The following is a 140929-nucleotide window of genomic DNA, read 5'->3' as shown; positions in this document are numbered from 1 at the left end:
TCCATCTCCTGCCTCCACCCTCCCTCCCTCTTATGGTTCCTCTTCCCCTCATCTCATTTCCCCTGCTTGTGATTAGTTGACCCTTTTGACCGTTTCACTCCCCAATATCCCCCCCATCTCTTCCTCCTTCTTCTTCCCTTCTGCTTGTCCTCCCGCCTCTGCTTTGTGTGTGATGGGTTTATTGCAGACCTGTCATCAGCCTGCAGTTCAGGGGGTTTTCACTGTAGTCTTGGTGAAGCATGAATCTTGGGAGAACTGTAAACAATTGATGCAATTATTGTAAAAAATAATTTCATCAAACTAATCTAGTCATATTGCCAAGCAATCAGTCGATAAACTTAGATAAAAGTATTTGATAAAACTATACTTTAAACTTCTTGCCTTGTTTAGCAGAGGCAAGAGTAACACAATTAAGAAATGAGGAAAAAACATGGAGGGATTGAGAGGGAGATGACCAGATGGCCCATCAGGGTTTGGAATTCATTTGGACTCAGAAGGAGAAGCTGAAATACAGCACGAGAGTTGCATGAAATCAGTCAGAGAAAAAAAAATCACATACTTATTACATTGAAAAATTTGGAGTAAAAAAAAAACTTCTTTCATTCTTTTATGAGTAAAAACACGACAAAGTATCTCGTTTGGTCAGGTGATACACAACTGGAATGAAAATTTCACTTCAATGTTTTTCCTAGAGTAAATGAAAACACAGCCGCTTTCTGAGTATTGTTTCTTTATAGAGAAAGTGGCAGTTGGACGACAGCACGAGTGAGAGGCCAGAGGTCAGGGCTCAATCTTGAGCGGAAAAATTACTTTGGGTGGGGCAGAGGCTGCTGTCAAAGCCATAAAACCTTCCTTTCAGGAGATCACAGGCTCCGTTCTCCACAGTTAGGATCAACCATATTGCTGTACAGTGCATTAAACCCAATTGCAATATTTCACTTTGACGTTTCCTCTCCTAATTTTATTTTCCTCTAAATGTTTTGAAAACACTGTCAATAAATAAGATTATTTAAACCAGACTTAAAAAATGTAGATTTGTATAACTTGGATTTCTTCTTCCTCATTCATTTAAGTATTGCGAAAATGTCCTGTTTCCTCTAGTAATCTATCCATCCCGCCTCAATCTTTTCATCAAACCACACTTACCTCCCATCCTGGTTACATTTTAAATCTCCATCATCTCGCTGTCTTTGCTCCGCCCCCCCCTGAGCTTACAGCTGTCATACATCCATCGCCTCTTTCCCTTTATCTGTTCTTTTGTTCTCAGCTGTTGATATCTTTCTTTTCATTTAATCTGCACCCTCTTTTCTTTGTATTTATCGCTCCCTTTATCTTTGTGCTACTTCCAACACTGCTGTTTGTGCACGCACGTGCACTCGTGTTAACAGAAGCACGCACACACACATCTGTTTGGTCACGCCGGCTTCTGTAGATGTCAGTGTAGGTGAAATTAAAGTGTGATAAGCAGCTTACCAGGTGTGTGTGTTGTCATGCTTCACTGCTCTCCAGGCAGCACTACACTCCTAGTTTTTTAATCAGACACAAAAACAAAGGAACCCTCAAACACAGGCATGCACTACACATACTTCCCAGTGAAACACTGTGAACGGCCATGAAATATTTAAAAGGCAGAAGAGGAGCCAGAGGACAAGTCGTTAGCAGAAAAAAAAACCTATACAGTTGAGGGTTGAATAGCTTATAAAAAAATAAAAGTTTAGTTGCTATATTGAGCCAATGCATATGCCCTGACAATGTCATGTGCGATGAATTGAAATGCAAGTGCCAGGGTTACAGCTCTGAACACAACGTGAGCTGTTCCACATTTCATTGAGCCTGTTACCAAGGGAGGACGCGTGCATTTATTTATGACTCAAGCTGGAAAGGCTGTGCTTTATATGCATGCCGTACGGACTGCATGGACGCAGCTGGAAGGCAAAAAAAAAAACCAACACACACTGTTGCTACATCTATATTACTGTTGCATCACTGTCTGCAGGGTTGCCAGAGAAATATGAACACTAAGCATCACATCAGCGTAACTGCGGTTCATTAAATTGCTTAACCTCTTAGCATGTCAGTGCTGTTATGGGACTGTAAAGATAGGCACTATCTTTGCATGTGTCCATCATTCAGGACGTGCAGCTGATGGTTATCAGATACACTCGGGCTGTGTATTTTTTGTGTGTGTTTTCACGTAGAATCTACCCCTGGCAGACAGCCTCCCCCATGGGAGACACCATGATGAGCAATTTATCCACAAGGGCAACTTTGTAGGCTAATTTCCCATATTTATATGGTCAGCAGCACTGTTTACTATTTCCCTTCACTGCTTACTGCTGCATTTTCAATTTAGAACAGATCCCAGCTCCCTCTATGCCCATCTTTATATTCTCTCTGTCTCTGCATGCTCTGCCTCTTTCTCTCCCCTCCTGATGGGGTTTGTGATTTGTATCGCACCCCCCCCCCCTCCACCATGCTGTTCCTCTATTTTTATCCTCTCTGTGTGTGGGACGGGAAGGGAAAAGAGGGACAGGTGTACATCTGACTTTGTGTGTGCACGAAGACGGAGAGTTAAACAGAAGGGAAACGCAAAGAATAGGGGGGTGTTTGGATAGGTTGACAAACAGCTGATGCTAGGGGGGGTTTACGCTATACATGGTGCACGTGCAGCAGGTACAATTATTAACACACTGTTAAAGAAAAAATGCAATTTCATTTCTAAATTTAAACAGAATGTAATAACACCATTCTACACACACAGAGAAGTACACATTGGAATATAAACAATACTGACATTCCTGCCACTTTGGCAATTGCCTGTGGGTGGACACAGGATTTCCAGGGTGTCTTTAGTATTTGCTGTTCTGTCTCTCAGTGATAGACTATATCTACAGATCTAAAGTGGTTAAAGACTAAGCTCAGTCCATGTAATGGTTCTACTCTTTCACAACAAATTTTCTGCCTTGATGCATTTACAGGCTTATTTTTTTCTCTTTCTTTACATCTGGTATCTGTTGTATTGTAAAATGACTACATATTGCTCTGATGTTATCCTGCCTTAAGTCTTTGTTTAAACTCTTGAGAAGTTTAGCTATCAAAGCTTGTCCTTTAAAAACCACATGCTTAAAAGATTTAAGAGATAAAATCATGAGATTCTGTAAGAGGAGTCTACCGGTGGTGTCCTCCACTTCTCCTTAAAGTCCCCCTCTGATGAAAATCCTGTTTTTTGAGCTTTTAAAATGTGTGTGTGGCAATTTTCGTATGAAAGAGAACAAATGTATTAAGAAATAATTTCGTTTTTGCATTTTTGAGTATTTCTCCTTTTAAATTGCTGTTAAACTGTCGCAGACAGGCTCTGTTTGAATTAATGAGTCTTCTTTACGTCACAACAGCTCTGCTGCACATGCACTAAACCCCTCATGTGGCCCGGCTGGCGTGCCTATTTCAGGTTCTGGAGAAGAGAAGTTGGTATCTTCCCATTGACTGCAGTCAAATAAGCCGCCGTTCGCATTTCCTTGGTCAAATCAGCCGTCACTGGAATTTTTGTTTAAGTTTCATAAAATACTTACGGTAGCAGGACTGAGAACGCTGGAAAATCTCCACCAGACTCCACGGAGCTTCTTGATGTGACCACGGAAATGTGAACGGCGGCTCATTTGACTGCAGTGTAAAGGATTGTAAATCAAAGAAAGATCATTTTGATGTTAGCTTTCATTATTTTCCCAAGAACTCTGCTCTGAGAAAGTAATGGATTGAATGTATTGATCACAGCAACATTAATACACATTGGAGAATTAGCTAAAAGAGTCTTTGGTGAACTGGGAGGAGAAAGAATCAGGATTTTGGAGGAAGTTCTGTCCATGATGCTCTTCACTTCCTCGTCCGAGCTGACATCCAGTTCAAAACAATACGGCTGGACATTACCCATATTGTTTGACATTTTTATGTAACATAAAATTAATGCTAGCAAGACACAGAGCTATCATAATCAGACAGGGGGGGTCAGGGGCGGGGCTACTTAGCTCAGCACCAAAAGCCACGCCCGCTCAGAGGAGGTTTTGGAAACAGAGGCTTCAGATCAACATGAAAAATAGCTTTTTAAGACATTTAGGTTGTGAAAAAAATTGATTTAAAGCTTCATAATCATAATTAAAACACTACTGGGAACGTTTTTTTACTTTAAAAAAATGTCATATAGGGGCTTTAAGGAAATTTCAGTCAAGAATGTTTGTGCCAGAGATTAATTTGTCAAAAAATACAAATATGGCCTCTTGTTATACAATTTGATGGGGTCTGAGCAGTGTCCTCAATGACTACAGCCAGATAAACTCATCCACTATTATCTCCTTTTGGTTAATCTACTGTAACTGTCATGTGTTAGGTAGAGTCGGCAGATTTTTATCTTTTCCCTCAAATTAAATTTAAATGCTGGAATAAGGAAAATAAAGCATCTCAGTGTAATAGGACTTTGCGAACACTGCAAATACAAAATCTTAAGACAGTGAAAACACCCCTGTTTTAAGAAAAACTCTTATTTCAATTTTATTACAAGAAAAATAATCCTTGAAGGAAGTTTCTCAAAAGATTTTTTTTAATAATTCTTGTGAAGACAATTTTCATACCCCATCAACAGATTTTTTTGCTTATTTAAAGAACATTGTTCACATTATTTCTAGTGGGCCTGTTTTTTTTTTGCAGTGAAAGGTTCTTATTAAAAGAACTAAATGAGCCACTGATTACCCTCACAGAAAAGAAACTTTTAAAAGAGCTAAAGCAGGAAAACAGTCCTCTGTAATGAACAATTATGAAATCATTTTTTACATTTTATGCTGCAACATTCATTTTGGCCTGAGTTGAAGGCTTTTCATCTTTCTACATGTAATTACCACTCTACCAGCTACAGCCTGCAATCCAGATGCCCTCCCAATGTAATATTTATGTGTCTGCCCAGAGATGCACATATAGAAGAAGCCTATGCGCGGGGGGCTGAATGAATGTGTGAATTTGTCTGAATGAAAAGACGGCTTTAGTAAACGTAGAGGAGGGCCCTCAAGAGCTTTGGCTTGAATAGGGGTGCACAGACAGGCAGGGGGGTGGGGTGAGACATGGGAGGAGTTGAGGAGGTCGTGTTGGAGAAGGAGGAAACGGGACAAAAGTTTCCCATAATGAGCATGGAGGAAGGGACAGGCGGGTGGTGTGTAGAAGAAAGGCTTTTCTCTGGGTGGTGGAGGAGTAGGAGGGAGCCAGGGCATACTTATGTCAATTTAAACAGAGACATCTGTCAGAGGCAACCATTCGTTTGTCTCTGCATATTTGTGTGATTAGACGGCCAAAGGGATGACAGGACTTTTGCTGCACCTGGGGTGTGATCTCAATACAGAGGGCCCTGTCTAACCATAGGTTAACCCTCTGTCTTAATGATGGTCTTTTCTCCCCTGACCACAGTGCAGAGCTGCTGCTCTATAAACTAGAATTACACTGAAATGCAAGAGCACAAAGCATTATGATAAATGCACTGATTTGTGAAAGTTAATGCTTTTTTTCTTTAGTTTTTTTGCTTCTAACATCAAGATTTACAACAATATGCTTTACATTTTTATGCTTTTAGGCTTATCACATTGAAATCAGATTCAGGTAGTATGTGTAAATCTTTATGGCCATATGCTTCACATATAGATAATTTTAATCTGTCTTTTAAGCATCCCAAATTTATCTTATAGCCATCCGATTTTCTTTCTAAATGTTCAATTTTGACGAGCAGAGTGATGTCACAAAAATATGTCATTTTAAAGAAATTAGGTCTTTCTATGAATATTTATTAAGGGGTAAGACAAAAACCTTCCCTTTTTAGTAAGATCTTGTTTATCACCGTAAATATCAGAACATTCATAAAATGTGTCATTGGTTATGGATTAAATGGAGATTTCTGCAATCATGAATGCGTATCGCTCAGAGCATCTTTTTTAATTCACCAGCTCGTTTCCCCAAAGACTTACACTCCCTAAAATAGAAATATTTTTCCAAGTCCAACAGTTATCCACTATAGTGCTTTTGGATTATGCGAGACTAAACCCAACGGATCAAATTTCAGTGAGTGCTCCACGGCAGCGGCAGAATGTTCTCAGTGGGGTTTGACTAAAGCACCATAAAATACTAGAAATCAACAGAACGATTATTTCTGCTATATGCATGGCTTGATATCGTCATTACAGACAATGAAAAAGAATAAAGGGAACAGGGAAAGTGATTCTAATCGGTGCTCCGACAGGGAGGCTGTGGAAGAGTTAACGGCTACACGACGAACAGAGTGAAGGAGATGGAGGGCAGGCTTCTCAGGTGTGAAGAATGGAGAGAGGCAGTAAAAAGAGTGATGAGAGCAAGGGGGATGGGCCACCCAGGAGCTTATATTATGGTTGCAGGCCCCCGTTCCTAGGCAACGAAGCTGAGCGAGATGCCAGGTTGCCTGGCAACCTCAGGGATGCAAAGCCTGATGTGGTTTCATAAAGAGCGACGATTGCATAGAGAGGTAGAATTGCTCCATCGTACCTTTCTGTGTACAAATTTCATTCTAAATATTCAATTTAACAGAAAAATTCAAGCGTTTGACGACCTAAATGCAAATATTTTGTGGATCTTTTCACGCAGCACAATTGCGTCATAAAATAACATGGCTTGGGGGAAAATATTCACAATATTATTTTAATTATTATTTTACAAGGATTTTATTGCAAAATCTATTTTCATTGTAACAATATTAAAACCCCCTATAAATCAAAGGCTTTTTCTACATGAATAAGTAATATAACGCAGGCTTATGTGTTGGTCGGTCTGACGTGAGCGTTATCGTTTATCATTGCCTCTCACATTTGTTTCCTGTTCTGTGAAATATTTCATCCAAACAGTATCGCACTTTAAATGAATCGTGTTTTTCCCAGATAAAGTACGTGTTTGTCACAGGGGTGAGGATGATTAGGATACACACATGTAAGACAGGAAAATGGGACATTTGCCAAAGAAGATTGAAATGGCAGCGCAATAAAAAAAAAAAAAAAAAGTATGAAGCCCCCCCCCATCATTATGCAAATATGGATGGATTATGGAAGTCAGGGAGAAAATAGGGGAATGCCAGATAAAGAGAGGAGGCAGCCACGATCTTTGATAACGCGGGAACAAAAATACTTTTTCTGAACAGTAGAAATGGGCATCTGAGGATGGAGTGAGCTGGAAAACGAAGAGAATGTGTGAGCGCATGTGTTTTAGCAATGGAGTATTTTGGGACTCCACATGCATCCTCATACAATTCTTTGTTGTTATCCGCTGCACTTAAATCCCATTTTCATGTGCTTGCATGAGCATTTTATTCTTGCTGTGGAAAATTGCTACGCAGTGCTTTAAAAAAAAAAAAAGAAGAAAAGAAAAACTGAGTGGCATCTCTTCATCACTATATTACTCCATGTTCTACACACATTTTCACAAGCTCACAACCCCATCCCTCACACCGCGGTGTAATGGTCTGTTCCACTGATTTTGCGTGGGTGGGGGAAGGGGTAAAATACGATTTGATTGGATAATCCAAGGATTTAATATCCTCTAATCCTGGTACAATCCTCTCTGCATTACTGGGGGGGGAGTAAGATTAACTGTATGTGTGTTGTATGCGTTTGTTTCTGCATGACCAAGGGGCAGATGCTGTGGGAAAAGTGCAGTGTTGAACTGTTAATGTGTGTGCTCGCAGATGAGCGGCATGTCGTCCGTGTGTGTGTGTGTGGCTTTGTGTTGTCATCGTAGCATGTAAATGAGCCCGTGTTTGCATGCAGGATTTGGTCCGGCGTGTGGATGGACCTTTTCCTATCACATGTGACACGTACGTCCACATGTTTTGGCTAACATGGGAAGTCGCTCCTCTCTGGCACACAGAGGATTCTTAATAAGGAGTGGGATGGCTGAAGTCACACTTCAGTGTGGAGCCAGAGCCCAGTGCTTGCTCATTTTTGCAGATGGCTGCTGTTAATTAGGCTTTAATTGGAACGTAAGTAATAAGAGAATAATTTGGCTTGAAAAGAGCATGTGCATTTTTATTTTTCATTGGAGTAAAGGAAATAAACAGATATATCCTCGTGGGGATTATTTTGTGCTTTTTTTTAATTTTGATCGCTGAAATGGAGAAATAAACTAGATTGTTTTCTATCTTTCTCTCTCACATTTCATCATCTTATAATAAAATCACCATAAATACCCTTCCCAGTTTTTTCTTTTTACTTGTGTTTATTTTTCCATCATTACTTTTCACTGCGTTGATGGAAAATATTTCATAGCAGTTGCACCTCAATGATAGTACAAACCCAGTGAATCAATTCTTCTTCACTAATTCTTTGTTTACACAAAGAGCAAAGCAGTTGCCCTTGGCAACAACCATCCTTGTTTACCCACCCAAAGTGCCGTCATTTGATTGCCATGACAACAAGCTGGTCGTCATGCCAAATTTCCAGTTGCAATGTGTTGTCTCTGTGGCAGCCGTGTGCACTCCTCACCTGCTGCTTTCCTCTCTTCTGTCTCAAGCATGAAATTCACAAAAAGATGGGGGCTTTGATCAGAATGTCACAAAGCATGCGCGCCCCGACAGGAAAACAGGGGGTCTTGAGGCTAGAGTTCCTGTCGTGTTGAAGGGTCTCGCGTGACAAGGATGAGCTTGAACAGGCCTAATAAAGGGATATAAATGAAAGAGATGATTGATGCACGGATGGGTAAGAGGTTAGTCGACACAAATCTTGCTACAGTCAACCTGCTGTACAACACAATCCAAAATCAATGTACAAGACAGGACTGATCGATGAGCCTTTTGCTCAAGACAGTAACAACTGAGAAACCATGGACGCTGGGATGGATGGATGTTTACGCTAACAGCTGATGCCTCTGTGAATGTGGATCTTAGACATTATATTTCCCCTCATGTGCTACCTGTGGGTGTTATGTGTGCAGCTTTGAAACTATACGAGTTGATGTCTCAGCATGTGCCGTGGCCTTGCCTTAGATCAATAGCTTTGTGGTGACAGCTAAGAGCTGATTAATCAAATGTATGGATCAGTCTGCCCCTACCTCAATTACCAGCTTCGTTACATTGCCTTAACACCCCACTGGAACCTCCATTTCTCTTCCTCATGCACTCCATTTCCTCCTCTTTTTGTCTTCTGTCTTTTAAAATTTAATTTTTATACAATTAAATATGTTTTTTGCAAATCAGAGCATCCTATTTGACCATTTTTCTTTGCTCGTAGCAAAGATGTGACATTCCTGCCCCACCTGTCCTCTTTCCATCCCATCACTGAATCTTCACTGCACCTCCTTCTCCTCCCCCACCCGTTACCCTGGTAACCACACAATGGCTTTTTTAGTCTCAGTGGTATGACTAAGCACTGTGCGTAGTATATTTTCATAGCTGCAAAAAAACTGCAGGAGAAACAATATACAGCTTTTCTCATCCTTGAATATTCTGCATGAATGGAGTAAGCATGGAGATTATGGTGGTTGCGATGATGCAGCACTCTTTGCAGCTAGTCTTTATGATAGATAGAGCAAGTCACGACTGAATCCCATCCTCCTCCTCTCTCTATGCATTTTGAATCATTTTTCAGGGGAGGGTTTTTGTCCATCACTCCTTTCTGCTTCCCCTATACATTTAACACTTCCCGTTACTGTCTAAGATCCTTTTGGCCTCCCCACTGCCCCTTCAGCAGGGGTCCTTCATGCCTCTCTGGAAAACTCTGTTTCTTTATCCTTTTACTTTAAGATGACTGCCTCTGCATCCTTCAGGCTCTTGTCATTTTCACCCCACAACATTATATCCCTTCTCTACCCTCCACCCCCCTTTCTGTATCTCAGCCTACTCTTTTCTCTCATTTAATCCACAGTTCCTCTGTAATCCAGATCAGCTGGCCCTCATCCTTAATCTCATCACTTCTCAATCCCTCTGTACAGCCTTGTGTATGTGTGTGTGTATGTGTGAGAGGGAGAAATCAAAAGGTGCTAAAGCTGTCAGTGTTTGACAAGTAAAGACTACTGTCTGAGACAAACTTCATACGCTAAGCCCAGCTTCTAACTTCGATTTATCAGTAACAGAAGCAAACATAGAAAACACTTATCGCTGACGGAAACTTTTGACTACAAAATACCTCATCTAAACTTTAAAAGCTAAATGTTTTAAAGGGTTCTAGTTGTGATATATGTCATAATTATGCCTCATTTTAGTAGAAGAAAATAAACACATGGATGAAGACTATTTTTCCAGTTATGTTCTGATACCAGGACAGGCTTAAGAGTTTTGATTATGTTTGCTATTTTGGTTTATACTCTTGTTTGTTTGTCCCCTCAGATGAATCGGCCAATCCAAGTTAAGCCAGCTGACAGCGAGGGTCGAGGGGGTGAGTTCCATCTTTTTCCAAGAGGATACATTCACAACAGACACACACATTTGCACTGTAGTGGATGCACAAACACAATAAATTATTCTCTCAGTTTATCGTTTAACTGGGATGACTCTCAACAAGTGAAAGGTGTTCATTTGTATCAGACAGAGGTAGAAAGTAGTCATTGGGGTGCTGAACTAGTTGTTGCATTTGGTTTTATTTGTCAAAAAGTCCTCCTCACTCCCTCTCATAATACCAGTTATTTTAGTCAATACTGCCCTCTGGTGACGGAAAAATGGTAGTGCTTTATAGATTTACATTTCAAAAATCTACTTCTTGATTTTTGAGAACAGAAATTGTAACAGTTAAAGCAAAACGAATCTGATCTCAACTTTCTCTTAATTTCCTTCTTCTGCACGTATTTGGTCTGTTAGAAGACAGGAAATTGTTTGTAGGCATGCTGGGAAAGCAACAGACCGATGAGGATGTCAGAAGGCTGTTTGAGCCCTTTGGCACCATAGATGAGTGTACTGTTTTGAGAGGACCAGATGGCACAAGCAAAGGTAAATTGTATAAAGACAATATGATTTAGCATTTAAAAAACATTTGATTTTAGCTTCACTTTCTGACTGAATGACCTCATTTCCCTATAGGGTGTGCTTTTGTGAAGTTCCAAGGACACGCGGAAGCTCAGGCTGCCATCAACAGCTTGCATGGGAGTCGCACGATGCCTGTGAGTTTCATATGCATGATGGACGGTGGTAAAAGCTGGAAATTTAACACATAAAAAGGAAAACTGGGATAAATTATTCATGTCAAATCAACTAACTTATAGCGACACTTGCAGCTGATATCTATATGTGTCCTCCTGCTCACAGGGAGCCTCATCCAGTCTGGTGGTGAAGTTTGCTGACACGGAAAAGGAGCGAGGGCTGAGGAGGATGCAGCAGGTGGCCTCCCAACTGGGCATCTTCAGCCCCATGACCCTCAACTTCCCTGCCTACAACGCATACACACAGGCCGTCAATGCACAGGCAAGCACAACTCCGGCTACACTCACTGTACTACACTTGCATGTACACACCAATTTTGTAAGGCGAGTGCTGTGCTTATGAAAGGATGTAATAAGTTTGAAGAGGCTATCAGTGGTCTAATTGGGGCTAATGTTATTACCCAGACAACAGAACATACGTCATCTGGCATTAGCTTTCCCGCAACACACAACCATTAACCCACTGACTCAGGACATAATGGCCTTGTAATTAGATCTCTATTCATCTGTTACTCCATCACTCCCTCTCTCTGGCCCGTCTTCTCCTTCTACTTCCTTTATATTCGTTTCCCTTTTTCCCATATCAATTTAAATCCCCTTCCCCTTTCTGCGTCCCCTACTTCCTTCTTCCTCTACAGCTCGTTCAACATCAGGCCTTGGTTGCGCAGTCAGCGTACTTGTCTCCTGTGGCAACAGTGGCTGCGGTACAGATGCAGCAGATGGCCGCGCTCAACGCCAACGGAATCATCGCCACACCCATTACACCCATAACACCATCCTCGGGTAAGTTCACACACATCAAAGGCTTTGTGCACCAAAAACAGAACTGAACTTTCAGCATGTGGTTATGACCTTGTTAACTGTCATCTGAGTGTACCCACTTCAGATTATTTTATTTAATGTTTTATGTTTGTCTTTAGGTACAAACACCCCACCAGCTATTGCTGCAACCCCTGTGCCCGCTCTCCCACCACCAATTGGAATGAATGGCTACAGCAGCGTGCCAGCTCCCACCAATGGACAACAAACAGAAACTTTATACACCAATGGTGTTCCCCAATATCAAGGTCTTTTTAATGATTGATCCTTTAACAGTTTTAGCTCAAATGAAAAAAAAATTGCAAACATTTTCCTTTTTTTTATATAGGTTTAATATATATATATACTAATGCTGGTTCTGTTTAACTTGCACAGCTCAAAGTCCAGCAGCCTTGGATCCATTACAGCAAGCCTATGCAGGCATGCAGCACTACACAGGTTAGTCTTTGTGGACTTATTTATTCACTGTAGACTTTGCTTGACTTCTCTTTGTTTCAAAATATCTGTTTTTACTAGTAATTTGTGTTCAGTACTTAGATGTAACACACATTTGAAAACGAAATAAAATGTTGAATAAAAAAATAGTATGTGCCCTCCTTTAAACATCTGGGGTCAAAATTGTGCCTGTGTCAGATTATTCTTTCCTCACATCACACACCTCAGACTTAAGTGAAAATGTAGACTAGAGAAGTAAACAAAGAATCTGATGCGTTTCCTCTCTGGCTTTCAAGGACAAAAGGTTTTTCCAAGCAATTAGTTTAATGGTTTATGTGTTTTTCCAAGGCACCATTTGTATACAGTGCACATTTCAAGATCGTAGACTTAAGAGTGATGCAATCTGTTCACATCAGACCGAGATCCTCTGTGTCTTTGTTTAGCGGCCTCTGTCAGTTTTTACAGTTAATGGCTTTCACCTTCAGCAGGAGACGTTTCATTTAAAAGGAAATTAAATGATTGGGTTTTCTAATGTTGCCACCTGTTGGGCTGATCCAATCGAGTGTTGTTACTCTCCCTCTCCTCCAATAGCGGCGTATCCTGCTGCCTACGGATTGGTTGGCCAGCCGTTTCCTCAACAGCAAACACTAGTTGCCCAGCAACACCAGCAGCCTCAGCAACAGCAGCAACGAGAAGGTAAAGTGACTTCCTTTCTGACCGGAGCCGCGCTCCTCTCTCCAGTGATCTTATTTAAAAGTTATTTGTCACCAGGATGTCACTGCTCCAGATCATTTATCAGCCTTTGCCTAATGTGTGCGTCTGCGTGTGTGTCCGTATGTGTGCCAGGTCCAGAGGGATGTAACATCTTCATCTACCACCTGCCTCAGGAGTTTAGTGACTCTGAGATGCTGCAGATGTTCCTGCCCTTTGGCAATGTCATATCGGCCAAGGTGTTTGTGGACCGTGCCACCAACCAGAGCAAATGCTTTGGTGAGATTCGTGAAATGGGGAATATGCTTTATAGAGCAACAAAAGGGCAAATGAAAAATGCAGAAATGTAGCCTGTGAAGGCAGAATATCACCTGAATATAAATGAAAAGTGACCTGAACAACTCTTTTGTCTCTATTTCAGGATTTGTGAGTTTTGACAACCCAGCCAGCGCCCAGGCAGCTATCCAGGCTATGAATGGCTTCCAGATTGGCATGAAGAGACTCAAAGTGCAGCTCAAGAGGCCAAAAGATGCCAATCGTCCATACTGAGTGAAGACTGACTAAAGGAAGAACAAATCTAGAGGTGAGGTGGTGGTGAGAAGGTTTTGAGTCTCATGGCATCACAAGCAGTGAGGTATAGTATTTTGGGGAGCAGGTAGATTCAATTGACTAAATAAGGGAACAAGAGATACAAATATCTAGAATAGCTTAACAATGTAGTTAAAATTCATTGGGTTGCTGAGTAAGTAAAATAACAGAAATATTGTTTTCCTTTTTTATTTTCTTTCACAATCTTATTTATTTTCTTTCCTGCTGTTTTGATTTTTTTTTCCTGGCAACTTACTTCACCCAAGAATCTTCCGTCCAATCATAATTCAGAGGACCCCATCGCTATGGCAATGGTTGCCTAGTGACCGATAAAGCCCTGACCCCCCCCTTCCTCTCGCATTGTTGTAAGTTGATTGGTTGGCCTGTGTTTGGGTTGCTGTGGCGATTGATTGCCTGTGTTGGTTGCCCTTGGCAATTTTTTTTGTTCTGTCACCTCAAGCAACCAGCCATGCGTTGACCTGCATGTCCTGTTGCTGTAGTGATCACAGACTGTGTTTGGTGCATTGTGACTTTATTTTGTATTGACCTGTGCACATACTGATCAATAACTATCCATAGCCAGGACTGCTCTTTGAATCAACTGATCTGATTGGATATCTGATCTACCTCTCACTTCCCAGTAATTTGATAAATCCTGTAGCAACAACACTGTTGATTTTTTTTTTGCAGCTTTGTTTTTGATCAGTCTCTGAAGTGTTCTGTTTGGTGTGATTATATTTTGAACAAATGGTTTGGGTTTAAAGGTAAGCGTGCATATGTGTCTGTGTTGCACTGTTCATGTGTGACGCAGAACAGAGTAGGAAGGTTTCAATAGGGTTTCCATTGCGTAGCGTTGGAGAAACGTGGAGTTTTAATAGAAAAAGTAAGCTACAACACACAGCCAAAGGCAATGGTGGATGAGGTATGGTAATAAGGTATGCAGACGTCAAACTATCCATGGGTTGAAACAAGTATAGGATCCACCTTTAAAGTGTCAGTCAAAAAAGTACTTTGTATTTCTGGGCGAGCATGCATTTTGTTGAGCTGTACTCTGATAGGCTCAGTCCTTAATACTGGATTATGTTTTGTTTTTTACTTTGTGATGTGACACTATTTTCTGCATCTTCTCTGTCTTTTGTTTACACTCTATTACTGCTTTACGTGCTGTCTCTCTGTCCAGCCCTTCATCATCTCTTTCCTGTCTTTCACCTGCTGTCTCTGTTTCAAACATTCATCCACTTCTCTCATTCCAACCCTCCTTTTTCCTGTCTCTCTAGCTCGTGTTTTAAGGTAAAGGGTATGTGGTTGTTATGGTGGAGAAACAAGTGCCTCTTGCTTACTGGAGGCCCAGCCTTCAACTATAGGAATTCTGGGAGAGAAGTTACCAAGACATCTTGAGTGGGGTTAGCTCTGCAGAGCTCCACTGCTGGTGGAAACATCGTCGTTTGACTCCAGACTTAAGTAAAAAGTCCTGCTTCTATTTTTGGATAAACCGTGCAGGACTCAACAATATTTTGCTTCTATCACCCAGAATTTCTATACTGCAAATGCCAGAGAGTGATGCATGTCGTTGGTAGTGCTTGCTTGCCATGGTCTGAGGCGCAGGAGTGCAGCACATGCTAGCAAGGACACAAATGAGACCAAAGCTTTACAGAAACACCAACACGACCACGTTCAGCCACAGGAACACGAGTATTGAACTGCATGATCCAGACACAGTGTATGTGTCAAAGCACCATGATTTGCTGCTGTCGGACGATCTTCACAGGGAACTGTCCTCAAATTAAAACAAAGAGAGTTCAGGAGTGTCAGAAGATTTAGTGGAACGATGGGAGTGTGACTGGAGCTTCAGAGTTGTGAACCTTCAGAGTCTCGTTTGACGGGAGGGGCATGTTTGACAGAATGTGAAGATCAACCACTGAGCCTCAGTGTTTTGTAAATTCTAATAGGCTGCGCTTTCTTCTGTCTCCCTCTGTCCTGTTCACATGCCACCCCCCCTCTGCCCTCCACCTCTCCCTGCTCTCACAGGTGACTTCTCAGAGTCCAGCAGGGGGGAGGAATCCAAGGGTTCATGGCGCTTTCAGACCGTCTGCCACCTGTGAGCGCCTGCGGAGTGCTGCTGCGCACACACTCACGCCGAAACAATTGCACTCTCAATCCTGAACCTCAAATGATTTACATGTACATAATGTGCACAAACAAAAAACAACAAAATAACAACCATGTGTTTCCTGAAGCTCACATACATAGAGTTCACACATATACTTTACCCATAGAGCTATTAGCTTGGTTTGACCATAGTCTGTGTGGAGCAAAGGGTTTTCCACAACCAGGACAAGGGAGAGTATTGAGAAAAAAACGCTGATATTTTATTTCAATAGACTTTAACATTTCTATATCCTGTCAATTACATGGCAAATATAGACAAATGTTTCACAAAAATATGGAAAATACAAAAAAGACAATAAGTGAGTAGGTTAGAAAGACTGAAGATCCTAATGACCTGTAAATAGTTTAGTTTACAAATATCTGCATAAAAAAATGAAAAAAAAAGGAAAAAGAATATTACTTTAGATAAAACCCTTAACAGGACACAGCAACATAACGATAATGATTATTATCATTATTGCTATTATTATTATTATTATTATTATTGTTATTACATCTAGTGTCATCCTCATTTTCATGAGGATATTACATTCCAAACTGTAAAATGGGAAATCATAAACCTATTTTAAATTTCTACTTAGAGTTTAGCTGGGACAGGGGATAGGGGGTGGGTGGGGGGGTTGCACTTTTATTCAGGAGGTTTTAATATTTGAGCTATTTTTTATTTATTTAATAATTTAATGATTATTTTGTTTATTGGGGGAAAAAAAGGTTGGGATGCAATATTTTGATTTTAGAATTTTCTAGAGAAAAAAAAAACTTTTGAGGGCCTGTTTCTGTCAGACTCTTGCAATCAACTAATTATTATGTATCTATTAATTATTACAACTATATTTATTTTTAATTTATGAAATCCTGTTTTTGATCCACTCTCTTTTTAAGTTTAAATAAAAAGTATCATACTGAATGTGTCGATGTGGTTCATTGTGAGTGTTTTAGCTTGTGTGTGTGGCAAAGGCAGGAGCTTGTGTTCATTTAGTTTGCAACAAGAACTGAAACCTTTGATTAAAAATTACTCATCGGCCAAGCCTTTCTTTTTTTTAAAGAACCTTGTGGACGGAGAGCAATTGTTTAACAAGAAAATCCATTTCTAAGAATCCATTTCCTGTATTCTCTTCTTGTTTGAGTTGATCTAACTTTAATTCATTAATAGAAAAGTTTTTTATTCACTGGTTCTTTGGATATATATTCATAATTGTGTAGAAAACTACCCATTGCCACTCAAACAGAGCAGTCACCATGACCTCGTCCTGCCAAACCTTCTTCTCATGTGCAAACTATTACTATCTATGACATGCTTTTTTACAAACCTGAGGTTGCACAGACCTGAAGTCAGTTATTCCCCTTTGCCCCAGTAACTTCTGTAACCCTTCTGCTCTCCTTAGCTTGTTTACATTAAAAGTGGGGTCATCTGGACCCCATAAAACCTTTTTTTATCATTGATTTTTGAGTTTCACTAATGTCCATGGCAGACATAAAATTCTGTCCACCTTTGTCCACATTTGTCATAGAAGGAATCACACATCAATATATGGCTGGGGTCATCTGGACCCCAAAGATAGCGGAAGGGTTAGACGATTCATATTTAAAAGACGGTCTGTTTTAAGGTCATTTAAACACTTGCAATTCAAAACCTTAGCTCTAGGGGTACAACGATTCATTTCAATGATTCGTGTCATAATTTGTGATTACAGATATGATTCATAGTCGGTATTTTCTAAAATCTATATATTCAATTTATTTCATTTTGAGACGATGTCATAATGGTATCTGTATCAAAGTCAAGACCCGGGGGCCGGATCCGGCCCTACAGATAATTTTATTTTATTGTTATTAATGTACCGATGTAATCTTGCGCTTATTTCTAACTTGCATAATTTTGATAAAATATATTTTTACAGAGAGTAAAATATTGAAAGTTATTTAACATGTAAGTTGATTTATTCTGGAATAACATTCCTGGCTGTTTTGTTCATAGTAATGTTAAAACGTTAAGTTTTTAAAGTTTTAAAATTTTACTTTTAGTGTTTATCCTAAGGTGCGTTTGGGATTTTGGGCACCTGTGCGATTGAGTTTGACACTTATGGTATAGGTTGATTTGATTAACAATTTGCCTCTGACACATTTATCTTTGGGTCATGGGATTATAAATTAATTTATTGATCACATCAATGAATTGTTACACCCAAACAACCCACAATACTTAAGCATAGTATTATTAATATTGTACTTTTAAATACAGTTTCAATTTTTAAAAGTTCATGTTTGAGAAGTAAAGCAGGACATGCTGCAAAAGGTCAAAGGTTACGTGTTATGTTGATCGCGATTTTAAAAATCAAGGAAATAAAACAAACTAATCTCAAAGCCAATCAATCTTTTTTTATTTACTGATTAATATGTTAAATATTCAAAAAAGTAACACAAATTTAAAAAATGAATATTTTTATGACTTCAACTGTTATTTTTAAGCATCTATTCTACTTTTCTCGGATCTAAGCGACATTAAAATGTAACTGCGTGTTTTTTTATGGTAGTTACTCGTGATGGTAACACGTAAACCCCGAGAGGCCGGAGGGTCGCTTCTTTGAGCCGGAATGGCCACCGCTAGAAGGGACAAAGTGTAAAACTTGAGCGGAAACAAAATGCGGATATGTGTGTCAGCCAAATTCCCTCTCACGAGCCGGGACGTCATCTGCGTCCCTCCCTCTCCGTTATCCCCTCACTCCTCCCTCTGTCTGTCCCTCCATTCTCTCGGCCCGCTCCCCAGACGGCCCGACCTGCACCTCCGCGCCGCACGCCCTCACAGACCCCGCCGACTCCGCACACAGCAGGGGGAGCGAGTTAGCGGAGACACCACCGCGAAAGACGGAAAAGCCTGAACGGCCGATGGGAGAAAAAGCACGGCAGCATCTCACTAACCTTTAAACCCGCTTTCTGGCTTCCATACATCCACCTTCCCCCAAAAGGAAAACTCCCTTAGTAGCTATGGGAAGATGCGAGAATTAGCATCTGGACTAGCGGCGCTTTTCTGACTACAAGCAGCGGCTGGAACGCTAAAGGGGACCGTTACATTATAGCTGCCAACCAGGGACCCGGACGACGCTGTGGAAGTACCCGTAACCCGGACTTTTAGACCGAAAAGCAACATTTAAGGTGTCCCGACAGGAGAAAGTGCTAAAGTAAGTGCTCTTTCGCTTTCATGACGGCTAGTAAATGATCATTTATGTGCGCTGGAGTACTTGCGGTGGACGCACGCATCGCCTGGCTGTGGCGCTTACGTCATGACGTATTCATGGAGGAATTGGTTACTTTTCAAAACAGGCCGCTCTTGTATTTTTGGAGGAAATCTTCTCCTTTTTCCATGGAAAACCACTTTAAAAAATCATTGACACGTTGAAGCAATCATTGATCACTCTGTTTGGGTGTTTGAGTGCTTGCTAAAACAAAATTAAATAAATGTTTTAACCAAAACGAAGGGATCTCAACATCTTTTAAGCTAACGGTCAAACTTAAACCCCTAAAACATTAAAGGATTTTCCTTGTTTCAAATCCTTATAACATATTAATGCTATTTTTTTCTTTACAATACAATAGCTTAAACAAATTTGAGTTCCTGTTTTGGCTCTATTGTTGTTTTTAGATACGTTTACTGTTTTTTTCTCTGCATCCTGGGGTAGCAACATTTAAGCTAATCTGAAGGCAGTGACTTAAAAAAAATGAAAACAAAACTTCCAAAATCTAAAAAAAATTGTAGGGCAAATTTACAAGTCTGTATATATATACATACAGATTAGTATATTTTTTTGTTATTCATTGCTACTGTTCAATTTCAATTAAATATTGCATGATTATTCATGTTGAACTTTACAAAATTAAATGTAACACTCGATCAACAAATTATATTTAATATAATCATTTAGCAGACACACTTATGTGAATAAATATGCCATGAATAAAATGATCAACCAATAGATATAAGTAGCTTTATGGCAGATAGAAGAAATAATTCACATTTTATAATCAAATGAAAAGTACTTAGTCAATTGTCAATTTCTAAGAAATGTGTGGCCAAAGTTCAACATTCACTGGTAACACACTGATTGTCTAAAGGAGATGTGATTACATCTAGTTTCTTTTTACCTTCTTTCTTTGGGTAATCAGTATTGCGCTGAACCTACCTATTATGCAATTTGCATGACAATTGCTAAAGCCACACCCTGTGATGTATTCACTCAGTACTTTGGTTGATTTGCATCAACAATTCATCAGTTCATTGCCAAACAAAGTCACTTTCTTTTGACGATTTTCTATTGAAAATCATGTTTTTGTTGTTTATAAGATGTTATTTTTAAGGGGAGTACATATATAAAGGAAATCAAGACCTGCATTTCTGGATATTTTTTAACTTGGGAGTAAATTAAATTAAAAAAAAAAGCTTGTAGATGTGAAATAGCTTCCTGCTCTGCTCCATTCTGATACATTCACTTGCAGACAAATAGATCCGTGTACGTCTTAATTTTCCTCGTCCTGCTCAAAACGGTACAGCTCCAATATTAATTCTTATTGCACTGCTTTTGATAGGTTGGGGTTATGAGGGGCTGCAAGCTAGCAGGAGAGTGTGTAATCAAAGGGATGATGGTAAATTAAGGGAGGTTTACTCTACACTAACAACTCAGAAGTGAATTTCTAAAGAACTACTGCTGCTCTGCAGACACTAATACCTATAAATTGTTTTTGGCTAAAAACTGCTTAATCATAATTAAAAAACCTAGAGGAACTTTAACATGGCAGATTGGAGACAAGTGACAAATTGACCGACTATAAAGTTTTTGGAATGCTTTTACAAAAATGTGCTAAAACACCTAATTTTTGTTTATTTAGTTTGATTTTAATAATCTGATTTAGTAGATTTTTTTCTTTGTAATTCTCTACCAAACAACTCTCTCTAAAATGTAAAGGATGCCTGTCTCATGATTAAAACCCTCTAGCTCCAAATGCCCAAGGCATGACCTGAGTTACAACTAATGGACCGTGTGCAAAAAGTGTTACAGCCTCTCCAGCTGCCACTCGAGCATATGCAGTCGGGAGAGACTCTATGACTTTTGCTGTGATCGACCTACGTGGCTAAATGAGTTGGATTACAAGAAGTAAGCAGAGTTAGAATTCAGAAGCATAAGCAAATGAATGACACATCATTTATCCCTTGTGCTATCTTATGGGGTCCAGATGACAAAACTTTACATTGACGTGTTAAAATGTAGGCTTTATTTTGGATCATTTGTTCCAGAAACAGATGAAAAAAGATACATTTTCAGCTTCAATCCATCATGATGACTAAATCCATGTACGTCTTCGTTTTTCTCATCTAGCTCAAAACTGTACGGCTGGATAGCTCCAATATTGCTCACCATTTTTGTTACACCGATAATGTTAGGTTGGGGTTGTGAGTGGCTGTAAGCTAGCAGAAGAGTGTAAACAGAGAGCTCTCAGTTTGGAAACGAGACAGCGTTTGGTGGGATTACTCCATGTAAACACAATTCCGAGGCAAATTCCTAATGAACTCCTACTGGAAAATGACGATTTTTGGGTAAAAACAGCATAATTGTAATTAAAAGACCACTAGGAACGCTTTTAAAATAGATCAAAAGATAATTGGAGTGGGACTTAAATCAAAGCTTTAAAAATGTAGGACATTCACAGTTTATACAATTGTCTTCATTGCAGTGACACAATCTCCTTTAAAGTCTGCCCATCGGTTGGTTGGGGGTTCCCCTCCCAGATTAGACCTCCTTGGGGGAAAGCTGCCCTTTAATTCTGAAGCCTTTTGCTCACTTTAGATTTAAAAAAAGCGTCATGACCAACAAACTCAAACATTGCATTTCTCTAGCTTAAGATTTGGATACGTTTGCCTCAGAGTTTCTCGGCTTTAATACATTTGAACCCACGTCGGTCTGATTTTTACAGCGTGTGCCTCTTAAGCTGCGGTGGGAGTAAATACGTGGTTGTACAAACACAGATGGGATGTTAAAAGTGACTCACTCTCCTATGACTTTGTGTTCCCCTGTCTGGTTCCGTCTCTTGTGATCTCAGATAAATAAACCACTATAAAATTGTGGAGAAATAAACTTTATTATGTTCTTTGGGAAAGCCAAAGCTGTCATTTTCTCATGTTTTTTACATTCTCCAGGCCGAGTTGTGTCAGTCTTTCCTGGTAGCTTACTCACCCCGTTTCAAGTGTTTCTCTCCAAATGATTCAGAAATATGTAACATGTAAAGCATGACTCTGCATGTTTAGGTTTATGGTTTACAATCCTCTGGTTGGGATGTGCTTTAGAAGCAAAAAAGAAGCTAAATGTGAGTCAAGCGGATCCCACTTCCCTTCTCCCTCTCCTGGTGGAGGCGTCCCGTTCTTTCATTGGGCCTTTTTAAATGGTCAGAGTGTGGTCATATGATCCGACAGACCAATAGGGCGTAGTGCAGTGAAAACCAGGGGGGAGGCAGTGGGTTTTAACCATGCTGCATTCACTGGGTGACCTCAACTTGAAGCCCTAAAAATAACCTCTTGGAGTTCAAAAGCTGAACCCACACAGCACAGAACAGCACAGCGCTGCAGCGGCGATCCACACCTTTTCAAGCCTTTTGTCCCGCGTTTCCACTATCAGCTATTTGCTTTGGTGTATGTTTGTCAGTTATAGCTGATACGTTTGTGGAGGGTTTTATAATCAGTCATTATGGAAAATAATTTTTACAAAGCAAACACGGTTCCCTTCGCACTTTGAACCACATGTGCTGTTACTCAAGAGCCGATTTACATGTCTGTTTTTGTGACATGATGTATTCACTAGCATAGCGACCAGAAAAACCCTGTCATCCTTCACATTTACTAATGCGTTTGTAAAGGGAGGAAATAAAAAAAAAAGTTGCCAGTGTGCTTCAGTTTAGGTGTTGCAACAGGAAATAGGGCCCACGGTGACGAATGTGACTTGATGTGGAAAGCAACCAATTCAAGTAGCATGAGACCTTCTCGTGAAGTTCTTACATCACCCAACTTATAGAGGATGAAAATAAGTAGATATGTTTACTAATAATAATACTTTTTTGTTGAAGATTGAATCAGAAAAAAAGAGTAAAATCCAAATTTTGAAACGTTTCCATCTTTAGTTGCTAAAAATACCTGAAAATATTTCAATAAAAAATAAACAATCAGCGTTTGGGTGTCAAGAAATATAAGAAACTGACTGATGCCTTTAACCCTTCAACACCTGAGGCGTCTTAAACACAAAATCTTTGACTCGTCGAGCCGCTTTTCTCCTTCAAAATCCAATAGAATCACATTGATCGTGTTAACGGTTGAAAAGTTACAGTAAATAAAGAACATAAACACTGGAGGTCCGGTGTTAAAGGGTTAAAATCAAGCAATGGGTGGAAGCTACATTAATATCAAAACTGCTTTTTTGATAAATCTAAAAAAATATATATATTTTGCACTAAATCTCTCTATAAAACTAAGAAAAAAAATAATCCTAAAATTATTTTTCTTTCATATAAAACCCATAAAAAACATTTTTTTGTTGGCATTTCCTTCTTTAATACAGTTCTAAATATCAGAACTGGGAAAAAAACCCCTAAATTTCCATAAAAATGAATTCAATTTAAATGGCTTTTTTTTTCAACAATACGGATGCCGCCATGTTGGAGCCACTCGACAGTGATTGGTCCGAGTCGGTTGAGTCATTGACAGTTTATATGAACTGGATGAGACAAGGTGTTGACGTCACCCGTAGGAAATGCCATATTTCCAGCTCTCGCAAAATCAGCCCTCTCCGTCACTTCCTGATTCGTCTACCGCCATATTGTAACCCGTTGTCAGTGATTGGTCCGAATCGGTCTGAGTCACGTTTTTAGAGGAACTACAGTCGCCAATCATGAGTGAGCTTGTTCCGGCTTGTTCCAAATCCACACTGAAAGCGAGCTCGGGAGAATCACAAACGTTGGAGGAAGGGCGAGCGGGCACCACATGCTTTTACCGAGGCATCTGATTGGTCAGTTAATATCTTGAAATACTTGTGATAAAGAAAAAATATCTTTAAAAATAGGATTAGAAAAAAGTGCTAAGAAGAATGCATCATAGAAAAATGGTTATGCTGACAAATAAAATGATAGACTAATAACTGTCTATTTCTCAATCGAAGTCAATGGGATTTTGGCTTTCTGGGAACAGCAGCTACTTCCTATTTGGAATGGGAGGGGTCACTCAGTCGAGTTCTCTATATACAATCAATGATACTTGCCCTTCATTGTTATTGTTATACCTAATTACTGCATGGAAACTGGACTGCTGACAGTTGTTGACCACTCAAAGAACTGCTACAATGGAAGAAACATTCACCTATTTATAATTACAATCATATTACTCAGTGTTTCCTAGTCCTAAATTTCACTGAGGAAGGAGGTAAGAATGTTGAATTGTGACCAGGAAGCTGTTGGTTCCTAAAAGTTTGGAGGTCTGGGAGAAGAGGGGTGGGACACTGAGCTTCCTCTGAGTTCAGGTGTATTGTTGATGAAGAATCAGATTCATCCCTAATATCCATGATGCTGCTGATGTGGAGAAAAAAATCATTTTGGAAAGGTAGCAGATCCTTTTCCAGTTAAGAAAGGCTTTTCCGCATTCAGAATGCTGAAAAAATGGCTGCTGTTGGAAATTGTTGTTCACCTTTGAGCATAGGGTCTCGGGGTCGCCACAGCGAATCAGCTGTCACCGACTTACACAGGTGGTTAGGCCGAGTTTTACGCTTGATGCTCTTCCCGACACAACCTTGTATTTTATCTGGGCTGGGGACCGGAACAGGGAGACGGTAGACTTGGGCCCTCCGCTGGCTAAATCGTAGTCAGGCAGTAACGTTAAGGGTCTTCCTTAAGGACTCACACTTATAGCGTCCCCCTGGAATACTTTTGAAACATTATGAAAACATAATTTTATCTATACTTCTCCTGAATCTCAATAGTCTTACCCTGATTGGTGAACTGATTGTCAAGTCATCATTACCAGAAGACAAGTAGCATTAGTGGGCTGCATGGTGGTGTAGCGATTAGCAGCACTCTCACCTCATAGCAAGGAGGCTCTGGATCAAGGGGGGATACAGAACTCTAAGTCCCTTTGCTATACCCTTAAAATATTTCTTTTTACACCCCTTTCAATTCAAATTCCCCTTCTGTTGGAAGGGTTGGGAAATAAATTGGCTTCTGGCTTTGCCCAACAGTATCTGAGATAGGCTCTAGCAACTCCATGCCCCCAAAAAGGGATAAAGTAGGTTTGGAGAGCAGATGGATGGACGGATGGATGGAACTAGGGTTACTTTGCAACAATGGAAAAAACGTTATTTTCCGTCAATGTGGATGAAAGAAATTCCTTTCTTGGTCTAAATCTCACCAGGAGTTTAAATTATGCTCTAATATTCATTTCATAGGATGTGAATATGAGTGAAGGTCCTGAGCTCCAGTCTAGATAAACAGCCAAACTGCCGTTTGCTTGATCGCAGACGGCAGTGGAGCTTTACTGAGTGGAAACGCTCGTCAGAATCTTGGTTTGCTTTCAAGTTGACCCAGGTGTGGTTAAGCAAAGAGGTCAACTAGTGGGAGTTCAGGTGCATTTACGTTGGGAGGTTTAATTTGCATTAGAGTTTGTTTGGTTTAGATAGCCTACTTTGTTTGGCCAGTGTGAAACCTCATCTGAACTATGGTGCGGACCAAACAAACCCTCGTCCATTTGAAGGTTTCAGTTCTCTTGAGGCTAAACCAAAGTGTGGAAGTGAAGTAAAATGAGTAAATGACATAAGTGATAAAAAAAAAAAACATTAATGAGCGCAAAACCAAAGAAGCAAGACTCACAAAACATTTGGAAAACATGTAAGGAGGTAAATGCTGTGCAGTGAGGAGGTGGTAGCACTTGTTACTGTGACTTTAGGAGAATCAACAGGACTTGCAAGTTCAGTTTTCTTCTTTTTCCTGGTTTTGATTGGCCGTCATTGCCCCCAAATTAGTGTTTTTTTTTCTGATAATTTGATCCAGTTCATTTTTTTGATGAAGATTGGAAAATCACTTGTATTCTCTGGCCATTTAAGCAGAGCTTGTAAGACTATGTTGATAAAAGTTTATAATTTTGCAAAGACTCACAAGAAGGTTGTGTGGTCTGTAAATGTGGTGCAGTTAGGTCTCAAAACCCTCATCAGTCTATAGCCTTGTTTCCACTGAGTGGTCCAGTCCGGTACGGTCTGGTATTTTAAGCGTTTCCATTGTATAATGGACCTATTGAACAGTTCTGACCCGTACTTCTTGAGGGCTCCCATCCACTGTAGGTCCATAGAAAAATAGTTGGGGCGGAGCCTCTGTTTCCACCCGCTGATTGGTAGAAAATGATGACATTAGGAAGCACCAATATAGTGCTACGCTAGCGATTCCATTTTCCTCTTTATGGAAGTATTCTTCTTAGCCGTCCGCAATCTACTTTCAAATGTTAAACTCCTGTTATACATGATGAACAAAAAGTAAAGCAAGAAAAAGACGAGCTGCTAGATGACCTCCAATGTTGGTATTTTTCTAGTTGTCGCACTACAATGACGCAATGACACGCTAGAGGTCTACACCACGCATGTACCACGAAAACAAACCGCTCAGTGGAAGTGAGGCTTAACTGAGTGGAACCGCTCGCCAGAATTAACTGGACCGTACCAATACTTACCAGACTGCTCAGTGGAAACGAGGCTTTATGACAGTCAGCTGCTTTTCTGCTTCATCTTTTATTTCTTCGTTTCCGTTGCTCATTTCTGACTTTACTGCCCACCCTAACAAGCAGCAGCACTCTTCAAAGCCGTACAATTTTTTTTTTTTTTTTTTGCCTCAAACTTGAGAGCTGAGCGTAATGGCGGTACCCAAAAGGTGGGCATGTTTTTGCCATTTCCCTATGATACTGAGTCAATACTGTGAAAAATCCGGTTGTTACTAAAAGTTCAACATTTTTTGATTATCAAAAGGCCTTCACAATACATCACAAGTTTATCGTCATTTCAATATCGGCGATACATGTACCGAAAAGATGTCTTAAATTGCAACAAATGGCTACCTTAAAAGTTTACACGTGCAAAAACAATCTTGACGTATTAAAGAAATTAGATAGAATCATTTTCCACATATGACCAATCGATGGATCTCTTTTATGTTAGATACTCACCTCCTTTGTAGGCATGGAGTAAATGTATTTAAATAAAACTGATTCAGTGAAATAGAAATGATCTATTAGTTATTTTGCTACATGATTATGTATCACAAGTCATATCGTCATTACAATATTGATCACTATTATCGCAGTTTTTCTAATACCCTACAACCCTAGTTACCAACTATAGGGTTGCCAGTATAAGTCGACTAATCGATGACTAATCGACTATTAAAGTAGTCGACGAATAATTTAATTGTCAATTAGTTGTTATTTCATATTATATGGAATTGCAGTGTAGTAAAGTTGAAAGTTATGATGATATTCTGCTAGCTATTTTGGCTAATTTAGATTTTTTTCAGTTTTTTAGGCTATTTTGGAGTTTAGCTAATATTTTAGCTGCATGCTAGCTGTTTGGGCTAACTTAGGCTTTTTTCAGTTATTTAGGCTAATTAATAAGTTTAAGTAATATTTTAGCTGGCTATCAATTTCAGCATTTTCAGCTATTACTGTACTTTCAGTGATTTCAGCTATCAATTTCAACATTTTTAGCTATTAGCTTCAGTGATTTCAACTATCAATTTCAGCATTTTCAGCTATTATCACTAGCATCTTTAGCGGCAAAATTCAGCTTACAGCATTCATAAAATAATTGATGATAGTCGACTATTAAAATAGTCGTTTGTGGCCGCACTATTATCAACAAGAAATGAAAATAAAAATATAAAACCCCTTGACGCTGATGAAATATTTTTGGACGGCAATTTAAAATATTTCTGAGATTAACTGAGTGGAAATTCCCCCCAAAATGTAAATATCCTCACAACAAGACACGTTTCTATAAATGTACTTTTAAAGGAAGTACTCCTCATTGAGTCGGTGACGGTTTTCTTCTGTTGAATGTGAACCATAAGAATAGAGACAGAACCAGCCCTGCATTAAAATCATCGCTCCGTTCCTGGCATTCCTCTGAGGACGCTCATGAAGGGGAGAGCTGTACAAATGTTTCTTGGTCAGTGAATTTTTCATGATAACTGTTGGGGAGGGAGCAGCAGGGTGGAGACGGGAGTGGAAGCAAAGCGCTCGCATGCCTTTGGCCTTTGCAGCTGCGTGGATGGGGCGGCGGCGGGGAGGGGGAACAGTGCATATGGAGACGCTCCTGCTGCCCCGCGCTTGCAGATGAATTATGACTCACATCCCTCCGATGATCTCCCTCCCTCACCACTGACTTTTTCGCTCTCTTTCCACTCCCTGAACTGAACGTCGGAAATATTTACCTCTGTGCCCTTCGGCTAAAAAGAAGCACATGGATCTGCTGCTGAAAGTCTGAAGGGGAAAGATTTGCTCACACAAGTTTTTTTTTAATAGCTTTCTGCCAACAATCTATGCTGTTATATGTAGAATGTAAAATCTTCTCGTTTTCTTCAAATCACCTCCTTAATGAACCCCACTCTGCATGACAAACTTGTGCAGACTTCACAGCAGGTTTGTTTACACATTTTTCAGACCTTATCTCTCCAGGCTTATAAAGCCATAAAGGTGGCGCTTACCCCTGCTGTGTTTTGCATTTCAGGATGCTGTCAGAGCTGAGCGAGTGGTTCTGGCAGGAGCGGCTGTGGTTTCCAGAGGGTCTGGGCTGGGCGGACCTGGAGGACCGGGATGGACGGGTTTACGCGAAACCCAGCGATTTATGGGTGGCACTTCCCATCACCCTGGTATTCCTTATTGTCCGTCAGATCTTTGAAAGGTGATTCCACTTTTGATTCTACCATGAGGAAAGCTCATCATGTGGGTCTGTCCTCTTTGTCTTAAGTTAGAGTCTAGATCACTTGTTTCCTCTTCTAGACACAAACTTTTCACACTATTTCCCTCAAAGATTCTATTAAATCTTCTGCTTCATTTGCGTCTAGAAGCCTGTGCATGACTTTGATGTCATAACAGTGCATGTTTCCACTTTTACTCCTTGTAAATCTCTTTTTATTTGCAACTTCAGCAACAGGAAAGCGGAGAATCAGTGCAGACAAAAGGAGTTATTGCTTTATGAATCTACCTGACAGTTGCTTGAGCTTGCCTGTTGCTTAATAAAACTCCAATAGGGGAAGCAAGAAGCAGTATAAACTGTATATCCTTTCATTTCAGCCTCATGTCCATGGTTTTATTTAAATAGTTAATAGACGAGAAAGCAAAGCAATGATTCACCCTGCACTGCAATTATGAGAAACTGCATTTACAAAAATAAAAGATGTTTAGGTGTGTTATAAGCTTTATAATTATGGCTGGGTTGATTAAAAAAATCAATTAGTCAATCTGAATCGATCTAAGTTTAATAGATTAATAATTCATAAAAGTAGAGATTGATCTAACACATAATGCTAAAGTCCTCTAGCTTGATGCTAACGTTTAATGGGATTTCCCATAGGACGGCTAATGCTAACATTCGGTTGACCTAAACAAACATTGCTGAATAAATGAACGTCTTTATTTACTCACGTGCATGAATTTTCCAAACTATTTTAAGGAAATATTTTTTAAAGTAACTATTTATGGTCTAAAGTACCGTTTTTTGCTCATACTTTTTCTTCATCTGGAATAAAGTGTAATGCTGTAGCGCAGTCGCCACCTAGTGGAGAGGCAGAACAATAGTTGGAATCTAACACTGTATGATATTAACAATCTCATTATAATTTCACTAATACATTTTGCAGTATATGAACTGTATCAGATCAATATGAATATATTCAAAAAATATTTAGATTGTTAACGTATTTCTAAGCAAATTTGTCTAAATGTGTTAATCATATAAACTCAAAATTGAATTCAATCAAATTGAATTGAAAGGATCAAAGAATAATAATAATAAAAAATAAAATCGAATCGATTCAGGCTCTGGTGAATTGAATCGAGTAGATTCTGGAATTTATTGGTGATACCAAGTCCTAATTTTAATAATTAGCTAGGAAAATGATGTTAGATGAGCTTTCAGCAGGGGAATGAAACATCAGTCGAATCGTACCCTCTGTGCACTTTTAAATTAAACATACATCCATTTTTACATGTAATTTAAATTTTTTTACCTCTCGTTCTTAATGCTTTCTACACAGGGAGAGGTAAATCTCCAGATTTTTTTCTTTGGATTTATTCAAAAGGATCCATTACAGTAGGGGGAGGCTGTTGTGGAGCCAAAGTGTGCAATCATCGTTAGAGCTATTTTAAAACATCTTTTAATTATGATTATACTGTTTTTAGGTAAAATAACAAAAACATGTGGTGTTTTCTATGACATATTTGAGTCCCCTTCCATCACCCATAACCGAGTTTCCACTAGCTTACAGCCCCTCATACTCCCAACTCAACATCACAGATTCAACAAAAATGGCGAGCAGTATTTGAGCTTTCCAGCTCAGAAGACGTACGTGGATCTAGTCATCATAACGGATTGGAAGGGTGCTTGTGGCCCATCTTTTTTATTTTCTACATCAAAAATACACTATTTTTATCTGCTCCTGATTCATAATAATTTGAATAAAGAAAAACTCTGAAATGTAATTTTAAGCTTTATTTGGTTCATATATGCTCTCCCTTGTCAAAAAAATGCCAAGATCATGTTAAAATCATTGTAGTGAGTGTTTAAGGAGCCACCTGGTATCTGTCTACATATTTCAGTGGAATTCAAACATCTTCTGTACTGTAAAGTTCTGGTTTACCCCACAAGCAGCTTTTCGTGCATCAGCATTTTGTCATCCGTCTTGCACAACACACTTCCTGCCTTTTACTTCTTGCTTTCCCACTGCAGGCACATCCAATCAAATGAGCACAAAGATTATTTTTTTTGATAGTTTCCTTTGTAAAACATCTTAAATAGTTGTGAAAGAAGACGTTTTTGCACCACATACTTAAACACCAGTACCAGAAAGAACCACTATTTCAGCTTTTTTGGGATGCTGAGACACAAAGTAAAAAATGACTTGTAGATTTTACAAAAAATAAAAAATAAAAATACAATAAGTTATCTACTTAAGAGTCTAAAATGAGACAAATATATTTTTTTGAATTCTGAATGATTCTTCGATTCTTGCAGAGGAACACAGATGTGCAGACTGTTTGTTGACTTTTTTGTTCCTAAGCAAACTCCGGAGCTTTGCATGATCCAGATGTCATATTGTTTTGGCAAAGCTGCAGTTTTGAAACTCTTGTGGTCTCTTGAAGACCTCACAAAAACCTTTTGGCTACAGTAATCTTATGTGAATTTTTTAAAACATATATTTAAATAGACATATAGAGCATAATCCTAAAAAAATGAGTCAGTATTTGCATTAATTTCATACATTTCATCTGATCTGTTGTTTTGGTTATCTGGACGATTTCTATCATATGATCGAAAAAAAAAAAACATTTAAGCAAGTTTGAATTTTCTGTGATATTATTTTTGTATTCTGGTTTTAGGACGGTGGCGACCCCTTTAGCGTTTCTTCTCGGGGTGAAAGAGACGGTGCGGCTCAAAGCTCCACACAACCCCACACTGGAGTGCTACTACTGTAACGTCAGCAAAACCCCAAGTCAGGTAACGTTGTTCTCCCTCCAGAGGAGCATTGATACACTCGCTTTTACCAGCTTAAAGCCTGACCCCCCCTTGTGATCACTTCAGTCTTCTATAGGGAGCCTGTGCAAGCAGACCGGCTCCTCGGAGCGGCAGATCCAGCGATGGTTCAGGCGACGGAGGAACCAGGACCGGCCGAGCTTATTGAAAAAGTTTCGAGAGGCCAGGTAAACTCGAAAGACAATGTTTTTCTTAAATAGAAACAAAGATGCACTACACTTTGTGTGAAAAGCATGATCACTCCAGGAAGTGTCGATTCTGAAAGGCCTGAGGTGAAGAAAGCAGCATCAGCAGAGCATCATAGAATGACGATCACATGTATTTGGACTTTGAAATGCATCCTCCTGTGTATTTGTTTTTCCATCGCCTGTTTATTGCAACATTGTCATTGCCGTGAGTTTTTATCATCGTGGACATTTATTTTGTTTGAGGACAAATCAATCAAAGCTGTTCTCAAAAATAGATTCAAACTGTTTTGATAGAAGGGACACTTTTAGCTTTAAAAACACTTTTAAAGTTTTTTTTGGCCAAATCTTGATCATTAGAAACACACTCCAATTTAAAAAAAAGTATTTTTAGTGTTCTTTTGGCACTTTTCTGATAATGGATAAAGAAAATTAAAGTCACTTTATTCAGATTGCAGTGGGCAGACGAAAAATGGCGTTGGAAAACAATTGAGTAGAAAATATGCTCCCTACTCGTAGCTCCTTGTTTGAATGAGGGGAAGGGGGGGTGGGGTTGCTCCACACCAACCGTCCCGCCCACAACTCAATTTCTAATGAACTGGAGCTACTCTGCAGGCACAATGTGTTAGAAAATGACAGTTTTTAAAAAAAAAAATGTGGCTAAAAATAGCATAATTATAATTAAAAGACCACTGAAAATGCTAAAAAATAAATGATTGGAGTGAGTCTTTAACACTTTGAGGACAGCGACATTCAGAAATAGCTTAACTCCTGCATGCAAGCTGCATGCATATGTAAAAAACGTCCTTTTTCTTTACCATTTCTTTACCCTAAGTGTGTCATTTTAGATCCAGTCCTTTGCACGGTTGTCGCTGCATTCGTGGGTGTGTGCAGGCGCGCTTGTGACTGCATGTTTGTCGCTCCCCCGGTTATGGTGTGCCTTTCACTGTTCTGGTTGCAACATAATGACTTTTTTTTCTCAATCAGTCCATTGTGGTTGTGCAGACAACAGGCCTTTTGTCTCTCTGTCTCTTTCCCCCATCGTGGTATCTGTCACACTCTTCCTCTGTTTCTACTATCCTATGGTGCTGCTGCGTTTTCAGCCCGTCTTTGTAATGGACATGAAATGAGCAGTGGCATACCTGTTATTGTGTCTGAAACAGGATATTAACCGGGAAGCCGCTGTCTGGTGTAGTTTTGTGTTTGTTTGTGCTGCCTGATCTGACATCCGCAGTGCATTTCTCTAGATCCAAACCCTAGATTTGTTAGTGAGTGAGAGTTTGGATGGATGTAGACTTTTACCCATCTGTTGTGGACGACATGTCTATCTTTCTTTCCCATTGACTGAGGAGAAAGTGTGTGTTTGTATCTGTGTGTGTTCTCTTGCAGTTGGAGATTTACCTTTTACCTTCTTGCTTTCATTGCTGGCCTGGCAGCTCTTATTGATGTGAGTACCTTAGCCACTCCCCTCTTTTTTTGTATCATTTTTGCTAAATTATTTTCGTTTATTTTCTCTTTCTGTGGCATAGGGGAAGCTTATTTTAGTGCGGTGGATGTCAATATACCTGTGAAGTTCTGCTGTCTCATTTCCATCCTGTGTCCCTCTCCAGAAACCATGGCTGTATGATGTGAAGGAGATGTGGGAAGGCTTTCCGGTGCTGGTATGTGTCTCTACAAGATATCTGGAAGACAGTTGGTTGATGCTGCTGCAGCTTCAACTCACTATTCACAGATTAATTATTAAAAATTTAGTTATAAATTACTTATTAGTTACAAATTAGTAAATGAGGCCTCTGTGTTTGAGTTTTCCAATTAAATATGTATTCAGGTTAAACATAATATATCCACTTTTGGACAATCAGAAAGGTTGAATCTCATTAGGAAACTCCAGGCCTCCGAGAGCCGTATTCCTGCATGTTTTCCAACATCCCCTGTTCTGGTATGTTCTGATTGGCTGGACACACCTGAACCAGGTAATCAGTCAGGAGTCTGGCTTTGATATCTTGAAATTGTGCAGACACAGCAGCCCAAAATTGCCTATCTCTGATCTAATTACAAAAAAAACAGTTTAAATCGAAATGCAGTTCAACAAATAACCACTAGGGGGTCGATGCCTCAGTCCAGGGGTCTGCAACCTTCAACATTTAAAGAGCCAATCGGGTTGATTTCTCACCAACGACCTCTCAGCAGGAGCCACAAAGTCTTACAAAAATAAGACGCTCCTTTGTATTTATGTTACTTTTACTATTATGGTAAATATCAATAAATTATTTTTTTTACATAAATAAAACGTAAACATTATGAGAAAAATATCCATTCTTTCCTCAATATAAAATAGGTTACAACTTTTGACATAACTTCTTTTCAAAATAAAAGACAGGATCATCTCAATGTATGGTAATAGGTAGTTCAATGTCAGTAGTTAAAAAAACCTTATGTGTAGCTTATTTAATGTTTTTTTGTTGAATTTCATAAACTTCATAAGCTTATTAGTGACCCTTACGGTGTTTTTTGGACCACATGGCACAATTAAAACCCTTGAAACAGTCTACTTCACTATACTCCGGCGTGTGTGAATTCTAGTTTTGTGCTTACTGACCTCGAGTTCGGAGGTACCCGGCGTTCTGTTGAAATGTCTTAGCACAACTATGAAGCTGTAACGCTTGATGGATTGTTGGAGGATTGTGGGTACTGTAGTCAGGAGCCTGGTGGAGGGATGTGTACTATTCTTTAAATGTTTGTGAATGAGTTTAATAAAGTTTAACTGTTTTGTTTTGACTGATGTGCTTTCATTTATGTAGGCTATTATATGTTATATTAGTTTTTGGTTTTAAGCTAAAATAATTACTAAAGTACTTTTTTTTAAATTATAAATTTCCTTTATATTTGATCTCAAATTTATGGACTAACGGTAATATGTTAGAGGTTTAATGGCGGCGAATGTATCACTCAAACGGTCAGCGGTCCTCTCTGTCTTCCCTTTATGTTTTACAGTCAATTCATATTTCTAATGCATAAAATGCAAAAGAGCAAAATAAGAAAAAAAATCTAAATTAACTAAAAAAAAAGCATATTTGACCTTTTTTAAACACCAACAATGCAGGAAAAAAGGTGTCACTGACAACCACATTTATTTCTACTTTTTTTTTTTTTTTTTACAATGTTAAGATGTTTGATCCAGTATTTCTTTTCTGGTTATTAATAGTTTTAATTATTTGTACATAAACTTGCAGTTTTTTAAGAAAATAATAAAAAAATATTTAAAAAAAAAATCCAAAATAATTTCATTGAAATCTTGACAGTTTGAACAAACAGTTAAATAGTGTATCAATGGTAAATAATATAGTGTATTAACAGCAATAGTGGCTCGGCTGTGTCAGCCTTCTATTATAATGTCCTATTTGTGGCTTAAGCTGCTTTAGACAAACAAAACAATTATTTGACTTAGAATTTCTTATCAATAAATCACATCTGTGAACTAAAAATGCTTTTTTAAGGTGCAGAATTGAATCAAAACTGTTGGCTGAATTTTCACAGTAAGTTTGTGTTTCTTCTTCTTCGTAGACTCTCCTCCCATCCCAGTACTGGTACTACATGATAGAGCTGGGGTTCTACGGTTCTTTACTCGTCAGTGTGGCCTCGGACGTAAAGCGTAAAGTAAGTTCACCCTGTGGTCTGTTCTCTATCGGACAAAAACAAACTTCAATAGATGATCCGCCCTGTAGTTGTGGATGGACGTTAGACTGTATTTACGCACGTATATGAGTGTGTGCGTTTCTTACACTTTGCTCAGCCCGGTCAGCTGAGCACAGCGGGAAAGAATCTTGCAAAACAGGCACAGTGTGTTCCTTCATCTGAAAAGTCCAGCTTAGATACTGCTTTATGAGGATTTAGCCTGCATGCGAATGTTTTTTTTGTTTCTTTCAAAGGTTAAGCGCTCCCCCCCCTTACATTTTTTCAGGACTTTAAGGAGCAGATTGTTCATCATGTAGCCACCATCCTCCTCATCAGTTTCTCCTGGTGTGTGAACTACATCCGTGCTGGGACTCTCATCATGCTGGTGCACGACTCCTCCGATTATTTCCTCGAGGTAGATGCAGTAACAAAAGACATATAATCTCGTGTTCCTTCTACGCTATTACATTTCAATTAACACAAAGGGATATTTTTATGGCTTTTAGCTTCTACCTGTGCTGTGCTACTGTCTCTGCTGTAAGTGTATTAGTTAGGGGTTAAATAAAGTTTTATCTTATCTTCCTCCTGTAAATGAATTAGTCTTTTATGAGCCTTCCCTTGTCTTGTTTATAACTCAAAAGTGCCTTTGCACTGTAAGCCGTATGACACAGCACTTAGACTAGTTGTAACATTTAAATATAGATTCTTACATCATCATCATCATCATCATAAGAGGCAGTTTGGTGTCCTACCTGCTGGGTCTACCCCTTTTTTTTGCTGATGTAATTTATCCTGACAACTCCCAACAAATCCCAACCCTCTAAACACCACACTGCCACCTTGTGGACCGCAACAGAACTAATATCTTGTGGTGGTTTGCATTGTTGACGCTGGAGTGAATGCTTCTCTCTTCTTCTGACAGTCTGCAAAGATGTTCAACTATGCTGGATGGAGAAATGCCTGCAACTACATCTTCATCATGTTTGCTGCAGCCTTCATCATCACTCGCCTCATTATCTTTCCATTCTGGTACCGTAAAGTAATAAAACACAGTTGCTGTGTGTTTGTTTGATGCCACTCCTCATCCCTGGTAAATGTTGCTGTTTTTCAGGATTATTTACTGTACGTGGGTGTACCCGGTGACCATCTACAAACCCTTCTTCGGTTACTACTTCTTCAACGGACTGCTGATGACTCTGCAGTGCCTCCATATCTTCTGGGCCATCCTCATCATTCGCATAGCGATCCGCTTCCTCACTAACAATGTAAGCAGCTGGATTAGAAACTTTGAATGACTTCTAATGGGAGTAATTGGAACTAAACAAGCAAAAGCTGTTACTAAAATTAAGAAGAATGATCTATTTACTTGGAAACTCTTCGTCACAGATGAAAACTTTGAGCCTAATTTACTAAGATTACGTTCTTACCTAAATAGATTACAGGCTCTCCTTAATAAGGATTTGCAATTTTAACATAATTTGATTAAGATTTTAGACTGTGCTACACTTTGTGCTCATCAACTTTTAGCTGAGTTCTGCCATTAAATATTATTAATAATAATAATGATAATTAGTGCTGACATGCAGTTATTTTTGTGCGATTAATTAATCGTGACCTGTAATTAATTAATCAAATTAATTTGTTTTAATCCCAATTTTTTTACATAGTAATTTCTGTTAAACGCCTCATGTTAAAGTATTTTATTTAAGTTTTAAGACTTTGAGGTGCAGTAAAAGATCAAAATAAAACTAAAAAAGGTGGCTTTATTACATTTTTTGTTATTTTTTTTCAATCTTGAACAAATAAAAAACACAACAAAACAGCCTTAGGTCCTGAGTGCTCTAATTTAGTGCCTCCAAAAAGAGTAGGAACACTTTTCTGAGCAATCCTAAAAATACTGAACACGATCTTCTTATTAATGTCATAATTCAAATGTTTATGTGCCTTGTTACACCGAGTGGCTGAAAAATCCTGTGGTGATGAGCCGGGCAGGAGGTTCAACCAGAAGAAGAAGGTCTAAGGGAGCATTAAATGACCTTTCATGATGGTCTGACGTTAGTACGCACAAGGTGTTTGCTGTGTTTTCGGACATGAGCATTAAGGTGGTAGACTCGGGTCATTGCTGTAGCAAACTGGTCAAGATGGATTTGCTGGTAAAAAAGAGACACTGGCAACAGGGGGAAATATAAAAAAATATTTAATGTCAGATTTAATGACCATGACCGCTTCCATATCAGGCCATAACTTATTTGGGTTTTTAATATGCGATATTCGTAAAAATTTGCATCTTTGCATTCAAAAGTGGGAACGTGAGCAGAAAAAAAAACATGCTTTCCTTGTCATGTTTTATTGCATTAATTTAGCTTTTTTAAATAATGATATTGGCTATTTTAGTTTAAAGTTGTGTCAGTTTGAGCCTTCTTTTTCAATGTACAAATTCAACTTACCGATATATGCATCCATTCCTCTCGTTTTTATTGCATGTTTTGCCAGAAACTCCTGATACACATTGTTTGTTTATGGATTTTGTGTTCTATTTTGCGCGTTTAATTCACATAATCTAGTCAAATAGGTACCACTTGTTACAATTTTGCACATTTTTACAATTCAGAACGTCAGTAAAAAAACAAACTTCACAATTTATGCTGCTTTTTTCATTTTATTTTGATTTTTCAAGAGTACACATAATATTGTGCACAATTCACATGCTAAAACAACATTTTAGTTAGCATATGTTAACAACTTTATCAACGTTTAGAATAAAAAAGGAAGAAAGTGCAAACAAAAGAGAGAAAATAAGAAAAAAAGGGCATGCAAATAAATAAAGGTATCATTTATCTTGCAAACATTTTAATAATAGTTGCCAAATCCTATTTAACAGTGTTGGATAATTTTTCCTATTTTAGCCACAAACACTGTTTCATCCAACCCCCTCCCAAATAATACAAAAAAATCTTATACAGGGAAAATGAAAGAGAGCAGACTGAAGAAAAGTCATTTTTCTGCCCCTGTTACATGCATACATCCAACAAAAAGCAAAAGGTACATCTACAACTATGTACATATTGTTACTCAAAACAACTTCCAGTACATAAACATCAAAATCAGTTGAGAATAACATTAAAAATTAAATAATTTATGAGTATCGCTTTTTTTACACATGTTAAATAATGAAATAACAAAGTAATTAGTTGTATTTATTGTCTTCACATTCCAATTGTTGAAAATCAGGTCTTAACCTCGTAAGCTCATTTTTGAGCTAACCCTCTAAACATGTAGTCACAGAGCTCCAGTTCAGTAGAATTAACTACTTTGGTATAACCCAAAATGTGACGTCCTCACGTGTCCTAGAGAGGTTACATGTTATGCAAGTTTTATTTCATAAAAAATGAGTAAAAAGCAGCAAAATTGGTAAATAAATCAAACAGGCAACAACTACGTGTTCTTGTAATTTCAGGGTGTAAGGGAGCAGAATGCTGCAATTCGTACGTGTTCAAACAGGTCTGGCATTTTAGAAATGTCATCAATATTTCAAAGCTATGTCTAGTTCAAGACAATGAGGTCAGAATTCATTGTTTCTGTTTTTGCTTTAAATACTAAAGCTAAGAGGTATAAAACAAAGTCATAATTTAATAGAAAGATAATGTTTTGATTTGTTTTTATGGTTTATTTGCTGGTCTCAGACCTTTAAAAGCAGCAAATGTAACTCAAGTAGAGCCAAAACCCAAAAGAAAGTATTTCAATTCATATTTTAAAGACCCACTGATGAAAATTAAGTTTTTAATGTTTTTTTAAATGTTCTTGTGGCATTTGTATGAAGAAAATTAGGCTAGCTATTTTGGCTAATTTGGGCTTTTTCAGTTTTTTAGGCTATTTTGGAGTTTAGCTATTATTTTACCTGCTATTTTAGGTAACTTAGGCTTCTTTTCTTAGGTTAATTGCGCATTTAACTAATATTTTAATTAGCTATTAGCTGCAGTGATTTCAGCTATCAATTTTAGCATCTTCAGCGGCCAAATCCAGCTTACAACATTACCACAAGTATTATCGCAGGTAACACTGTATATCTCATTTATAGTTAGTTTAAAGCTAATGATAATAAGATGCGTTCTTTGCATCCAGTTTTCTGATTAGTCGACTAATTGGAAAAATAATCGGTGATTAGTTGACTATTAAAATAATCGTTTGTGGCAGCAGTAATTTTGATATTCCTGCATTCATTACAATGTATTTTTTAATAATAAATATGAATTATGCTTCTTTTGTAGCATGAGGAAAAACAGAAATATAAAAAGAAACTATCGTTTTCTTAACATTTGAAATTATTTTTTACGTTTGACCATGTGTTTTCCTTTCAAAATAAAAGACTGCTTGAGCCCGACCGGATCATCCCAGTGCAGCTCTGGACAGCATAAGATAATATGTGCTTCAAACTAATAAAAGATCAAACTTTTTATCAAATTTTTGCTTAGTATTTGAAATCTGTGCATTCTAGGGGAACCATAGAGCAAACAAGACCTCTTCAAGTCAGCAGGGATGTATCTTTGAGGTGCACCTTACCCATACATTTATAAACTTAATCTAAATTAATTAAATCTGATTGGAGTGGATCATCCTTGACAAATTATTGCAAAGACATATTCAGAAATTAGAGCTTCATTCTTTTTATGTTTGTGTGTTTTATTTCCAGGAAAAAGTGGACGATGAAAGAAGTGACAAAGACGAAACCGACGAATCGGAAGAGGAGGAAGAGGAGGTGAAGGATAAAAACCACTCTAGGAAAAATGGACCCATGCAGAACGGTCACACAATTCACAACAACAACCACCGCAAGACGGAGTGAGGCGCAAACAGGAAGGAAGGAAGGAAGGAAGAATGGACTCATATCCCTCAACGAGAGCTCTGCAAGAGAGGAATGGGAAATGAAGAAGGGATGTAGGTGGAGTGAGGGGGCGAGTATTCCCTAAAAATTAAAAGCAGCAGCAGGTATTTTAGGAAAAATTGACACTGTTACTTGTTCACACATATGTATAAATACTCAGTAGTTCTTTAGAGGGCACAGAGATCCAGCAGATGACACTACACTAACAAGCATGACTTGATGGGTCATTGCTGTTGTCTTAACTTAAACCCCCCAAAATTTCACTGCTGAGAAAATGGAAAGGAGGAAATAGGAAAAGGAGTGATGCTGCTTCCACTTCAGCTTCCCCGTTTTAGCTGTGTGCCTTAGAGAGCCGGCTGATGGCTGCTACGAAATCATTTAAGAAAAAAAAAAGCGCCTCGCTTTAAAACTCTAATGCTTTATTCTTTTTAATGTCTGTTTGTTTGTACAGAGAGAACAAAAACGCATTTTTGTGAAAGTAAGTGACACCGCAGGGCATTTCCTTTCTAATTTGTTTTATTTTTTTGCCGTCTATGCAACCATGTAACCCGTTGGCCGTTGAAACATTTTTGCACAACACATGAAGTTGCAGCACGACTGAGTGACTCCGCTCTCTCATGTGAAGCCATTTAGGAAAATTTAGTTTAGTCAAATTCCTTCTGTTGGGTTTAATGGAAAGCTAATTTTTAGCATTGTTTAGCCATCGTGCTTCAGACTCACCTGAAAAGTGATGACTCGGCTTGATTTAAGTAGGATTTTCTGTTGGAGTTTAGCCAATAAAATGGGCCAAACCTTCTGGAGTTCACTGCCAAATATCTGAAAATGAAAGAGTGATTTTATGGATGAGTGAGTTTACAGGAAGAATCCTAAATGATGTTGTGAGATTTTTTATTTTTTTTATGTAAAAACTCCTGAACTGATGAATGCTCCAGGGTTGTTCTCATGCTTTTATGTAATTGTATGTTAAGTGCCTTATCTGTGATGAGTCCAGAGCGCTCCTGTCATTCTCTCCTTTCCTTTTCTCCCCGCACACCTTAGAGCTTTAACTTCAGGAGCGTCATCCCTCCCCACTCGTCCCGACTGAAGAACGGCCATGTTTTTCTAGCTCACTTTCATTCCACTACGACATTCTGTGTTATTAACTCTGACCAACAGCAGCCTTCCCATCCCCACTGATAAACAAAACAGCTCTGTCCTAATGACAGTGTTAAATTTTTATATTATTGTTATTATTTTTTTTTGGTTTGTTTCTTAAATGATGCCTAAGTATTGTTATTAATGATAAAGGCTCATGAATCACCAGGAAAATACTTGTCGTTATTTGTGGAGATGGAAATCAATTCACTTTTGTGATTTTACTGAACTATCAAATGTGTTTCCAAAGTTTTATTTGAAAGATACCTTCATTGAAAACAATATTCTTGGTTTTTTACAGTGAAACAAAGCAGGTCAAAGCTTTACTAAGAGCGAGTACATAATCAGGATTGTAACTGCACTTAAATCTGTTGGTTAGTTGCTCCTAAAATGGCTAAAATATTCAGATCATCATTTAAATAATGTTGAGAGTTTGACTTGGAAACAAATCTTCAAACATTTGCAGGTATATTAAATATTGTGGTATTTCTACTTTATGAAGCCACACACTTTTATTTTTTGAAGTAGATTTTCAAATCAGAATTTTGGAAATTACCAAATAAATAACTAACATTTTTTTTTTTGCACATGTAAAAAACAAGGGATATTAAAATGTGGGAGATAAGTTATCATCTGTGATCACCAACGTCCACGTGCATGTTTTCTTTTTTTCCCCTTTTTTATGAGTTATCCCATTAAATATGGACACTAAATTCCTAATAACCTAAACTTTAAAAAGTAGAATCTGATGCCTTTTAGTTTTCCAGCCAAGGATTTTGTCACTTTCCACTATGACACTTGCATCAAAACTTAAACTTGTTTTTTTTTCAATTTTCAGTAGTTTCTGATTGATTTTTTTAAACTTTTACAAAACTTTATTTAAAAAAAGGTCTAAACATTCTTCTAAATTCAGTGTGTTTGTGATCATTTTGCCTAAAGACTAATGATATCTTGTGATGTTGCATTTAGTGATAATTGTATCAATTTAAAATGCTGAAAAGACGATATTTAATGAATTAATATGTGTCCTTCAGCATCTTACTTTTGTATTTCACCTAAATCCCGACCTCTAGTTGGCAGCATACTTTGAGCAGCTCTGCACCGCATCAGAACCTCAAGATCTCACCAGAACCGGCTTGTTTTAAATGTTCAGTCTCATTGGTTCTGTAAGGCTCGTGGTTTTTGTTGTTATTAGACATGTACGACTTAGTATGACTTAGTTTTTTTGTCATACTCATTTAAATTGTTCTGGTACAGTCATGGAATATACAATGATACATATTGTATCGTGATACACAATTTTATTGCCAGACTTGCAATACACGCCCCTACTAAAAACCCACACTGGATTAAGCTCATAGTTCTCTCTGGAAACAAATCCTGGTTTCATTTCCCAGTCCTTCACACAGCCAATTGAGCTTCCCAGCTATTTTTTTTTTCTTGCCCCAAGGTAATACATTTTAAAAAGTGTTGATGAAATTAACAGCTGCAGATGTGGGTTGTCATTTATTTAAAAAGCACTCTTTTAATTTTCATTGTTAATACATTCCCATGGAAAATACATGTCAGGAAAACCAAATATGCAACATCATTGTTTGATGTTGCAATGACTGTAGTTTTGTGTTCCCATAACAAAAAATGTTGTGAAAGATATTAATATTCCACTTCTTTCAGCTGATTGCTAAACCACAAATTCATACATTAAATAAACTATTCAAGTAAGGAAAAATAATTTGTGCTATATTATTTTAGTTGAAATTTACGTTAATCAACTTTATTTTGGATATATTAATGATATTAGGCTTTTTTTAATTTATCCTCTATTTGAATTCAAATGAAAGAGGTGCATAATTTTTTTACCAATCTTTAAGGTTATTTTTTTAATACAGACCGAGCGTTGTAGTGGTGCAGTTATTCATTCACTTCTGTCAGCAACAGGTCGCAAAAGCAACATATTTACTGCTGGACTTTAGGGGCAATGTCTAAAACTGAAAAACAACCAAACTTTTGCCAGAATACAACTTTTTCACTTCACTTTTTATAGATTTTCCCTCATTGGTCAGTACATTACTTTGAGTAAAAATATTAACCAGCTTTGAAATCAAATTAGAATTTTAAAAGGTGGAAAAAAGCAGCAAAGTAGGTGTGTTAGCTTTGCTTAATATTCTATTCACTTCTATAAAAATCAATTTAGTGATTATTTCATGTGCATGAAGACAATTGATTAATACGTTTTACTGAAAAGTGCTCCTCTTAGTTTGGATCACCTTTGACATTCATTGAATTCTATTTGAATAGCTGAGTAGCAAATGACAGAAAAAGAGGAACAGAATAATTTTTTGTTAACAAAAAAAGGAAGTATCTTTAGTGGTAGAAAGACGAACTAATATGTAAAATAAAATGTTTTAACATTAATTGTTAAATTTAGAAATACACATTGTTATTTAAAGTGATAGCAATTAAGTAATTTAGCAAATAATGCTTATTTTGTGAATATTCCTCATTATCGTTAACATCTTTACAATGTTTCTTTAGTAAACAAATAAAAAATATTAAGGAAAAAATATAAAAGTATGTTGTTTCAGCACAGTATTACATTAAAATGTAATCAGCTGAGTAACAATAATTCCGTAGATATATTAAATCCGTAAAACAAATATTAAGAGAATACCCAAAAGTCTGTTTTACATGGTATTCATGGGGAGCCGCTTGCTTCACAGTGGAAAAAAAAAAGAGTTTCCTGGCAAATGACGTCATGAACAGATACCTGCCCAGTGCCCAATAGGAAGAGAGTAAACGCGCATAGCTGGAGCTATTACGGCTAGAAACGACATCTTAGGCAGGGGGGTTTAAACGGGAAGAAAACAAGAAAACAGGGAGCTGCGTCGGTAAATAGTTCGTTTTGTCCGTGTATTATCCCCACAGCCGCTCGATAGTAACACAAACCATGGATTGAAGCCTTTGTAACCGAAAGTGAAAGTGCGTAAAGATTTTTGCACAAGTTAGCCTCAAGCTAGCTTAGTTAGGGGGAGGGGCAAAGGGTTGATTTTTTTTTTTTTTTTAATATCGTTTTTGCGTAACTTAAGTTATTTGTTTATGTTATTTCACACAGACATGACCTCTTCGAATCAAGGTAAGATACCTTGGAGTCTATAGAGACTGTTACGTTGCTTTTGGTGTGCAACTGGTGCGTGTTTACCAGCGATTTCTCTTCTGGAAACTGTCTTGGCGATAGCGTGACAGCATCAGCTAAATTAGCTTAGCATTAAAGCTAGTGCTTCACTAAGCGCTGCTTCTTGTGACATAAATTGTTTTAAATCACGGAGTGGGATTTTTGTTCACCGTTTCAGAAGGTTTTTAGTCCATTTCCTGTTTCTTTGAACGACAAATGTTAACTATGCTAACATAAGTTAGCTGAATCTGGATAACGGCGTCCAGATGTTTATTTTTTTCATAATGTCTAGTTCTGGTTCGTGATTACCAGCAAGTTGCTGATTACTATCACTATGTTGGTAATGTTTTTATTAATATTATTTCGAGTTCTTTTTTCTAAACTTTCCCTTACGCTGGCTCTGTGATTAAAAACACTCCAACTGAGCTCATCGGAGGTTTTTTTTTTTCTGCCACTTTTGTAGTGGTCATCATATGAGCTGTTTGTTTGTTTTTAGCACTTCAGACTCAATAGGAAATGATCGGTCATCTCTGCCACATTCTCTTTCTGTGTGGGTGGTATTAATAGAGTTGACAGATCCAAATCTGGGTATGGGAGCAAGTGGGACTCAAGCAAGCGGTGGAGCTGTTGTACCGAAAGGAACCAACAAAAGACGACTTACGTAAGTTTGGACGACCGATATGCCTTTTGCAGATGTGGGAAATTGCTGACTGCTCTATTTTTCCTCTTAATAGATCGGATTTGCTGTGGGAAATTTTGCAAGTAGTGATTTTCACTCTTTATGTTGCAGGTCAGACTTTGAGGATGATGAAGGGAGCAAGTTATTCAGGTACTTTCCTCTGTTTTGTGCTGCTTTTAACTGGAATACATTATATCTATTATAACTTTCTACCTTGCAGTAAAAGTGCTTTAATTGTACTTACAAATAAGAAAAAAAAAACTTGCTGAATCTATTTGGAAAATGGTCAAAGTTACCACAAACACACAACAGTCTTTGTCTTTACTGCAAATATTAGGCGTGGTGCAGAGAAAGTAGTGTTAAAAATAAGGTTGTTCTGAAGAAAACCACAAGGGTTATGCTTTCTGTTAATGGACATTAATATTTCCTTTCTTTCATACATTAACTATCTTTAAAAATGTAGTATAGTTTAGTAATAACCGAGTAAACTAAAGCTAGTTTAAACTTCCAGTGTTGTGTCTGATTTTGTAAATAGTAGGGGTGCAACGATTAATTTTCACAATTATTTGATTTATATAATAAGTTATGATTGAGAATCAATTTATTTCATTTTCTAACTATTTTATATGGTATAGTTTGATCCCATTAATAACCTTCCTCAGACATATTAGTCTAGTTAGATAAATCAATGAATTGATTAATAGATTAATCCCCTAGTAAATATCTTTTGCAGCTTACCTGTTATTTGGATATTCCTGGCACTTGCTGTGGTTCAGAGCCTGTCTTTTTAAGCTTTTTAGAAATTATTATTTTAATAAACTTTCTTTTTGAATATATCAGTTCAAATATTTATGCAGATAAATGCTTGGTAGGTTGTGAAAGTAAAAAGTAAAGTTTTTCACAGTTTTCAACCAAATCTGATGATATGTATTCTGCACGTTTTTAATTAAATTGATGAGATACTTTTTTGTATTTTGAGTCTACTGGTCTGGAAAAATAATAATAATAATGTCTTCTTTTGTGTATTTAGAGGGGACGATGACACAGGAGGCTCCAGCAATGACAAAGAGCGCTTTGCCAGGTAGGAAAAGCCCGTGGGAGAACGTGCTCCAAGACCAAAGAGCACAGAGAATGGGAGGATGTTAATATAAGACCAACCCATACTCTACTTCTTTACAATGAAATTTGTCCTAGGCGCTATTACAGTAAAGACCATTGAGCCTTTGTTTTAGTAGGCTGGTTTCGTTTCCAGGTTTGACGAAGATCAGAGTTTTGCAGATAAGGAAAAACTTGCCAGGTATGGCATGTAGCACCAAGGACGGGGGCTCCCTTTCTTTTGCCTGTGTCATACGTGTACTGAATGCTATGTTCAATTACTATCCTACTCCACAGGGATCCTGGCAAACTGGCACTTTGACTGCACATAATTTATACGTACATTTTGAACTTTTTTGTGCTTGCTTTGATGCCTGCCAGAAAGCAGCTGGTTTTCCTTCTCTGTGTAGGCTTATGTGCCACTAACTGCACTGCTCAATGTGTCAGGGACATTGTTCTTTCCAGACTGGTAATTCTTTTCCTCTGAGCAACTGTTCGTTTTCTCTATTTTGTCTCCCACCTCAGGGCAGCTGAAGGGTCTTTCTCTTTCCGCACTTGCTCTCCTTTCTCACTAAATTTGGCATTAACAGGCCAAACTCTCTTATTCTCATTTTATAGACCATTGTTTGCATATTTATTTTTGAAAATTCCACGTTTTCTTTCATCGTCCCTCATTTTCAGCTACTATTCCTGATTTGCAGACGTGCATCAAAACATTAACTCTAAGCTCTACTCCATGTTGTCCACTGCTCTCCCTTTTCCTCCCCATATCAACCCTTCCTCCTATCTCCACCTCTTCCACCCTCGTTCCTTCACTCCAGGGAGAATCACAGTGAGATTGAGAGGAGGCGGCGGAACAAGATGACTGCCTACATAACAGAATTGTCAGATATGGTTCCCACATGCAGCGCGCTAGCACGAAAACCGGACAAACTCACCATCCTACGAATGGCAGTTTCTCATATGAAGTCTTTGAGGGGAAGTGGGAATACCAATGCTGATGGATCCTACAAGCCATCCTTTCTTACTGATCAGGTAAGCATTACATACGAAATGTTTAACTGAGAAGATTTGAAGTGTAGCTAATTGAAAGACTACTTATTGCTCAGTTGGGTTCCATTCACTTTAGATGCAGCTACATCTAAACAAAATTAGGAATGGGACTACAAGTTTGACAATCTTTGTCATGCTTTTCAGTTAGTGATAAACTGATAGTTAGGGGTTGCAGGTAAAGGAAACTCAAAATGTAATCTTGTTGAGATGTAGAATACTGAGGGAAAATATCAGTTTTGTAAGCTCATGATGCTGCGTTCTAATCATCTAAAATCCATAATACACCTGCAAATGCTTTTGTGCTTTTAACAGTCTAATTGCCCTCATGCTACGGTTCATTGATACAGTAATTCATGCATAAAGGAGACCCAGCCAAGTATTGAGTGCATAGAAACTAACAGTTTCCAGAAGCTGAATATTTGTTCAAAATATCCTTTGTTGATTCATCTTATTGTTTATTTAAATTCTCGCAAAAATGTATTTGTGTTACCTATTGACAATATCTATCAAAATTACAAGAAATACAAGTTTCTAAAAAATAAAAATGGCAAAATTTAATAATTTCATTAAATTTACCACTAAAACAGCATTTTTTTCCACAATATTAGAATTCTGTGAGATGTTACTGAATAGTAGAATCCTCACTCATGTCAATAAATGAAGGTGGCCAGTACAGGTACTGGAAATCCTGTTAAAGTTAAAGGTTGTATTGTAGGTCCAATCAGTATCTTGCAAACGATGTTCAAGGATCGGTGACAAAGTTGAAGTTGTGTTGGGGCTGGACACTTCAACAGGACAACGACCCTAAACACTACTCTAATTCTACTAAAGCCATGGAATGGCCAGAACGTCCCCAGACCTGAATATTTTTAAAAATCTGTGGTGCGACTTAAGGCAGGCTGTCTATCCTCAGGCACCATCAAACTTGACTGAACTGGATATGTTTTGTAAGGAAGAATAGTCCAAAATACCTTCAACCAGAATCCAGACCCTCGTTAGAAGCTATAAGAAGCATTTGGAGGCTGTTATTTTCACAAAAGAAGAATCTACAATATATTTATGTAACTTTTCTGTAGGGGTGCCCACATTTACGCACCTGCCTACTTTTATTTAAGTAATTATTGCACACTTTCCATAAATCCTATGAACTTCATGTCACTTCTCAAATATCACTCTGTTTGTCTGCTAAATGATATATTTAAGTGAAATTGCTGATCCAAACAACCAATGATTCATGAGGAAAACTCTTGAAAATGATCAGGGGACCCAAACTTATGCATACGACTGTAAATGTGAATCCTGGTACCTGGCTGTTGGTTCTTAGCCTTCCCTTCCCTTTTTGTTTCCACAGACTTGTTTTACTTTGTGTAATATAAAATGTTTTTCTTTCTTTTGTCACATTTGTCAGAAGTTTTTTCTCTTTAGTGCCCCCAGCATAAATTCAAATATATGTAAAGTAAAAACAAGTGACTGTTGACACCCTGATGCACACAATGGTTTACTCTTTACCCCAGAGAATATAGGGGACCATCGTTTCTCAGATTAACTATTTTGTATTTGATAAAAATAAATAAAAACACACAAAAGTAATGGTCATTTTTCCTTAAAAAAACTCTTCTTCCTTGTTTATTCTGCTTCAACAGGAACTAAAACATCTAATCCTGGAAGCTGCTGATGGCTTCCTGTTTGTGGTGTCCTGTGAGACCGGCCGCATTGTTTATGTCTCCGATTCTGTGACACCGGTGCTGAACCAGCTGCAGTCCGAATGGCTCGGCTCCTCTCTTTACGATCAGCTCCACCCAGATGACACAGAAAAGCTCAGGGAGCAGCTTTCCACTGCAGAGAATAACAACACAGGTATCAGCAACCGGCAAACTGATGCCTCTGTGGAGGAGAGGAAAGATGTCAATGAGAAATATCCAAAACATACTTTAAATTTGTGTGTTATTTACCTTTAAAGGGAGGATGTTGGACTTGAAGACTGGTACTGTGAAGAAGGAGAGTCAGCAGTCGTCAGCTAAAATGAGTATGGGAGCCCGGCGATCCTTCATCTGCAGAATGAGGTGAGAATTCCACCAGAGCCAAATATGCAGCTCACGCTTCATGAATGAGTTCATGTCACTGTTAAGTGTTGAAGTACTTTATGTAATACTTTGATTTTACATCTTTATTTCAAACATTCTTCCTTTGTTTTGGTGGAATCTAAGTAAAAAAGTTGATATTCTTTTGTTTATGTTTGTTTATTTTTTTGCCGTTCCTCTTCAGATGCGGAACATGCCCTGTGGAGCCAGTGTCGATGAACAGACTCGGCTTTCTAAGAAACAGAAACCGGTAATTTAAACCACACTTTTCTGCTCAAAAATCATTGACTGGAATAAAATGAAAATTTAAAATAAAAACTGAACTAAGTTCACTTAACGTTTTTATTGCTACCACAATTATGAGATAAATAAATTAAAGTTACTTTTTTCTGCTTTCTTTTTTTCTTTTTTTGTCAGAACTGGTTTGGGTACAGCCAAGGATGGAGAGCCTCAGTATGTAGTGGTTCACTGTACAGGATACATCAAGTCTTGGCCACCTGCTGGTGAAGCTTTCAACCCGTATTTGATTTTCTCTGCTTCTGAAATAGCTTGGGTGATTTTAACTTTTATTTATTTATTTTTTTTAGGCGTGTCTTTAACAGATGATGAAGCTGACAACAATCAGGGGAGTCGTTACAGCCTTGTTGCCATTGGAAGATTACAGGTACGGTGGAGTTCAACAAGTGACAACTTACTTGACATTACATTTCTTTTATTGCTTTTTTTGTTGTGAAAATGTAAACTTTTGTGCTCAACTGACAAAATATTCCAATATTTGATGTTGATTTGTGACAAACTGCAACATAATTGTCCCAAATCAATAATCCATTAAATAAAAATACTCTTTTACTGCAGATAAAGTTCTAAAAAATATTGGAATGAACAGTAATTAGTAGTGTTGAGAGGCTGTTTCTTGAATTAGTTTATAGCTGGAATTTGCTTTAAAGACAGACATTTTAAAGTAATTATACTGCAGATTTGAAGTGTTATTTAGTTTACCATTTATCTTAATTTAGGCTGATTTGCTCACAATATAATCAAATCTATTTTAATTTTTACCCCTTTCTTTGCTCTTCAGGTTACATGTTGTCCAGGGGACGGGGACCTGAATAGTCTCAGTGTTCCTGTGGAGTTTATATCTCGCCATAACTGCCAGGGCATGTTCACCTTTGTAGACCACCGCTGCCAGTCTGCTGTCGGGTATCAGCCCCAGGTACAAACAACACATCATTGTGTCTGGATCATTTCTCCTCCTTATGTTTTATCGTGCAGCGTCATAGAAAGTGGTTTTGTGTTTCAGGACTTATTGGGGAAGAACATCCTGGAGTTCGCCCATCCTGAAGATCAGGGGTTACTAAGAGATAGCTTCCAGCAGGCAAGGAATACAGTCGAGCGTTAAACTTTCTATAAATGTGGATCCTCAAACCATAGTTACATTTTAGGTTGAATCGAATTAGAATTAATTATTTTCATTTTTTTATTATTTAAGTATTTCAATCTTTTTTTTCTTGGAATGGACAAAAGTTTTTTGCAAAAAATTAAAAACTAAAATTTTTTATCAAAGCTATTCTCATTTCTTTTAATGGATATAAAGGCGGTAAGAGGATGGAGTTTTGTTAACGTATTTGTAATTGCGTGTCCTCAGGTAGTGAAACTAAAAGGCCAAGTTCTGTCGGTGATGTTCCGGTTCCGCTCCAAAGTAAGGGAATGGATCTGGATGAGAACCAGCTCTTTCACGTTCCAGAACCCCTTTTCAGAGGAAATTGAGTATATCATCTGTACCAACGTCAATGTGAAGTGAGTAGCATTTACGTCATCTTCAGTGGAGCGATAGCAGTTGTTTGTGATTTGTCTGGACGCACTCAATTTAGTCCCCAAATCCTCTTGCACTTCATCTGCAACCCCATTTTTTTTATTAAACCACACGCTTAATATCACTCTCTCCCAAACACTTCTCCTCTGCACCCGTCAATGATTGTGGGGAAGTAGAAACTCAACCCAGGATCCTCACACCCCCAGCCCCTCCCCGGGGGCTTCGATGCCCCCCTCCTTAGGCCAGAGCAGCCCCAATGGCCGACCCGCTGTGCTCAGCCCAGGCCAGTTAGCCACCAGGTGAGAGCAGGCCTGAAGAGACCGTGCCTCCCTGCGCGGGAGAGCAGGGTCTGCTTCTTCATGGGGCATTAGGGGTGTTTCTAGGAGACTTCTCATTGTTTCCCGCAGAATCAGGTTATACTTGTGGTGGATGCACCAATTAAGTTTACTGGCAGCCTGCCCAAGTCGTAACATTGTGTGGGAAACTCTGCTTCTGGTTTTCGTTCAACACTCTGGGTGACTTCCACTCCTGTTTTTCATGACTGCAATAACACCTCTGAGCTAAATAGAAGCATGTGGGATCAAAACATATCTAGCAGTGGTCTTAAACATAGTATATAGACGTCAGCTTTTGCATAGTTGGTGTAGCATGCTGGTTTTATCAACGCCAAAACACACTTTTCTCTCACGCCTCTGTACTCTGGTGTTGCCATGGCGATCGGTGGTGGCTGGAGTCTTTTTTTCTGTCTAGGTGTTTTGGATTTTTTTTTTTCCCTCGCCACTGGAGAACATCGAAATGGAAATGAGTCTATTTTTAGCGGCGCCTCAAAGCAGCTATTGTTTGTGCATTCAGACAGTTACAACAGCAGCAGCAGGCTGACCTGGAGGGAGGCGGGACCAGAGACGGACTGTATGAAGCCGGACCGATCATACCACAGGTAATGTGGTGTTTTTGGGAAAAGTAATGTAAATTTAAAGCAAGTTTTTATTATTTCAATTTTTATTTTTTAACTACTAGTTGCTTTCTTATGACAGTTCTAAAATATATTTTTATTATACTACTTGGGTCATTTTTAGCCCATGTTACAAAGTAATGGCATCTAAGTAAAGGAGTGAACCATTTGTCTTCACACCAGATGCTTTCAAAGAACCATTATAATATTTTTCATTCTTGATGTTCTGGTTATCAGGTTTAAATGATTTAAATGGTTCTTTGTTTAGACTCATGGGAAAGTAATTATACTGTGCTTACATAAATGAGGAAGTAAGAGTTTACCGTTTGTTTATGTGTACAGCACAGATTCATCCTCAAAGGTGGATGTTTTCAAGCATTTAAAGTTTGACTTAATGGTTAGGAAATTATTTGGTAAGACCAAAAGCCATTTTTGTGTAAATGCTCCTATTTTAATGCTTGATCTTCAGATCCCAGTGACACCAGCAGGTCCGGACCACAGCAAAAGCATAGAAAAGCCGGAGCTCTACCCCCCAATGTTCCAGAGTCCAGACCCGACTAAGGCCATGTCGTCCTCCTCGACACTCAACACTCAGATCTATGCAAACAACTTCCCACCTGCTCGGTCCAATGATGCGTACCGGTAAGGATCTATTGTCCGAATCTTAAATGCAAACAGCTGATAAACTGAATGAGCTGTAAAGCTCCAGGTGTCTGATCGTTTAGGCTGATTCTTCTCGTCGTTTTAGAGAAGCACTTTCAGAATAAAGCTGCAGTGATGCACTTTGGTGTGTCCAGATGGATAAAACATGAATCCATCCAAAATAGTACCAAAGCTCAGTCTTTATTTGTTTCAATCCTTCTGTTGATTGATGTCAAATATAAATGCATTCATACTTTAACTTATTTTCATGTCATTTTTAAGATGTTTTATTGACATTAAAAGCAATAGTTTGTTACACAAATGTCAGCGGTTTTTATTAATTTGACCAAAAACATTTCTTATTTTAAAAGAAAGGCAGGAGTTTTTAATAATAAACAAATAAAAAGGATTGCTCTGCTAATAATATCTAGATTTTCTTTTTTTTATACATGTTCACAGAAATACCAACATTATATAGAGAAGTATGTGGATCTGAGACTTGTGCTGGTAATAACATCAGAAAGGAGTTTAGTGTATTAAGATAAATGATTGATATTGATGCGAGTGTTTATTTTATTTCAATACACGTTCTTGGTTACATTCTTTTGTCCTTTTTTTGAATGCTGTCAAGTTCAGGAAGTTTTTTTGCAATTAGTCTCTTTCGTGACTTTTCTTTGGGAAGCAATGAGACTGATTATGACGGATAATAAACAGCAGAGAAGTTATACTTTGAATAAATGTCCACTAGTATGAGGTTAGCTCTGTTGGTTAAAATGCAGTCTTACCCTCCATCCATCCATGTTTCTATTTGTTAGAGCAGTTTTCCATCCTTTCTTCCTCCTCTTTTCATGTTTGATGGTTAGTTGTTGTCTAAGGAGTATTTTTATGGCTTATCACCTTCTCTGTATTATGTGTTTTAGGCCAATCAGTATGCCTCAACAGATGGCCCAACAAACACAGTCGGCACCGTCTGCCCACACAGCAGGACAGCTGCTGGCTCAGATGTCACGTCAAAATGGATCCTCACAATCTGTTAACCCGTCAGGAACGGGTAATCCTCTGCATGGAGGCCCCGCAGCAGGATGGGCTGGAGCTGGAACCAACGTCAGGCCGCAGTTCAACAACCAGGTAAAGATGACTCATTTGAATCTTCAACCACTTGAAAACTTAGTTGAACCCTTGTCTGGCATTGTGGTTCTTGTTCTATCCAGCAGGTGGCTCCACAGGCAGCTAAGACCATGTCGCCTCAGTTTTCCTCCATGGGAGGGTTTGGAGGTAATTCCTCCTCCGCCTTTGGCCAAATGCCGACAGGTGCTGCTCCAACTCAAACCAACGGAGCAAACTATCCAGACATGACCGCCCGTGCCAGCCTCAGCACCAACGGTTATGGTAGGTAGACAGCTCCAGGATCGCCCCAACCCTCTGAGTTCCTGTGCTACAGCTTTGTGCTCTGCTGCAGACGGCTCTCAGTCCGGAGCTCAGTTCCCGTCTCGAGCAGCAGAGGCGGTGTGGCCTCAGTGGCAAGGCCAGCAGGGTAATGCAGAGCAGCATCCTCACGCTCAGGGCAGCCAGCAGGACATGTTTCCTGTAAGTCCTTCAGAATCTCTTTTAAAATTTTCTCCTTTTTTTTTCTTTTTAATCTCTGCTTTTTCTCTTATGTCCAATTCAGGATATGTTGTCTATCCTGGACCAGCCGGGCAGCTTCAGCAGCAGTGACTTTGGGATTCCCCTCTACCCTCAATACAATGAATGAACTGGTTTGTGTAATGGTTTTCTTTGACTCATGAATTTTGTCCTCTTCAGATCCACTGCTTTTTCTGATCTCCTGCTTGTGAAAGTCTCATTATTTTCTGTTTTTGCTTTCTTGTACAATTGCACAACTGGATAAAGATGGAGGGATCGATTACTGCAGATTTATACATAAAAATTCATCAAGTTGCTACTGACTAAATGATTATTTCAGCCATTATAAAGAATGCCATAGCCTAACACTGCTCAAACCTCAATAAGTTATGTTAAAAATATGTCAAATACAATATATAGATGTTTTAAAACGCACAATCACTCTTGAATAGATTGCACAGTCACTCTCCCACTCTCTGGAAATTATTAAAGGAAGTGAAGACATACTCAAGATCTTTTGATTTCAAAATCTGTTTTTCTCAGGCAAAACTTACAAGAAAATTTTACTTTTTTTTGCCTTTTTGCGTGTAAACAACTCTAGAAGTGACGAAACTGTGGAAATAGCAGGGATTTACATTTTGAATTAGTTTGAAATCCACTTTAGTTCATTTGCAGCTTATCCCTGCACCGCTTTCATGGAGCACTTCAAGAATGGTATTCTTTGCATTGAAATTTATAAATGAAATATAAATCTATATTTAAATTCTATTTTGCCTTTTGAGAAAAAGTCTGCTTGTGGTTTATTTGAGTCGTACTTCACTCACATTTTTATTTCTTCCTGTCGTTTATATGTAAAGCAGTCGTTTCTGTGAATTCAGAAAACGTACGTTAGCAGTATGCATGTATGATGAATACGATAATTGTCAGCCATAGTTTTAGGGTTTCTCTCCCCTCTAATTTAACTTTTCTTTTGACCTCAACTTCTACATGTGGAGGTTTGTACTTGTTTTATAAAATAAATATATAAAAAAAAATCAGCAATAATGAAAAAGGCAGGAATTGTGTATCTTTAAAGCCATCTGTGACATTATGGTTTCATTATTGTTTTTAAACTGATGATTTCTGTCTGAAGTATTTTCTGGGTTTGTTCTTGACCTTCGCTTCTCCCTCCTCTGGTTAGTATTGTTTGGTTTAATCAGGGTATTCAGGATTAAAATGGAACGAGCAGCATTGAAAACAAAATGGACCTACGCGAATGTCCGACGGTATTTTCAGTGTTCTTAACTTTGTGAAAATAGGGCAAGAACTGAACCTACACGTTCATTTTTGTTTTTTTTTTTGCTTTATAAACTAACTTTGTGGGATGAATGTTAGTTCTTCTATAAACTCTGATTTTAATGTTCTGAAAGCTACAGATACTGAGTGAAACATTCAAACATGTAGCTATATATCTGCCTGTCATTTTCAATAGGATGGTGATTGTGATTTACTTCATATATATATCTATATATGAGTCATCTATTCATTCTTGTGTGTTATAACTCATAGAAGCAGATATATAAATATACTGTATATGTTTATGAAATTTCAAACAAAAGAAATACTTTTTTTTTGTAATAAATTGTTATGTCATGAATGAATGAGTCGACTTGATCCTTTTAAGTTATTCATCATTAAAGACTGTTAATCATGTGGATCTGATCAGACTCTGTAAAAGGAATGCAGTTCTCTTATCTGATGAAGCTCATACCAGCCTCCACTGACCTATATCTTTTTTTTTCCTGTGAAATCTAAGGTTTCAGTGTTTAAAGAGATTGACTGTGTTGGGTTTAGATTGTCTTTACGTGATTTGTGTCTTCTAAATCTTATTTTCTATCATTTGGCTAATTGGACTCTTATTTTTAAGTGTAAAAAATTCACCTTTCACTTGTCTTTTATTGTGGCATCACTTGCGATCTGCACTTTTGGCCGGATCAGTTTTCCGCCCCTCTCAAGTGGATTTGCGCAAAGAGATCTTCTTTCTTCTGAGTCCCTTTCCTTGCTGTACTTATCAAAAAATAGACTGTACAATTATTCAAAGCTTCACTTTGATTAGATAAAAACAAATGAAAACTTTAAAAAAATAAAAATACAGGTCAGTGACATCTTTTGACCTGTTTTTCAGTCTGCATGGAGCAGTGACGGATCCTCTGTCTGTGTTTGGGTGTCATCTCATAGAAATGTCTCCTTCAGAGTGTAATCTCAGGAACTGCATGATTGTTACCAAACTCCTCGTTAACTATTCAAGACGGGCTAACCTGCCAAATGAGGCTCTACATGTCCACTTGTTTGCCTCTTTCTTTCTGGGATGGAGAATAAATACTGAAGCTGGGAACAAAAAAAGCACAGATTAGTTTAAACTGTAAGAATTTGAGGACAATTTGATGTTTTTTGTGGATTAGTCAGCATGAACCCCCCAGTTACTCCTGTGCCCTGGGCAGACGTGGACGTGGATCTTGGTTTTGCTCTCTTTTTCTTCTTCCTTCTCTGCTTCTTTTTGCTGGTGACCATTGTCCGCTGTGCTCAGCTGGTCCTGGACCCTTACAGTGAAGTTTCTACTTCAGCATACCAGGAAGAGGAAACGGAGGAATCGTGAAGACCCGGCCCGCTGTGTATAATGGATGATCAGAAAGTGACATTGGAGCTTCAAATTCTTTAGACTTTTTTTGCACAATTTCTATATTTTTGAATCTGCATGAAAAAAAGTGTTGATTACAATCATGTAAGTATCCACTGTGGAGTTTCGTGTGCTTTAGTGAGTTTTTCTTTTCTCTTAGGATTATTTTTATTATACATTTAATGAATGTTGACATAAGATTTTATTTTCTTTTGTCTTAAAAGCTACTTGGATAAGCTTTAGCAACACAGGAAACAGCAGTTATTGCTAATGGGTGCATTAAAAATGTTTATTTTGAACAAAAAATATAAAAAAAAATACCTTCTTTTTTCTCAGAAAATATTTTTTAGATGAATGTATATAGATAAATGTGTATGAATACTAGCTGACACAAAAACAATTGGGTAAAAGCTGAACTTTTATCTTTATCAAGATCTTTATTTAACTTTTTTTTTAAGTAAGTAAAAGCACTTTATTTTTTGTTTTTAGATGTTATGGACAATTAAAACTTATAGGAATATTTTTCCCCCATAATTAAGCACAAAAATACAGAGCCTCCTATCAAAGTAAAAGAAAAGAAATTAGTAAACATTTTTTTTAAACAAAATATTTTTTTACTTTATCCTTTTAGGTGTTCTGTACAAAATTACCCATTTTGGGGGAAATTTAAAAATGTTGTTACTTTAAAGACTTGAGCAAAAAAAAAAAAATTGAAAAAAAGTCTTTTGAATATTTTTAAATTGTGTGATAAACATTTTTGCAAATGTTGCTTTTGTTAAGAGAAATTTAAAGATGGATGTATTGTAGTGTTAACCAAAACAAACTTTTTGATCCAATCGTGAGATCAGACGCAAGTTTAAGTAATGAAGAAATGCCATTATAGAATTTATTTCTATTTTTTTTATTTTTCTTTTCTAAAAATTGCTTTAATTAGTTTCAGACAAGGCCTGTAGGCTCCAGATGTTTTTCTGTATCTTATTCTTTGGAAAAGTTTGGTTAGATTTTTTTGTCTACAGAGCTGGCAGCTTTGAGGAACATTCAAATGTTTGATTAATAATGGTTAAAGGCACCGTGCAATTTTAGCAGAACACTATGAATAAAATATATATTTTACTTTTATTTTTCAATTAGTGAATACTAACATGTTGCTCTTTTCAATTTTTTTTTAACATTCCGTTTTTTGTTATTCATTGCTTAAATAAAATCCCTTGAATTAATTACTTTATTATTTTTACATTTAAAAGAATGAAAAAGAAATTTAAAATATACCCAACGAAATTGATTGTTCGTTTGTTTTGTTGACTTTGAGTGAGGAAGTCCAATGCAATGACAAATCCTTAAAAATCCTTCCCAAAAATACTAATTGAAATCCTAAATAGACTGCAGCGCATTTCTGAATGAGAATGAGTAAAACAGTTATTTGGGAATTTTGGAGCCGAATGTTTTGCATCAACTCCACAGTCCATCTAACACCGCCCGGTTGGGATATCCTGGAATACACGTCAAGCGCCTCCTATTGTAGCTAGCGTGTAGCTTTAACCTAAGCTAGTTTTATAGCTTCGCTCAATAGGATGGAAACCGTAGAAGGGTATGTACTTTTCCCTAGATGACTCTCTTAAAACACACGGCTTTTCTCGTTAAGAATACTCCCCAGACGACATAAATTTGCACATTTTCCTGCCACCTTCATATGTACTTCTGAATGTTTTTTCCACAATAAAACGTTTATGCTAAGCTAACTAGCTAGCATGCATTCAGTTGTATTGAGCTCTAGCTTGTTGTCTCCATGCTGCTCTGTTAGCACATTTTACTAATGTTGTGGCAATTTTAATTTACAGCTCTGTCTTAAAAGCAAACATGCATGGTTTCCCGACTCCCCTTTTCTGATTTTAAGCTATGCTGTTCATGCTAAAAGGATTAAAGCTAAAAAACAATCATCCTAATGTGCAGATTTGTGTCTGTGATGCTTTTGATATTTGTTTACTGTGATGTAGCTGCCCCAAATATTTAGTTCCACTATTTTTAAAAGATGAATAATAGTTATCTAAGATCATTTGGGATTTCACTATCAGCTGGATATTGTTGAGTAAGTTGTATTGCCCTTTATATATATATATATATATATATATATATATATATATATTCCCCCTCCATTAGAATACATGTTTCATTCAAAAATTAATCCTTCTTCACTTTTGTCCTTATAATTAAACAAACTCTGAATTTTTTAAAAAAGTATTTCCATGTCATTTTTGTTATGTTTTTGGTGTGTGTTTTACTGTAGATATGTTTTCATTTAGATGCATATTGTTTTTAATGTTCGACCTCTTTCTTACCAATTTTTTCTTCTTCAGAATGGAGGTGGATGGCTGGGACTCCAGTCTGGAGGAAGAGTTGGGCATATCTCTGGATGAGCTGAAGAAGTGGATCGACGAAGCTGTGGAAAAGAGTGAGATTGTTCAGAAGAAAAAAGCTCAGCTGACGGAGCTTAAGGAATGGGTGGAGCAGAAAGAGGAAGAGGAGGCAAAGACGGAGATGCTTCTTACTGATGCCAACCAGTAAGAGCGCGTTTCAGCCTTTGATTTAATTGTTGTGTCAACGTAGATGGTTAATGGCGTGCTTCTCGTTTCATTACAGGTCTGTGTTAGAGTGCGAGAAGCTGGTGAAGGAAGCTTATCAGAAGAATGGTCTTGTTTACCGTGAGAGCGGCTCCGAGGATGAGGGAGGTGGAGGAGGTTCTCTCCCCTCTGAAGTGATAGAGATAGACGACGATGATGATGACGACGTTATAGCTGTCGGGTGTTGTAAGTTTTATTCATTTGTTATGGAAAAAAATTCAATTATGAATTGGTAAACAATTATCACTTATTGTTATCTTTTCCTGTTTTTAATTTACTCAACCAGTGGTTCCCCCAAACAAGACATTAACTCCCTCTAAAGACCCCGTGGTAAGAGATCAATTAAATGATTTTTATTTTATTGGTGGAATGTATTTTAGCAGCAGAAAATGTTAAATTTATCTTGAATTTGACCACATTTTGAAAGGATTGTATGCAGTTTTGGATAAATACATCAAGAAGATAGTAGAAATGCTTAATGTTGTTCCTTTAATTCTTTGCCCTATCCCTATTAAATATAGAAATAGAAAAAAAAACACCCTTACCTGATCTTTTTTTTGTTGAAACAGTTAAAGGAAGCCTCTGCAGTTCTTCAAAAAACAACCCACCAAGTGCAGAAGTTGGTCCAAATAGTCACAAAGTCTCCAGCATCTGCAGCTCTGCTTCGGTCTCCAACACAGCTCTCTGCTCCTTCAAGTGAGGAAACACTAATGATCATCCATCACATTTCTTCTTGACATCTTCCTCGTCTGGCTCTCATGTTTGGCTCTTCCCCTTCCAGGTGTTCAAAGCTCGGCACCGGCAGTGTTTGTGTCTCAGGCCCCATCCCAAGGAATGACCCAGCCAAGCCCGAAGATAAAAGAAGATGAGCTCAAAGTTGGAATGAACATTCTGGGAAAGAAACGTACCAAGACCTGGCACAAAGGCACCCTCGTTGCCATCAACCCAATTGGTTTGTTCTTTGGGTTTCATTATATCTGCATGTAAATTCTAATTCAGTTGTTATTTTTTTACTTATTAAATAATTTCTCTCTAAAATCAGGAGGCGGGATTTACAAATACAAAGTGAAGTTTGATAAAGGCAAGAGTCTGCTGTCTGGAAACCACGTGGCTTTCGAATACAACCCCACCCTGGAGAGTCTGTTTGTTGGGGCTCGAGTCGTGGCCAAGTACAAAGATGGCAACCTGGTGTGGCTGTACGCAGGAATCGTAGCAGAAATGCCCAACAACAAGAACCGCATGAGGTTGGTGCTCCAACATCTAAAGAAGCCGTCTGCTGTTAATTATTAAAACAATTATTGCTTCTGTATGTGCTTTACAGATTCTTGATCTTCTTCGATGACGGCTATGCTTCGTACGTCATACTTCCTGAACTCTATCCAGTTTGCAGACCTTGTAAGGAGCACTTTTTCCAGATTTTATTGATTTAATAACACATTTTTGAAGAACAAATAAGAGCTTTCTTTTTTTATTTACAGTAAAACACACTTGGGAGGATATAGAAGATGCATCTTGTCGAGACTTCATCGAGGAGTACATCTCCGCCTATCCCAGCAGGCCGATGGTGCTCCTCAAGGCCGGACAAATCATCAAGACGGAGTGGGAAGGAACCTGGTGGAAGAGCAGGGTGGAGGAGGTGGACGGCAGCTTGGTCAAGATTCTCTTTTTAGTACGTCTGCCTCTGAATTTTACTATAATTATTTTGTTTTGTGGGGAAAAAAAATTTAAAAAAGCACTTGTGGTTTTAAAACACTGAGTTGGTCCATATAATGAAATTGTATTGATTTTAACTAAACCATCTAATATCAAATTAACAATTTGAATTAATAGAATACCAAAATACACATTTTAACAGATTGTGGAGTAAAGAAAACACAAAGAAAAATGAATAAAAATGTAATATTTTTCTTAAATGCAAGAGTCCATTCCTCCTACAGATTTTTTTTTAGCTCAAAAATTAACTGCACAATCGGGTATATTTTTTCTCTTAAATAAGCTCCATAAAATATTTTTTCTGAATTGTTTTTTTAATATTGACTTTTTATATTCGTAATAATAATGAGTAATTAAATAACCTATATTTTGAAAAACATTAAGCTAAATCCTAATAATAAAAGGGTTGTTACTTCACATGTTTTTATAGCAGAAAATTTATCCAGTAGAACAATAAAAAGAGAGTAAATTTTGATTTATTTTTTTTTATCTAGAAATATATAACCCAACACATACAGTCAAGCCTGACATTATTTGTACCCCTTTCTAATGGTGACATAAGGTAAAAATTATATAATTAGCAGTCTTTCTTTACTTTTTCTTTTTTTTTTTTTACCGGAAATGTCATGAATGACTCCCACAACATTTAACGATGCACAAGAGGCTTCATTTATAAAAAGAAATATTTGCTTAACAAAAGTGGAATGTCCAGAATTAACTTGTAAAATCTCACAGTCAAAGTTCAGTAACAGTTCTGATATCACTAACTACTAATTCATCCTACTTACCTTGATTTGTTTATAATTGCAGATCTAATCAAGTGAAAACCAGCATTTGGTTTGATGTCTAGGAGCTCTCCAAGTACATAGTGACAGCTCACAATTCAGGAAAGGGTCATAAAAGCCATTCCTACATTTTCTTTTAATCCAGTGACTGCAGTACAAAGTATTAAAAAATACAAGATTTGTCACTGTTGACTGTATAGAGAACTGGACAGAGCGGGCGTGACATCACCCATAGAAAATGCTCTTCTTCCGACTCCAACAAAGTGAACTTAATTCAGTCACCATTTACGAAGCGAGTCGACGTTGATTGGTCCTGATTGGTCTGAGTCAACGTTTCTATGGCAACTACTGTCAACAATCAGGATTTAGCTTGTTCTCTGGAGAATTGGTCAATCGAACGTTTGAGGTGGGGAGTCAGCTGGCAACAAATGCTTTTACTGAGGCATCTGATTGGTCAGTTTATGACTTGAGATAAAAAATTATCATAAAATAGAATTTGGATTATCAAGAAGACGTTTAGATAAAGATCAGAGCAAGAATAGTTACTCTGACAAAGAGAATGACTGAGTTATAACTGTTTATTTCTCAATAGAAGTCTATAGGATATTTGGCTTCTTGTAGCTACTTCCTATTTGGAACACTTTATTATTCTAGTTGTTATATTTAGTCAATGTGTGTCACACCGTAGAAACTCTAGTAAAACAGTATTATCTCATGGCAGACAGATGCTTCTAGAGCGCTGAAGCTGATCTTCTCTTGTTTCAGGATGATAAGAGGAGTGAGTGGATCTACCGAGGATCCACCAGGTTGGAGCCAATGTTCAACCTGAAAATGACCACAGCCAACACCCAGGAGAAGAAGCTGGCTGGGCAGCAGAGGACCAGACCGAACATGGGTAAAGTTAAACCCCCATGTGGATAATAGGAGAATTAATGACAAGAAAACGGTGTATTTAGGTTTAGGTGGTAACTTTGAGGATTTTTTTAATTTCCTAGGAGCGTTTCGGACCAAAGGCCCCGTCGTTCAGTACACAGGGGTGGAACACGTCGGAGGTTCTCCTGTCAAAAGCCCCCAGCCCTCATCTACTGAAGCTGCGACTCCACAGCCTCAACCGAGTCCACAACCACAGCAACCTCAGCAGATCGTACAGATCACTCAGCCTACCCAGCCTCCACGTATCGAGTAAGTGTTCTGTTAAACATCATCATTAAATAAAGTGCTCGCAGCATCCTAAAACGCCGTACTTCTGTGGTTATTTACCATGATCAGTCAGATTAGAAGTTGTCTTTTAACATAGAAATTACTTATGCTTGTTTGTGTTTTGTTGTGTTAAAGGAATAAAACTCAGATGGCAAAGAAGAGTACGTCTCCTTTTGTTCCTGGAGTTGGAGGCACACACGCTTCCAAAATCATGCAGTCTTTGACCTCCTCTCCCACTAATATTACAAGGTAAGTTGCTGTTTTATTTGATCCCTTTCATCCCTAAATTAGTTTTTTTTAATTTTATATTAAAAAATCTTCTTCAGTGTTTTCTAAATGAAGCGAAGTCCTGGATGTTGATTCATTATGGAATGAAGAGTTTAAATAAAGTCAAAAATATGTTTTTCTGATCAGTTAAATTCAGAGTAAAACAGAAATAAATCTGCAGTCTTTTACCGACTTATTTCTTTTGCCCTCCAGCTGCAGACGTGAAATTAAAGTAAACGTTAAAAAGGTCAAATGAACAGTTTGATTTATGGAGTTTGTTCTCTTACCTGACAGACATAAACTCAGCTCATATTAGTTACTGGCTACAAACAGACTCACTTATAATCAAGCCACTATTGTTATTTAGTGCAGCTTTTACTGTTAAAGGCGCTGATTTCTGTCAAAGCGATCCGACAGTAGCTGTGAGACTCTGCAGGAGAGAAAGTGATTCGGCTGTGAGGATTCAGCAACCTCAACTGTCAGAAAAATAGGAAAACTCAAAAGTCTCACATTTTCTTTAAAACATCCTCCAGGAAAATGGATCCACTCTTTGATTCTCCTAAAATATATGTACATATGTGAGAATGGATTAATGTTGTGAATTTAGCTCTTGTTTAATCGGATTCATCTCTCTTCAAATATCTTTAAAGTTATATTTTATCTTTGCTTCTCAGAAAATGGACAGTCCTTCATCTTTAGTTTTTATTTTGCAAGTCAAATGAATCATTTAAATTCTGCTTAATTTAGCCTCCAGTGATGAAGGCAGAGCAGCTAAATGTCAGTCAGTTGGCTGTCTCAGCGTCCGCTGACATGTTGGGCTGGTTTCAGGCTCCTCCATTGTTTGGTATTTCAACAGTCTTTGTTTTTTCTGGAGGTTTGATAGTGAAATAAATGTCCACTCCTTTACCATAAAAATATAGTTAGAACAAAAAAAAATGCAGGGGCAACTGCATGATTGAGCATAAAAAATGGCTTCAGCTTTTTCTACAGTCTACTAAATATGTTGTCATGGTAACTCATCCACACTACGATTATTATACATTTTTAATGGTGCATGTGTGGGAGAATTTCAACTGCATTGGGCTGCAAGTTAAATTGGTGCTATTTGGAGGTTCAAAAAAATCTTTGGAAAGTTAATTTCTTTTTTTTAAGACAATTTAGTTAAGTAGGAAGACACATCAAATGGAGACAACTTTCTTTATTAAGGTGGAAAGTTCTGTGCGACCATGCTAAACGCCTGTTTTTGAACGCACATTTAGACCATGCTCTTCACACGGGACAAGCAGGGAGGGGCTTCTTCTTCTTTTTTATACATTTTTCTACTGTTTACCAGCACATACAATTCTTAAAATAAAGTAATTAAAATAGCTTAAAAATACATAAAAACTCATAAAGATCATAGAAATCAGAGGATGTTCCATCCATATCCACATATAGTTTAAATAAAGGTTATTTAGAGTTGAGCAGAGTGTTCTGTATCTCCTTGATGGTGACAGAGAGAGAGAGTGATGAAGAGTGGTGTCCTCAGTGATGAAGGTGGCGTTCATCATCACTCAGATGGGACTGTGGTGTTTGAGTCATTTTGAGGCTTGATTGATTATTTAAGATGGATTTTTTTTTGTTTGTTTGTTTAAGGGTGAAAAAGTTGAACCAGGAAGTAATATTGTATGTGAGGATGGATTCTACCAGTGAAATGTTCACCATGGATTAGATGTCCTTAATATAAAAAAAAATCTTAATTTCTTCAATAGATGGAGGCGTTGTTATGCTTTTTTTTTTCTTTTTTTTTTAAGATAAAGTCCACATGGTGTCTGAAAGACGGACTGCTGTCCATTATTGTCCGCAGGTTTTTATTGAACAGCACTCGATCCATTATTGTGATCTAATAATGTGTGTTTTTTTGTTAACTAAAAGTAGGCAGTAACACAAAAATCTACTTTTTGAAACATTCAGATTTTAATTTAAAGAAAAACTGAAACCTGCTTTAATGTGTACTGCTGCAATCGTCTCCCATTTTTACTGCAATGTCATGCAACAGTAGAATGAGAAAAATTTAGAAAAATATTTGAGTAAATTCTGTTTTTCTGTACAAATCTTCACTTCTCTCTTCTTGTTCACCCACAGTGCAAAACTTGTGAGTCCTCCTGTCACTCCTCAGTCCAGTTTTCCCTCGTTGTATCAGAGACAGCAGCCCGCTCTACCTCCTGCCCCCCCTCCCATGCCACACGTGGTGGCCACCATTCCCACGCAGACCTCGTACAGAGCCCCGACAGACCGCATCTTCTACCTGGCCCATACGTGTCAGCCTGCCTGTCTGAAGCGGGTCAGACCAGCAAAGCCAGACATCCACAGAGGCAAGAACCCCCTCCTCACGCCTCTGCTGTATGATTTCAGACGCATGACGGGACGCCGTAAAGTCAATCGGAAGGTAATCCGCGAGTGAAATGACCGTCAAGGCCCCAACTGAGAGGTTTATAGATGATGTTGATGGAGTTGTATTGTTCGGTCTCCTAGATGTCTTTCCACGTGATCTACAAAGCTCCGTGTGGACTCTGTCTGCGCAACATGCCAGAGATCCAGAACTACCTCTTCCAGACGCGCTGTGACTTCATCTTCTTGGAGATGTTCTGCCTAGATCCCTACGTGCTGGTGGACCGCCCCTTCCAGCCGCAGAGGCCCTTCTATTACATTCCAGATATCACTGGTGGGAAGGAGGACATCGCCCTGTCCTGTGTGAACGAGATCGACAACACTCCGCCTCCCAAAGTCAAATACAGTAAGAGTCACTTTAAGGTTTCAACTCGTCTTGTTTGAAGTCCCAACCTTATTTTTTCTATTGTAAAATCGTTCCCAGTGATCTTTTAATTAGGATTTTGACTTTTTAAAAGGCTTTGTGGTTTTTAAGACATATTTAATGCATCTCATTAAAAATACAATTCTGGGTTGTGGGCGGGACTGTTGACACAGAGCAATGCGCGCCCCTCCCCATTGTCCAGAGCTCTGTTTGCATGCGATATTATAGCTTCAAGCTAACATTAGCATCACAAAAATAATGATGAGTAATATCGGATCAGTCGAGCTCTACAGTTATGAGCCAGGACTGCATTCGGCTACAGAGACTTTGCCACGCCCATTTCAGTAGCTGCTTCATTAGTCCGAGCTTTTTCTAGCATCCGGTTTTCTGATCCAACGCAATTTGAACTAAGAAATAATCAGAAACACAATTTTTATCATAAATTCTTTAATTTTGCCCCTTACTATGAGAAAAAATGCTACAAGAACATGTAAAAAACACAAAAATGACAATTGTAATTGGAGTAGATCTTTAAAGACCCACTTCAATCGTATTTTCATTTATTTTTAAAGTGTTTTTTCCGTGGTCTTTTAATTATGATTATGTCATTTTTTGCCATATTTGGATACAGTTCTAGGATACAGTTTCTGCAGAGCAACAGCAGTTCATCAAAAATTTGCCTCTGAGTTGTGGGGGCGACTGTTGGCGTTGAATAACCCCGCCCCCCTTCCCCACTGTTGATAGCTTTAATTAGGGAGCCTGTGGCTCATTCAGCTTCTATGTCACAAATAAACCGTTTTTCTAATGGATTTAAATAAAAAAACACTCAGAATTATAATTTTAAGCCTCATTTTCCTAATATATGTTCTCTGTCGTCTGAAAATGCCACAAGTAAATCTAAAAAACACATTTTTTTAGATTGGATCTTTAAGAGTTCGGGCACAGCTTTTGATACAGAGTACACCTCTACTTGTGCAATCCCAGGCGAGTCTTTGAGTACTAAAATACTGACAGACCGTCTCCTTTTTTCTAGGTAAAGAACGTATTCCAGAAGATGGAGTATTCATCAACACCAGCGCTGACTTCCTGGTTGGGTGTGATTGCACTGACGGCTGTCGAGACAAGTAAAGCTGCTCTCTCTCCAAACAGCTTCGTGTTATGAAACAAAGAGCCATGTGGTCCAAACATATGTCTCTCAATTACAGGTCCAAATGTTCCTGCCACCAGCTGACACTTCAAGCCACAGCTTGCACACCAGGGGCGCAGATCAACCCAAACGCTGGATATTTGTACAAGCGATTAGAGGAGTGCCTGCCTACAGGGTCAGACACTGTGCAGCTCTTTAGTGTTAACTACATCAGTTCATTTTCTTAATGTCTTGGGGATATTAATGTGTTTTTTCTCTCCTATTGTAGGATCTATGAGTGTAATAAAAGGTGCAAATGTTGCGCTCAGATGTGCACCAACAGGCTGGTGCAGCACGGCCTGCAGGTCCGTCTTCAGCTTTTCAAGACCCAGAACAAAGGCTGGGGGATCCGGTGTCTGGATGATGTGGCTAAAGGCTCCTTTGTCTGCATTTATGCTGGTGAGGATCAAACCTAAAGCTGACACGCCGCCCTCTGAAGACACGAGTTCACCCTCTCGCTCTTTCCTCAACAGGTAAAATCCTGACGGACGATTTTGCTGACAAAGAAGGTCTGGAAATGGGCGATGAATATTTCGCCAACCTAGACCACATCGAGAGCGTGGAGAACTTCAAGGAAGGCTACGAGAGCGAGGCGCACTGCTCAGACAGCGAGGGAAGCGGCGTGGATGTTTCCAGGATGAAAATCCAGCCATCTGCTTTAGTGTCCAGCAACAGCGGAGGTCGACATCCCAGGAAGGGTGAGTGGAAAAATCCTCCAGTGAAGCTTATTCTGAGGAGGCATTCGGGATCGTTCCACTGTTTTTGTCCCCACAGCTCGCAACTCAAGCTCGTCCAGTGAAAGCAATGATGACGAGGACAAAGATTCAAAGAGTGAAGACGAAAGTGACAGTTCAGATGACACTTTTGTCAAAGATAACTACTACACTTCCAGTTCTGTGTGGAGGAGTTACACAACACGAGGCCAGCTCAAAGGCAACAAAGAAGGTAAGTTACATGCATCTAAATGAAGAATTAGTTCAGTCTGTTTAGATCAGGGGTCCCCAAACTACTTCTTGTTAGGATCACATAACTGTTTTCTTCTCTGATTTGGTTTGTAGAATAACAGAAAAAGTGTAACATTCACAGCCTTAATGTAAACATTTATGTCTTTCCAGAAAGCCACACATAGCCAATTTTTAAATGATTCATTTCTGTAATCTTAACAGAAAAAAATAATACTAAAACATTTTAAAAACTAGAAGTACCTGCAGTAATGCTAGTGTGAATGCTGAAAGCTGAATGTGGCCGCTGAAGATGCTAGTGCGGATAGCTGAAAATGCTGAAATTGATAGCTGAAATCACTGAAGCTGAAAGCTAGATAAAATATCAGCGAGATGCCAAATTATCGTAAAAAATTCTAAATTAGCCAAAAAGCTAGCATGAGGCTGAAATATTAGGTAAACTCCAAATCAACCTAAAAAAACCGGTAAAATGTCCAATTAAGCCAAGACGGCTAGCATAACGCTATAATTTTTGCTGCGCTCCAAATTACCCTTAAAAACTGAAAAAAGCCTAAATTAGTTAAAACATCTGGCATGTAGCTGAAATATTAGATAAAATCTAAAATAGCCTAAAAAACTGGTTAAATGTCTAATTTAGCCAAAACAGCTAGCAAAAAGCTAAAATATCAGCTAAACCACAATTAGCCTAGAAATCCTTCGTAACTTCCAAAACAGTTGAAAAAGCGAGCATGAAAAGAGCTGAATATTGTATTAGCTGAATGAGATAAATAGCTGAATGAGCTGAAGATCCAAAAAACGCACAGAAGAAAAATAATGATAATAAAGAAATTTGAATCACAATTAATTTAAATTCAAATAAATCGTCTGTTCTCCCGTTATAGTTCAGACTGCAGAGGGGTGGAATAAAAAGTCATGTTTTATGTGGGTCTCGATTGAGAAGAGAAAAAAAAATCATGGGGGGCCGGGCCAAATGTGGAGGAGGGCCGGATCCGGCCCGCGGGCCGTAGTTTGGGGATCCCTGCTTTAGATCTAACACCAAAGCGAGGTTAAACTATTTTTGCCTAAAATCACCTATTCTTCAAGTGTTAACTTGTTTTGCTCAATAGTGTTTCCAGTTGCTTTTGTTACTCATCAGTTACTTACTAGTCAGTAAAAAAACCTTTACTAGCTCCTTATATTTAAGTGTTTTGTTTTTATTTTTGCTGGTGTTTCTCTGAAATAAATCTGCAGTAGAGTGAACGTCTTTGCTCTTCTGTTTCTTCTGCCTCAGGGAGTCAAGACAGCAAAGATGGATTGAGCGTCACACCCCGAGAAAAAGGGGATGAGAACCCCCCAGCCATGCCTGAGGAGACGGGCAAAAGCAAAGTGGCTTTTTGGCTAACGAGCCAGGGGCTCAAGAAGGTGAGCGACGGAAGATGAAATAAAAACCAGACGAGTGATTCAGTGATCTGAGATGGTTAACGTGTTGGAAATTAGCCATTTCTGAACAATAAAGATGCATTTAAAAAAAAAAAATCAGAGATCTGTACTTGATAGCTGCTGAATTTAATCAAGCTAACGCTCTACTTATGTTCCCTATAGGAAACTGGAGATAGCAAAAGGTGTGTTGAAAAAAAATATTGTTTTATATTTAAAAAAAGGTCAGTTTTATTCAAAATAACAGCTGATTTGAGCTGCTTTGTTTTTCTTATTTTTAGTCTGACAAAATCAGACCCAGGAAAGAAGCAGGTTGTGATGACTCTCTCAGACAGCGATGATGTTCAAACCATCAGCTCTGGATCTGAGGACAACAAGGAGAAGGAGAAAGTCCCAACAGGTAAATGAGGGGTGGTCATCAAAAACTCCAAATAGAAGGAAGTTAAACCACATTATTCATCATTTTTATTTTTGTGCCGAATATCTTTACATCTGAAATACATGACAATTGTGTTACTTACTATTCTAGGTGTCAATGTGCATATCTCAGGTCAGTTATACATTTATTCTGAATTTCTTTTGCACTCGTCTCTACTTTCTGGCTCAAATGATCTTCTTTCTATCCCGTAGAAATACTGAAAAAATCTCTTATTTGCATTTCAATCACAAATCTTCTTGTTTTCTTTAATAAAATGCATGAAAATATCTGAAAACTCATTTTGGGAGCAGATGTTAATGTTTGTGGTCCACTCATCTGTCCAGAGCAGCAGCTTCTACCTCAAGATTACAGCCTCTTCTCTCCTGCTGATGTCTGGTTGAAGATCTTCAAGAAACTTTGATTTATTTATTTGTCAGGTGTGCCCAAGAAGCAGGTGGCGGTGAAGTCCACTCGAGGCATCGCCTTGAAAAACAGCCACAGTATGATGGTAAAAAGCGGTCCGGGCGGAGGTGGCGGAGGACCGGGAGGCCACCAGGCGGGGAAAACGGGGACGTCGGGACAAACCACCGGAGGCGGGGAGAACGCTCCCAAAAACACCCGTCTGTTCTTCGACGGCGAGGAGTCCTGCTACATCATTGATGCCAAGTTGGAGGGAAACCTCGGACGTTATCTGAACGTAAGAAAGGAAAATGTTGCTCTCTTTAATATATATGCTTGCATAATAAAATGTAATTTTTATTTTTTTATGTTACAGCATAGCTGCAGTCCAAACCTATTTGTCCAGAATGTGTTTGTGGACACACATGATTTGCGGTTCCCCTGGGTGGCTTTCTTTGCCAGCAAGTAAGTTTGGATCTAATTCGGTTTTAAATTGTTTCTTGTAGCCCGTCATTGATTTTGTGTCCTAAAAAGCGTATATGATGACAGCAAATCAGAAATACTTGTAACTACTCTTAATTGACTCCTCACATCCTGCGTTTTCTGTGCAGACGAATCCGGGCCGGTACCGAGCTGACGTGGGACTACAACTATGAGGTGGGCAGCGTGGAGGGAAAAGAGCTGCTCTGCTGCTGCGGGTCCACAGAATGCAGAGGAAGATTGCTGTGATCCATTAGAAACCATCCCCCAAAATATGCTTATAGGTTCTGTAAATATTTTAATAGTTGTTTTTGTTTTGTATTTTCATTTTAGCATGTTTTCTTCATGAATTCCTATTAAATGTCTGATTTACAACTTCATAAAATGTCTTCCCTTTATTTGGGTGGGGGGAAAGTTGTATTAACCAATTATTTAAAACCAAATAATGTGAATATTTCTGTTGTTTTTTATTCTTCTTTTCATTTCTGCTTAATGCGCTTTGATTATTCAAATCCAACGGATCCACAAGGAGCATCAATATCCCCTCATCTCAATAGGATGCTTCAGTCTTGTTTGAACTCTGAGCTCCAATCAGCTCCTCTGCGAAAATAAACAACCGGATTCAGAACCACGACGACTGCACGCGCTCACTGATCGTTGTAAGGTGGTTCTGATCATTTTCTCGAAATGTTTTATTATCCAGCGGTTTTAAAGCGACACTCAGGAAGTTTTTCAACGATTTGGTGAGTTTAAAAAAATAAATCGACCCGGACATCTTTTTACAGCGACCTCGATGGGTTTTCGAGTGACCGATTAGCCAATCAGAGACGCAAACTCATCAATTCAAACTTTTTTGGAACACTTAATTTTTTTTTTAGTCGATGACGTAAATCTATATTAAACTTATATTTCAATTAATTAAAGTATGCTAAAGTTTCCTAAAACCGCGCAAACGAGTAAAATCTTGCTAGCTAAATGCAGATGCAGGTGCATCGGTTAAAAGGCCGGAGCGGAAACAAAACAAAGTTTTTGAAGTTCTGTTAGAAAAACAAAACCGCTTTGAAGATCAAAAAGATCACAAACCAAAACACTTTCTTAAAAAAAATGTTCCTTAATTTTAAAATTATTTTGAACCTGAAATAATATTTATCAACCGGAATTTTTAAATCTAGAGCGAAAATACACATATTTAGAAATCGCATGATTTAAAAGCGTTCTCTATTTCCGCGCTTTGGATCGTATTTTGTATTTATTTTATTTGATTAAATAAAGTAGGGCTGCTATTAACCCGAATCCTTTCGATGTGTTAAATTTACAATTCAGTTGAATATTTAAAAAAAAATCAATTAGTTATTGCTGTATAACAAATTATGTTTATTCACGAGAAAATAATTTTCTATAATTAATGATTTTTAACTTTTTATAAACCATATTTGAACTCCACGCCTAAATTTGCGTAGAAACGAGCGTGGAGATGTTGATTGAATGAATCCGATCCAGCAGATGTCAAACATCTGCCAAGAATGATTCCAGGAACGGCCAGCAGAGGGCAGTGTGGAGGCGTCAGCGTTAACGTGAAGATAAATAATTATAAATTCTGAAACAAAATTAGAATATCCGAATCATGACTTTTGAACGTCCTCTACAGAAACTTATTTTATAATTTAAAATACTTTTTGTATTTTTCTTTAATAAGTCAATTATCTGTGAAAAAGGAAAAACTAATTACTCTTTTTTTCACTAAATGCACTCTAGCATGTAAAGCGCTCTACAAGGTTTTTGCAGGTTTATATTTGCTTTTTGTGTTGACTAATGTAATAAAATATGGTAAAAGAGGCTGTGTTGTCGTCATCCTGTTTGCACATTTCAGGCTGGTTGCCACAAAAGGTATAAAAGTTCCTCGACGGGATTTCCTCAGAGTAAATGTAATAAGCACCTGGTAGGTATCGTCTATCAGTAGATTTCAATGGATTTTAAATTCTGTGTTGTTAAAAAAATGGTGTCGTCCTGCAGCGATGACATCATGAACTATATACTGGAGCGGGTCCCCCCTCCAGAACCGGGCCTGCCGAAGCCCCGCTTCTCGCTCTACCTGTCCTCACAGCTCCAGTATGGCGTGGTGGTGGTTTACCACCGCCAGTGTGCCATTCTTCTTGGTAAGCAAACATCACAGAGAAGCACACACACATGTTCACTGCTCTTCAGATGAGACCCTTTTCCTCTGTTCAGAGGAACTTCAGCTCATTGTCACCCAGCTCCTGAAGCAAAGAGACACCAAGAAAATCGACATGGAGGACCACAGCAGGTGAGTTGGTTCTTTAAGAATACCACCTGTTGTTTTTGTTGCTTAGTCTCTTTCACTTCGACCAGACTGCCTAGGCTCCTGCCAGATGCCCTGTCTCTAATGGAGGAGGCTGAAGGAGCTCTGGATCCTTTGTTTGGAGTGATGCACCTTCAGGACCCCATGCCCAGCCCCAGCGCCATAATACAGGTGGAAAAACGACTGGATCTACTTTATGAGTAAAACATGTAAATAACTCGGTAAAGAAAAGAAAAATGAAAAAAAAATAACAGAAACTGAGTTTAATTAAAGCCGGGAGTGGCGTTGAATTATCTGCAGTCTCTACCCGGCCTCGCCACCGCCGCCCACCTTTGACCCGACCTCATGCATACTATGTTGAAAATTCAGTTTCGCCAGGTCCTAGTTGTGTGTGCATATTATGTGGCGGGGGTCAAATTTTCTCTCCAAGGTGCAGAAATATTTACAATAACAATATGGTCTTTAGAGTCAGTGACTGCTGCAGCCCATCATAAGAATCACCTCCTTTGTTTTGTAGATGACTCGGGAATTCCTGAGAAAAGCTTCACCGGAGCCTCCAGAGGACTGGAGTTCCTCTGCTTCAGAGCTGAGAGGAGGTACTGTAGATATGCGGAGATGTGGATTCACTCCAGAGAGAATTCAAAGTATCTCGATTGCTAAAAACATAATCCATGTGTTTATCTATTTATTAATTTAATATAAATAAAACAAAAAGTCATATTTATTTGATTCAATGCGCTCAGAATGGTTTTTCAAGTGTTTATTCACCTCAATGTAATAATTATTACTTCAATAATGCATAAATAGATGCACAGATCTCATAAATACTAGAGAATCAACAACAGATTTGATGTGAAAACACTCGTCTAAAGTTTTTCTGGCCTTTTTAGTGCTTCAACTTGTTGAACCTTAATGGAAAATTAGACCCGAAAGCTTTCTGCGTTGACAGCGGGGTAATTTTTTGCATTATTTCTAACTGTGTTTATTGGATAAAAAGATCTGGAGTTGATTTTTGAAGTGAAGCATTTGGAAGCTGTTCAGTGCGCTCTCAAAGCAAGCAGCATCACTTGGGAGATAACCAAATAATTCAGCCTAAACAGAGACAGAAACTCCACCTGTAACATCCTCTCTGAGCCGAGGTCTCTTCATTAGGATCTTTATTGAACAAAATGGCAGTCAAACAAACAAACAAACAAACAAGCTAACGGCCTGATAGATGCAGCTGCTGCTGTGCTTTTCTGCAGGGTAAACAGAAAGCACAACAGCAAAAACAGTCCATTAAAAATAAAGCTCTATGCAGACGACTGAATGCTCTGAAGGTCGCACAAATTAAATGATAAGAAGACAAAACAAACAGGTTAATGTTTATTTACTTTTTTATTTGATGACACAAAATTACCAGAACATCTATAATCTGGATTGATTATTTATGTGTTTATTATTTAGGACTTTTAATTTGAAATAATTCCCTTTCTGTACAGAGAGTAAAGAAACTGACCTAGGAGGGCTGTCATATCACAGACTCGGCTTATTTCTTTACATTCAGCTGACTTCCCCCATAAATTTTATCCATCCATCTTAACCCACTGAATTCCTTTCGGGGTCGTGCCGCCCACTGTTGGCTAAAAGGCAGGAAACACCCTGGATAGATCGCCTGTTTGTCACAGGGCTACACACACCTAAAGACAATTTAGAGCCGGGGTGTCAAACTCATTTTGCCTCAGCTTGTCTGATCTCAAGTGGGTCGAACCAGTAACATAACAGCAAAATAACCCATGGTCAACGTTTTATCTGTAGCTTTGTTTTTTTTTTTTTCTTTTTCTCAGTTGATTAAACAAAATGGCTCAACCAACCAAGTAGCCTAATCATTTATTATAGCACATTCATTCCCTTCCCAGAGGCCAATGGATTTCAAATAAAATTCCTTTTACTAAAAAAAAAAAAAAAAAAAGTTTTACTCTATTTTATACAGACTGAATATTTTACATCTGACATTGAAGTTATCCCTATAGTGAACTCAACAGGGCGCTTTGGGAAAAAAAATAAACACTCTGCCTAAAATATAAATGTGCAATTCGATGAAAAATTAACTAAATTAAACCTGCAAACATTTGTGAACATAAGAATTTGTAGTTAACCTCCCTTTCTATCCTGAAACTGCACGGTTTGGTCTTCATCGTGTTTATTTCTTGATCTCCTGTTTTGCCGTCTTGTTTTTCATTTGCTCCCCCTAGTGGCAGAATTGTGCACTGCAGTCATTTCTTTAAAGAAGCATAACTTGCTACAGGAATGGGCTAGAAACTTCCTGTTTTTTTTTTTTTTTTTTGAACATTCTTATATTTTTTCTTTTCATGACTGGACTGGATTAAACTATATGTTTGATACCCCTGATTTAGAGACTCCAATCAACCTGTGCATCAGCGGTCAGCCTCTGCATTCTCCTAAATAAATAGGGGGTTGATTGAGTGGATTTTACCAGTTTACCTGCTTTGTTGTCTGTTTGTGCTGAGGTTGGTTGTGTAGCTGCTGAAGAAGCAGCCGGTTCCTAACGCTGTCTGGTTGGGTCTCCACAGCCCTAACCGTATCCCCAGAAAGCATCACTCTGAGAGAAGCCGAGCCGGTCACCATCCCCGCCGTGGAGGTACCGCCGCCCAGCCGAGCAGGCAGAAAAGCTCCGATATTTAGTCTTCACTGACGACGTCTCTCCTCTGCTAGTTTGAGGGCGAGGACCTTATTGATCACCTCCCAGACACTATTCATCTCCTCCTGGCAGAAACAGGTCACTTTCTGGAAGGTGTGTTGTCAACCAAACTGATTCTTGTTTCCTGCAGAATTTTTTAAAAAGTTGTAAAGAAGTTGATTCTTACTTTTGATCAGAAGAGGCGCCCAGAGAAGACGGGATCCCAGAAGAGCCGGAGCTTCTCCGGGAAGGAAAAGAGCAGGAGAAAGACCGGACGAAGGAGCTCACAGCATCCACCACAGAGTAAATATTCACTCTCGTGCACGAGGAACTCTTCATCCCACCACCTGGGCCGACTGTCCCTCCACTGTCAGACTGCAGAAGACCACTACCTCCAGTGACGACGCTATGCTGTCACTCCAAGAGGAGCCAGGTACTCCTGCAGAAATCCCACCGCCTCTCACAGACCAGATGACCCCGCCCTCAGGGCCCGGACTCCCGTCGCCCCCCTCTGCTGCAAAGGAACGAGAAGATCGCCTCGTGAGTCTCACCTCAGAGGAGCAGCAGGGCTTTGATTTCATCTGTGCATCTCTAGTAGTTTTTGGACCGTTTTAGACTCAAAGTCTAAACTTTAAAAAAAGTGGAGATGAGTTTCAGAAGGGAACAAATAATTATGAGAAAACTAAAGGAATTCAATGAAGACGTTTACTCTGGATGCAGATTGGGTTCCGATTTTGTTCTGTCGCTCCACCAGGGTGACCCTGCAGAGGTGGGGGTGAAGAGGAAGAGGAGGAGGAGGCAGCTGGTTTTTTTTGACCCAGAGACGCAGCTTTCCCAGGAGGAGCAGCAGGAGCGCATCGGCGACCCCCTAGTGGAGACGAGACCTCCACTTCTACTGTCGCCTCCCTCTCGCCAGACCCTCCCCGCCGCCGAGCTCTTCAACAACCCCTGCAACAGTCAGTGACACGCCTCCATTTCCTCCGAGTTGAGCGACGTTTCTAAACGTTTTCAAGCACAAACCAATTTTTTTTGTTCTTCCAGCCTTGCCCTGTGAGGTGGAGTTTCCATGGCGACGGGCTGCCGTGATAACACCTCTGTCAGGGTCGGACCTGCAGGTCGGCGAGCGAGGCCCGGAGTCCACAGACTCGGAGAGGGAGAGAGAGGCTGAGCCGATGCAGGCGGAAGACGGGGAGGAGAGGGTGGAAGCGAGCCCCAGAGAGGTGATGGGTCTTTGACTCACCGTTTCGGAGAGTCTGTGACGGGACACGACTCCTCACACCTGTGTTTCAATGCAGATCGCCAGAGAAATGCCGGAGCCAGAAATGATGGAAATTACAGGTAAAATGGAGAAAAAACTAATATTATAAATATATATATATATATATTCATAAAGCCTCAATAAAAATGACTTGGTTTAATAATTCAGTTAGAAAAATAGACCTCAATGAGCCATTTCTGTTTTTTTTCCTAACTTAAAATGATTAAAACAGACAGGAAATGAAAAGCCAAAATGTAAAAGCCCAGAAAATTTCAATAATACTTAAATCCAATTAAAAAATGAATATTAATGGAGAAACATTGAGCTACAGAAAGTAAAAACACAGACACTTCAGAAGAACCAGATTTGCAGTAATTGGTGCATTAATGGCACTAACTGCACAACCGTGATCCCTCATCAAAAATGTTCAAATGAGTCCAATCTGCTTTGAGGAAAGCACAAGGAGCTCTAAAACCTCAACCCTACAATTTGATTTTTATCCTCTCAGGTTTTCTGCCTCTCCTCTTCTCTCTTGGAGTCACCTGATCTCCAAAAGAATCAATTTCCGGTCATCTGAAACATCAATACTTTGAATCTGTCAGGAACTTGTAGTCTCTGACCGTTGACATAAATAGAGATGGACAAAGCAAAGCTGTGATGTCACCAGTAGAAAATGCCTCACCTCAGGTTCCAACAAAATCAAGTAAATTCAGTCGCCAGGATTGGTACTGAGTCATCATTTCTATGGCAACCACCCTCTCTAATCAGGAATGATTAGAGAGGCTAATGGATTTACTTCGTTCAAGTTATTTTACAGAAGCAGAAAGTCTCTCATAAAATATAAACAATAACTAATTGCTAAACTAAACAGACTAAATTAAACTGTTATCCCTGTCCTTAGACCCTCCCTCCCAATAAGGAAAAACTCCCAAAAAATCAGATTTAGGAAAAAAAGAAGAAACCTTCGGGATGCCCACATGAGGGAGAGATCGTATCCCAAGACGGACAGGCGAGTTACCAGGACTGTTAAAGAAGAATTAGCTTATCTAACTCTACAATTACATGTTTAAATAGAGTAGCAGATGGGCTTCATCCTGGGGGACACCTGGGGATGCGAGACGTGCCAGAGGCGAGGTCCACTGCCAAGAACAGACGAGCTACCTGGAATTTCTCCCACTCCAAGACGTGAAGCAAGCCAGGGACGAGAACAGGAGCACCAACGGTCCTCCTGGAAACTGAAATCTCTCCCATTCTCCCCGGAGAGGAGAGGAGTGGAAAAGAAGGAACAACATATGAATCACACTGCACCATCAGAGACATGCAGAACCAATTGAGAAATAAATAATAAAGAAAAGAGGAGAGGAGATGAAAATAGTGACAGAACCCCAGTGCACCATACTTTCCCCAGCTTCTAACTTCTAGCAACTTTCAATAGTAATATTTAGAGAATCTACATATTTTAGCATATCAAGAAGTATGTAAATTAGAATCATTTCCCCAAACTTAATTACAGTATGTTAATTATTTTCTGATTACTAGCTAGTCTGGCAATAAACCTGTCCAAAGAGGAATGTTTTAAGCCTATCTTTGAACGCAGACACTGTGCTGGCCTCTCTGACATGAGCTGGGAGCTTGGTCCATAATATAGGGGCTTCGTGGCAGAACCTTCTACCTCCAACTGTACTTTTAGAAGTTCTAGGAACTACAAGAAGTCCTGCATTTTATGAGCGAAGTGTTCTGATTGGTTGATAAGGGACTATGACATCCTTACTATAGCTCAGAGTTTGCCCAAAAAACTTCAAAAAAGCTAAAAAACTAACTTAAATCAGAATTAGACCAAAAAACCTCAGTAGTTGCCAATATTGCCCCAAAAAAGCTAGTATATTGTTACATTTTTAGCTTAACTTTGAATTCGAAAAACCAGACACTAAATGTATTCACTACTCACTATATAGTGCGTTCACCATGTTGTAGTTCTGTCAGAATGTACAATTCTAAAAATACAGAGCCCTAGAAATTTCCTATAAGTCTCTGTGAAAAACTAGTGTGCACTGATGCTCACTACATCAGAGAATATAGACCACAATGCATTGTGTTTGAACAATTTTGCCCAAAAACAGTGTTTAAATGTAATTTTTTTAATAAACCATCTACATTTTAATCATTGGACACAGTGGAGTCACAAATAGACATCGTAAAATCTTAGATCTTCACTTAGTGAAATAGGTGACATTATATCCACTGTTTAGAAGAAAAGAAAGTAGTAAACATAGTGTCAGAATTGTTTTTAAAATACAGGGCACTAGATAGTTTTTTAGTAGTTAAGGGTTAGGGTGGTAATTTGGGTTTAACCTTAAATAGGCTGAGAGCAATTAACTGAAATGAAGACATCTGTGGATCATGATGAACCTGGAAACCGTCAGTTATTCAGAGCTTCTGTCCATTTCATGCTCAGGACACGTCCTTCAAACTACAGAACTCTTTTCTTGTCACAACTCACCTTTGGTGACAGTTTAAGGCTGAAGAAACTTCTGCAGGTGTTTTAGAGAAATCAGATCGGTATCCTAGTGAGCCCCTTGTGAGATCCTCGGGTTTTGCTTTTCATTTGCTGTAGGTTATAATCCTGAAATCCATCTATGTGTGCTGAATTTAACAAATAAATGAATCGTTTTTTGCATATGCGTCTATGTTTGCAGATCAAGAAACTTTCCCGCTGGAGGTGTCAGAGCCAGCGGAGGTGTCTCGAGAGATCTCCCCCATTCCCTCAGATAAAGAAAGGTGCAAACAAGGACAAAGCAAACGTGAGAAACTATTTCAGTTAAGCCGAGTTTAAAGACACGCTTTTGTGTTTGCAGTTCCACCGTCTCCAGGTCGGCCTCGCTCCTGCAGGACATCCCAGAGGTGATGGACGAGCTGAGTGACAGAGAAGAGCCTCTTGGGTAATCACAGTCAGCAGATAAGAAATGGGTTTTCATTTGGACCGTGGCGTTGACGTGTCCCCGTGCGTTTGTGCGCAGGTCGCTGCCTGCAGTGGAAGAAGAGCCTGTACTTTTTCAGTCTCTTTTACCGGCTGACGTGGACCGCAGGGTCGTCAGCGGCGTCTTCCAAAGGCTGCTGGGTAAGTGTGATTTATCCTCCAGGACGTCCCATCGTTCACGCTGAAAGCATGTTTATGCTTTGCTGTCACCGCCTCTCATTTCTGTACAGTTCTTTAGAAAGGACTGACTGTTTTTCTCAAAGCACTGAAGTCAAAAATACCAAACGGCATCGCGGTCGCACACCGCTCTCGCGCGGTTTGACTTTGACATTTAGAGCCCTGTGATTCAGGGGGAGAGAAACGTTCCAGACCCTGTCAAGCTTCACAGTTTTATGACTCCACCTAAGAAAAAAAGAGATAAAAATGTCACACTGACAAATCCTCTGGCTTTGAAAAAGATGATGACGATTATCCTTCAGGTTTGAAATCCGGTGACTTCATTTAAGGTTGAATCCAAAGACGCTGAACTTCGACATCACCCAATAAATTCTATAGTGGGACGGCAGACTTTGACTAGAGTTTACTCCGCCCATCTGGGGCAGGACAAAAGTTCTGTTTGACACGTTGGACATCCCATCTGCTGGTATAGTAAACACAGTTTTCTGGGGTTACAAAATTAAATATGGTGTTCCTCAGGGTTCCATTCTGGGCCCCTAGCTTTTTAACATTTACATGCTTCCCCTGTCAATAGAAGCCACAACATCAGCGTTCCTATCTATGCTGATGATACCAATCCCATCATAGCTATGTCTCCTGATGACACAAAGCCAATAGGAGCATTTTTTAACTGAATTTTAGATGTAAAATCATGGATAGTGAATCATTTTTCGCAGCTCAACTAGGAAAAAAATTTATCTTTTCGTTACTGGCCCTAAAGCCAAGAGAGAGAAACAGTTTTTGAAACTAAGCAAATTCTCAATTTTCAATTTTTATATTAATGTGCTTTCTTTTTTATTATTATTTTACTTTAATTATAAATTCAAACAAACAGATGTACTTTAAATATAAATAATGAAATTATTGTTTATTTTGCTATAGAGGACTTCTAGTTACCATTTGTATTAAAAGTGCTACATAAATAAAGATTGATTGGTTGAAAATATAACATGCCCCAAAAAACACAGCAAAAAATTAATAAAAAATAATACATTATAAACGTCCAAAAAAAGGTCTGGAAACCAGAAAATATACAGATTTATTTTAGCGTGATAATCCTGATCCTGTAGATGATTGTGTGTTTTTGTCTAAAAGTTCCCGTGTTTGTTTGCAGAGAACCTGTCAGCCAGGAGAATCCAGGTGGAGCAGAACCAGCCTTACGGAGACATCTTCATATTTCCTGGATCCAGCTTCCAGGAGCTTCAGTCGTCTCTGTAACCGTTCCAGAGTCACATCATCAAACTCCCATGTCCGTTCTGGACTCATGACACTCCGACAGCCTGTTTGTGGATGAATTTGTTAAGTCAGGTTTATATGACTAAGAAACAGGAATTAATAAAGACGTTTTTTACGTGGTTACCTCAAGGATTTTAGCTTTTGCATCTCGTTCATGTGAGCAAAAACCCTTTTTCCAAGTTTTTATTGTTCGATTTGGGACATTTTAGATGAGCTCTGTTCCTGTCTTTCTGCACTGATGTTGTGTTCTTTTATAAAACAAACTTTGATTAAATAAAACCAAAAGTTGTCCTCGAGTTGTGTTTCCTGTGAAGTGAAAACCAGAGGAGCACAGGTGGAGCAGAAGCCGAGTGAAGGTTTTCAGGAGGTGCCGGGAGGAGAGGCAGTGAGTCGACTGAAACCAAATCTGCCTCCTGCAGCTCACACATCTTGATTCTCCTCTCGGGACTTTCTCATGGGGGTTGTGACCAGAGTTTATTATTAGCACCTCTCAGCTCGCGCTCTCTCGTCGGCTCATTTCTATCCGTCTCTGAGTTTGGATCCATTTCTGCTCCCTTTTCCTTCAACACGGAAGTTTCACTTTAATTCTGAGTTTTGCTGGGTTTAGTGGAGCTGCTGTTAAAAGTGTCTCACTGCTGCACTTTAGACTTCTGCTGAAAAGGACACAGCTGGGACTTTTGATACTTCTCTTTCCTTCTTCACACCATTAATTCGATCATCTCACATCTTCAGCCTCTCATCTTCTTTGCTGCTTTAAAGCAACATCCGTCCATGAAGCTGTTCTGCACACCAGCTTTCCCACAGCAGGTCTGCTTTTCCTAAAAATGGGAAAGAAGGAGCTGCTTTCTCTGCTGAAGGGTTTTCTGGACTGTATTTGCCTCTGTCTGTCTGTGAGTAACACTTATTTCTGCTTTCCTGCATCCGCTTGCTTTACTTTAAGTTAAGGATACATTTATATTTATTTTAAGACATTTTTAGTTCCAGGCCTGATGTGTTTATCTGGGTCAGAGTCCATTTTTTTCAGTGTATTTAGTGTCAAGCGCTCAACATCTCATTTACTTCCCATGCTGAGCTTCTGATATTAATAACAGTGGATGGAAATAGAGCCCCTCTTTCAAAGAAGCCAGAAATCTGTTATTGACCTCCTTTAGAGCGGGCTCGGGTCGCCCGCATCCTCAACCCATCCGCTGACATTTGAGGAATAAAACCAGGAATTCCTATTTTTAAACATTTAAAAATATTACCAAAATATTTCAACGAAGTTTAATGTCAGGATGAAGTGTGATTTGTAACTCTTGTCCTGGGGCAGCCAATAAAAGAGCAATAAACATGTGATATTGATAGTTTTTGGTCAAAATAAAAGTTATAAAAAACTTGGAAAAATATATATTTTTGTCAGATCTTCAAAACTAAAACAGAAAACTTTAAGTAGATTGGTTGTAAATGCTTTTAATTTCTTAACAAAGTGACATTAAAGAAATCAACTGATTATCATCAATAACAACTTTATTTATTCATCAATTACAGCTTCTGGTTTGAACATTTGTTTTTAAAAGAAGTATTTTAAAAAGAATCTTGCAAGAAATTTACTTTTATGGTTACAAAGATGATCTTCATTGGTTTGACCTTGATGGTGTCGAAAACAATGAAAAAACTGTTTCTGACTAGTTTTACAAAAACGGTTATATGTGCCTGTAAAAGATCAGACTAAATCTGTTTGGAAATTTTTAGTTTTGCTAAATTGAATAAATTTTTTTTGGTGTCAGTCACAGTATGTATTTGGTGCTGGTCATGACTGTTTTATAGTGATGATTGTTTCAATATTAAAGCACGGTGGTGGTAATATAATGGTGTAGAGTGAGCTGAGTTGAAAAAACCTGAACTCATTGGAAGACAGTAAAGCACAGCAGATCTCAGAGTGAAATATTCCGGTTCAGTAATAGTTTTATTTTTTTAAACCCTTAAGAACTATTGCTGGGTGATTTTCACTTGAGCCTAAGTGTTTAAATGATGTTCAATATGTTGATTTTTTGTGTCATGGGAACCTATAAAGTCTCACATGTCCCATGAATGGGTGAACCAAAGGCAAAGTCTCCAGAATCATTTTTTTTGTTTTGTTTTTAGGAATTTTTTGTTCTCAAATTCTTAATTTTTTAGTGATTTTCAAGCATGATTTTAGAATCTTCCTATGTTCTTATTTCCCATTTTGTTACATAAGCCACAATTTAAAATGATATAAAACAACTCTGATTTATCATGTGTTGTCCTATTTTGATCTATTTTTTATGACAAATACTTTTTATTAGTTATATTATATTAGCTAAAAATTACCCATCAAAAGTGATGGTGAAACTTTTTATAGCAAAAGTATTCTAGGGTTAAAGAATTTTCTTTTTTTGGCAATTCAGTTCATATTCGTCTGTTTTCTCCTGTTTTTTGAGGCACAAATTGACAGATTTCTGATGAAAAAAAAAAAAGAAAAAATGGTACTTAATTTCTGTTTCTGAAATAATTTATATTAAAGATTAAAATGAAGATATATTGTTGGGGGTAGGATTAAAAAAAGTTTTTAAACTTCTTCCTACTCCATTTCGAACTACACAATTGAAGTGTAATATCTTTTATTTATAATTTATATAAAATTTTGTTTTCTTGTTTTGCTTTTTTTACCATGTAATCTGTATGTTTGAAATAAAGGACTAACTACAACTAACTAACTACTACAAATGAGTAAAAATGCCAGATTGTCCGACGTTTTCTGTCCACAGCGCAGCAGCAGTGAGTCTCTGAGCAGAGACGAGTGGGACGCTGAAAGTGGTCACCTGATCTACAGAAGCGGGGATGTCCTGGACGACAGATGTGGGTTTTGGGAAATGAGCTTCACATAGAACTCCATTCTATTTGATATCATTCTTTCTTTTTTTAACAGATGAGATAATCAACACTTTGGGTGAGGGGACCTTTGGGAAAGTGGTGCAGTGTTTGGACCACAGCAGGTAAGTGTGTCTTAAAAGTAGATTTAGAATGATTTTTTTTTTAACACAGTATGTGAACTTACAGAGGAGGAAGTCAGATTGCACTGAAGATCATAAAGAACCACGAAAAATACAGAAACGCAGCCAAACTGGAAATCAATGTGTTGGAGAAAATCAGTGAGAAAGATCCACTCCACAAAAAGTAAGTCTTCTCTCATTTTGCTCACTCATTTTCTTTTAAATAGTATTTTTTAATACAATAAACTCATGTTCTCTTTTCTGTATTCTCTCCCAACCAGCCACTGCGTACAGATGCTGGAATGGTTCAACTACAACGGCCACATCTGCATCTCCTTTCAGCTGCTGTCTCTCAGCACTTTTGACTTCTTGAAATCAAACAACTTCCTGCCTTACCCACTTCAGCAAATACGGCACATGGCAAGCCAGATCTGCCACGCTGTGAGCTGTGAGTGCAGAACCGCCCGACTGAAACAACCGGATCAGTGTCAGGGGCGACATGAATAGACCTTCAAAATGTACAGATGGAAGAAGAACAGGATTAAAAATCAAATGTAGCACAAAAAACACTTCATATTGTTTGGTTTTGAGTAAATTATATTAGTCAGTGTGAAGCTCTTTAAAATTTCAGCTGTTTTGGGGTTTAAGCATCTTAAATAACTTGTTTTGTATAAGAAAAATGCATGAAAAACTATTGAATGCAGGCTGCTACTTTAGTATTATTGAAAAAAATAAAATATAAATTCTTACCATTAAAAATGAATCACTTTTACAGGTAAAAAGATTTGAAAAAAGATAAATATTTGTAAATGCATCACATATATTTGCAGCTCATCTCTTTATTTCTATCTTCAGTTTATTTGACAGGAAACATGTACGGGAGCATTAATCAAAGAGAAGTGCTAATTTCCATCTGCAGTCCCCAAGATAGAAATTAAGAGTTGGCATAAAACAATGTAATGCAATTACATACAATTTACAATTATTTTATCCTAAAAACGATAGAAATACTACATATTTAATAATGTTAATGTGTTTTTATTTTGTTATAATTATTGTTTCAGTTCAATGGCTATTTTATTACATTTTTGCATTATTTTAAGTGTGTTTGCAGTTTATTCCACTCAGTTACAGCCCTGGTGTCAGTCAGATTTTATTGTGACCATGGGAACCGACTGAGTGATTCAGATTTGCTGCAGGCTGCAAAGAGTTAACAGATGCGCTTGCCTCAAAGCAGGGCCATTCAATTTTAGAAAAATAAATCCAAACAACTACACAAAAAAATAAAAATAATAAAAAAATAAAAATCTGGTACATGTGTTCATAAAATGTTACAAAGCCGAGTTCAGAGTATCAGTATTGAACGGTGTCTCGTTTTGTGGTGTACATCTGACTTCGATTACACCTACTGAGGTGTAATCAAGTGGGTGTAATTGCAGCGACTTTATCAGCAGCAGCATTTCCTCTGGCAGCTGGAATGTGCACAGATGGAGACACAGCAGAAAAGCTGCACTGCAGGGAACAATTGAAGTCACTTAAAATTTGGCAGCACGCACAAGGATGATGAATATCTACAGCAGCAGAAATGCACTATCTAGGACATTAGAGCTGAAACAAAGCTAACTGTAGATTTATTGTATTTGATGTCTAAATGTTTATTGTAGGTTGCAAACTGAGGGAGAGAAGAGAAAATCACCAGAAGAGGATCTTGGTTCCTGACAAACGTTCTTTCTTCCCCCTCTTTTATCCTATCTGCAGTTCTCCATGACAACAAGCTAACTCACACCGACCTGAAGCCCGAGAACATCCTGTTTGTCAACTCCGGCTACTCCCTGGTATACAACGCAGAGAAGGTCAGAAATAGCTGCAGGCGCCGAGCCTTTAGGCCAAAAGGAAATTGCCTGATAGCGCGTATGCAGGGATTAATGATGAGCGGACTACCTGAGATTGCTTTGTGCCTGTCCATTTACATGCAAATTGTCTCTGCAGAACAGGAAGACACACAAAGTTTTCTCAGTCTGAGGTCACAAATTTATCCTACAAAGAAACTCCAGGCTCTGTTTGGGATTTTCTTTTTTTCAAAGTATTGTTTCTACATTTGTTGATTTTGGGATGTTTCAAACATGTGTTATGTGATGGAAAAACAAATATTTTAATTCCAATTTCATCAAATGATGTAATTTATATTAATTCCAGAAATTTTTATTTATTTAATATATACAGAAATTATAATCTCTCCTCTTTTTGATCTAAAACATTTCTTTTCATCTGATTTACTGAAGGTACTTGCATTTTAAATTATTCATAAATTTTAAGCCATTTTAAAAAATCATGATTTTTTTTCTATCAAAATACATGTTTTATTAGCAAATTTTAAAAAATGCCAAACAAAATACTATTTTTGGGTTTTACTAAAGGGTGTGCAGCAACCAGCTGAACTAAACCAATTAAAAACAAACTTACGAAACAGATTCATAAGCAAAAGAATTCATATTTGAAAAGTTCCAACTTACTGATTTCTGCATTTTATGGTTGGAGCGTCAGTAATCTAATCAAAATGAGGATCCCGTCACATCAGCCTGTGAATGTTACCATGTGTCTGCTTCTTTTTATGCAGAAGTGCAATGAAAAGAGAATCAATGACACTACAGTGAGGCTGATCGACTTTGGCACCGCCACCTTTGACTATGAACACCACTCGGTTGTCGTCTCGACGCGTCACTATCGGGCGCCGGAGGTCATACTGGGTGAGAGAAGTTGGTATAGATCATTGACTGTGGATTAATTGGACATATCCATATCCAAATAGGAAGTACCTGCTGGAAGGACAAAATCTCATAGACTTCTATTGAGTCATTTTATTTGTCAGGATAACCATTGTTGATCTGATACTAATCCGAATTTTTTTTAAGATATTTTTTTCTTTTCACAAGTTGTTCAAGTTATAAACTGACCAATGTGGTGCCCGCTGGACCCACCTCCAGATTTTCGCGGGCCACTTTCAGTAGAAGTAGTGTGCACTTCAAATAAGCTCATTCATGATTGGCGACAGTGGTTCCTCTAAAAACGTGGCTCAGACCCAATCGGACCAATCACTGTCGACGGGTTACTAACGGCAGCAGACAATCAGGAAGTGAAGGAGAAGGCTCTGGGAACCCCTTGATATGTCCAGTGATTCTACAGTCAATGGTTTAGATTGGGGTCTGAACTTGAGGCTCTGGAGCCGCATGTGGTTTTAAAAATTTTCATTTTGAAAAGTAATTGTAAAGTAAAAAGTAAGTAAACTTAAAAAGAGTAAACTAACTCGAACTTTATTATTGAACAAATTCAAGGATTAAAAGTTCACCTTATGGTTAAAAAAACAGTAAAAGTCCCTTAATCCGCTCTGATTTAATTCTAGTTAGATAGATTGACACATTTCTACCAGAAATGGCCCACAATGAGTAAAATAAACATTTTTTAGACATCAGATGTCCTACTGCTACATTTGCTGCATTGAGATGATCTTATGTGAACATGGTGTCTTTTATTTTGAAAGGAAGTCATGTCAAAAATGAGTTAATGTTTAGAAAAAAGGCTATTTTCTCTTTATGTTTATGCTTTATTGATGCAAACATCAATTTTATTGATATGCATCATAAAATTACCAGTAAAATAAATGCAAACTGTGTTTTATTTGTCTCAAAGGTGAAGTATTAAAGACTTTATGGATCCTACTGGTTTCATTTGAATGAGAAATAACCCATGTGGCTCTTTAGATGTCGAAGGTTGCAAACCCAAGTTACAAGAAATCGTTCTACATTAATAAGAAAAACCCTCCTCTTTGTGCCTCAGAGTTGGGCTGGAGTCACCCCTGTGATGTGTGGAGTTTGGGCTGCATCCTCTTCGAGTACTACGAAGGCGTCACCCTGTTCCAGGTCCCGTCTGGCGTGTTCAAGCCGAGCTCTGCTTCAGTGTTGTTGTCCTCAACGCTCATTCTTCTTTCCGCTGACAGACTCATGACAATAAGGAGCATCTGGCCATGATGGAGAGAACACGCGGGCCAATTCCTCAAAGAATGATCCAGAGCAGCAGGTATCCTCTCTCTCCACCTTGTTTCCACAGCACACGCAGAAGCTGCTCATCAGTTTCTCTCTCTTTAGAAAGCAAAAGTACTTCCGTTCTGGTCATCTGGACTGGAATGAGAGCTCCAAAGCTGGACGCTTTGTTAAGTCCAAGTGCAAACCACTGAGGGTAGGCAGGTGCAACCATTAAAGCATATGTTATACATATTTTTACTGTGAACCAAAGATTTCTCTTTTGCATTTCCAGAAGTACTTATTATCCCATGGAAGGGAGCATCACCATTTGTTTGATCTCATGGAGAGGATGCTGGAGTACGAGCCTTTAAAACGCATTTCTCTTCCTTCTGCTCTGGAGCATCCCTTCTTCCTGAATCACTCAGGAAAGCCTCAGGTGTGGAGGAACAGCTGGAACACCAGCAGATGACCTTTTGGGATAACATTCGGAAGTTTACCACAACGTGTCTTGGATAAGGAGGACTCATAAGCCAGCATGGGAATTCTGTGATGGTGCTTTAATGGCAGTTTGAGGTGAACTACACCAACAAAAAAGGAAAAAACTGTTCTGAATGTCTGAAAATAATAAACAAATAAAAATTCAGTTAATTTTTTTAGTTTTCTGAAAACATTTAGTCCAAATTAGAGGAGATACATGTTCTTAGTATGTTTGAATTATTTTATGAACCTACGTTTCATGCTGCGTTGTGTGTCTTAATCTTTTTTTTACAGTTTGAATGTATGAAAATAACACTACAAAGATTTAAACTGTGATCATGCTAATCGTTGTAATTCAATACTACCTATTTGAAAGTTTGATCCAAACTAAGTGGAGCAGGATGTAAAAACTCAGGGACTGTTGTTTTTGGTGTGGAATCTACGGTGGCCCTTAAGTCCAAATCACATCACTGGACACAAAAACATTTTAAAGAAAACAACATAAATTTAAAAAGTGAAATAAATCATTAAAATATATTTATATATATATTTTGGAAACCAAAACAAAATTCCCAAAATGGCTGTGATTTGAACTTCAAGGCCACCGTAGGAAATCTCAACCTCGACAGAAAACTGTTTGATGAGTGCAAAAGTCTTAACACTAAATATGCAAACAGGTGCCTTATATACGTATTTTTGTAATCAGTTTTTGCATCAAATGTGATTTTTGGTCATTTAATAAATTCACTTTATCAAACCTCACGTTCAGGGTTTTTCCTCGAAGCATCTTCCAAGTCAGTTTCATGAAGCACGCGCTAACTCGCGGGCCTTCCTGCTTTGTCGTGTTGATGGAGTGCAGCTCAGAGGAGGGCGAGGTCACAAGGCTGAACGGCGGAACACTTTCCAGTTTCTGCAGCCTTGGCCGAGCGACAAAAGCAGCATTGAAACAGGTGTTTGTGCGGAGAACGGGGTTGAAACTTTGTGAAAACATAGTAAATCACTTCATTTTCTTTAACGCAAACTAACAAAAAATATTTTACGAAATGCAATAAATTCTACATCAATAAACTTTATTTAACTGTAAATCGTTTCAAAATATCGTTAGACTAAATTTGCATAGAGTGAAATATAAAAAAAGCAAGAAAGTGTGTTTCAACTTTTTAAAAAATATTTGGGCCAAATTTAGATTATGATAATCCACATTTTTTTCACACAATTTTCTCAACTGAGGATCTTTTTATTTGTATTTTGTCTTTAAAAAAATATATACTATGTAGTGTGTGTTTGTGTTCTTCCTTTGTGTAGTTTTATGATAGATGGCACACAGCTTGTAGGCGCATTACCGCCACCTACTGGTGTGGAGTGTGGGTCACAATGGATTCAGTACTCAACATATTAATGTAATTCTTTACTGGTACAATTTCCTAATAATTTTTGTCTTAATTAAGAATGAAAATGATGGACTTAAAACCTCAGACATTACTTAAATATCTTTAAATTCCCAATTTCTTCTTTTTTGTGATCTTATTGTCCTTTTCATTCGCTAAAGTCTGAAAGATTTCATCCATCGATGTCACACCTGGTTTCTGTTAACGAGCACAGCTGCTTCTGATTAGCTAATTATTTCAGTGTGTTTAAGCCAATACTTTCTGTTCATGATTTTGAAAAGCAGTAAACAAACAAACGTTAAAAAGGAAATAAAAGACGTAATTATGCAAATATACTCAGATAAATATACTATGATAATAAACAGGGTGAATCTACAGTAGTTGGGAACCAAAACCTGGTAAAATATTTGGAATTAAAGCAGAACAGAATCCAAATAAGGCAAACACAGAACAAACTATAAAGCAACCCAATGAAAGCTAAACCAAATACACAGTTTGTGCACTGGAACCATATTTTTTATAGTTTTATTGTATTAAAGTCTGTTCTGAGCAGAAAACTGATGCAGACTTTGACAGATTGATCTATCAGAGACGTCCTCCTGCAATAAACACTGAACATAAAAAAGAAGAAAGGTAAAACCATAAACTGTACATATCTATGAAGGCAGAATATGTATTTATCTCAATATATATATATATGTTGTTTCATGTATTTTTCTTTGAACTTGACTGGATTTGTGTTTGACAGCCCAGTAATCATCAAAGAAACAGTGAGAGCAGAAAAAAGCCAAAGGATTCAAAGTTTTCCTGTTTGGGTTTTTCAGTGCAACACACTAACATGCAACGCAAATGTATTTAATGTTTATGCTAGTAGCTATGCACAATGGAAATCCAGAACTTTTACTCAGCAAGTTCCAAACATCCGTAAGATCACTATAGTGGATTTTCTTGTCAGCACAAGAGACTTTCAGTTCTGAACCCCCATCAGGCTTGAAAACCCCATCTCTGACCACTGCAGCTGAGTAATGTGAGCTTGCACTTGCATGACTCATACCATGGGGTTGCTAATCCTTTGACACAGTTACAGAGCATGGACACATCTCCCCTCTGGGGACGAAAAGTAAATCTCTCTTAAGTCAGTGGTGAAACTTTAGTGTTGAGATGCTTCAGCGTTTGGATCTGGAAGATGATAGTTGTTATGAGCAGATATAACAGTCAGCAGATATAAATGTACGTTTGTGTCCTTGAAGGATGGGAAACACCGCTCTGTGTGAGAGATGGAGAAGCGAGGGGTAGCGCTCTGGAGCCACTTAAAGGATTCTCAGGTGGATCAGCCTCCAACACGTGACCGACACACACTGACACACACACGCACTCATGCATGAAGAGGCATCCAGCCGACAAATGAACAGGAGCTTCATGTGACACTTTTACCCTGTGACTCTCACAAATGGCCCAAAAATGACAGTTTTTAGGAATTTAACTTGAAACAAAAATAAAATGAAAGACAAACAAATATATAAATACTTACACATATATCCATGTACACATTAAATATTTCAGTTATAAATACACTTATAATAGCTTATATATACAGTACATGTTAAAGAGTTTAATTAATTGGTTGAAAAGTTGCGGGAGAAAGCAAACTTATATTATACCCCCGCTTTTATTCTTTGCTTAATTTTTCCTCAATTATATTTTAAACTATTATTATTATCCAGTTTTTAACTTCTTATCTGTTATTTATAATTTAGCATCATAGGTGCAGATGATTTAAAAATCCCTAAGTATTAACAAAATCAAATGGCAAAGGTGAAGCAGTGTTTTACGTATTTTAAGTTGGATTTAGAAAACTTTTTCTACTTTTTCTCTTTAAATTACCATCTTTTTTTGGCAAAATGCCAATATTTTCCATCAGTAAATTAAATAGCGTTCTGGTCCAAAACCAAATGGATGTGAGCAGCAGAAGACTGTTGATTACAGAAAGTTCATGAGCTCTCAGCATCAATTAGGGTGTTTGAGTCATAAAACACTCACAGTAAAGGTGTGTATCTTTCCCTCTCGCACGATTCGATACACATCTCGATACATCGTCCACGAATCAATACAGAAAAGGTTTAACTAACTAACTAAAGTCCGATTCTTTTATCCAAAATGCTAAAATCTGGATATTTCCTATTGATATGGCTCTTAAAACTATAAATAATAATGCTTGGCATTTGACAGAGAAATGTATTCAGGTATTGGAAGACGCGAGTTTATAATTGTGTTTTTGTTTGGATCACATGTACATAAAAAGACAGGGACGGTATAAACAGAATCCAAACTATAAATTGATTATTTACTTCTTGATTGATTTCATATCTTTTAACCAACATAATCCTGTTTGTGGTTTTTAAATGATACTACAGCTGCTGGATCATTTTCTTTTATATCCCTAACACACAGAGATACTTGAGATATAGTGAAAAAGCTTTCCAATGACATACTAGTTTTATATAGAGAGTTATTTAATGCAACTAGTATAAAACATTCCAAGAAAAGGACTTTAGACATTTTGTTTTAAACTTCAAAGGTTGTTCTCTGCACAATACATGTTTAATACTCATATCAAAGGATCGCTACAGTACCGTCCAAACGTACAAGAGTCTGGCAGTACAAATTTAACAGATTTGAAGGATTTGATCTTCAAATCTTTATTTTTATTTCATGGTGAAATGAAATTTGTAACTCTGGTTCCAAGTCAGCCAGTCACGTAACAATACAAATATCAATGTGATTTATTGATTGTTCATTTCAGATATGGAGAGCATATACTAATAAAACATTTAAAAATGCAAATATATAAGATTATAGCCCTTTAGGCTAATTTCCATCTTTAGTCCCATAGAAAACGTTGATGGTCTCAAGTTTATTCAGTACAGAAAGGATAACAGAAGTCAGACAACAGCAGAAACAACAGATGGAGGTGTCAACAGAAGACCCAACAGCAAAATCATAAAACACAGAAGCAACAAGTAAGAAAAAAGTAGAAAAAAAAAATAAGTAAACATAAAAAGTGGAGTAAAATACAATTCCATGGCAGTAGAAGTGTCTTCTGTGAGAATGTTCTTCAGACCCCTATCCATCCCATAAATCAGAATTATGAGGGATGATTTGATGATCTGATGTTATGATCTGTGCAGCTTTAGTGTGTCCAAAGGAGGACCATGAAGGACATCCTGCTTTACTGTCTTTTTATACTTCTTGGTTTCCTTTTAGAGACACAAAAATACTCTGGCCAGAAATCCATTAAAAAATTTTAACTAATTAATTATAAACCTGGAAAAAATATTAATTACGACAATTTTTTTTTTAGTTACATGATTTGCTAACCATTTAATATCTGCAAATAATCACAATCTGAAATCTGTACATTTAGAACGTTAATTTTTAATACTAATAAATGTAGGGAAAAGATAAGCAGTAACTCCAGACTTATAGAAATACATTTATCATCTTATTTTAGGCCATCAGGACCTTGATGTTGACAATGAACATATGTAAAAATGTGAAAGAATCAAGAACTTTTTTTCTGTTTTGTTGGGTACAAACTGCTCTGCGTCATGAAGACTTTGATATATTTGAAGAGTTCCTCGGTTCATCTTTCTCTCTCCAAAGCTGCTATTAATCCTGAGGTGTTTGTTTATTTTGGCGCCTCTCCCTGTCTGTCTTTTGGCAAACATACAGCAGACCGACTACAATCTGATTATTTTTTAATTTGAAGATACTTGTAAGAATGAGCCGAAAAATGAGCAGAGCTGTGATCATATTACTCAACAGGACACCGGCCAGTGCCTTTAAATCTCCACCGCAGACACGTGAGTCATCAGGTGCATTCCCTGCAACAGCTAATGAGATTCCCTCCCTTAAATCCTTTAATCTGTATTGAAGAGCAGGGGGGTGTGAGTCTGAAGGAATGAGTGGAGGAAGCAGAACCTGAAACTAGAAACTAATTCTGTTTTAGCCTGGACTCACAGGTGCAGAACATCGTCTGGAGTTTCTTTTTTTATTGCTATGGTTGACTTTTATTTGGCGTAAGGCTTTGGGATTGTCCAAAGGGGGTGCTGAAGGCCGCCTGGCTGCATTCTTCATCGGGATTTGGAGCTAGTGGTCCAGCTGTGATCATCTGCATGGGTGAGAAAACTGTAGATGTGGTTATGAATGCATCAGCATAAATCAGTCGAGGAAGTAAGATTTGCTCTTGTAGGTTCACGTTTTTTTTTTAGTTCATCCTATTCTAGATAAAAAAAACAGAAAATGTTCCTCTTAATGTAATGTATGAATTTGTGTCAGAGCCTTGTCTGACTGCTCTCCTTGTCCTTGGCAGGTCTGGAACAGAGTAGTTACTGTGCGAGGTGACACAACACAACATGTGTGAAGGAGAAAGCTTTTATATTTATACTCACTGGTTGCCAAAAAAGTAGAGGTGTGTTTTTTTCTTCCTTCAAAATCTGCTCTTCGCCATGGAGTCTGTGGTGAAAAAGTCACTGAGGAAACCCATCAGGACGCTGACCAGCTGCGTGACAGGGGCAGAGGACCGCCGTTTATGTCCTAAACGCAGGAGGAGACAGAGCAGAGGTGGAGGAGGCCGTGGAGGTTGTAACAGGTTGAGGAAGACATGTTACTCTGGACAACCCAAAGATCCATCAAGCACTCGCTCCTACCAGGCAGATCTGGACAAAGAGAGGCAAGTGGTAGAAAAATCCTCCAGAACTCAAAGGCTGATGAGGAAAGTCAGTCATGTGATTGTGCTTTGATGACAGAAAACAACGGGAGGCAATGATCGCCCAGAAGAATGCTGAGAGAGCAGCCATGAGGTCTCACTTCAGGAGGAAATATCAGCTGCCAGAGGTTTGTGAATCACAGTCAGCATTTTGATTTATCTTTCTGAGGCCCTGCAGGGGATTGGTGACCCATCCCGGTTCCACCCTGGCTTCAAAAACAGTGGTTAGCATAGGCTCCAGCAACACCATAACCAGAAAGGGGTGAAACTGGATTGGAAAATGGATGGATGGATGGAAAGCTCTGAGAAGTGTTATTTTATTTTAGAGAAAAATAATTGACTGTACATGAGAATTGGAGTGAGTGGCTCCTTCCTCTGTGAGTTCCAATAAGGAAGTACTGCTGAGTCCAAGAAGCCAAAATCCCATAGACTTCCATTGAGAAATAAACAGCTATTACTGAGTCATTACATTTGTCAGAATAAACATTCTTGCTCCGATACTTTTTTAAAAATCACATTCTTGCCAATCCTCATTTTTTCATTATAATTTTTTTATCTTTGGTTATTCAAGTTATAAACTGACCAGATAAAACAATAAGTTGCTGGAAGGGGCCTGTCCACACACACTCAAATGTTACAAACATGTATTTTGGATCCAAAAATCTTCACTCGCCAACATGTACACAATACAACAATAGTAAACACTCACACCCTGATGCACACAAACTAACACCTGTAAAGCATTTCATTCTGTCACAAGAAGAGCCTCCACCCCGACCCTGGACACAAGCTGGGGTCCACCAAGGGAGACCAGCCCCATGCTCCAGGAGAGAGCAATCCAGCCCATTATCAAGTAGTAGAGGTGTGGACTTCCAACATGCTCACTCCTAATTAGCAAGAGCGGTTGCCATAGAAACAATAACTCAGACCAACTGGGACCAATCGGTGCTTACTGATGTCATCTGGCTCCGACACGGTGATGTCCACATCATGAAAAAATAGTGACTTAAATAACTTTGTTTGGTTGGAGCTGGAAGTAAGTCAATGTCTCACTCACTCAGTCCAGTTCTCTTATACAGTCAATATAACTTTAATGGTTTATAAAACATCCACTTTTTTTCTACTTTTAATCAAAATGAGAAATCCACTTAAACTTTAGATGTGATCCTTTTTTTCATTCTCATTTCAGAGTCCCAAGGATAGAAACCACCTGAGGTCTGCTGGGGGGAAAGTGTCGCTCCCCAAAGAGCTGTCGAAGATGATTCATCCTGAAACCAAATCCAAGGACGACGGCTTCAACCTTCTGAGCGCCTTCCAAGGCCTCAGCTTCAGCACCGCGGCGCTCACGCAGAGCAAACACAGCAAAGCCCCCACGCCAACACACGGCGAGTCCTGCAGAGTCATGTGATCAGCGCCACATGTGTGACCATTAAAAATGTTTCCTGGTTGACTGGAACATTTAGGCATTCCTATTATGTTTTTACAGCCTTTTAAGATTTTGACATTCTTTATGTACTGTCATGTTTTTAACTATAAATGTATTTTTAGATCTGAGTTATCAGAAAAAAAGCCTTGGTGTTCCAGCCTAAAATCAGTCAGACGTGACAAAAGTACAAATTAATGAGCTTCACACACTGAAGAAAAAAAATCTATTATCAAATAAAAGCTGGATTTTTCACTTTGAGTGAAAACATTAGACTGAAAAGAACAGGAAGTCCTACAGATGATGATGTAGTTCTCCGTTTTGCTCATTTTTCTCTGTCGTGGAAAGCAATTTTTTTGGTATTTTAGGTAAGTTAACATTCATTCGAGATTAAGGAACATGTGCATGAACTAAATCAAAGTCTTTGGAGGTGGTGTCACCTGCTTGGAATGAGCTCAGACATAGATGAGTAAACCCAAAGCATCTTTTCAGGTGGAGGAGGGCAATCAAAGCCCCCATCAATGGATTTGAGGGTGAAAATAGGATTGTGATTGGCTGAGAAGTGAATGGATTGATTGATGACGGCATGAGGTAGATTTTCATTACAGTAATTGTGCACAACACGATCAACTTTGTAATTTCAACACATGTGAATACAGTTTTTTGCAACTACATATTGAATCAAGTTGACCTTCTTTTCATAATTCACAGTTATGTGTTTATTACAGTATTGTTGTGTAGATTCTTTTGACACAAGCCAGACCTACTCTTTAACACATGCTGTGTCATCTCCTGTAATTCCATTTGAATGCAATCTTTTATTTTGTAACAGTTTAAAAGATCAGCTGTTCTCTGTAAAACAGCTGAACAGATCAATGTTGATAATTTGTTAATTTAGCTCATTTGAGTTCATCAAACTTGGTTGTATTTTAGCCAAATTTTACATCATTACGTCTGATTATACTACAGTTAGCTGTACTGATGGCTTCATCGAGCCAAACTTAAGGTTTTACGGTTTCTGTTACACTTTTTATAAACAAGCAATTTCAATATTTGTTGGTTAAAAACTCTCTGATTTAAGTTTCAGTGAATAAAAAAATGAATTTATTTTTAACCTTGTTGGACTGTGTCTTATTCTGCGAGTGCTTGTTGTCTAACTTTTGGGCCCTGTTGTTCTTCTCTTGAACTCTGACTCATCGATTCATAAATCTCACTGTCCTATCAGTTCATCAGTGATAACAAACATCCAAGGCTCAGTTTGAGGTCGGAGGAGGGAAATAATGAGCCCCCAAGAGACTACATCCAAGTTGCCACACTTCTGGATAACCAACTCCACTGGTTCGGACCACGGGCAGCATGTCCACAGGAGTGAGCGCATGTGTCAGAGCATCAGGCTCTTCTGGGCCCAGATTTTTGGGCCCGGCTCAGCCGAAAGCTCTCTGCATGACTGCAGCGGGGACTGTGGTGGATGGGAAGCTGGAAACGGCGAAACCAGTCAGGAAGAGGGGTGTGGATGGACGAGTGCGCAGGTTTGAGGAGATCCCTCACACGGGGAGGAACGGCTGGATCAACCTGCTGAAGTTCTGGAGAGAAAACCGTTTCCAGCAGCTCCACAAGCACATGGAGAGGACCTTCAATGCCCTCGGGCCCATCTACAGGTACAGCTCACAGTTAGGAGGAACATTTAAGCTTACTACGCTGCACTCACATTTCTGTATGAATAAAGGGAGAAGGTGGGCACTCTGAGCAGCGTGAACATCCTGCTGCCGTCTGACATCAGCGAGCTGTTTAAATCAGAGGGGCTGCATCCCCGGAGGATGACGCTGGAGCCATGGGCGACGCATCGAGAGACACGCAACCACCGCAAAGGAGTCTTCCTCAAGTCAGTCGGTTTAATTCTCTCAATAATTATACGGTGCAATATTAGAAAGCAATTTTCATGTTAACTCAGTTTACCTTATCTATTGTTTGCAGAAAACCAGAACAAGGTTTTTGGGAAAAAAAAGGGGTATCCAATTAAAGTGATGCTTAATTTTTGTTATATCAATAAAGACAGTTAAATTGTATTGGTCTTCAGTGAAAATGGAGAATTTATGAGGAGGGCTGATGTAAAAATCCAATTTAATACATAAAATAAGCATTTTTTTAGGGAGATTATGAAGAGAAATATTTGGGGAACTGTGCAATAGTTGTTCTTTTTTTCAATAATCATGTTTGCCTCTTAATCTATGGTAGTTTAGGTCTTTTTGAGCTTTTTTTCCAATTTACAAGTTGTTCTGTTAATTTATCTTTTAAACTGCTTTTTATGCTTAATATCCACCTTTTCAAATTCTTTTTTCCATTATATGACACAAGAATTCAAAAATGAACCTGAAAGTGCCCAAAAACTCAATCCTAAGTGGTTAAACATAGTCATTCTTTCCATAAATAAGTAGTTTTAATAGTTTTTATGTTTTATAGGAAAGATTAAATGTGTGGAGACAAAATACAAATCCATAAATCCAAAAACAAAGCAGAGACAAGGTCAAAACACTGTGAAAAATGACTAAAAACCCGGGCAAAACTCCAATAAACTAATGTTCCAATGATTTATTTCAAGGGGTATCACAATTATGTGTCACAATTCTTGTTATATTTGTCTTAAACAAAAAACATAAAAGCTAAAAAACCATTTGGAAACCTTTATTTAAATTTAGAATGAAAACAATACTTATTGTGTCATTCCAGTGCAATGTAAACTGCTGATGTGTTTGACAAAATCAATGGAGATTTCAGGAACTATTAAAATGAAAATAATATTTAAGAGTCCAGATGGGAGGAAAGTGAGAAGCAAAAGTCACATTTACTTTTTTTTTTCAGTCTGCCAAAACAAAGTGAGGGAGAATATAACTTCTGAGAGAAAAAAAAACGTTTTTATTCTTAAAATGAAATTTTATTTGTCGTGCTGAAATAAAAAAAAAAAAATCGCAAAAGATGTTTGAAATTCAGTCACAGCTAGACATCCCTGAAACAAATGAATACGAAACAAAATCACGTCCAGAAAATGAAAGAATTGTTATTTTTTGCCTTAAAAAATACCTTTTAGTTCAGATGAATATTCATCAAATGTGAGTCGTGAGTTTGACCAAGAATCTTTGAGGATGAATAGTGAAAATGCAAATATATGAGACTCTATTCTCTACAGCAGGGGTGTCAATATATGGCCCGCGGGCCGCTATTGGCCCGCCAGATGGTTTAATCCGATCCAGTTGTGAAGAGACAAAAATATAAGGATGGTGAAAAAAAAAAAAGCAAGTTTCTAGTCCATTCCTGTGGAGAGTTATAGTTATTTGACAAAATGGTCGCAATACGTAATTCCGCCACTAGGGGAAGCAAAGGAGAATAAATATCGGAATAACGAGAGATCAAGAGTGTGCCACATCTGGGTAAGATGCTGTTTGGTTCCCTGACAGCCTTACTTCTATTAAGTTTCTATAAAATGATCAGGTGTGACACTACAATTACCAAATTTTGGGGAAAAAAAATAATAATATCAATAAGTTATTAAGCTATTAGGTTGTTTGAGGGATTCTTTCCAACTAAGAAAAACGAAAAAATCAACAGATAACAAGTTGACCATAGATATATAGTTTATTATGTTGCTGGCCCGGCCCACTTGATGTCAGACAGTTTGATGCATGAGTTTGACACCTCTGCTCTACAGGAACGGTGAAGAATGGAGATCCGACCGTCTGCAGCTCAACAAGGAGGTCATGATGAGTGCTGCTGTGAGGAGGTTTCTCCCCCTCCTGGACGACGTGGCGAAGGACTTCTGTCGAATGCTGGAAGACCGAGTGGAGCGAGAAGGAAGAAGAGCAGAGGAGGCAAAGCGCAGCCTCACCATCGATCCAAGTCCTGACCTCTTCCGCTTTGCGCTGGAAGGTCAGAAGGTCGCTCTAATCACCCTGTTCTTTTGCTGTTCATGCACTCAGACATAATTTTGCTCACTGTTCTACAGGAAACTGTTTAGTCTAATCATCATCAGTATTCTCAGTCACATCTGCACAATTGTAGGCAGCAGCACGCCCTCCTCACGACAGGATTTACATATTCACCATTCATTTTAAGATCCTAAACACAAAACTCCAATCTCCTTACAAACATCTATTTCTCTCATTCCTTTCTTCCCAAATATCCGTGCCTTAAACCGACGCCAAACATGAATTCAATCCTCCGAGCGTTTGTCTATGAGACGTTCACAGTGTGGGAGGTCAAAAGAGAAGATGATATTTTAAAAATAGAAATATCCAAAGCAGCTTTCCTTCTCCTTTCATCATGCTCCATTCTCAAGTGTGAATCCTGGAGTGACTCAGCACAGAGAACCCTTCAGTCCGTACGTGAGTGTGAAGCTGATGACTGACTCATGTTGCTATGATCTAAATGGATCGCAGCACACCAAGCGCGGCCCTAAGCCAGATTAGAACCTGGCCCACAAGAAACTCTATCCCAGCGGTTCATGTGAGGTTAATGGAACACATGTATGTGTGAGAGTGCCGCGGACCACGAACCAGATGGAGCTAAAACTGAAGGTTTGCTGCTGCGGCGTGACTCAGAGGCGTTAATCCAGCTCATCACGATCAAAACGGCTGTGTTTTGGTTTGTGTGTCCCCCTGAAGCAAACAGAGTGTGTCCTCATCCTAACCCTGTTCCCCCTCACTGTAGCCAGTTGCCATGTGCTGTATGGAGAGCGCATTGGCCTGTTCTCCTCATCTCCCTCCCTGGAGTCTCAGAAGTTCATCTGGGCCGTGGAGCGAATGCTAACAACCACCCCTCCGCTCCTCTACCTTCCCCCTCGCCTTCTGCTCCGCCTGGGCGCTCCCCTGTGGACTGAGCACGCCACGGCGTGGGACCACATCTTCAGTCATGGTAGGAGAAGAAGCTTTTGTCTGTGTGGGTTCTTGTCGTGACCCCGCCTCCCCTTCCTTCCAGCGGAGGCGAGGATCCAGAAGGCGTACCAGCGTCTGTCGTCCTCAGGAACCATGGCAGCTGGAGGACTCTACAGTGGAGTTCTGGGACAACTCATGGAAAAGGGGAAGCTATCTCTGGATCTGATCAAAGCTAACATCACTGAGTTGATGGCGGGAGGGGTGGACACGGTGAGTGTCTTCATATGTCTGACGATCCGTCTTGTCTCGGGTCTGCATCTCTAAATCGCCTTTTGTCCTCCATGCAGACAGCCGTGCCCCTGCAGTTTGGCCTGTTTGAGCTGGGACGCAACCCGGAGGTGCAGGACAGGGTCAGGCAGCAGGTCAAGAGGTCATGGGAACAGGCGGGAGGTGACCCTCAGAAGGCCCTGCAGGGGGCGCCACTGTTGAAAGGAACAATCAAGGAAATTCTCAGGTAAATCCCAGCATTTGACCTCATGTTTTCTGTTTCTAAACTTACTGCTAAAACATACTTTTACATTGTTTTGTAGAATTATGATGTACAACCTTTAATGGTAAAAGAGCCATTTGGCCCAATTTCTTACTGACCAAAACCCAGCAAAAACCACAATGCCTCACTTTATTGTTTAGAAAAAATCACTTTATTTTTCTTTTTGGTATTATTAAGGACATTTTTAATTAAAAAAAGTAACATTTAAATTTTTTACAATAATTTAATGATAACTGATTTTTAACTTAACTCTTACTTTAAAATACAATCCCCTCTGTGTTAAATAAGATCCTGAATAAAAAAATATGAGAAAGCCAAATCAAACATGGATTTTTCTATCTATATGGCTTTATCTCCTTTTACTATCAAATATAAACACGGCAACACAGCTGTAGAGTCTGTGGAGCCCATCAAGGGACATCAAAGTAGAAAAAAAAAAAAACATCCTTGAAAAAAGTTATGGCTACTATCTGGTGTGCACCAGAAAACACATTTTTTTTTTAAATTAAAAAGAAATTCTTGTCATTATCTGGTGCTCACCGGTTACTATCTGGTGTGCACCAGGTGATATCCAGATAATCACTGCTGCACACCAGATAGTAACCACTTCAATTTCTGGGCTCTGTAAGAGTCAAATAAAAAACAAATCATATGTGTTTTAAGTTTATTCTAATAATAAACCACCCTGATAATACATCTAACCTTGTTTTATTTTTATTTTTTTTGATTATCTGACACGTTAAAAAATTAAATGTTACTCATAAAACTTTATTAAGTAAACAAATTAACCCAAACTATGTAAAAAAAGAAAAAATTCAAATCGTGAGCATTTTTCTTTTTGTCTGGAGCTTCACATTGTAGCCGGGATAGGCTCCGGCACCCCGCGACCCCGAAAGGGAAGAAGCGGTCAAGAAGATGGCTTCACATTGTAGATCACTGATCTATACTAACACATTTTAAAGAGAAATTTTGACTTTAAAAGGCTTGTGGGGACTAAAAATAATGTATTATTTTTAATTACTTAAGACTAGATCTCTGTAAGAACTTTTTATGTTAAAATGGATTTATCCCCACTGACATCAAAGTGTGAGAGATCAAGGGAGCTTTCCTTAAAACACTTGAGTTTGTGTGTTTATGGTTTGTATCAGGTTATATCCAGTAGGAATCACAGTGCAGCGCTATCCAGTCAAGGATATTGTTCTCCAGAACTACCACATACCAGCAGGGGTGAGTTTTTACATTTGTTTAATTGTTTGCTTCAAAGCTGCAGTTTTAGCCTCTGCTCCTCCTCAGACAATGGTCCAGGCCTGCCTCTACCCGATGGGAAGGAGTTCCCAGGTGTTTGAGGAGCCGCTCAACTTTGACCCCGGCCGATGGAGCAGCAGCCGGGAGGAAGGCCAGAGAGGGGAAGTGATGGGGTTCCGCTCGCTCGCGTTTGGGTTCGGGGCGAGGCAGTGTGTCGGCAGGAGGATCGCAGAGAATGAGATGCAGCTTTTGCTGATGCACGTGAGTGACAGAGAGGAAATCAAGACAAACATAGGAACCAGGACGACAGGAAAATGAAAAAGAAATACAATTTAAATGCATAAAATAACAAAAGGTTTCCTGTTCTTATCTTTGTGATATAGTTTCCTCATTGCATCAGAAGGTGGTCACCAGAATCTTATCATATTGCAAAGAAGATACGGGTCATGCAGTTTTTTTTTCTTTTTATTCTGACTTTAATTTCAGAATTGTGACTTATTTTTCTAGGAATTCTGATGTAAATCTAAGAAAAAAAATTAATTTGGGGATTTAAGTCTAAATTCTAAGAAGGAAAAATATCAGAAGTCTGAGAAAAATTCTTTGAAGTAAATATTTTTTCTGCATGTCTTATCCTTATTCCGTCTGTATTTCACTTTTTCCATTAATTTAGTTCTTTTTGTGTCCTTTTTTAAAAAAAAGAAACTTTTTTCTTTTTTTTTTGAAAATATGTGTCTAAATGACAGGCATTTGTGCCCTAAACACATGGGTGGATTTGTCTGATTTGCCATACTCTTTGGGCACAAATAATTGCACAATCAAAGTTTAAAGACCATAAAGATTGTGGTTACTTTAGGAAATTAAAGATCCACAGAGGATGAGTAATTAACGTACATTTTATTCCTACCAGGGTTTAAAAAGTTAATTAATTTCTGCTTTGAAGTTAGATTTTTTTTTAAATTTTCATTTTAACATCTTCTTTTGTTCCTCTTTCTCAGATCCTGCTGAGGTTCCATCTGAGCGTCCCCTCCTCCGAGGACCTCCAGACCACCGCCACCCTGATCCTGCAGCCCAAGACTCCTCCACGGATCACCTTCAGCAAACTTTGACACCAACAAGAGTCTTCATGTGTTCAACCACAGCTTTATATAAACACAACGTTTCTATAAATTGTGACACTTAATAAAAACAAACTGTCTCCTCCTGCTGTGGATGCTACCATTTATGTCCATTAGATGGCGCTAATATTCAGACATTGATTGATTGATGAGTTCTCGCACTTCTTCCTTCTCACCTTCCATTCTCGACCTGCTTCAGACACAGGTAGGTCATCGTTCCTTTCCTAAAAGGCCACAGCTGTTTTTTAGGTATGTGTGCGCGCACTCTTTTTGGATGATGCTCTTACGCAACAAAAATGTTTACTTTCCATCGATTATTTTTGTCTCTGGCAAACATAGTAATTGTACGAACTTTTTTTGTTGATAGAGGACCTGAAAGTGCTATAAAATAAAATTAAACGTTCACACAGTCTAATAATAACTCAGCTGAGTTGATTTCATTTGTTTTAATGGCTCAATTCAATTAGCAAATCATTGTGTTGCACTTTAACCTCCGTGCGTAAAAGTGACCGTCGCCCCTCCTGGTTCATGGTTCAGCTTTGGCGTGAGCCTCACATGGTAGAGCTGCAGGTTTCAGCAGACAGCCGGAGAACAAAGGTCTGTTTATCCTTTAGCTAAAGATTTACATCCTCTGTCTGTCCCATTTGTTTCCGACTGCACCTGAACGCATCACTGCCAAACTCTTAAAAACCAACAAACTTGAAATGAAGACAAAATCCTGCGCTTGTCAGGTTTTGTTTTTTAAACATTAAAGATAAAAAAGACAATTGCGTATCTCATAAGTGTGAATGTGTGTTATTTTCTGTTAAGTTGTGAATTTCTGTAGGAGTGTGACCGTTCTTCAATATTGAAAAGTTTGGTCTTCTTAACCTTCATCATCAAGAGCAGCTGGAAAGGATTCTCGCCAGCAATCATGTTTTTGGGAAACAATCACCTTAAACTTTGTCAGGTGATCAGTCAATCTGACTTTTGTCTTCTTATGTAACATCAAAAAAGTTAATTATTACATTAGCAAGCAAGCAAGTTTATTTATAAAGCACAGTTCATACCCAAGGAAATTCAAAGCGCTGTGAAAAAAATAAAATTACACAAATAAATAAAACTAAATGGATAAAACATAAGTAAAATAATAAAAATCAATGAGATTAAAATTCAGAAAATGAAAAGTCATTAAAAACATACACATGCATTGCTAAATAAAACAGTTTTCAGCCTAGATTTAAAAATTGTCAGACTTGTGGCCAGTCTCACATTTTTAGGGAGATTGTTCCAAACCAAAGCTGCCTCGCCATGTTTAGTTTTGATTCTTGGAACCCAAAGGAGACAAGATAAGGTAGACATTTGGGAAAACTATTATTTTTCCTCATGTATGGACAGTTTTTGCTCATTCAAATACTGTCTAATATCCAGAGTTTTTGGTAAATTCTTATCCAGAGTTTTTAGCCTATTTGAAGTCATGTTTGTGTTTTTTGTTTTGTTTTAATATTTTCATAAATAAGTTCCTCTAAGAGGGAAATGCATTTAGATCTTATTTTTAACCCTAAAAACAGATATTTGTAAGGTACTTTTACTTGTACTCTATTTTTAAAGCTGTTTTCTTGAAAATTGCTCTTGTATAATCACAGAAAATGCATTCAAGATGAGATTATCCTCTTTTTGTCTGATTTTTATGATTTTATCTAGTCTTTACTAAATTAATTCAAAGGTAACTGTATTATTCATTGCATTTTTTTAACAGAAACTGCTCATTGTTCAGGCTCAGTAAACCAGGACGCACTTTAAACAAAACTAAAGAATTAAAAACTATAATTTATTTTTTTTATAAAGGCCAATGTAAAACCTCTTTGAAAATGCTCTAAAACTTAAACCTGTTTTTGTTTGACTGAAAACAACCAACTTCTGTCATGGATTTCATGAAACGATCTTTCTTGTTATATTTTGGCTCGTCTTTCATCCATCAGCAGTGACAGAATGCAATAACGTCATGTCGTTTATCTGATGTCTGTAAATGCCACATGTTACCTGATTATAAACCAGAGCAAATTAATTGAACCATGTCCAAAGAGAGGACGCATTTCTTCCTCACCTCGGTGAAAACAGCCGTCCGTGAACTGCAGTGCACTCTGATAAAAACACGTCTGTTGACACAAAGTTTTTCCATTTTTAGCATCATCACCGTCCACTGAGTGCACTTTTTTTTTCTTTCTAATGGCGTGAGTGGGAGGGGAGATGTGTAAGTACAGGTGGGGTTAGAGGGTAAAAAAATGAATGAAAGAGTCTTTTTAGAAGTGTTGTGAGACGTGTGCAGCACATTGACACGTGGAGGGAAAACGACAAACAGCACAGAAAAGCCTAGAAAACACCTGAGAGGATTTCAATTTTTAATGGAGGGTCTTCTTAACGCGGGTAAGTGGATTTATGGTTCTTTTGGGTTGACGCACAAGGCTTTTACTGATTTGCGTTGCTGAGGAACAAACATTTCAATTTAGAATTGATTTACACACTTAAAGATGACAGTTTTTTATTTTTTGTGCCCAAGTCAATAATCATACATTTCAAAAAAATAATTTTCTTTTCCAGTTAATTTAAGTAATTTTGACAGACAAACCTGTTTATAGAGATGAGTTGTGTCCAAACATGCTGGAACTTTTTATCACTCTGGATCTTCCTGTTTCGACTGACATTTTGTGACTTTCGTGTCTTTGACCTGACCTCTTATTCAAACGGAGTTCCAGGAACGGTTATCGGCGTGTGTTTGCAGGTGGGTGCATGTGTTTCCATGTGTACATGTGAGGGGATGTGTCAGAGGGGGATCTCAGTGGGACGTGTGGTGATGTGTGCAGCAGCGCGGCAGAACTGGGTCACTGTAAGGTGCAGACAGCTAAAACGATGGAGAAAAAAATCTAGAGATACTGAATCTGGAAGAGTTCACGAAACCTCCTTTGGCACTTTTGTAAAGCTTTGTCATTGCAAATGTATTTTTTTCCTTGCAGAGGACACAAACTGATGCGTGAAATTAAAAATATGCCTGCTAACAGATTTATTTGAGGACTGTAAAATAATAGACAAAAAAAGACAACTTCCTCCTCAGAATTTTGAGTTAATCCTCTTCACCCATCTTCATCCTCACCTCTCTGTCCCCTGACGGGGTGTTTCGTGACCTTGTCTGTCGGTCTGTCCTCTCGTCCTCACGGTCTCCTCTCAGTTCTTCCCGTGGAAGCAGAAAATGAAGGCTTGACCGACTGTGACATCCTTCAAAATGGATTTCATTGTTCAGGATCAAAGGCCTCCTCTGGAGCTTCACATACTTTCCATTAAAAATGTGGGCTTCATTTCTTGGGTTGACAGAAGATGACTGACTCTCTGAGCGAATATTAAAAATGATATTTACTAGTATGGATGTTAGTTTCGTGTATAATATATTTTTATTCAATTTTTTGGGACTATTATTCTACCTAGCAACAGCGATTCACTGATCTACATTCGGTCTGACAAGTTTTGAGCAGCTCACCTTTTGGGTCGCTGTCACGACTAAAAGGCTTATGTCCTGTAGGCAGGTAGCTGTTTTCTCGTTTAAAAAAATCTAATCATTTTTCTGTCAGACTGCCAAATATCTCTCACTAGGTTGGTAAAAAGCAGAGCAAAGCTGAAGGAAAAAAAAAAAAAAAAAAAAAAGCCTTGGATTTATTTTCGTCAGTCAGACAGATGCGTGACTTACAATGAATGCTAATGTTGCTCACTGTCTGGAGGATGTGTAATAAAAGTTTAGCCTGAGATGAAGAGGAAGCCGCCTTTGCGTGTCGCTTAAAGTGCAGTGATATTTCATTTTATTTAACGCCTGTTAAGAAGCTCTCATTGTTTCAGAGCTTCTGGGGCAGAAAATACTCTCAATGTGTGAGATATTGGCAGTAAAGCCAGTAAAGTGGGATGTTTGGTAGTGTTTAATAGATGCAGAATGGACATTGAATCAGAGGATGTCTCCTCTTGTTTTCAAATGCTCCATCCTGCTGGTTGTTTGTTAAATATTGTAGCAGTGCTCGTGTCGTTACACAGAAATCTGTCAAAAATTGGTTTTACTTGAGACAATCCAGCTCACATCTGTAATCCAGATTTCAGAATCTAGAACAGTAAAATCACTGCCTGAATAGCTTTAGAATGTAAAATATGTAAATGTCTTTGATACGGCAAAAACTTGGTACAATAAATACTACATATATAGGTTCATACCTCGTTTCCACTGAGTGGTATGGTACTATAAGTTGGATGCACAACTTTGTGTCATTGTAGTGCAGGGGTAGGCAACTCCAGACCTCGATGGCCGGATATCAAAGCCCTACTTATGACTGATTACCTGGTTCAGGTGCAATTAGAATGTGCCAGAGCGAGGTATGTTGGAAAACATCCAGGTTGCCTATCTCTGTTGTAGTGTAGTGAAAAGAGAAGCAATAATAACAACAATGGAGGTCATCCAGCAGCTCATTTTATTCTGCTTTATGGATTTACACAAAGCATTAAATGTTGTTTAAGAGAAAACTACAGGCGTTGAAGAAGAATACATTAGAAAAGAGGAGAAAACTTTTGGTGCTTTTTTTTTTTTTGTCAGTTTAGTTGGGTTTTAAGGGTAATTGTTTATAATGGAAACGTACCGTGTCACTCAATGGAAACAAGACTTTAAAGTCCCACACTGATCATCTTTTGATCTACTCTAAAAGCGTCCCCAGTGGTCTTTTAAGTATGAAAAGTCAGTTTTTAGGCAAAATCAATACACGTCGTTTTCTAGGACATGAGGTAAACACGGGCCGGATCCAGCCCGCGGGGTAATTGTATCTGACCCTCCAGATAATTTTATATTCTTATTATTAACAGCTTGATGTCATCTTGCTAACATTCATTTATAATGATCTATATATATATAGATTTTTTTTTTTATGGACACGCAGCATTCTACGTCATCATCTTCTCCCTGTCCCTCACCCAGGATGCAGAAGGAAACAAACATAACTGGATACAATAACTAATGACAACACGGAGTAAAACAGCCAGACAAAAACACAGAGCAAAGAAAATATAGTGGTTTGAGTCGTTTTTGCTAAAAATCCCAATTTTTTATTTTTAACAGGATATGTTTTATGGAGATCCAAATCTTTTGGGTTATTTATGAGTGTCATTTTTCACATAAAATGACGTAAAGGTAAATACATTTGAGTGTTTTTTCTTTTAATGTTTATTTTATTTCTAACTTGTATAATTTTGACAAAATATATATTTTATGGAGTGTAAAATATTGATAGTTAAGGTTTAAGTTGATTTATTTTGAAATTAGAAATTTGACTCTGAGTTGAGGGTGGGACTGTTGTTACAGAGTCAACTCACCCCCACTTCCCATCATGCATCTGTTTATACTCTCTCCAGCCATCTTACAGCCCCTCACATCCTTAACCTAACGAAACAAAATGTTGGAGCTTTCTGGCCGTACAGTTTTGAGCCAGGAAAACAAAGACGTCCATGGATCTATTTGTCTAGAAGTGAATGCATCAGAATGGAGCTTATGGCTTGCCGTAGATTCTACATCACACCTATAAGCTTTTTCCAACAGCCTTTTTTTTCGTCTCCTCCTGATTCAAAACAATTTGAATAAAGAAATACTCAGAAATACAATTTTTAGCTTATTTTGTTTACATGTCAGCTATCAAAAAATTCCTACAAGAAGTTAAAAGCACAAAAAACACAATTTTCATCAGAGTGGATCTCTAATGTCTCATTTGTGACACAATTTTCATCAGAGTGGATCTCTAATGTCTCATTTGTGATTTGCATTGGGAGGATCTGCTTTTGTTTAGCCTCCTGAAAAGAAAGCAACAATAACATGCCGCTCCTTTTATCAGTTTATCTTTTTTTTCTCCAAGCCTTTTCATTGCAAAGCTAAGATTTTGATAAAACGGACATTTCCTTCTCTCTGATAGTTCTTTCAAATAAAATCTGTCTAAAGTTAAACTGCTCCCTGTAGTCATCCGTTACTCTCAGTTGCTGCAGATTTCAGTTTGAAAAACATCACGTCTCCTCCACAAGAGCTCCTTTTTCAGATGCTGTCGAGCAGTGTTTACAGAGCAGTGGAGTAATGCTGTTTTATCATTAACTTGTAAGACAGCTGGGTGTTAGCATGTCAGTCTGTGAGACCTGCAGCTGCTGGTTTGTGTTAGCTCAGTGTCTGCTTAAACTGTGTCCTTAAGGAAGCCCTTCTGCATGATTGGAGTTTAAAATCAGCTAAAAGCCTCTCTGATGTGTTGATTTGTGTTTTTATTTCACTTGCAGATTCGTTATTTTTTCTGGTATTTTTGACATTTACATGAGTTGATTTTTTGACATTGGTATATTTTATATGGTTATTTTTTGCTCATTTTCACATAAAGTTTGAACTGAAAGGATGTGTGTCTCCACAGCTCGCCTTAGGCGCTATTCAGATTTGATGACAATGCCGGACTCCTTTATTCAGCGCCAGCAGCTCGATGCCAGCATGGCTGACACCTTCCTGGAACATCTGTGTCTGCTGGACATAGACCAGGAGCCAATCACAGCGCGCAACACCAGCATAATCTGCACCATCGGTGAGTGTGACAAATGTCTGCAGACAGCCCGGCTCGGATGCAAGTTTGTTTTCTAGCAACTGTTGTGTGTCATCACTGGCCCCCTGACAGACAGCCGGCTCCCCGGTGGCCTTCAGTCTGCTGGCCAGGATTGATCGTCAGCAATGACAGTGATCCGGAGCTCTGTCTCCTCGGGTTTTTCATCCCTGGTGTGGACAGGTTGCTTAAAAACTGGGACACTTCAGAGACAAGCGTGAATTTTTATGCTGGACTTCAACAATGATATTCATTTTCTTGAGATGTAGAACTACTGGGACACATAAAGAAAGAAAAATGTCAAATTGCTAATTGAACCTCTAATCATACGTGCTCACATTTCCTCCTCCTGTCATTTCGGTGACGTTAAAATTCCTTTGATTTCCTCGGATGGCCTGTCTGCATTTTAAAGAGGAATGAGGCCATCCAGCTCATAATGAGTCACCGTTCACACTGCTGCAGTCAAAACATGAGCACACATGGCAGGCCTGACTCGTAAACGTGTAAAGGCATCACCAATGGAACAGTGATGAGTGGAGCAACAAAGGCTGCCATTCTGTCGACCTGCGTTTCACAGACAGTCAAGCTTTTGTGAAAGGAAAAATACTCATGGATGTCACGTGACCACATGCTTCGTTTATGAAAACAGCTCAGGTGCTGAAACTCCTGCTCATTCTGAAAAGCGGCTGATCAGAGCCAGAGAACGGAAAACCATCTCTGTTGTCTGCACTGTGGAAGTTAGATGTAGATCACAATTTGACGAGATTTACAGAACTCTGACTGAGATGCACCAAAAATAGTAAAATAAACTTATTTTTTTTAATCACTGTTGACACTAAGCTACCTACTACCACATTTGCCCCATTAAGATGATGCTATGTGACAAAGGGTGTCTCTTATTTTAAAAGGAAGTAATTTGTTTAGAGCAGGGGTCGGCAACCCAAAGTGTTGAAAGAGCCACTTTGGACCAATACAATAAAAAACAAATGTGTCTGGAGCCGGATAAATTGAAACGGCTCTTAAAAGTCTTACATTGTAAGTAACACATGAAGAATGTGTCGAATAAACAATTATTTCTCCTGCTGCGTGTTCTAGTGTCATATAAGCTTCATTTTTGGTCTCATGACAAGTTGGTGAGACATTGCAGTGTCAAACTATCTGACAAAAGATGAATAGCCTCATAATGGACATATGAGCTTTTATTTTGATATTTCTCAATGTGACAAGGAGGGGGGGTCGTCATCAGTCTCTCCCTCATTCTCACTCCAGGAGCAGGATGAATTCAAACATAACAGGACAAAATCATAAATGTTCAACAGTCAGACAACAAAACACGTTGACGAAAACCCAAACTTAAATCCAATTTCAGTCAGACAGACAGAAGAACGGGTAACCCACAATTCCTTGCGCTGCCAGACCGACAGCAAGCCCATCGATTCTGAGACCATCACTACAATATGAATGAATTACAGTTTGTTTCATTGCTTTGATGAAATTAAAGAAATGCAATAAAGAAATACGATTTTTGATGTCATTTTTATTTAGAGGATTTGAAAAAAAACCCCTCAAAAATGTAACGTGCACCTTTAAGGTGCTTCCACACTGGCCGCGTCAATCAACACTTTCAATGAAGAGTCAATATAAGCGCGTGCACACCTAAATTCCTGCCCTCCAAGTCTGGAGCGCGCGTGAGTCTTATAGTCAGACATTTAAAAGGACAGAGTTGTGAAAACAAAAGTCTTCAGAAAGATTTGGGGGATTTTCAACACTTTTACTTTCGGTTCTCCCTGTTGTAGATGCAGATGAGCGCTAATGAACAGTAAAAATACAATCGAAGGAGAATCTCCTCCCCGCCACGCACCGCACACGGCCGGTGGATGAGACCTGCACATCGCCGCGCTCAGCAGGTGGTATCCACACCAGAGCAGCGCGGTCACGCACGCAGTGGTGGGAGGAGATTCTTCTATTCTTCTTCTACTGTTCATTAGCGCTCATCTCATCTTGGTGTCATATTAACCTGACCGGACACAAACCGTAATGATTCATTTCTCCTTCGTGATCACGTTTGGCACTTCTGTGCTTTGAAGCAGACTCCGCCCACAAGCAGCTCCCAAATCCAGCTCCTTAATTGGTCAGAGCTCTGAGCTGCTGCGACTGTGAGAAGCCCCTGGCTGCAGCCTGCAGACCAGGGTAGTTGGCGACTGTGCGTGGAAATCTTGAATCTCACAACAACTGGAAAACGTAAAGGATGTTTGTGTCATGTTTGTCCTCCTACGGAAATCGTATTAAAACAAAAAATATATTTCCTTCCAAAATGTTTTATTATTTTCAAACATTTTTGAAAAAGCGCCAATGAGCCGCAAGGGAGTGCTTAAAGAGCTGCATGCGGCTATAGAGCTGCATGCGGCTATGGAGCTGCATGCGGCTATGGAGCCGCAGGTTGCCAACCCCCGATTTAGAGGAAATAGTATTTTCTATTTATGTTCATGTTTTATTTGTGCCAAAAAGACAACATTTTTTCTATTTATATAATATTAGTAACATTAGCATAGATGCAAATCAGTGTTTTTATTTTTCTAAAGGGTGAAGTCAGACTTATTGGCTCCTGCTGGGTCATGGTCGGTAAAAAAATCCACTCAGACTTTTAAGTGTTGAAGGTTGCAGACCCCCGTCCTAACTAGAGATTTGTTTTTATGAACATTAAGCCATCTATTTATAAAATCTACTTTGAAATATTTACAATAATTTAACAATTGTAATTTTTTTGTATAACTGTTTTACTTTTGACAGTAGAACATCAAAGGCTCTTTCAAAATAAAATGCACCTCGTCATAAAGGGTCCTCCTGCTGCAGCAGATTTACTTCAATTAAAAATGCAACAAATTCAACTATTGAACATAAATATTGGTGTAGAATCCAGTTTATTTTTTTAAATAAATCTACAGTTTATATATGCTTTGAGCTTATTCCAAAAATGAACCGTTCTTAACATGACTTTTCTCAATTATCTGAAATATATTAAGATTCAAAATGACAAAACTTAATTAATTAAAGAAATTAATCCTTTATTTATTGAAATTCTTAAATGTTCTTCATAGCCAAAGAGCTGCATGTGGCCATAGGTTGCAGCCCTCTACATCATTGGGCCGTATTCACCAGGTTCATTCTTTTATTACTACTTTTGACTTTATACTTTTACTAAAAGAAAATAAAAGCATTTTTAAAGATTGGATCTTAGTGCTAAAAATATTTAAAAATATCAGTATTTCAGATACTACCAAAATTATTTTACTTTAACCCTGCAGAACTCAAAAACAATTTTCTGAGGTTTCAAAATTAAACTAATTTGTTTGTTAATGATAAGTTGCTCTAATTATAGCAGCCAAAAGAGAAAAAAATAAACTAAAATAATTGTCAAATAATTAAAATGGAGTAGAGGCTGTATGGACAATTTAAGTGTTAAATAAAGTTTATTATTATAATTATAAAAGTGTGTTAGAATTCTGTTGCCTAAAAAACTGCAAATAAGGAGATGTTTCTTTTCTCAATAGATTTAAAGATTCATCAGAAATCTGAAAATACCACATTCATTTTTACTTTCTTGATTTTTCGTATGTTGTGGTCTAAATGTTTAAAAGTGTCTGTATTTAGACGTGTACATTTTATTCCTGAACGCTGTTTTGATGTGAAGCTTTTCTTACTTGACTTTGTTTATTTCTCAGGCCCGGCGTCTCGATCGATCCAAAAGCTGCAGGAGATGGTGAAGGCTGGAATGAACATCGCTCGTCTTAATTTCTCACACGGCTCTCATGAAGTTTGTGACATTTCTTCTGGAAATCTCTGTTTCTCTTTCGCAGTTAAACCAATCATCTCTCTGTTGTGTTTATTCCATTTCAGTATCACAGCGAGACCATCAAGAACATCAGGGAGGCCGTGGAGACCATAACCTCTGACCCTCTGTATTATCGACCGGTGGCCATCGCTCTGGACACCAAGGGCCCAGAGATCCGCACGGGTTTAGTTAAAGGGGTGAGCGCCTGATACCTGCTCTATCAAACAGCCTAATGAAGCGTCTACGCGCAGTCAGGTGTAAGAGGTGCAGGAAGCATATCGACTGCCTTGAGCTCCAAATCATGTTACACTTTGATGCTTCTCTGGGGAGAAACGACAGCTGGGAGCGTGTGCTGCTTTGCATCGTCATCATCTTCTTATTGTGTTATTTGTGACGCCGGTGCCCAACGTCTGCTTTGTTGAACAAATACCTCCGAGCAGTTGGCAGCCTCATCATGCCTTGATTAGATGATAAAACGCACCACATGAAATGGGATCTGCTGCCTCAGCTGAAGAACTCTGTGAAATCAGTTCAAGTGTTTAATTGGAAGATGTCTAACTTCTGTTTTACAGTCATTAACGACAAGTAAACAGACTTTTCATAAACACTGTACAGAAGAAAGTAGTTTTAAAATGAGGGAACATTGGAGACGAGGGCGTTTAAAGGTGACAGAAATCCTCTTTTTTTATAAATGTATTACTCTTTATCAAGTTTTGTGTGTCTGGTGGATAGAAAGTGGACGAGGAGGTGCAGCTGGTGAAAGGCAGCCATGTTCGAGTGGTGACTGCTGGGAGTGAAAGAGACAAGACGGATGAGACGACGGTCTGGGTGGACTATCCTCACCTGCCCAAAGTCCTGGAGAAGGGAAGCAGAATCTACATAGACGACGGCCTCATGGCACTCAAGGTGTTAGAAACAGGTACAGTGCAGACCCTAAAAATCGATTTAAAGCTTTTTCTTATGATTTTAATATTTTAAAATTCAAATACATTTTTCTTAGACAATCTAATTGTGTAGTAATTGTAAATGTGACCATATTTGATCATTTTTCCTCCTAAAATCCTGAAAATATTTTTTTTTTGTTTTAGAAGATTCAATAATTCTTTGCAAAAGCCTCGGTTTTTAAAAAGGGCTCCTTGGATTTTACTTATTGATTAAAACTTTTAATACTGACATCTGTCCAGTTTTTAACTAGTTGAAATTAAGCCTTATTTCTAATTCTTTCGATCCTCTCAATTCAATTTGATTCAATTCAATTTTGAGTTTACATGGTTCTGACATTTAGACATGTTTGTTTAATAAAATACTTGAATAATCTTGTAAATATTTATACGATATTCATAGTAATCTAATGCAGTTCACATAGTGTAAAATATATTAATTAAATGGTGATGAGATTGTTGATACACAGTGTTTCATGGATTCTCAAACAGAGAAGTTCCAACAATTGTTCTGCCTCTACTGGAGGGCGTTTCAGTTTGGCCACTAGGCGGTGATCACGCTATAGCATTACACCTTATTCCCGAAGAAGAAGAAAGTATGAGCAAAAAAACTGTTTTAGGCCACAAATGGTTACTTTAAAAATATTTTTGTCCCTAAAAGAGTTTGGAAAATTCCTGCCTGTGTGTATATTAAGATGTTCGTTTAGTCAGCAATGTTTGCTTAGGTTGACCTAGCGTTAGCATTAGCCATCTTATAGGAAATCCCATTATTCTTTAGCATCAAGCTAGTGGACTTACGTATATTGTGTTAGATCAATCTCTTTCTTTATGGATCGACTATTGATCTATTAAACTTAGATTTTTCCGGATCCATTAATCAATTTTACCAACCCAGCCCTTGTCTTTTGCTAGGGTGGGTTCAGAACAGTTTTCATTTTTTAATTGCATTAAAAAAAGTCACTTAAAATTAATTAATTCCATCAAGGCTTTTTGACTTTGTGAGGAACTTTGATTACAACAAAATTCCATGTATTTATTTTTTATATTTTATTCTAAAATGCTTTGGTTGAAATAATTTTTTTTCTGGTGTTTGGGTCATTTTTTTTTACCCGATTATATAAAATAAGCGTTAGCCTTATTGATAACGGAGGTATTTTTTTCTGTTTTAATTGAAATCAAGAAATACAAATTAGAGTATTTCTAATAAATGTTCAATTGTAGATGAACAAAGCAATAATGTGAATGACATTATTTATTTATTTATTTTAAGATTCAAATGAGAAATTAGGCTTGAGTGTAAAAATGCAACTAATATTTCCTTTAAATTGCCAGGAATAAGAAACTACTTAGACCATCAAAAGGATTCCAATACTTCTTAGATGCAGTTAAAACATTCAAAAATGGGGTTTCTGGCCTGTTTTAAGCTAGTTTGGGGGATTTTAGAGATAAAACATGTTGTCTTGTTCTATGGTAACCCACAACCAGAGCACTGATGTCTTTGAAGCTATTTTTTTTTGTATTCTTTACAGTAAAACAGAACTTGAAGTACATCATTTAGTGTGAAACTTTTTAAAACATTCAGGTTTTTCTTTTTAAAAATTAACTTTACATTCTGCTTGTCTGCTTTGTTGCTTTATCCTCAAAATAATCTTCCCTCTTATTCTTCTCGCTAAATCCCCCCCCCTCTTGGTGGGTGTCTGCAGGCTCTGATTGGGTGGACACAGTGGTGGAGGCGGGTGGACTGCTCTGCAGTCGTAAAGGTGTGAACCTCCCGGGATGCGACCTGATCGGCCTGCAGGCGGTGAGCGAGCAGGACGAGGCCGACCTGCGGTTCGGGGTGGCTCACGGCGTGGACATGGTGTTCGCCAGCTTCATCCGCTCCGCCCAGGACGTGAAGGATGTGCGTCGAGCTCTGGGAGAGCTTGGGTCGCACATCAAAATCATCAGCAAAGTGGAGAGCCGCCAAGGAGTCCAGAAGTAAGCTGAGGATGTTTCCTAATAAATACCATGCACTTCCTCTTACGTTTTGTAAAATACTTATTTGGGGCTTTAAGAGGACGCGGAAATCTACAAATGTGAATAAAATACTGACATTTGTCATCTCCACATTTGATGCGTAGTTGATTTGGTCTCCCTGTTCGAGTTATTGCTGTCACTTAAAATATCTGACAGTTTTATGTGTCTGCTCTCTTCTTTTTCATTATGTCACACGTCAAAAAGCTACCAACAGTGTTCATCTACATTTAAATTCAGTGGGATTATTTATGATTATTTTTTTAAAGATGAGATCATTAAAAATAAATTTTTTCACGGTGTGAGAACATCTTTTTTTATTTTATTTTATGATTCAGCTGCATGTTGACTTTCATTTAAATGAGCTTTCTGCTTTTCATGGACGTCTTCCAACCAATTTAGGATTAGATCAAAGCTTTTTAAAATAGTATTGCACTCCGATTTAAACATTAAACTGATTTTGCAGCTTATCCAGAACTATAAAAATGATAATTTTGTTGCTTTTTAATGTTTTCAATTTCTACATTTGTAAGTTTCGAGGAGATCCTAGCTGAGAGTGATGGCGTGATGGTTGCCAGGGGCGACTTGGGTATTGAGATTCCTGCTGAGAAGGTCTTCATTGCCCAGAAGATGATGATTGGACGATGCAACTCTGCAGGAAAGCCCGTCATCTGTGCCACACAGGTCAGAACCGCACAAACAAAAAACCTGCATAAGTGATGAATTATGCAAATGTCACGTCTGAACTACAGTATCAGCCGGTCTGATGTTCACTGAGCCAATTTAGAGACACTTTAAGGCTTCACCTTTCGAATGAGACGCACAATCATCTCACACACACTCCTGCAGCCATGTGGAGTCTGCATCATGTTGATGCTGCTGCTCTTGACTCACAACGATGGCGTTAAAACAAGTTTGCTTCTCAAGACTTGAGCTCTGACACAACACCTGCACACGTATTCATCAGCATTATCCCCGGGAGCTTAGCTGCTATCCCATTTTCCGACCCTCTCCCTTTCTCATTGACTCAGTTTCAGACTCACTGATCACAGAAATGCATCATTGGAAATCTCCCCTCATGGTTCTCTATGTCACAAATACTTTAAATAATTTGGATAAACTCCAAACACTTTACTGAATTGGTCAATTTTTGTTTTTTTATGATGTGATCTCATGTGATTTCTAGATGCTGGAAAGCATGGTGTCCCACCCGCGGCCAACGAGGGCAGAGGGCAGCGACGTCGCCAACGCCGTGCTGGATGGAGCAGACTGTGTAATGCTATCTGGAGAAACTGCCAAGGGAAGGTTTCCCTTGGAGGCGGTAGCAATGATGCACTCGGTGTGTGTTTGTGCCAGTTTGGTCGGCTTTGTGACATCAGACCCCTCTGATGAGCCTCTTTTTTTTTTCCATTTCTCTTCCAGATCTGCAGGGAAGCAGAGGCAGCCATTTTTCACCACCAGCTCTTTGAGGAGCTGCGTCGCCTCACTCCTCTGTCCTCTGACCCCACAGAGGTTACTGCCATCGGAGCTGTGGAGTCCTCCTTCAAGTGCTGTGCTGGAGCCATCATAGTCCTGACTAGTACTGGAAGGTACACACAAAGAATGGCTGCAAACAAAAAAGTGCCAACCCTAATTTTTAGATTTAAAAAAAAATCAAAATATTAGTGCTTTCATGGGATTAATTTTTTTGTGCGATTAATTGATCTGTAGTTAATTAATTGAATACATCGATTTTAATCACAATGATTTATAACCCAATAATATCTGCTAAAAGCCTAATTTTGAGCTATTTATTTAGATTTGTGACATTGTGGTGTAGTAAAAGATCAAAATAATACCAAACAATTGGCTTTATTAGATTTTTTTTGTTATAAAAGACTTCCAACCTTTACTTTGACACCACAAAAGGGGATTTTTTTTTTCAATCTTGGTCCAATAACAAACTTAAAATAAAATAAAACGACAAAAGACATCAGATTCAGAGTGCTCTAATTTACAACATAAAAATATTGAACACAAACTTCTCATTAATGTCCTTATTCAACGCATCGATGTAAAATGCTGACATAGCAATATTTAATTAATCATTTGTTACACCATGAATTTGCTTGGGTAAAAGCAACTTGTATATGAGATACAATTGCAGGGATTTGTGTTGTGATCATTAGATTAAATTAATTTAATCATTTTATTTCAATAATTAATATTCAGGTTTTTTCATACTCTTTTAAAAATAGAGAAAATTAGTTCTGGTACAGTTTGGGATATATCTTGATATATTGTATCGTGATCTAGGTATCACGAGACACATCGTATTGCCAGACTCTTGTCAGTACACACCACGACAAATATTTCCATTTTGAGATACTACCTAGAATGAAACTAATACTTCATGTTTAATTTAATTTAATTTGAATTTATTTATTTAGTAGGGATGGATATAAAAACATAGACATACAACAAAGTAGCAGTCCTATGTCCATTTCATGATGATTGTAGCAAGAGCTAATTTGCAGCATTTGTCCCCAGATGGGCTTTTCATACAGTAAAAGAATGGTGGTGGAATATAAAATTCAAACAGCTAATTACAAAATGACATAGACACCTGTGTCATCAGCATACAGCTGTATGTTAAGGTCGTGACAGACTTCCGGGAGGCTGTTGGTATACAAGCTGAAAATAATAGGGCCGAGAATGGTGCCTTGTGGAATTCCTGTTTGTATTAAATGTGTTTCCTGCAAGAAAACAACCCTAACCTCCTGACTACCAGAGAAAAACAGTTTTGTGGGGTCAAAATTTGTCGAAATCCACCATAAACTACAAATCCCAGAGCTACACCCTATTCACATTTGCTATCGTTGAAAAGCCACAAATGTCTTCTATAGATACCAAAAAGAGTTTATTCAGGAGTATGCAGTGGTTGAGAGAAATACAGGTTTAAAAATGTCCTCTGTAGAGGAAAAATCTGTATTTCTAGTAGTCAGGAGGGATCACTTGACTAATATTTTTTTATTGTAATAGTTGATCCATAATTGTTCAAATGACTTTTTTTATTTCCTAAAAAAACTTGTTGCTTAAAACCAGTGTTTCAAACAGTTGTGTAGCTCTAGATTTAGTAAAGGGTTAGTCATAAATTTAATTTAAATGTCAGTTACAAAGTCTTTATGAAATCTATGCATTTTTGCACTATATAATCACTCAAAGTAATTTACCTGCATTAGTAGTTTGGAGTGTTATTCAGATTTAATAAATAGATTTAAAGCTGGTAAAGTTAGATTCAAAGTGCTGAATTATTCAGTACAAGTATCATTCTCCAAATCCTGGGCTTTAAAACCCATCAGTCATGTGTATATTTATAAATGATAAGACCAGAGTAAACACGGCTTCTCCTCTTCCCTCTCTGCAAACAGATATTGTAGCTTTGTCTCTCTGTAGACTTTGTTTCATTGCAGAGCAAAGCCCAGACTGAAGATTGCTGGGCATCTCTGAGGTGGACTTTTCCATCACTCTTTCATGTTTTTCTTCCTGTTTTATGATAAACTCCTCCACCAGGCTCGGTTCAGCCTCTCATTCCGTTGCACAGAAAAGTAAATAAACGTTTGCAGGAACCTGAAGATAAGATGTAAACCAGAAATCTCACAGATGAGTGACGAATACAAAGTGTTGTGCAATGACTTATTATTGCTATCCTATTTTCAGCATTTGTTTTTGAATCTTCAATCGTTTTAAAGATGGATAATTGTTAGTATGCAGATTGTGGAATATAATCTGATGTTTGGGGCTCTTTCTTTAGGAATTATCTTTTTCTAAGAGTAATTTTCATCTCGTTTCATCCATTTGAAGTTTTCCTCTTTTTTTCCCCTTTACTTCACATTCTCCTCATCTTTACAGATCGTCACATCTCCTGTCCAGATACCGCCCACGCTGTCCAATCATTGCAGTTACCAGAAGCCCTCAGGTACAGTTTGTTCTCTTCAACCAAATAATCGACATCTGTTGTTCATAGATTGTGTTACATTAAGTAAAAGCCCATCGTTGATGACTCATGCTTTTTGAAAACCATAAAACGAGTGACAGCCAGAATTTTACTTTCTGTGCTTTGTGTTGTAAATTGTGCCGACGTTGTCATGTCACAATCCCACGCACGTGACTTTTGTTTGATCTGCTTTTTTCCTGCATATGTGAGTAAATTCAAAGTAATGCTAGTTTGAGTTAGACAAAACCACATTCACATGTTCCTACCTTGAAGGTCAGAAGTTGGAGTCAAGTTCAAAGCTGCACCTCGAGCTGTCAACACGTGAAACATGTCAGGCCAAAGATTCATCGTCGTCTCTGGGAGAAACCTTGTGTATAATTCAACAAATGAATAGAAACTAAGAACTACTGGTGGAGTCGAGTATTGAGTGCCAACTGAACGTGATAAAACAAATTTGAAAATAGAATAGCTATGTTTTTTTTTAAACATTTACACATTCAACTTTCAAAAGGACCTCAAAGTGAAAATCCTTCTGTTGATCATGGCTGAACTGACAGCCACTGAACAGGACTTGGGAACAGGACTGTTATCACTACTGGAGCTGCAGATCATGACATTGGGCTAAAATGGTTTGACCAATCACAAAATTCAAATGTAATGCCTCGTTTTAACCTGTAGGGGGCAACACACAGTTTTTGGCCCAATCCGAATTTTTCCCTTTTCCCTGCCCGTTAGCCCTTCCCGTTACTTTGAAGTGGCATGAGAAGTCAAAGTCTTGTCCGGGATTATAATTTTTTAAGTTTCACCCTCCAAACGGAGGGCTCCAAAGTCCACCGTTGCAAGGCTAAACCACATCACGCTGAAAAGCACTTTTCTTCACTTTGGTGCACTCCGAACCACAGAAGTTTACATTTAAATGTAAGTAATGACTTTAAGTTGTAGCGTGACCTTTTTAAAGTTATATTTAATGTATTTATCAAGCAATGGAAGCTCCGAGGTAACGCTAGCGGGCCGGCGATTACTGATGATGTCATCAAACGAAAGTAACATCTGAAATATTAGATGCTATTTTTTCTCAACCCTCCGTTTGGAGGCCTAAATGAAGGGGAAGGGAAGAATTCGGATTGGGCCTTTGACTTTATTTTCTAGAATTAAACAAATTTATTTTAATTTGTCAAAAATTTGGCAATGACCAACAGGCCGCACTTTTAAAGCCTCATTTATAGAGGTCAACAGCCAAAAAAAGAAAAGATTTAGATTTCAGTTACCTTTTTAAGTTTTAAAATGTTCATACTTTGCCTCAATAAGAATAAATTATCTGACATAAAATGTCATATTAATTAAAATTCAACATTGTGAAGTTTTATGTCTCCATTTATTGTTCTTTGAAGTGAGAAGACTGATATTCTCTACATTTTAGTTCTTAATTGGAGCTTTATTTGTTACATTAAAATGTATGTTAATACTACAAAAGCAGATTAGTATTATTTTATTTTTACTGTTGCAAAGGATGTTAAATTATTATATCATGTTTTTACATTTTTCTGATAAACAAAAATGTGTTTGCAGAGTAGTGATTTATCATAGATTGCCAAGGTAATACATGGATAATCACAATATCGTGATATTATCGGTTTTGTGAGCCATGTATCGTGAATCGCAATTACCCTTAAATTCCCAGCCCTAATTTAAAATACGTAATTTTGGTCTTTCACTTAATGTTCTCACTTGCCACCCCCAATGTAAGACGTTCTATCTGCAGCCCTGTGTACAGGCCAGATGGAGGATGGAGCAAAAACTTAATGATAAATTACAATCAGAAAATGTCAACTCTGCTCTCTAAGTTTTTTGGGTCTCTTATTTTGTCATAATAACTTTTTAGCCTATGACCTGATGGTAAATACTTCAGAAAACAAAATGTTTTGAAACCAAAACATCCCATTAACAGAACAATCATTAAAGGGTGAACAAAAATGATCAAATGTTTGTGTTCCCTCTGTTCTCTGTTCAGGTGGCCCGTCAGTCCCAGCTGTTAAGAGGCGTGTTTCCTGCCCTCTTTCACCCTCTGCCGGCACCTGTCTGGGCCGACGATGTTGACAGCAGGGTCAAATTTGGCATGGACATAGGTCAGTACGTGTGTGTGTGTACTTTGTCTGCCTGCATCCCGCAGTCTGGAAAATAAAACCACATTACTGGCATGCCTCCTCTATCTACCACTACAGGGAAAGCGCGAGGATTCTTCAAGTCGGGCGACATGGTGATTGTGGTGACAGGCTGGATTCCAGGCTCTGGGCACACAAACATCATGAGGGCGGTGCATGCACCATAACATCAGACTGACACCTTGTCTAAGCTACAAAGAATTATTATAAAGCAGAAAAAAAGCTAAGAAATGCTCCTAAATTGAAAAAAATAAACTTTACTAATAATTTAAAGCAGTATCTGTAAACATAACACTTTGAGAACACATGCAGCCAATCCATGAATGTTTGTTAAAACTCCTTTCAATAAAACTTGAACCTCCAGTTGTCCTTCTGTCCTGGGTTTGTGCTTCACTAATTGAGTCATCCATCTTTTTTTCCCCCGTAATCCCCATTAAAATAACAAAATAGTCTCCATCCCTGCCTTTATGGTTCCAGCTCTCCTTATTGGAGTATGGAGATAAGGGTTTTTATTCCGGCCCATTGTCCTGAGCTTATCAGTGCGGTTGTCCTTTTTTTTTTCCATAATTACAAACTGTACTGGGAAATGCAGGGATGACAGTATTGGACTGAACTTCCTTTGTACAGTGAGATGACCCAGATGCCACATCTTCATATTATTCCCGTAAAGTAATTATGTCTGTTCCTGTGTTGAGCCCGCTCATGTCTGATGATCCTTTATGTGACATTCTTACTGCTTTCTCTTTCCTTGTTTTCCCTTTCCAGGTCTGCTGTGCATTATGGGTCTTTTTTTAGGAACAAACAAAGAGCCGTATATTTATTTTGAGCATTTTAAAAGCTCGGAATATAATAAGAGTGAATCAAGTTGAGATCAATTTAGCCCCATAATTAGATCATGATTATCTCTTGCATCAGCTCTTGTTTTCATCACAGTAGAGAAATTACCACTAAGCACACCAGTAGCTGCTGCTTTTTTTTTTCTTTTTTTTAGTTCAACCTTCACTTTCATGTATTTTTGACGGTTGCAGGTCTGGATTTTAGGACACTGAAGGTGCAGACGCTTTCTGTGGAGCCCTGCTGATGTAATGCATAGAGAAATTGGTCTGGCCCTGAGTGCAGTTGCAGCAGCAGGAGTGTTCTGGTGCTCAAGCCTTATTTGCAGTCAAGGTGAGCTGTCTGCACTGACACAACTTTTGCAACAAAAAAAAGATGAAAACGACCAAATTTAGGAAACGGCCTTGACTTTTTTTTTTAAAAAACAATGAGTCTCTTGGTGCTAAACAAGTTTTGTTAAATTTTTCTTTCAAATTTGAAATAAAAGTGTTTTAAATAACTGGTTCTTGTAATAAATTAGTCTTTCCCTTTAAAGAAATGGACATCAAATGTAATTAAATTATTTCAATGTTGCATTTTGTTTAGATAAATTGGAAAAAAAGTTCACACTGGATTTGTAATTATGTGTTTTGTCCTTGAATCCAAAATTCTTAAAATTTACCTCATATAAAGCTTTTCTCTTAAGTGTTAAGCACACAATAGAGTCTCTGATACAAGTGCTTGTCAATCGGCTGTTTTATCACTTTTATCAACAATTAACTTCAGCCAACTGCAATTTTACATTTAAACATGTCTCTTTTATTTAATATAAAAAGCAAATAACCAGCTCCTGTTCTTGGCTGTGGACCACGCCTCTGGCTCGAGGTCTGGATGAAGCCCATCTGTTATATTAGATAAGCTAATTCTTCTTTAACTATCCTGGTACTTCGTCTGTCCATCCTTGGAGAGGTTCCCTCCTTCATATGAACATCCCTGAAGTTCCTTCTTTTTTCTCCCTGGAATCCGGATTTTTGAGGTTTTTTTTTTTCCTTACCAAGGAGGAGGGTCAATTTAGTTTAGTCTGCTTAGATTAGTTTAGCAATTGGCTATTTATATTTTATGACTGACTTTCTGTTTTTGTGCAATTACTGGTGTGAAGCCCATTGAGACAACTGTGTTGTGATATTGAAATAATTGTGAAACTGAAATTAATAGATTCTATCTCTTTTTTGTGTCAAAAAAATGCTTAAGAAACTGGAACCTGTTGATTTTCATGCTATTGGATTCCTGCCCCCCCCCCCAATAAATCAGCAATGCTTTGTTTCAAAGTCACATGACCAATATCATTTTAAAGTCCTTTTTCATAGGAACTGCATCCCCCAAGTAATTATTTCTTCTTTGCAATATTTAGCACTTTTATTGTGTAGAGTGCATAAACTAAATGTCAACTGTGGTACCGACATGTTCATGTAAACTTGCTTTAGATATTATATTTGTAAAAATTCATGAAAAGTTTATAAAAATGTGAGTTGAATAAGGTTTATGGTGACCGTTCTGATTTAGCACGTTACCCAAAAATTGCCTAAATATCAACCATGTTATATCTGTCAACTGTGTACAAGTGTTTTTGAGCTATAAATCTGTTATGTTAGATGAAATGGAACCAAAAAAGCCTAATTGGGGATATATCTGGAGAGATAAAATATGTTAAATAAATCCACATTCAGTTTTATCTGCTGAAAAGAAGTTTAATCATCAAAGATCCTATAAAATCACCATTGTGAAGCTCAAATGTCACATTTTCAGATCAGGTAACTCTAAATATCTTGCTAATACACGAACACGTTCAAACTAATTAGCTATCAAATGTTTGTGTTTTGCATTGTATTCAATTTGCCGGTAATAAATATTCATTTTTCATAAAAAGAAAAAAAAAAATCAACATTCATTTGAGTTTACGCTTGCCAAATAATTCATTTCACACATTAAGGGTGTATTTGATCAAAAATGAAAATTGATCATTTAAATTCATGCTTGACATGAACTGTACCCCTATTTATGGAATGACTCGATATTCTCGTTCATAAACGTTCCCTCACGTCTGTTTTATAGATTCAAATAAAGTTTCCTCATTGGTGAGAAAGAATGACGCGCGCGACCTTTTTACCTTCGAGAGGCGCGAGCATCTTGCTCCGGTTGGGCATGCGGCCTTTGGGGGACTGATGATGAGAATGCTGATGCCATGGCAACCGGTCGATGATATCCAAACCCTTTTTTTCCTCTCTGTGCACAATTATTCATTTGGCATGCGCCGTGTGCCTTCATAAGTTTGCAGAACATGAAGAGGACTTCTTCTAATCGCAGCAGCGGAGGAGACGTGAGCGCTCAACAAGTAGTTTCTTCTCTTTGTTTGAAGGGAGACTTTGGGAAATCATCGGAACGCACCAGCGCGTGATGGAACATCGTGTATTTTCTCTGCGTTTTGCGTGTGCTGAATGCCAAAAAGAGGAGGAAATGCGAACGGAATTCAGTTGAAATCCGACCACAAAGGGACTTCACGCGGCGGATGGTTTTCCCTTCAGACAAGTTGATTCCAGCATCACTTTTTTGTCTGAGCGCTTCTGCGTCTGTGCGCATTTCTTCGCCGTGAAGGTCGCGTTTCCTCCCCGGATCCCTCACATGCCCGCGTGTCGTGGACTGCGCGGGTTACACCGGGGTTAATGTGACTCCATCCCGCTCTGCGCTTTTGTGCGCGTTTCTGGATGAATCGGCGCGCCTCGGAGTGTGAGCGCCCCGCGCGCGCGTGTCCCTTTAACGTGCGTCTCTGATTGCGCGTGTCATTATTTTCCATGTGTTTTTATCAGGGGAGTCGGTGTTCTTCAGAGTGATCTTCGGATGAATGCACCCCCTCCCCTCCCACCTACGCCCCAAAAATCTCTTATATAATGGCATATGCTGATAAAACCGCAAATTGGCTGCGCTCTCCGGACATACATGCCGCACAACCGAACGCGGGCGGCCAATGAGAGTCGAGCACTCTTAATAGACTCGGGAAGCCGGTGCCAACATGACCGGCGTCGGCGCGGTGAAGGCGGCTGTGGAGAGGAGAGGGAGGGCCTCGGGCGGAGAGCGACGTTCCAAGGACGAGGAAGGAGGAATGATGGGGAAACATCTGTGAGGGCGACGGAGACTCAACTTCAGCAGTTAAAGTGGGTCCGCGTGCGTCACGCGGGGAGGATGAAGGACTCCGTGTCTTCACGGGGCCATTTCCAAGGGCACAGAGGTAAGGAGACGAGGCGGAGGTGTGAGCTGTCCGCTCCGGCGCAATGAGGCGCTCAGACGCGACTTCTTCTTGAGGCTGTGACATTGACATTTTCACCTATCTAGATTGAAACAAAAGCTTTCCTGAGGGGGGAGGGAGTGAGCCTACAGGTTATTGCCGCCCTCCTCTCCCGGAGTTGGGATGGATGGGGTGGCAGGAGGTGCGCCTGGGAGCGGCGGGGGCTCGGGAGGTGACAGTCTGCCCAGGCGGAATGGAGGGGACGCAAAGCGGCGCAGTAAAGGCAGCCTTCCCTCCCCGGGCTACCGGCTGTCCCAGGCGTCTCTGGAGGGGGAGAAGGGCTCCTTCGGGGCGGACGGCTCCTCCTCTAGCGCGCGCGGCCGCCGCTTCTCCATCATCAGCTCCTCCACCAGGGATGGGATCGCTTTCCGCACAGCTGGAACCCCGACCACCCCGCTGCCCCTTCCGCCACCGCCCACCTCCTCCTCCTCCGGCGCGCACCCCCCACCCCGCTCCGTCGGCTTTGCGTCCCGCGCCGCCCTGGCCTCCACCTCCTCCTCCACGGGGACCGGAGTCATGGTGGTGGCCACCGGCGCGGAGACGACCACCACCACGGCTTGTAACACCACCGCGGGCACCCCAGAGGCGGCGGGTCAGTCCGGGCTCGGGGGGTTCGGGGGGTTCGGCATGGGCTTGGACGGAGAGGACTACAGCAACTCCAACCAGAGCACCTTCATCCAGAGACAGTTCGGAGCCATGCTACTGCCGGGGGTCAACAAATTCAGCCTGCGCATGTTCGGATCCCACAAAGCGGTGGCGATGGAGCAGGAGCGGCTGAAATCAGCGGGAGCCTGGATCATCCACCCGTACAGTGACTTCAGGTATGAAGCTGCACGCACTCCACTCCATCCTGGAGCCACCTGTGGAACCTCAGGTGTTTGTTCACCTTTCAGGGGCGCCACTGAGGTGGTTTAGCAGAGAGTTTTACGCCCATCCTGACACTATCTTGCTTTTTATCCGGGCTGGGGACCGGCACCAAGACTTATGCCCCATTGTGGCCAAAAGTTAGGCAGTTGTCTAAAGACCAACTTGTTGACGCTCATTGAATAGAACCCTGATTTCCCGCATGGCACCCCCGCACTTAACCCACTTGTAGCACCCCAGAGACGAGCCCAGTTCACCTGGTGGAAGACTGGATCAAAACAAGTCCAAATGGATCCATTTAAACAGAACGAGAAACATAACATGTCCCCAAAAGAAGGAATGCTTCCAGGCTTGAACCAAGGTTTTATTTCATCTGACAAAAAATGATTCAAATTCTGATCAAATTTCTGCTGCAAAACCAATTTGGAAGAACTGTTGAGTAAAAGCAAAACTTTTATTCGATAAATGTTGGCATTTTACTTGATTTTTTTTCCCCTTGAAAACCTAAAAAAATGCATTACAAATTTATTCCAGTTTGATTAGATTCATACTTGTTGCATTTTCTTTTCTTTTTCTAAGTCTCGAGACAACTAGAAAAGTACAAAAATGCTAATGTAAATGCTTACTGCTGGGTGTGGTTGCTTAAGAAATTTGCATTTTTATACCAAACTTGCATAATTTGTAGAAAGTGCACAAAGAATTTGAAGAATTTCTTGAAAAATCACAAAAATTGTGAAAAATATTAAAATGTGTGAGGGTGAATGAATACCAGGACAAGCATAATGTGCTGAACCTGCTGAACATTTTGATACCAAACCTGCATAATTGCAGAAAGTGCACAAACAATTTGAATAATTTTGCTAAAGAAATTGTAAAAAAAATCTTAAAATTTCAAATTGCATAAAATTTGTGAATACCAAAAGCATGTAAAAAAAAAAAAAGGCATGTATGTGCTTAACACGCTGAACGTTTTGATACCAAGATTGCATATGTTTGAAAATTGCATAAAAGATTTTTAAACATTTTAAAAATGTTCCCATTTATTTTTAATGGAATAAAAAATTGCATAAGTTGCGTCATATGTTCAAAACCGTAAAATGTACAGATGCCAAAAGTACAAGCAGGAATTTCCTTAACTAGCTGAACATTTTGATACCAAGATTAAAGAAATTATGTGATTGAGTTCTTACCAATCAATAAATAAGGAATAATAATTGAGAGAAACAGGATCACAATAGTGTGAATGCTTACGAAGAAGTCACACTAACTGTGTATAACGCAATTGTGTTTTTTTTTTAGTTTTTTTTTTTTTTTTAGATTAGATAATAAATGGTTTATTTCAAGAAATCAAGAAAAAAAAATCATGTGCAATTCAATCAACAGAAGTGTGCATCCATAAAGACATGTCAAACACAGGATAACTACATTAAAAGACAGATTTCCTGAAAGGAAGTGGAAGGAAGCGAACTTTTATAATTCCACCCCGGCTCGACCTTACCATTTCCTTTACATGTATTATCACTATCTGGTGTGTAACTTAAGGTCAGATATTTATATTTTCCCAACATAGATTCAGGTTATTAGGAATCCTCAAGAAACAATGACTATGTCAGTAGATATTACACTATTTCAGACTTTGTCATTGCATATGCAGATCTGTTATCCAAATTCAGACAAAATGTGTTGATTATTTGTCATTAGAAAAAAAACAATATAAATCAAGTACCAAACAACAAAAGAATATTTGCATGCAGATTATTTTCCATTGGATGAGTCATTAATGGAAAGCAAGTATCATAAGAATGCATGCAGATTTTTATTCTTCAATAGAAAAATCATTAAAAGAAATCAAGCGACACAAATTAAAAAAAAAATGGCCATAAGAAAAGTCATTAACATGAATCAAGTATCAATTATCAAAAAATATGTGCCTATTGTTTCCTTAGTGTTGTTGAAAGGCAGGTTAGAAAAGACCATCAATCAGGAAGTCTTGGACATGAGGAGGATTCACTTCTTAAAAGCAACGAAAATGCTTTTTTTAATGCCCTTCTTTTTTTAGTGAAAACTGCAGCAAGAAAATGCAAATAGGATGGTGAATTTAATACAAGATGCCGGCCCTCCCAATCAGCTGAAATATTTTCCACTGTGTGAGCATTGAATCTTCTCTGCTGGGAACTCTTTCCGTGCCCCAAGGATTTAGCTGAACTCCCCAGACCGTCTCTGATAGTTTCTTTCATAACAAGCGAAATGTTTTATCGAAAAAAAAAAAAAAAGAAACCACGAGAGCTGACTGACAGCTGAGACATTTATGAATATAGGTGGTGCTTCGTAATCACAGCTGAAGGCTTTGAGAAGGTGGGCAGCAGGGGGGGAGTGGCGGCATTCACAATCTCCAGACAGACCGCAGCAACAATGGACGACTTGATCCCCAAGGCTGCTGTCCCACTTTAGTCTCATCAGCCTCACACGGGCCACATGCAGACTGTGCCATTTAGTATTGTCTATCAGAGCAATGATCACTGTAGTGCAGCTTAGGGGACTGCTCTGATGAATGAGGTCAATGAAGGTCTGTGGACTCCTTCACGTCTCCCCTTAACTTCAGTCTTTCCTCTTCAAACTCCAGATGTTAAAACTGTCATTATGTTGTAAGAGGACATTCCAATTGTATTAAATTATGCATGTTGAGTATGGATTATGCATAATTCAGTCATTTCACTTTTCATTTAACATCTGCGGAGGTTTGTGATGCCATGTTGAAGGGCGGAGAAGACAGCAAATTCTTTCCGTCATCATTTCTGAGCCACTTGTTAGCACGTGCATGGGACTGTGAGTCTCGTCACAGACGCCGCTAACAAGCTTTCACTCCCTGCGCCTCCTTTCAAGACATGTTTCTCTCACAATTCCAAAAAAAAGTACAAAAGCGGAGGTGGAGAAAGCGTTCCTCAAAAGGTGACAGTTAGTGCTCAGATGTCATGATCATTTGTGGGCTCCTCCTGCAGAATGACAGGTGGGAAGTGACATCTGGCCACCAGCAAACAGGGAGCCCATCACAGACTGCTTAAGAGACACTTGGCCTCAATTACAGTAAAATTAGTGTTCGGTTTGACAACAGCTGAGCAGGTAGATGCAGGTCAGTTATCCCCCAGCACCTGTTCACGTTCAAAATGGAATACTGATGAGGCCACGGAGAGCAGCTTTGATTGCATTTTCATTTCCTATCTGTGTGTGTGTTCCTGGGTGTGTGTTTTCATTCTGAGTACATACTACCAATCTGGATGCATGCATGTGAGCTGGCATGAATCACACACAATCAGTGGAGCTGCATGAGTTGGAAAAAAACAGTTTTTTTTTAGGAAACTGTCAGGAATTGTGTTAAATGTTGGATCTGAGATCGGAGGTGTTTGGTTCCTGTTTGAGTCTGTTTGTCACGACTCAGACAAAAGAAAACTCTGCTCCTGAAAGGTTTATTGATGTTCTCTGTCATTTTATATAAAACACCACACTCTATAAATCACAACTCCAGCTTTTAGACAAACTTTAAGGACATGTTCCACTTTAAGCAGTTACAAGAATTAGTCAATAAGCACAGGAAGTTTTAGAAGAAGAAGAAATGTTTGCTGGAGTCTCTCTGAGCCAATAGAAGTGGGATACAACCCAGACAAATCACCAGTTTGTTCCAGAATCTAAGCGTGTATTCAGACTGGACATGTGGTTCGATTAAAGTGAACCAGAGTTCGTTATCCTGGGCCAGGACCAGGAAGCACATTCTCTGAATAGGCTCCGTTCAGCTGGACCAAAAACGGCCACGGTAGCCAAGTATTATGTGATGTAAACAGAGTAGAAATGAAGAAACCGATGAGCCACAGATAAAAGTAAAGCAATGATGAGACGCAACATCTCGTTGAAATCTAGTTGGATGAATGTAGACTCATGAATTCTTGTGCTAATGACCCCACCCTTATAATGATGTGTGATCTCTCCCATGACAAATTAAAGGATTTTATGTCTGCCACGGACACCAGTGAAAATAGAAAATCCTTGAAAAAAAAAAAAGCTCAGTGTGCTGTCTTGTGGGGTCCAGATGATCCAACTTTTAATGTAAGCATAGGAAAGCCCAAGGGTTAAAACTACTTTTAACGAGATAAACATTGCTTCTCACACTGTTTCCCAACAATTGATTTGTCATAAACATTTATCAACGTACCTTTTTAACCGTCGTTTCCTGACTAACCGCCTTCAGCATGCCTCCACCGTACCAAAGTAGCAGTAAAAGGGTTGAACCTGATGTTCATACAGATGTTCAAAATTGGACAGTGAAATATAAAGTTTGAATAAGTGAACTATCCCAACAAAGACTTCCATTATTCTTTCTCGCTACTTTGCTCCACCCTTGTAATTTTTGGCCAATGACTGAAGAGATGTTTGGTCACGTAGTTTTGTTCACAGACTTTGGTCCAAAACAGATATGTCAGGTAGACAGCAGCCTGAATGCGCTAGGTTCAGAAGCAAATTAAGCGGACTTGGACTGAATCAATAGACTTTTCCAGTCTGAATACACTCCAATGCCTCGTTTCCACTGAGCACTCCAGACTGGACTGGACCAGACCGGTACAGTATTTTGAGCATTTCCGTTATAAAAAGGACCGATTAGGCCGGACCGGCTCGTACCATTATTTGGTCTCCCACTGGTTGTAGATCCATAGAAAAATGGAATTGACCAGTTTGGGGCGGAGCTACTGTCGTCACACAATGTAATCGTTGATTTGCAGAAAGGTATTACAATAACACCAGGCGTCCGACCAGCGCTTTTCCCGAATCAAGATCCAAACCGAATGTTTTGTCGTCTTTGTGGCTGTATTTTTCTCCACCTCCCACAATCTTCTTGCACAGAATATTACATTTTTTGCATTCAATATTCCCCCCTTTATTCGCGGGGGTTGGGGACCGGAGACACGCCAAATCCGCAAACACAGAGAATCGCTGTGGTCGCACCGTTATGACCCACAGAGTCCGTAGTGCAACGGTAGGGCGGTTGACTCCTGATCGGAAGATTGCGGGTTTGATTCCTGCCATGTCTGCCCATGTGTCGAAGTCTCCTACCAGCCGCTACTAGTGTGTAAATGTGAAACGCTTTGGGTCTTCAAGGAAGGTAGAAAAGCGCTAAACAAGTATACGGCATTTACCATTTAAAGCTATGTCCTCGGTCTACACCTCACATGGCTCCTTGAAGGTCCAAGACTCAATGGAAACGCTCACTCCGAACTGGATCGCTCAGTGGAAACGAGACATTAGTTTCTTCATTTACTTTTGGGATAGCTTGTATCCAGATGTCTGTTCCTCACTCAAAGCAGCTTCTACTTCTTTATGGGTTTTAGTGGCCCTTCACCTCCTTTTCCTCTGCTGTCACAGGTCACTCTTTTTCTTACTGCTCTCTTCATTACAGCCTTTTAGAAAGCAGTGAGACATTCTTTTTGTCTAATGTGGCTTTTCTGTCGAGGGCGCTTCAAGAGCGGTTCCCAGATACTGGTATCTTGGTAACTGGAATGGAAGAACTGATTTGTCCTTCAGAGCTTCATGAAGGTGTTACTGCAAAATGCCTTTCATCATCATAATCAGGCTGCAGAATCCATCTTTTCCCTGCAGATCGGCACGTCTAACTTCAGGATTAAGGTTTAGATTCAGTTTAGGGGATTTTTGCTCTGCAGAATTCGCTCCCCTCACATCCAGACTGGCACTCAAACCTTATCTTGCATCAGTATTGTGCTGTCTTTCACCTGAGCCTCGTTTCCGTGAGGTGCCATGCTGTCAGACTAATGAAGAATTGCAGAAGTATTACTATAGGATTGCAAAGGGATTGTAATGATATAGCTATAAATTACAACAGATTAGCATGTTGTGCCTATAGCTGGTGGATTGAGAGGTTTAGCAATTAATGTCAAGCGCTCTAGAGGACGGGGAGATAAAGTCCTGAAATTTTACAAATTTCTTTAAATCAATATTTCTCTAAATCTTTTAATACTGGCAGCTGAAGAGTGAATATGTAGTATTAAGTGCATTAGTAAAGCCTAAATTAATCACTCTCATCAGCATTAGTTTATGTTATGTCTACAATTTTTTTACATAGTTTTTTTTTGTAAATAAATACAAAACAGGCTTGGTTAATGGTCCACACAAATGAAAAGGGATGTCAGCCACAAATAAGGCAGCGGGATGTGATTTCAGATTTTTCCCATGATAACAGTCATCAAGGCATGTTTTCAAGCTGTGTTAGGCTGTAAATAATGACTGTATTGGAAGCCAGTGATTACGAAGTGATACAACTGTCAGTTTTAGTGACAAACTCTGTGAGGGAAATGTGTGTTTGGTGGAATAACGATGACTCATGCATGCTTAATCTTCATCAGTCTGGTGTCAGCGTCACTCCATGAGGTGGTGTTACTAAACTGCCGCTTAGCGGCAATCAACCAGAAAGCTGGAAAGGGGTTTCTCTGAGGAAAAAAAAGAAGTGAGAAAACTGCGAGGCATAAACAAGTCAAGGTGACAGATGAAGGGATCAGGATTTATGAGACGGCTGAACTCGTCTCCAGATGATCAGATCAGCTCTTGTGCCATAAATTCAGCCAGATCCAAATGGCTTGACTGATCTCCTGCTTTGTATCTCTGCAGCTTTTCAAAAGTCTTCGATGATCTGCTTCCATCTACCCCTGGAGGTTACACATTTGCAAAGCCCTAAAACAACATCAGGGACTGTCTTTGAAGTGCTTTTCATTATGATAATCATTTGATTCCACTGTTAAAGGATGTGGATCTCCCACAATGCAATAGTGAAAATGAATGTGGTGGAGCTTGTTTGTGATATTTACTTGTCGGCAGATGATGGAAAATGACAAAGCTTGACCATAAATGTTAATACAGTTTACAGAAACAATTTCCTTTGGTGCGCAGAACAATCAGTTTTATCATTGTTTAATTTACTCTCCAGACAAGCAAATTCGTTTGATAAATGTTTATGACTGCTAATCATAGACTTTGAACGTTCTCGTTACAATTTTGAAATACCTCCCATAATCCATCAATTTTTTTAAAACTATACTTCTGTCCAAGTGTTGTCAGTGTGCATGCTAATCAAGCTGTACCACAAATGTTTTGTGAAAACACATTTAAAATGACTAAATGTTAAAGATGTTACAACAATATTCATATATGTTTCACAAAGGGCCAATCTGTTTCTGAAGAAACACTTACATCTGCTGCAATTAGTCTTCATTGTTTTTACTTTTTGATTTTTCTTGTCGTCTTATGTCGTGCTACACATTTGAAAATAATTTAAAGCTGTTTTTAACATGATAAAGAACATAAATTGAGAAAATTAAGCTTCAAATTGCATTTTTGAGTATTTTATTTAAATCACTGTGAATCAGGAGCAGACCAAAAAATGTAGTTGAAAAAAGCTTGTAGAGTCGACAGGACACAACCTTCCTGCTGCGCTCCATTAATATGCATCAACTTGCAAACAATTACTGTAGATCTATATACGTCTTTGTTTTCCTCATGTGAGCTATCTGGCTCAAAGCTCCAACATTGGTCACCATTTTTGCTGCACCTCTAATGTTAGATTGGGAGTGTGAGGGACATAATTATAATTAAAAATCCACTCATAAGGCTTTTATAATAGACCAAAACATGATCAGAGTGGGTCTTTAACTGTAGAAACAGTTAGTTCCATCAGTGAATCATAAACTGAGCTGAAGCTGACCAACTGTGTCTTTTCAGGTTTTACTGGGACCTGCTAATGCTATTATTGATGATGGGCAACTTAATCGTCCTTCCAGTAGGCATCACGTTCTTTCGGGATGAGAACACTCCCTCGTGGATCATTTTTAACGTGGTCTCTGACACTCTCTTCATGGTTGACCTGGTTCTCAACTTCAGAACTGGCATCGTCAAGGAAGACAGCACTGAGATATTGCTTGACCCAAGGTTAGTAAAAGAATGTGTTTTGTGGAGTGCAGGGTTTGTGTATGACTGTTGCCATCAGTATAGATCTGCTCTTGCAGCAATCTGCTGAGCTTCAGTTCAAACAAACTCACATGAGAGCTGTGGAAAGGTCAAGCTTTGTTCTAATTCCAGTGTGTAAATTGTCACCATGTATGGGGGGGCCGTGAAAGTGGGACGGCCAAATTTAGGCAAATCACTGGTCTTCCATATCCGTCTAACTCAGGGAAATACGCCAGAACTACCTGAAGAGCTGGTTCCTCGTGGACTTTGTCTCCTCCATCCCGGTGGACTACATCTTTCTGATGGTGGACAGTCTGGACTCTGAGGTATACAGGACAGCCAGGGCGCTGCGCATAGTTCGCTTCACCAAAATCCTCAGCTTGCTCCGACTGCTCCGCCTGTCAAGACTCATACGCTACATCCACCAGTGGGAGGAGGTGAGAGGGGCAGACAAAGGAAACAGAGGCTTTAAACACATGACTCATCACCAGAGACTGTCTTACTGGGCTGAGGCCTCCCTCTCTTTTAACTGCGGTGTTTCTTTATCCTGGGGCTGTGAGATGAAATGCAAATCCGCCCTCCGAGTCTAAAAAAAACGTATTTTTCTCTCTGTAGATCTTCCATATGACCTATGACCTTGCCAGTGCCATGGTGAGGATAGTAAATCTGATTGGTATGATGCTGCTCCTGTGCCACTGGGATGGCTGTCTGCAGTTTCTTGTCCCTATGCTGCAAGACTTCCCTCATGATTGCTGGGTTTCCAAGAACCTGATGGTGGTGAGTCTTTCAGCTGGCATTCTATGACAAACATATTAATTTTACCACTAAATAAAGTAAAAAAAAAAAAGATGTAAAGCTGCATTCACACTGCCCACGACAACATGCGTTCAAGCAGCAACTTCCAATAAAAAGTCAAAACTCTCTCGTTCACACATAGCCACGCAATCATTTTTGGGCTCGATATGTAAAAATCGTGACCAATGAATACAGGTTGCAAGTTAAACCATATCAAACTTTGCCCAATCAGGGACTCAGATTTGTTAGTGACGTATGGATGGCGTTTGAACATTGATCATGGAGGAGTAATAATTGCAATTTGTGCGAACCTGAATAATATGATACCGAGGCAAAATCTGAATTATTTTCCTACCTCTACGACTTCTCCCTACCCTCCATTTAGCTTTCCATATGGAGAGTTACGGAAAAATAGTGTCTTCAAATTCAGACGTTACTCCCACTCTATGATGTCATCAATAGTCGCCGGTCATCTACATTAGCGCAGAACTGCTAGCACTTAAAGATACATAGCATCAGTTTTATAACTTCAAAAAGGTCATTTTAAAACAAAAAGTCATTACTTATATTTAAATGTAAACTCCAGTCTCTCCTGGACAATGTTTCAGTTTGGCCACTAGGTGGCAATCGCGCTATACCATTACACCTTATTCTAGAAGAAGAAGAAGAAGTTATGAGCAAGTTTTTTTCCTTAAAAGAGTTTGGAAATGTATACTTGTGAGTATAAAGATGTTCATTTAGTCTGCAATGTGTGTTTAGGTCGATCGAGATGGCTAATGGTAACACTCGATGCTAACAATAATCCCATTATATGTTAGCATCAAGCTCGTGAACAAATCTCTACTTCTATGGATTGATTATTGATCTATTAAGCTTAGATCGATTGATATAGATTTTATCAACCAAGTCGTACTTAAAATACCTCTATGATTGGAGGGATAGGGTAAGAATTCAGACTCAGCCCAACATTTAGCCACAAGTTTTTCACCACTTCGACATTCCGTACCAAGTCTCTTCCAACTGTAAGCTGCGCACATCCGCTAGTAAACAGTAGAAAAAGAAAAAGAAGGAGAAGCCCCTCCTTGATTGACCAGTGTAAACACCATTGGCTCTACATGTGTTCAAGAACATCCGTTTAACACGTTTTTTAACACACATCAAAAGGCCGGTGTGGGTACGTATCTTTATAGACATTTAAAATATTTGCTGAGAAGCTGCTTTGGGATCCATAACGTCAGTTTTCTTTGTATTCAGAAAGAAGCTTTTTATTCGATTATATATACCTATAGAAAAATTAAGTTCCGGATTATTGGATGGAGAATGCTTGCACATGAAGTCTCACTGCTGTAGATGCAGGGCAGAGGTATGAGTCTCACCAGTTGCCCTGAGTGACGGTTGCTAAGCAGACTGATGCTGGGATTTTCCCCTGAGAGAATCCCATTATTCCGTAGGCCATTAACATCTTTGTATAATTGGAGTCACATTCTAAAGAGCAGGCTGACTCTCACATAGAGGACGCTCTTTGTGTTTTGGGCTTCTTTCATTGTCAGTGTGCTGTTCTGCTGCTGCAGTTTCTTGTTTTGGTCTTCAAAGTGGTAGTTAAGACTTCTTTAGAGCTCTTATTGATCACAGCCCAGTTGGAGGACCACCACTGAGGATCTTGTAACACATGAATTGCCATTTCAAACCGCTTTCTCTGTGTGTTCTTTGTGTTTCAGAACGACACATGGGGCGTGCAGTACTCGTACGCTCTGTTCAAAGCCATGAGCCACATGTTGTGTATCGGGTACGGCGCCCAGGCTCCAGAAGGGATGACTGATGTGTGGCTCACCATGCTCAGCATGATCGTGGGCGCCACCTGCTATGCCATGTTCATTGGACACGCCACTGCTCTCATACAGTCACTGGATTCCTCACGACGACAGTACCAGGAGAAGGTGAAGAAATGGAAGCTCCTTCAGCCGTTGATTGCATTTTACACTCTACAATCAGTTTTTCACCTTTTTACATAAAAACTATGAAAATGGTTTATTATTAGCGTTTTTGTTCCCCCCAAAATTTATAATTAACTGGAAAAATATGAGGAAGGTACCATCTTATTGAATACTGAGTGGCCAAATTTGCAATATAATTCATGTCTGGACTACATTTTATTTTAATAGAAAGTTCCTTTTGAGCATTGATTGATTAAAAAAAAATTGCAAACATTTAGGTACATTTAGGTGGGATACATGCAGAACAGATGATGAAAGAATTCAAATTCATCTTCTCTTGGCAGAAGAAATGAGTTTCCTGGTTTTAGCACACACATTTTCTGTTTCTACACGTCCTCCAGTCTAGACAGTTTAGAGGCTGTTTACACTGGGTGATAGAAAGTAAAAAAAACATTTATTACAAAATATTTTTAGTGAAAAGGGCAACACCATTTTTTGCCTTCCAGATACATTTAAATGACTAGT

General features: G+C 38.7%; 10 protein-coding genes across 21 annotated transcripts in view; all 10 read left to right on the top strand.

The window, feature by feature from the left end:
- The window catches only part of celf3b (cugbp, Elav-like family member 3b), a 21835-nt gene extending 5031 nt beyond the window's left edge, over nt 1–16804 (top strand). For 2 of the 4 annotated variants that reach the window (XM_024267245.2, XM_024267247.1), the window contains exons 4-14: nt 10370–10418; nt 10838–10966; nt 11057–11136; nt 11282–11437; nt 11814–11958; nt 12096–12242; nt 12370–12432; nt 13021–13125; nt 13276–13419; nt 13562–13723; nt 15757–16804. In XM_024267245.2, coding sequence (XP_024123013.1) covers nt 10370–10418; nt 10838–10966; nt 11057–11136; nt 11282–11437; nt 11814–11958; nt 12096–12242; nt 12370–12432; nt 13021–13125; nt 13276–13419; nt 13562–13689 — 1146 coding nt within the window. In that variant the 3' untranslated portion in view covers nt 13690–13723; nt 15757–16804. Of the gene's footprint in view, nt 1–10369; nt 10419–10837; nt 10967–11056; nt 11137–11281; nt 11438–11813; nt 11959–12095; nt 12243–12369; nt 12433–13020; nt 13126–13275; nt 13420–13561; nt 13724–13994; nt 14094–15756 lie in introns of all 4 variants that reach the window. The other 2 variants (XR_002918724.2, XM_024267246.2) reach the window with 2 other exon arrangements.
- A 1746-nt stretch (nt 16805–18550) lies between these two features.
- Nucleotides 18551–41756, top strand: cers2b (ceramide synthase 2b). The gene is made up of 11 exons (XM_024267933.2): nt 18551–19076; nt 28683–28856; nt 31553–31670; nt 31755–31873; nt 33281–33338; nt 33502–33552; nt 35456–35548; nt 35853–35981; nt 36489–36595; nt 36678–36831; nt 40257–41756. Exons 2-11 carry the CDS (start codon nt 28684–28686, stop codon nt 40407–40409), a joined length of 1155 nt encoding a protein of 384 aa, XP_024123701.1. The 5' UTR covers nt 18551–19076; nt 28683; the 3' UTR covers nt 40410–41756.
- A 2095-nt stretch (nt 41757–43851) lies between these two features.
- Nucleotides 43852–56332, top strand: arnt (aryl hydrocarbon receptor nuclear translocator). Of its 4 annotated transcripts, none has more exons than XM_024267528.2 (20): nt 43855–44715; nt 45322–45415; nt 45545–45583; nt 46464–46514; nt 47350–47563; nt 49225–49438; nt 49542–49644; nt 49847–49912; nt 50080–50165; nt 50250–50326; nt 50741–50875; nt 50963–51037; nt 51308–51459; nt 51652–51774; nt 52328–52412; nt 52897–53069; nt 53990–54197; nt 54284–54458; nt 54529–54656; nt 54739–56332. In XM_024267528.2, exons 1-20 carry the CDS (start codon nt 44679–44681, stop codon nt 54820–54822), a joined length of 2319 nt encoding a protein of 772 aa, XP_024123296.1. In that variant the 5' UTR covers nt 43855–44678; the 3' UTR covers nt 54823–56332. The 4 variants fall into 4 exon arrangements, with proteins under 4 accessions (XP_036071588.1, XP_024123296.1, XP_024123297.1 ...); XM_024267527.2 differs by having other exon boundaries at nt 43864–44715; nt 54281–54458; XM_036215695.1 differs by lacking the exon at nt 51652–51774 and having other exon boundaries at nt 43852–44715; nt 54739–54822.
- A 2451-nt stretch (nt 56333–58783) lies between these two features.
- Nucleotides 58784–71966, top strand: LOC112143498 (SET domain bifurcated histone lysine methyltransferase 1). Of its 2 annotated transcripts, XM_024267530.2 has the most exons (26): nt 58784–58936; nt 59703–59906; nt 59986–60152; nt 60253–60296; nt 60536–60662; nt 60748–60918; nt 61009–61210; nt 61288–61361; nt 61445–61635; nt 63230–63359; nt 63460–63646; nt 63800–63913; nt 66056–66359; nt 66446–66707; nt 67759–67849; nt 67931–68047; nt 68141–68310; nt 68385–68609; nt 68686–68856; nt 70144–70274; nt 70455–70474; nt 70571–70689; nt 70819–70839; nt 71145–71404; nt 71483–71571; nt 71718–71966. In XM_024267530.2, the coding sequence occupies exons 1-26, from the start codon at nt 58920–58922 to the stop codon at nt 71833–71835; spliced, it is 3726 nt and encodes a 1241-aa protein (XP_024123298.1). In that variant the 5' UTR covers nt 58784–58919; the 3' UTR covers nt 71836–71966. The 2 variants fall into 2 exon arrangements, with proteins under 2 accessions (XP_024123298.1, XP_024123299.1); XM_024267531.2 differs by lacking the exon at nt 70819–70839.
- Nucleotides 71967–72018: 52 nt separating this feature from the next.
- LOC112143499 (meiotic recombination protein REC8 homolog) lies at nt 72019–82569 on the top strand. Of its 2 annotated transcripts, none has more exons than XM_024267533.2 (17): nt 72019–72329; nt 73457–73525; nt 73600–73742; nt 73816–73891; nt 73957–74077; nt 74424–74502; nt 76480–76547; nt 76622–76700; nt 76787–76889; nt 76961–77126; nt 77341–77542; nt 77628–77806; nt 77882–77924; nt 80541–80622; nt 80700–80783; nt 80862–80962; nt 82152–82569. In XM_024267533.2, exons 1-17 carry the CDS (start codon nt 72274–72276, stop codon nt 82253–82255), a joined length of 1755 nt encoding a protein of 584 aa, XP_024123301.1. In that variant the 5' UTR covers nt 72019–72273; the 3' UTR covers nt 82256–82569. The 2 variants fall into 2 exon arrangements, with proteins under 2 accessions (XP_024123301.1, XP_024123300.1); XM_024267532.2 differs by having other exon boundaries at nt 76784–76889.
- Nucleotides 82570–82612: 43 nt separating this feature from the next.
- On the top strand, nt 82613–90295 carry LOC112143500 (dual specificity protein kinase CLK2). The gene is made up of 11 exons (XM_024267534.2): nt 82613–83163; nt 85042–85132; nt 85203–85269; nt 85334–85450; nt 85548–85714; nt 87025–87119; nt 87884–88013; nt 89101–89183; nt 89261–89340; nt 89409–89499; nt 89578–90295. The coding sequence occupies exons 1-11, from the start codon at nt 83098–83100 to the stop codon at nt 89752–89754; spliced, it is 1164 nt and encodes a 387-aa protein (XP_024123302.1). The 5' UTR covers nt 82613–83097; the 3' UTR covers nt 89755–90295.
- A 5351-nt stretch (nt 90296–95646) lies between these two features.
- On the top strand, nt 95647–98403 carry si:ch211-81a5.8 (uncharacterized protein LOC560648 homolog). Its single transcript, XM_024267122.2, has 3 exons — nt 95647–95882; nt 95959–96046; nt 97108–98403. The coding sequence occupies exons 1-3, from the start codon at nt 95659–95661 to the stop codon at nt 97324–97326; spliced, it is 531 nt and encodes a 176-aa protein (XP_024122890.1). The 5' UTR covers nt 95647–95658; the 3' UTR covers nt 97327–98403.
- A 217-nt stretch (nt 98404–98620) lies between these two features.
- On the top strand, nt 98621–105201 carry LOC112143274 (cytochrome P450 11B, mitochondrial). 2 transcript variants are annotated; one of them, XM_024267121.2, is made up of 9 exons: nt 98686–98999; nt 99068–99223; nt 101045–101262; nt 102043–102246; nt 102310–102476; nt 102554–102720; nt 103905–103983; nt 104050–104262; nt 104997–105191. In XM_024267121.2, the coding sequence occupies exons 1-9, from the start codon at nt 98698–98700 to the stop codon at nt 105105–105107; spliced, it is 1617 nt and encodes a 538-aa protein (XP_024122889.1). In that variant the 5' UTR covers nt 98686–98697; the 3' UTR covers nt 105108–105191. The 2 variants fall into 2 exon arrangements, with proteins under 2 accessions (XP_036071656.1, XP_024122889.1); XM_036215763.1 differs by having other exon boundaries at nt 98621–98999; nt 103905–104262; nt 104997–105201.
- Nucleotides 105201–125023, top strand: pklr (pyruvate kinase L/R). 3 transcript variants are annotated; one of them, XM_024267118.2, is made up of 12 exons: nt 105201–105321; nt 111557–111721; nt 115459–115550; nt 115634–115765; nt 116301–116487; nt 118213–118486; nt 119056–119206; nt 119709–119861; nt 119945–120111; nt 122414–122480; nt 124510–124624; nt 124721–125023. In XM_024267118.2, the coding sequence occupies exons 2-12, from the start codon at nt 111583–111585 to the stop codon at nt 124825–124827; spliced, it is 1584 nt and encodes a 527-aa protein (XP_024122886.1). In that variant the 5' UTR covers nt 105201–105321; nt 111557–111582; the 3' UTR covers nt 124828–125023. The 3 variants fall into 3 exon arrangements, with proteins under 3 accessions (XP_024122886.1, XP_024122887.1, XP_024122885.1); XM_024267119.2 differs by lacking the exon at nt 105201–105321 and adding an exon at nt 105565–105713; XM_024267117.2 differs by lacking the exon at nt 105201–105321 and adding an exon at nt 107369–107522.
- A 1314-nt stretch (nt 125024–126337) lies between these two features.
- LOC112143272 (potassium/sodium hyperpolarization-activated cyclic nucleotide-gated channel 1) lies at nt 126338–138452 on the top strand (the record flags this gene model as incomplete). Its single annotated transcript, XM_024267116.2, is given in 4 exon segments — nt 126338–129634; nt 137451–137657; nt 137899–138112; nt 138291–138452. Coding segments are annotated over 4 exon segments (1281 nt in total), but the record flags the coding sequence as incomplete, so codon positions are not given.
- Between the last annotated feature and the right edge of the window lie 2477 nt (nt 138453–140929).

Source organism: Oryzias melastigma, linkage group LG16 (assembly GCF_002922805.2).
Source record: "Oryzias melastigma strain HK-1 linkage group LG16, ASM292280v2, whole genome shotgun sequence".
NCBI lineage: Eukaryota > Metazoa > Chordata > Actinopteri > Beloniformes > Adrianichthyidae > Oryzias > Oryzias melastigma.
The sequence above is the reverse complement of the archived record's forward strand: the minus strand, read 5'-3'. Positions and strand labels throughout refer to the sequence as shown.

Excerpts from the sequence above, each read along its gene's own strand:
- cers2b (XM_024267933.2), top strand. The coding sequence starts at position 28,684 with ATGCTGTCAGAGCTGAGCGAGTGGTTCTGGCAGGAGCGGCTGTGGTTT. Across the intron at positions 31,874-33,280 it reads AAAAAGTTTCGAGAGGCCAG|TTGGAGATTTACCTTTTACC; the intron begins GTAAACTCGAAA and ends GTTCTCTTGCAG. Across the intron at positions 35,549-35,852 it reads CCTCGGACGTAAAGCGTAAA|GACTTTAAGGAGCAGATTGT; the intron begins GTAAGTTCACCC and ends ACATTTTTTCAG.
- arnt (XM_024267527.2), top strand. The coding sequence starts at position 44,679 with ATGTTATTTCACACAGACATGACCTCTTCGAATCAAG. Across the intron at positions 46,515-47,349 it reads GACAAAGAGCGCTTTGCCAG|GGAGAATCACAGTGAGATTG; the intron begins GTAGGAAAAGCC and ends CCTTCACTCCAG. Across the intron at positions 50,876-50,962 it reads CTGTCGGGTATCAGCCCCAG|GACTTATTGGGGAAGAACAT; the intron begins GTACAAACAACA and ends TTTGTGTTTCAG.
- LOC112143498 (XM_024267530.2), top strand. Across the intron at positions 70,475-70,570 it reads GAAACTGGAGATAGCAAAAG|TCTGACAAAATCAGACCCAG; the intron begins GTGTGTTGAAAA and ends TCTTATTTTTAG. Across the intron at positions 71,572-71,717 it reads GTGGCTTTCTTTGCCAGCAA|ACGAATCCGGGCCGGTACCG; the intron begins GTAAGTTTGGAT and ends TTTTCTGTGCAG.
- LOC112143499 (XM_024267532.2), top strand. The coding sequence starts at position 72,274 with ATGTTTTATTATCCAGCGGTTTTAAAGCGACACTCAGGAAGTTTTTCA. Across the intron at positions 77,807-77,881 it reads TGGAAGCGAGCCCCAGAGAG|ATCGCCAGAGAAATGCCGGA; the intron begins GTGATGGGTCTT and ends GTTTCAATGCAG. Across the intron at positions 80,623-80,699 it reads ATTCCCTCAGATAAAGAAAG|TTCCACCGTCTCCAGGTCGG; the intron begins GTGCAAACAAGG and ends TTGTGTTTGCAG.
- LOC112143500 (XM_024267534.2), top strand. The coding sequence starts at position 83,098 with ATGGGAAAGAAGGAGCTGCTTTCTCTGCTGAAGGGTTTTCTGGACTGT. Across the intron at positions 85,270-85,333 it reads CAGTGTTTGGACCACAGCAG|AGGAGGAAGTCAGATTGCAC; the intron begins GTAAGTGTGTCT and ends GTGAACTTACAG. Across the intron at positions 89,184-89,260 it reads AAGGCGTCACCCTGTTCCAG|ACTCATGACAATAAGGAGCA; the intron begins GTCCCGTCTGGC and ends TTCCGCTGACAG.
- si:ch211-81a5.8 (XM_024267122.2), top strand. The coding sequence starts at position 95,659 with ATGGAGTCTGTGGTGAAAAAGTCACTGAGGAAACCCATCAGGACGCTG. Across the intron at positions 95,883-95,958 it reads GCAGATCTGGACAAAGAGAG|AAAACAACGGGAGGCAATGA; the intron begins GCAAGTGGTAGA and ends CTTTGATGACAG. Across the intron at positions 96,047-97,107 it reads GGAAATATCAGCTGCCAGAG|AGTCCCAAGGATAGAAACCA; the intron begins GTTTGTGAATCA and ends TTCTCATTTCAG.
- LOC112143274 (XM_036215763.1), top strand. The coding sequence starts at position 98,698 with ATGTCCACAGGAGTGAGCGCATGTGTCAGAGCATCAGGCTCTTCTGGG. Across the intron at positions 99,224-101,044 it reads CGCAAAGGAGTCTTCCTCAA|GAACGGTGAAGAATGGAGAT; the intron begins GTCAGTCGGTTT and ends TCTGCTCTACAG. Across the intron at positions 102,477-102,553 it reads TGGCGGGAGGGGTGGACACG|ACAGCCGTGCCCCTGCAGTT; the intron begins GTGAGTGTCTTC and ends TCCTCCATGCAG.
- pklr (XM_024267117.2), top strand. The coding sequence starts at position 107,501 with ATGGAGGGTCTTCTTAACGCGG. Across the intron at positions 115,551-115,633 it reads TCTCACACGGCTCTCATGAA|TATCACAGCGAGACCATCAA; the intron begins GTTTGTGACATT and ends ATTCCATTTCAG. Across the intron at positions 116,488-118,212 it reads ACTCAAGGTGTTAGAAACAG|GCTCTGATTGGGTGGACACA; the intron begins GTACAGTGCAGA and ends GGGTGTCTGCAG.